The 126,699-nt window shown below is 38.6% G+C and overlaps 2 protein-coding genes and 1 long non-coding RNA gene across 5 annotated transcripts; 2 read left to right on the top strand and 1 right to left on the bottom strand.

Moving 5' to 3' along the window:
* Window positions 1–25,199: 25,199 nt before the first annotated feature.
* LOC122679557 lies at window positions 25,200–27,408 on the bottom strand. Its single transcript, XR_006336434.1, has 2 exons — window positions 27,284–27,408; window positions 25,200–27,176 (listed from the first exon to the last, which is right to left on the bottom strand). It is a non-coding gene; the product is annotated as an uncharacterized LOC122679557 (long non-coding RNA).
* Window positions 27,409–27,575: 167 nt separating this feature from the next.
* On the top strand, window positions 27,576–44,186 carry OTUD6B (OTU deubiquitinase 6B). Of its 2 annotated transcripts, XM_043879260.1 has the most exons (8): window positions 27,643–27,777; window positions 27,877–28,079; window positions 28,402–28,553; window positions 30,629–30,709; window positions 36,194–36,506; window positions 38,055–38,116; window positions 40,784–40,890; window positions 41,578–44,186. In XM_043879260.1, the coding sequence occupies exons 2-8, from the start codon at window positions 28,076–28,078 to the stop codon at window positions 41,666–41,668; spliced, it is 810 nt and encodes a 269-aa protein (XP_043735195.1). In that variant the 5' UTR covers window positions 27,643–27,777; window positions 27,877–28,075; the 3' UTR covers window positions 41,669–44,186. The 2 variants fall into 2 exon arrangements, with proteins under 2 accessions (XP_043735194.1, XP_043735195.1); XM_043879259.1 differs by lacking the exon at window positions 27,877–28,079 and having other exon boundaries at window positions 27,576–27,777.
* Window positions 44,187–47,254: 3,068 nt separating this feature from the next.
* LRRC69 (leucine rich repeat containing 69) lies at window positions 47,255–126,491 on the top strand. Of its 2 annotated transcripts, XM_043879262.1 has the most exons (8): window positions 47,255–50,281; window positions 81,417–81,543; window positions 87,486–87,558; window positions 90,409–90,604; window positions 93,517–93,588; window positions 108,207–108,308; window positions 113,096–113,275; window positions 126,381–126,491. In XM_043879262.1, exons 1-8 carry the CDS (start codon window positions 50,099–50,101, stop codon window positions 126,489–126,491), a joined length of 1,044 nt encoding a protein of 347 aa, XP_043735197.1. In that variant the 5' UTR covers window positions 47,255–50,098. The 2 variants fall into 2 exon arrangements, 1 of the variants encoding a protein (XP_043735197.1); XR_006336313.1 differs by lacking the exons at window positions 47,255–50,281; window positions 87,486–87,558; window positions 90,409–90,604; window positions 113,096–113,275; window positions 126,381–126,491 and adding an exon at window positions 98,446–98,605 and having other exon boundaries at window positions 81,415–81,543; window positions 108,207–108,519.
* Window positions 126,492–126,699: the final 208 nt, after the last annotated feature.

Here is a 126,699-nt window from a genome sequence, read left to right as displayed (position 1 = left end):
AATCCAAAATGAAAAGCAGGATGAGGCACTCTGTGCTTGGGATAAACAGGCCCCTAGATAGACGTACGTCTCAGGAAGAATTTCAATAACCCCAGGTTCTTGCATCTTCCATATATAGAAAAGCACTAAAATCATTAACCTGAGATGTCTGTTCTTTGTAATTAGCAATAATCTTTTACCAAGATTTAAGCTTGACTGTATTTCCTAGTCCCTCCTCCGCACCCCACCCCCCAAAAAAACATACATATTCTGGCTCTTGCTCTACCTCTTTGGAGCACTTCCTCAGAGCTCTCTCCCAGGCTACAATCCTCAGTAAGACTCTGAATAAAACTTAAACTCACAACCCTTTATGTCCTGTGGTTTTTCCAAGGTGACATACAGATCTTCCCCTAGAGCTTGTAGGTAGAACACAGCCCTGCTAATCCTTTGACTCTGGTCCAGAGAGAAATACTGGACTTCTGACCTACAGAACTATTAAGTTAAAACAAAATAGAAACCAAGCTTGAAAATCCCACAAGCAGACAAAAATCATTTAAGTTACATAAGCAAAATAAATCTAGCTTATTTCATGGACAAAAGTAAAAATCAACTTAGGGTTTTTCTTATAAGTGACTTATAATCATCTTCCTAAAATGGTATAAGATAATCGCTTTAACCAAGCCTCTACTACCTGGAAACCCCCATTGTAACACCCAATTACTGTAAAAGTTAAACAACTTTCTTGCTTCCACTTTATAAGATCATCCTGTGACGTCATGCCTCTGAGCTTCATCTCAGTGTTGGATCTGAAGACTCCCAGTTTGCAAACTATCCTCTTGTACAACAAAAACTCTACTTAATATTATTTTAGTTATCTAGTTTTAATTTTTATTATCCCTAGACATTGACAGAATTATAAAATGATAAACTTATGTTGTTTAAACTGCTAAGTTTGTGATAATTTTTATGGCAGCAATATAAAATGCCACCTCTTATCAAAGACAGATAAATTAAGCTAATTATTACTTTCTGTATCGTGGATGGAAATTAGCGAGATCAACAAGTTCATTATGTGCATTTTCTACCTTCCAAGTTACCACAAGCAGTAGTTCATTGGTAAACCTCTGTTATCACTTCTTTGGAGCAATTTCCTCCCTGCTTTTATAGCTTCTACTAACAGTTTCCTCTCTACACCTTCCAGCATTTCCAGTCTCCCTGGTCCTGAAGATGGTGGCATACCATATACTTGGGTTTTGTTAGAGCAATACTAATTTCTGTTACATTTGTTTATTTATTTGCACTTTAAGTACCAACCTCTGTTGGATTTATCTTTTGCTTTGTACTTCCAATACCACTTTTTATTGCTTTGTAAGAATCCACCATCTTACAGCTTAGTTGGTTAAAACAGCAGTGTTTTACTTTTCAGAAAGATGCATTCATCTGGTGGATGAGCTGGGTACTAAGAAAGTTGCATTGGCTGAATCCCTGTCTCCAAATGCACTTTTACCCTGGGTTTCTTGATTCCATGTCAGTCTCAAAACAGTGAACCAGGAGGGCAAAGGCACATGCCGCCAAGGCTTCACAAGCCCAAGGTTTTGGAATAAGTACAGTGTTACTTCTACCATATTATATTGGTCAAAGCAAAGCACAAGGCCAGCCCACATTCAGACAGGCAGAGGGATAGATTCAGTCTCTTGTTGGAAGATGCGGCATGTTACATGCAGAGGAGCATGGATGCAGAGAGGTGTGATTCACTGGAGGTCATTTTACAATCTGTTGCAAACACACAAAATATTTTGTGTTAAAAAAAAATCATTAAGAAAGACAAAGGAGAGTTCTTCAAGGGACATGATGCTTTGGAGAAGTTCGATTTGAAATTCTTTGCTTCCCTCTGTCTCTCTCTCCACAAGTCAGCACTGAGGAAAGACCAGGTGAGGAAAACAGCGAGAAGACAGCTGCCTGCAAGTCAGGAAGAGAGTCTTTATCAGAAGCTGAGCTCCTGCTCTTAGACTTCCATCCTTCATTTCCAGCTGTGAGGAAAGAAACTTCTGTTGTTTAAGCTGTCTGTGGCATTGTGTGGTGGCAGCTTGAACTAATGCAGTCTACTAGAGTAAAGCTACTTTGTAAAAATCCTTCTAGCCCTTGGAGGCACACATACACACACTTCATAGAGAAACCTATTTGAGACCATAGAAGCAGTTGATTCATGTAAAAACACATTTTATGCTAAGAAACCTACTTCTCCCATGTCTTCAGAAGCCAGCTGTGTTACTGAGCTGGACCCTGTGGGACCTTCCCCACCATCCTCTGCTTTAGCTTTTCTCTGAAGCACCTAGGTAACAGTATTGGCTGCACAACTCCTGAGTTGTTCTGCAGAAGTGAAATCCCCCCACCAAATGGAAACTGGTAACTACTCGATGTCCAGGAGCACATAGCCCTGGGCCTCCTGGAGCCTAAGGACTAATAAAGTTAACCCCACCACGCTGTTCCCTCACCATCAGCCAGTGACCCTGTGACCCCACCACCACCTGGCATTTAAAAGTGTTTTGCCAAAACCCTTTGGGGAGCTCAGGGCTTTTTAGGGCGTGACCCACCAGTCTCCTTGGTTGGCCCTGCATTAAACCTTTCTCTGCTCCAGACTGACGTTTGGGTTTGTTTGGCCTCACTGTGCATCAGGGAATGTGTGGGAGTGTGTGTGTGTCCCCAGGAGCCTAACATTGCACGCTGGTCCCCTGCCCTCCCCCACCCCTCACCTCCCTGCATCCCCCGCACCCCCCCTGTCTCCCGCCCACCCTCTGGTGTTTGGGGTGGTCCTGCTCCAGCCTTCCTTTTCAAGGGGAAGCCGAGCGAACGGAGGATCGGGATGAGCGAGTCTCAGATTTCAGCAGTGATCGCGACAGTTCACAACTTAATAAACGGTGATGAGGTTAAAAAAAAAACAAAACTTGAACACATAAACTCACGAGAACGGTTCCGGTGAACGAGTGAAAGTGGTTCTGCGCCTGTGGCAGGTCGACCTTGGCCGGGGCCAGGCCCTTTCCTGAGCCCCCTGCAGCTGCTGGAACCCGTTTTGCTCCAGGGATCTCAGAGGGACTATCCCCAGCGGGCACCAGCCACCCGTGGCGTGAGGCTGTCTGGAGCCTGAGAAGGCTGGATCTGCAGGCCACGTTTGGTGTCTCTGGGAGTGACTTGCTCCAGTTTGCTCAGGTTGGGAATTCCCTCCACTCCATTCTGGCTGCTTCCTTTGTGAGAAGTGGGCAACTTGGTCCACGCTCGATCGCGAGCTGGGCCTATGTGTTCAGAGGCCTCCATCTGGGAATAGAAGTGGAATTTGAGATTATACCCCCTTTGATTTTTTGTTTTTGTGACCATACCTTAGTTGTTGTTTGTGTTTTTCTGTGTATCATTTTGGGGTGAGCCACTTGTGCTTCATTCTTTTTGGGGGGAGCCAGACTACTCTGGAGCCTCTGTTTACTTTTAAAAAAGATGCACAATGTAAGATTTATGAAAAGCTTTATTTGGGGCAAAATGAGGACTGCAGCCCAGGAGACAGCACCTCAGAGAGCTCTGATGAACTGCTCCAAAGAGGTAGGAGGGAAGGTCAATATATGTGATTTTGGGGAAGGGGAGGTTCATGCAATCAAGCACTTATCTTACAAAAGATTTTCTGCTAGTCACATGGAGCTGAAGTCACCATGAAGGCATTTAGTGCTTTTCTAGATGTGAGACAATGCAAGGATTGGGCTTGTAATGTCAGATCCTGAAAATACCTAACCATTCCACTAGTTTTCCTGGAGCACAAAGTGCCTCACTCCTGTTATCCACCCCGAATTCCCTTCAGGGTGTGTGGAAGGTCATCAGCTGTAGCAGCATAGGAGTCAGTTTCCCTCAGAGGTAGATGGCAAATGCCCTTAGCAAGTGACCATTTGTCATTGACAGGGCCCCCTCGTGTTCAGAAATTCGACCATACTTTGGGAAGCATTTCATGACCATTTCCTCCCATGGGGCTAGAAAGGCTCTTTCCTAGGTCTGGTGAAGATTTTTCTGATAGGCCACTACTGGACTAAGTCTTAATAGTCAAAGATCTCTGGATACCTATCTTCTAGCTATAGAACAGGGAGATGTTCCCTCATATTGCATCTTCCCATATCTAGATTTGCACGACTATAATCATTGATCACATACCAAGCTGTATATAGTCATCATTATTTTTCTTGGAGGCTCAGTTAGATATTTGGTAATTGCAAGAAACAACAATCTTGTAAAACAAGTAAATACCAGTAACACAGCTAGCCATATTATTAAAGTCATAAATGAGAATTATGTGATTAGGAACTTCCATTAGGTGGAGCCCAGTATATCCTTAGGTTGTTTGAGTTAGTCTATTCTGTACCAATCTTTATTTTTTATTTTTTTAGGGAAATTATACGTTGGCACTCCCAGCCCAATTTCCTAGTGTTACTAAGCTGATTATCTTTAGTATAATTTAATTGTTCCCAAGATAAAGGAGAGGGACCTTAAAATGTAAATGACCACAGTCAGGCGTTAACCACATCAATCAATCCCATAATGGTTGGAGGTTTTACTCCTTGGCTGAATTTTTGCTTATTGTTCTGATTGAGCTTGAGTAACTTTGGAAGAAAATTCATATTTCTGGCCATGGTCAGAACAGGCATTACTAATTGGCCAGATGAGAGGATCCTTTCTACTAATATCAAGAGAAGTCTAAACAGAATTGAACTTTCTTTCTTCTAAATAAATTTCCTAAAGGCTGTCTTCTAATTAGAGCCTTGGAGTTGAGTGAAGTGCAAAGGTAATTTAGAAACACTTGACACAGGTAACTGGCCGAAAACTCAATGACTGGCTTCCCTGATAGCTCACTTGGTACAGAATCCACCTTCAATGCTGAAGACCCTGGTTCAATTCCTGGGTTGGGAAGATCCCCTGGAGAAGGGATAGGCTGCCCACTCCTGTATTCTTGGGCTTCCCTGGTGGCTTAGCTGGTAAAGAACCCACCTGCAATGAGGGAGACCTGGGTTCGATCCCTGGGTTGGGAAGATACCCTGGAGAAGGGAAAGGTTACCCACCCCAGTAGTCTGGCCTGGAGAATTTCATGGACTGTATAGTCCATGGGGTTGCAAAGAGTTGGACATGACTGAGTGAATTTCACTTTAACTTTTTAACAATTGGATAGATTTTTTTAAAATTAGCATAGGGTCATGTTCATGATAGAAAACTTTTGATTCATATGTAAAGGTCCAAGAAGTCAGGGAAACATTGTAAATGATCATATGAGTGAGGTCCAGCATCTTGGGTAAGCTGTCTACTTCTGATGTTTTCTCAGTTCTTTACCAAATTACTATAAGTCATAATTAGTTTGAAGAGAAGGTTTTCTTTACACCTGGAAAACACAGATCCAGATCAGTAACTTTTCAGATGGAAACCATAAAAGTTATAAACCTATTCACCAGTTCATTCAGTCCTTTTGTTAACCTTTTGTGAAGCCATCAAGTTTCACATTAGTTTCCTTTAATTTCTTACCCAGGTCAGCATTATGGTCTGAAAGTTAGAAACTTGTATCTATGTAAAAGTCCTTTCTATAAATCTTCTTGAGAGGAAGCATTTTTGCAAAGGAATCAGAATAAAACAATAACTGTATATAAGGACAAAAGTCTTAAGGCGTGTTTAAAATCTGGTTATAATGCAGTTGACAAAGAAACTTGGTTACTGTAGTGACAACACTTTAAGATAGTAACTATAATTATGACTGATAACATTTTTTACCAGCGTATATCAGAATTTTAAGAACTCCATATTGTTCTAGGATATCTATACTAGTGACATTTACCATTTAATGTAACCTGAGATTTATTAACTCATTTTACAATCCTTCCTGTGCAATTAAACATACTAAATGAACTTAATCAGTTTAATATCTCTCTTTCAGATGTTTCAGGGGCCCTTTGAGGCATCCCAAGTTAGCTAGAGGTTAAAAGGGCTTCATTAGAATTTGATTTAGGAAGTTTCGTCAATAAATATCAAAAAGGGTTTATAACACTCAGTCAGATAGGATCACAGGTCATTGTGAAATAGTATATATTGCTTAGCCAAAATAACAATAAAAGATTTCAAAGGCATATACATAACAGATCATTTAAGAGGTAATGAAACATAAAATTTATTATTGAAGATAGTTCAACATCTGAAGAAAGCTTGTCCTCTTCACAGACAGAAAAGCCAAATTCAAGTTTTGCACCAGCTTACTTTTAAATTCATTTACTCAATGAAATTTATTTTAAGCTTAGTCAATCCTGACCATGCACAAAACTCTTTTATTAGGGTCAACTGCCCACAAACATTTTTTATCACTTTCTGTATTCATAACTTTGTTTTTCCATTCAGAAACAGACATCCATGTCAAACTCACTTCCTTTTCCCTTAACAAAATGCAATTCCATTCTTCATACCTTTACTAAAACACACATTCTATTTTTCTTCAGCAACCATGAACAGTCCTTTAAACTAACATTCCATAGATTGGTCAACATAAATATCACTGATAATTTCTAAAAAAACATTTGGTTTCTTATACAGAATGCCTCAGAATGGCACCAAACATATTCATTAATAGTCCAAAGTCACTTTGGTTTCTCTGTAAGAGAAAGTTAGTGTTCAGTAATTGATGTTTCAGGGTCTTATTATATTTGGAAATGACCTAGCTATTCAATAATCTTCCATCACTTAGTTTAGGATAACCCTAGCAATTCAAGTTACCAAAATCTAGATAGCATATTAAAAAGCAGAGGCATCACTTTGCCAACAAAGGTCCATCTAGTCAAGGCTATGGTTTTTCCAGTGGTCATGTATGGATGTGAGAGTTGGACTGTGAAGAAAGCTGAGTGCCGAAGAATTGATGCTTTTGAACTGTGGTGTTGAAGAAGATTCTTGAGACCCTTGGACTGCAAGGAGATCCAACCAGTCCATCCTAAAGGAGATCAGTCCTGGGTGTTCATTGGAAGGACTGATGCTGAAGCTGAAACTCCAATACTTTGGCCACCTCATGCGAAGAGTTGACTTGTTGGAAAAGACCCTGATGCTGGGAGGGATTGGAGGCAGGAGGAGAAGGGGATGACAGAGGATGAGATGGCTGGATGGCATCACTGACTCGATGGACATGAGTTTGAGTAAACTCCGGGAGTTTGTGATGGAAAGGGAGGCCTGGAGTGCTGTGATTCATGGGGTCGCAAAGAGTTGGATGTGACTGAGTGACTGAACTGAACTGAACTGAGAGAGACTATTTTAGACAGAAATTTCTGTCCAACGTTCTTAATAGAGCTTATCTGAAAGTTCTTATCTCATTTACATTTTCTTTCCCAAGAAGTTTCTTCACTTCGGGTTACTTTCTTTGGTGACAAATTTATAACAGATATAACAAGATTTTATTTGACTTATATTAAACCTAGGAAAAATGAAAATACTATGCTTGATGTTAATGGCTCTTAGACATATCAATATTAATTAGATCAACAAACAAACATTGATTTGCTCTTGTTGTTCCGTCACTCAGTCGTGTCCGACTCTTTGCAAACCAATGTGACAACACGCCAGGCTTCCCTGTCCTTCACTATCTCCCAGAGTTTGCTCAAATTCATGTCCGGTGAGTCAATGATATTATCTGACTATCTCATCCTCTGCTGCTCTTTCCTCCTATGGTCTTCAATCTTTCCCAGCATCAGGGTGTTTTCCAGTGAGTCAGCTCTTCACATCAGGTGGCCAAAGTATTGGAGCTTCAGATTCAGTATCAGTCCTTCCAATGAATATTCAGGGTTGATTGCCTTTAGGATGGACTGGTTTGATCTCCTTGGTCTCCAAGGGACTCTCAAGAGTCTTCTCCAACACCACAGTTTGAAAGCGTTAATTCTTTGGTGCTCAGCCTTCTTTATGGTCCAACTCTCACATCCATACATGATCACTGGAAAAACTGTAGCTTTTACTACATGACCTTTGCTGGGAAAGTGATGTCTGCTTTTTCATTTACTTCTAGGTTTGTCATAGCTGTTCTTCCAAGGAGCAAACATCTTTTAATTTCATGGCAACAGTCACTGTCTGCATTGATTTTGGAGCCCAAGAAAATGAAATCTGCCACTGTTGCCACATTTCCCCCTTCTATTTGCCATGGAGTGATAGGACTAGATGCCATGATCTTAGTTTTTTGGATGTTGAGTTTTAAGCCAGCTTTATCACTTTCCTCTTTCACCTTTATCAAGAGGCTCTTTAGTTCCTCTTCACTTTCTGTCTTTAAAGTGGTATCATCTGCATACTTCAGGTTGTTGATATTTCTCCTGGCAATCTTGATTCCAGCTTATGATTCATCCAGCCTGGTATTTCCCATGATGTACTCTGCATATAAGTTGAATAAGCAGGGTGACAACATACAATCGTGACATACTCCTTTCTCTATTTTGAACCAGTCCATTGTTCCATGTCTGGTTCTGTTACTTCTAGTCCTGAGTACGGACTTCTCAGGAGGCAGGTCAGGTGGTCTGGTATTCCCATCTCTTTAGGAATATTCCACAGTTTGTTGGGATCCACGAAAAGGCTTTAGCATAATCAGCGATGCAGAAGTAGATGGGTTTTTTTTTTTTTTTTTTTTTGTAATTCCTTTGCTTTTTCTATGATCCAAGGATGTTCGCAGAGATCGGATTCTCTGGTTCCTCTGCCTTTTCTAAATCCAGCTTGCACATGTGGAAGTTCTCGGTTCACGTACTGTTGAAGCCTAGCTTGAAGGATTTGGAGCATAATCTTCTGGCATGTGAAATGAGTGCAATTGTACTGTAATTTGAACATTCTTTGGCATTGCCTTTCTTTGGGATTGGAATGAAAATTGACCTTTTCTAGTCCTGTGGCCATAGTATGATAAAATGATAGTGTAGTTTTCTCTTTAATCTTTGTTGGAATGTAATTGATTTACAATGTTGTGTTAGTTTTAGGCATACAGCAAAGTGAATCAGTTACACATACACCCACTTTGTTTATTATTTTTTAACTTTTTATTTTATATTGGAGTATAGCTGATTAACAATTTTGTGATAGTTTCAGGTGCACAACAGAGTGACTCGGCCACACATATACATGCATCCATTCTCTCTCAGACTTGCCCCCCATCCATGCTGACACATACCTCAGTAGAGTTTCCTGTGCTATATGGCAGGTCCTTGTTGATTATCCATTTTAGATACAGGAGTGTGTACATGACTCTCTCATAAACCCTAAGTTTCCATTCCCCCCGCCCTCCCCCCAGTTAACCATATGTTCCTTCTCATAGTCTGTGAGTTTGCTTCTGTTTTGTGAATAAGTTCATTTGTGTTATTTCTTTTTAGATTTTGCTTACAAGGGATGTCATACAATACTTCTCTTTCTCTGTGTAACTTACTTCACTCGGTATAACAATCTCTAGGTCTACCTGTGTTGCTGCAAATGGCATTATTTCATTTTTTTAAATGACTAATATTCCATTGTATATATGTACCACATCTTCCTTTTCCATTCCTATGTCAATGGACATTTAGGTTGCTTCTGTGTCTTGGCTATCCTAAACAGCATACAATGAATATTGGGGTGCACATATACTTTTGGACAATGTTTTTCTCTGGATATACACCCAGGAGTAGAATTGCAGGGCCATATGGAAGCTGTATTTTCAGCTTTTTAAGGAACCTTCATACTGTTCTTCATAGTGGCTATACCAATGTACATTCCCACCAACAGCGTAGGAGGCTCCCTTCTCTCCACATCCTCCCCAGCATTTATTGTTTGTGTATTTTTTCATGATAGCCACTTGGACAGATGTTAGGTGATATCTCATTGCAATTTTGATTTGCATTTCTCTAATAATTAAGACTCTTGAGAGTCCCTTGGACTGCAAGGAGATCCAACCAGTCCATCCTAAAGGAGATCAGTCCTGGGTGTTCATTGGAAGGACTGATGTTGAAGCTGAAACTCCAATACTTTGGCCACCTGATGCGAAGAGCTGACTGATTGGAAAAGACCCTGATGCTGGGAAAGATTGAGGGCAGGAGGAGAAGGGGACGACAGAGGATGAGATGGTTGGGTGGCATCACTGACTCGATGGACGTGGGTTTGGGTGGACTCCGGGAGTTGGTGATGGTCGGGGAGGCCTGGTGTGTTGCGGTTCATGGGGTTGCAAAGAGTCAGACATGACTGAGCGACTGAACTGAATCATTAGTGATATTGAACATCTTTTCATGTTTCTCTAGGCCATCTGTATGTCTTTTTTGGAGAAATGTCAGTTTAGGCCTTTGGCCATTATTTATCTTTTTTATTGAAGGATAATCACTTCACAGAATTTTGTTGTCTTCTGTTATTGTTTTATTGGATTGTTTGTTTTGGTAATATTAAGACTCATGAACTGTTGGTAAATTTTGGAGAATATTTTATCCCTGTCTTTTGGTTGTCTTTTCATTTTGCTTGTGATTTCCTTTGCTTTGCAAAAACTTTGAGTTTAATTAGGCCTCATTTGTTTGTTTTTTGTTTTTATTTGTTATTCTGGGAGATGGGTAAAAAAAGATATGATTGCAATTTATGCCAGAGTGTTCTGCCTGTATTTTCCTCTGGGAGTTTTATACTGTCTGGTCTCACCTTTAGGGCATCCCTGATAGCTCATTTGGTAAAGAATTTGCCTGTAATGCAGGAGACCCTGGTTCGATTCCTGAGTCAGGAAGACCCACTGGAGAAGGGATAAGCTACCCACTCCAGTGTTCTTGGACTTTTCTTGTGGCTCAGCTGGTAAAGAATCTGCCTGCAATGCGGGAGACCTGGGTTCAATCCTGAGGTGGGAAGATCCCCTGGAGAAGGGAAGGGCTACCCACTCCAGTATTCTGGCCTGGAGAATTCTATGGACTATACAGTCCATGGGGTCACAGAGTCAGACACGACTGAGTGACTTTCACTTTTCTATGTATTCCCGACAGCTTTTCTTAATCTCTTCTGCTTCCATGAGTTCCTTACCATTTCTGTCCTTTATTGTGCCATCCTTGCATAAATGTTCTGTCGATATCTCCAATTTTCTTGATGAGATCTCTGATCTCTAGTCTTTCCTATTCTATTGTTTTCCTCAATTTCCCTGCAATGTTCATTTAAGAAGGCCTGCTTCTCTCTCCTTGCTATTCTCTGGAACTCTGCATTCGGTTGGATGCATCTTTCCCTTTCTCCCTTGCCTTTCACTTCTCTTCTTTTCTCAGCTATTTGTGAAGCCTTCTCACACACCCACTTTGTCTTCTTGCATTTCATTTTCTGTGGGATGATTTTGGCCGCTGCCTCCTGCACCACATTACAAACCTCTGCCCATAGTTCTTCAGGCACTGTGTCTACTGGTCTATTTCCTTGAAGCTAGTCGTCACCTCCGCTGTAGAGTAATGGATTCGATTTAGTTCATGCCTGAGTGGCCCAGGTCTTCTCTGGTGGCTCAGTGCAGTGCAGGGGACCTGGCTTCCGTTCCTGCGTAGGGAAGATCCCCCTGGAGGAGGGCATGGCCGCCCACCCCAGTATTCTCGCCTGGAGAATCCCATGGAAAGAAGAGAGTGGCAGGCTACAGTCCATGGGGTCACAAAGAGTAGGGCATGACTGAGTGGCTAAACCTACCTGCCTGAATGGCCTAGTGGTTTTCCCTTCTTTCTTCAACTTAAGCCTGAAGTTTGCGATAAGGAGTTCATGATCTGAGTCACAGTCAGATCCAGGTCTTATTTTTGCTGGCTGTATAGAGATTCTCCATTTTCAGCTGCAAAATATATAATCAATCTGATTTTAGCACTGACCATTTGGTGATGCCCATGTGTAGAGTCATCTCTTGTGTTATTGGAAAAGTGTGTTTGCTATGACCAGTGTACTCTCCTGAAAAAACTCTGTTAACCTTTGCCCTGCTTCATTTGATACTCCAAGGCCAAACTTGCCTGTTACTCCAGGTATCTCTTGACTTTCTATTTTTGCATTCCAATCCCTTATGGAGAAGTGGACATCTTTTTTTGGTGTCAATTCTAGAAGTTCTTTTAGTTCTTCATAGAATCAATCAGCTTCAGCTTCATTTGGCATTAGTGGTTGGGGCATAGACTTGGATTACTGTGGTGTTTAATGGTTTGCCTTGGAAACAGATCATTCTGTCATTTTTGAGACTGCATCCAAGTACTGCATTTTGGACTCTTGTTGACTACGAGGGCTTCTTTGTTTCTTCTAAGAGATTCTTGCCCACATTAGCAGATATAATGGCCATCTAAATCAATTTGCCCATTTCCATCCATTTTAGTTCACTGATTTGCCATCTCCTGCTTGACCACGTCCAATTTTCCTTGATTCATGGACCTAACGTTCCCGGTTCCTATGCAATGTTGTTCCTTACAGCATCAGACTTTATTTTCATCACCAGACACATCCACAACTGAGCGTGATTTCTGCTTAGACCCACCAGATTCTTTCTTTCTGGAGCGCTTAGTAATTGCCCTCTACTGTTCCCCAGTATCATATGGGACCCCTGTGATGTGTGAGGCTTATCTTCTGGTGCCGTAACTTTTTGCCTTTTCATACAGTTCATGGGGTTCTCTTGGCAAGAATCCTGGAGTGGGTTGCCATTCCCTCCTCCAGTGGACCATACTTTGTCAGAGCTCTTCACTATGCCTAGCGCATCCTGGGTTGCACTGCATGGCGTGGCCCACAGCTTCACTGAGTTATGCAGGTCCTTTTGCCACCATAAGGCTGTGATCCACGGAGGGATTTTTTTTAGTGACGGGTTAAAGAAAAAATTTCATGAAAGAAGAAGAAAAGTAATTTAGCAAAAAGGATTTGGAAATGGGTGAGAAACGAAAAATGTGAGATTTTGAAACATTGTAACTTAAAATATTTGAACAAGGTAAAATAGAATATAAATCAGAAGACTTCTTAGAAAGTTAAAAGACCAAAAGAGAAAATTCTTTAAGGTGTTTCTTTTTATTTACTGGCATTCTATTATTTGCCACTGGGTAAAAGCTCATTGAAGAGACAAGATCTGATCTTTCATCTTATAATCATGGCTGAGAAATATTGAAGGTAAGATGTAAGAAGATATTTCTATAACTGTTGAATTCAAAGATAAAAGAAGCCTTAAGTGCTCTTTTACCTGCCTTTACTATTGCTTAGTGATTATCAGCTCAGGTTTGATTTATTAAAATGTTTACTGAAGGGCTTCCGTGTGCTAGGCACCATACCAGGCAATGAGAACACACCTGTGAAGAAGACAGATCTAGTCAGTCCGGCTCCACGGACGTACGTCCAGGTGCAGGATGCAGAGAAGACAAAAATACTACAGAGAAGAAAAATAAGGCACTTGCAATAGAGAATGAATGTAGAGGACTGTGAATTACTTTAGATAGAGTGGTCAGAGAGTGATAACAGATGTATGTTTGCAGTGTTGAGAAATCACTGTTTCCAAAGGTATCCATTCCTGGGAAAAAAGCATGGTAGTTTAAAATACCAAATTCCAGATGGCTTAATCAGATTGTAACAGAGTGTGGCACGGATGAGACTGGTGATGGCCCTGAGATGTATACTAAAACCTATACACTTATTGAGAAACTAAAGGGTCGGAACTCTTAAATTCGGCTTGCATTTTTAAAGATCACTCCTATTGTGTTATAAAGAATGAACATGAGAGAGGCATGTTTTTGTAGTACAGGTGAGAAATGATTAAGGCTCAGACTTAGACAGGTGCCAGTGGATGGTGAAGAGGGTGGATTGATATAAGATATAATTAAAAGGTAGGACTTAGTGATTTGTTGTAAGTAAAGTAGTCAAGAATGATACCCAGGATTTTTCTCAATGTATTTATTTTTAACAGAAGGATAATTGCTTTACAATATTGTGTTGCTTTCTGCCATGCATCAACAGGAATCAGCCATAGGTATACATATGTCCCTCCCCCTTGAAGCTCCCTCCCACCTCCCACCCCATCCCACCCCTCTAGGCTGTCCCAGAGCCCCATTTGTATTCCCTGAGCCACAGAGCGAATTCCCGTTGGCCGTCTATCTTACATACGGTAGTGTATATGTTGGGTGTCCCAGGTGGCACTAGTGGTAAATGCAGAAGACTTAAGAAATGTGGGTTTGATCCTTGGGCTGGGAAGATCCCCTGGAGAAGGGCATGACAACCCACTCCAGTATTCTTGGCAACAGAATCCCATGGACAGAGGAACCTGGCGGGCTACAGTCCGTAGGGTCGCAGAGTCAGACTCGGCTGAAGTTCTTCACGGACACACGCAGCGTATATGCTTCCACACTACTCTCTCCATTTGTCCTACCCTCTCCTTCCCCCTTCTCCCCCCATGTCCGTAAGTCTGTTCTCTATGTCTGCATTTCCGTTACTGCCCTGACAATAGGTTCACCAGTGGTACCTTTCTAGATTCTTCATATATGGGTTAATATACAGTATTAGCTTTTCTCTTTCTGACCTACTTCACTCTGTATAATAGGCTCTAGGTTCATCCACCTCATTAGCACTGACTCAGATGTATTCCTTTTTATAGCTGAGAAGTATTCCATCATATCCATGTACGCAGCTTCTTTATCCATTCATCTGTCAGTGAATATCTAGGTTGCTTCCACGTCCTATCTATTGCAATATTGCTGCAATGAACACTGGGGTACATGTGTCTCTTTCAATTATGGTTTTCTCAGGGCATATGCCCAGTAGTGGGATTGTTGGGTCATATGATAGTTTTATTCTTAGTTTTTAAAGGAATCTCCATATTGCCTTCCTTAGTGGCTGTATCAATTTACATTCCCACCAAAAGTGCAAGAGGGATACCCAGGGTTTTGATGTAAGTAACTGAGGACAGTGGTGTTATTTATTGGTTGATTTGTTACAATTTACTGTATGTCAATTATACCTCAATAGATAAAGCTTTAGAAAGATAAAAGGTTAAAAGAAGATGCTATCAGAGAGGAAGCAGGGCTGTGCCAGTGATTCAGCAGGTAAGGCGATCGGCAGTGTCTTGAGGGAGGTGCTATATACTTGATGGCAGGGGCGCCATGTAAGTTTTGAGGCACCTTTGACAAGGTGAAACATGTGAATTTTTACCTGAATAAAAGACCAGCTTTACAAGATTTGTGAGTATTTTTCCCAATTCATAAAAGTACCTTGAGAAAAACTTCTGTGGCAAGAAGAAACAGAAAAAAAGATCAAAATTGCTAAGGTCTGGGGTTGGGGGTCGATGGGATCAGACATGAATGTAGGAACAAAAATAGGTGGGGTCTTCTAAGATATAGAGTGATGCCATTTAGTGAGTTCTTAAAAAATCCTGAAAATATGCAAACTTTTTCAAAAAAGAACAAAACCCAAAAAATCTGGAGAAAAATTTAGAGGACTTTAAGTACGTTAAGTCTGAAGTACCTGTGGGACAATCCAAGTGAAGTCAACCGGTAAGCTGTATATATACGTCTGACCCTGGCACTTGGAAGAAAGGTTCAGTTGGCACGTAGATGTAGTAATTGCAGCCATGGGAAATGAAATTGGCAGAAAGTGTAGAGAGTGATAGATGTGCTTGGGCCAGAGCCCAAAGGGATCCAGCAAATTTTAGTGAGTGATAGAGAAACAGCAAAGGCGAAAAAGCAGGAGAGGGTGTGTCACGGAGGCCAGGGGAGGAGATACACGACACTGAAGAAACTGTATATGTGTATTCCAGATGGTGATAACTGTTATCATTAAGCAGGTTAAACAAGGCAATAGGGAAGCTAGGTGGGGAGGGCACATTGCTTTTGGTTTTGTGTTGCACAGAGGGACAAGGGCAGGTTTATTTATGTTTGAGTAGAAGTGTGGACAGAAGGGACACTCAGTGGTGTCCAATATTACTTAGAAAGTAACAAGTTAGAGGCTGAAAAGTGGTGATTTTGACAGTTGTCTTATGTGATGGAAAAATATGCAGCAGTTAGAAATGTTCTACTGCAAGTGAAAAAAAAAGCAGACATTTATATATATATTTTATATAGTCTAAATAGGAAAAGTAATTCAAAAGTAATTTCCAGTAAGAAATGTCCTATTCTCAGGACATCCCTGCATGGCAGATAACACTTATCATCATCTACAATTTGTTCAAAATTTCTCCAGAAATGTTTTAATTAAAAAAGGTAAAATAACATTATTTTTCTGTTAACATGAACATGCTGATGAAAGATAAAAAAATAATTATCCAAAAGGCTACCACTCAGATGTAGGTACTATTAAATTTGCAATATCCAAATAATTTTCTACATTTTCAAGATAGATGGAGAGACAAAGACATTGAACATTTTAAAAAAAATGTAAAAGAAGTATTATTATATTTGCTTTTGACTTTTATTTTGATTTTTTCCTTCCTGTATGTCATGAGACCCTTTCCGTTATCAATCAGTAGAGATCTCACTCTATTTAATAGTTACACATTAATGTATTTAACTAACATCTTATAACTTATATACACATTGTTTCTAAGTTTTACAAATTGTTTCATACTCTTCTATTGTCATCCAGGATAAATTTCAAGAAATTAAATAGTTGGTTTTGGTATAATTATTATGCTACCTTCAAAAATGTAAAAAGTTAATTACATTGAAAGAATTTATTGATCATTTCATCACTATTGCATTATTTGCTCCACTTCAAATATCTTGGACCCTATTTTCTTTATCTCTAGCATAGAATTGATGATGGTAATAGCTTTTTTCTTATCTTAATGAACTGAGGCTTTAAAATAGTAATAATATATAAGGACTTTATAATCATAGAGCACTGTGCCCATTTTAGCAATCGTAGAAGGCATATTATGGAAATTAATTGAATATCTGCAGTTCTTCTTTAAAGAAAACTGTGTAGAAGTTCACTTAAAATATTATTTTAGACTACAGAAACCTCTTAAACTCAAACTTCAAGTTGATTTTCATTCCATGTTTTTATTATTATAAAATATTTAGCATATAATAGCTGAGTAAATAGGTTGCTGCCGAAGAGCTCAGTGTTGTAAACTAGTAGTTGCTTTAGGCTGCGCGTCTCAAAATGCATGGCCTTCCCATTTTGCTGTAGGTTGAACTGGTGGTGGTGGTTGTTTAGACTCGGTTTCCCCCCAAATTCATATGTGGTGGTGGTAGTTTAGTAGCTAAGTCATGTCCGACTCGTGATCCCATGGACTATAGTCCGCCAGGCTCTCTGTCCATGGGATTTCCAGGTGGGAATGCAGGAGTGGGTTGCCATTTCCTTCTCCAGGGGATCTTCCTAATCCTGGTATGGCTGCATAAGGAAGTAATTAAATGAGGTCATAAGGGTGGAACCTTAATTCAATAAGATTTGTTATTTTGCTGTTCAGTCACTAACTCCTGTCTGACTCTTTGTGACCCCATGGACTATACAGTCCATGGAATTCTCCTGGCCAGAATACTGGAGTGGGTAGCCTTTCCCTTCTCCAGGGGATCTTTCCAACCCAGGGATTGAACCCAGGTCTCCTGCATTGCAGGCAGATTCTTTACCAGCTGAGCCACAAGGGAAGCCCAAGAATATGGGAATGGGTAGCTTTTTCCTTCTCCAGTGCATCTTCCCAAACCATCAATCAAACTGGGGTCTCCTGCACTGCAGGCGAATTCCATAGCTCTGATTATATGAATCTTTGTTGACTAAGTGATGTCTTTGCTTTTTAATAAGCTGTCTAGGTTTGTCATACCTTTCCTTCCAAGGAGCAAGCGTCTTTTAATTTCATGGCCACAGCCACTATCTGCAGTGATTTTGGAGCCTAAGAAAGTAACGTCTGTCACCACTCCCACTTTTTCCCCTTCTATTTACCATGAAGTGATGGGACCGGATGTCAGGATCTTAGTTTTTTGAATGTTGAGTTTCAAGCCAATGTTTTCACTCTCCTCTTTCACCCTCATCAAGAGGCTCTTTAGTTCTTCACTTTCTGCCATTAGAGTGGTGTGTTCTGCATATCTGAGGTTGTTGATATTTCTCCAAGCAACCTTGATTCCCACTTGAGCTTCATCCAGCCTGGCATTTCACATTATCTACTCTGCATATAAGTTAAATAAATAGGGTGACAATACACAGTCTTGACGTACTCCTTTCCCAATTTTGAACCAGTTAGTTGTTCCATATAAAGTTCTAACTGTTGATTATTGACCTGCATACAGGTTTCTCAGGAGACAGGTAAGGTGGTCTGGTAGTCCCATCTCTTTAAGAATTTTTCATAGTTTGTTGTGATCCACATAGTCAAGGCTTTCCTGTAGTCCATGAAGCAAATATTTTTCTGGAATTCCCTTGCTTTCTCTATGATCCAATGAATGTTGGTAATTTGATCTCTGGTTCCTCTGCCTTTTTCACATCCAGTTGGTACATCTGGAAGTTTTCAGTTCACATACTGTTGAAGCTTAGCTTGAAGGATTTTAAGCCTAACCTTACTAGTATGCGAAATGAGTGAAATAGTTGGGTAGTTTGAACATTTTTTGCCACTGTCCTTCTTTGGGATTGGAATGAAAATTGACCTTTTCCGGGGTCCATAGGGGCTTCCCTGGTAGCTCAGCTGGTAAAGAATCTGCCTGCAATGCAGAAGACCCCGGTTCAATTCCTGGATCAGGAAGATCCCCTGGAGAAGGGATAGGCTACTCACTCCAGTATTCTTGGGCTTCCCTGGTGGCTCAGATGGCAAAGAATCTGCCTGCAATGCAGGAGATCTGGGTTCAATCCCTGGGTTGGAAAGATCCCCTGAAGAAGGGAAAGGCTACCCACTCCAGTATTCTGGCCTGGAAAATGAAAGTGAAGTCATTCAGTTGTGTCCGACCCTTAGCGACCCCATGGACTGCAGCCTACCAGGTTCCTCTGTCCATGGGATTCTCCAGGCAAGAGTATTGGAGTGGGTTGCCATTGCCTTCTCCATCCTTCTCCATTCTTGCCTGGAGAAGACCCATTTACAGAGGAGCCTGGCGGGCTACAGTCCATGGGGTCACAAGGAGTCGGATACAACCCAGCGGATCCCACTGACTAAGCACAGCACAAGAAGATGGCAGAGAGCACGTTCTCTCTCCCATTCCTGAATCTTGCCCGCCCTTCTCCTCACCCGGAAACACACCAGGAAACAGTGAGAAGGCCACTGCCTACAAGTCAGGAGAGAGCGCTCATCAGAAACAGAATCTGTTGGCATCTTGACCTTGGACTTGTCAACCATCCAAAACAGTGAGAAATAAATTTATGTTGCTAAAGCTACCCAATCTATGGTATTTTGTTATGGCAGCCCGCATAGACTAAGAAACATATCATTTCCTTTTTTTTCTTTTTATCATTATGATGGTCTTTAGGATGACTGGCTCAAAATTGCCGACTCATAAAAACTAAGTCCCTCTGCTGTGTGTAACCCTGCTGAGGTAATTTGTGACCCTTGAATATCAATCTCGTTTCATAAATAGTTGCAGTCTTGCCAACCAAACAGAAAATGGAAACTCTGAATTCTCCTGTATTTTTTCCTGGAATATAGGTTCATAACATCATTTAATCCTCCTGAGAGTTCTTTGAAATTAACAGTTGGGAAAAGGTATTTTAGATTTCAACTCCTCCTGTTTCATATTGGGAATATTCTCCTGCTGTCCCAGAGAGGACAATGAAATGATGTTTCCAGTAAGCTAGATTTGCTGGTTCAGTGCCAACAGAAAAGAATGCAGCAAAGTCTGCTGAGCAGATCATGGTAACCATGTACAAGTCCTTCAGAACCTTTGTATTGATCCTTGAATCTGTGGCAGTCATTTTGGACTCTCTCCAAAAAAAAAAAAAAAGCCAGAATTTTTAGGCTTCATTAGTAGAAATATGACTTCCCAAACTCAAGTTGAAAAAATACTGAACAAAGCATGTTGAGTTAGTTTATACTTATTTTTCACAGATTCTTTGTGAATTCATTTACTGAAATTAGTAACCCTGAAATAAAAACTAATGGCCCATTGATGTGCAGAGAAGCAAAAAAAAAAAAAAAAAAAAAAAGTCACCTGAAATGTGTAATCCCGGAATGGAACAAGGTGACACCTTATCTTGTCTCAGTTCTCATACTGTAAACAATTGTCTTTTTCAAGATAAAATTATTGTGATTTTTGGAATTTTGTGCTTTTTATGAGTGATTTTGCTGTTTAAAATGGCCTCTAAGGGTAGTGTATTGTTCTTAAGTACTTCATAGACAAAATATGTGTTAGGTAAGATTAATTGTCTAGAGCCAGATCCTGGAATGCAAAGTCAAGTGGGCTTTAGGAAGCATCCCTATGAACAAAGCTAGTGGAAGTGATGGAATTCCAGTTGAAATATTTCAAATCTTAAAAGATGATGCTGTGAAAGTGCTGCACTCAACATGCCAGCAATTTGGAAAACTCAGCAGTGGCCACAGGACTGGGAAAGGTCAGTTTTCATTCCAATCCTAAGGAAAGGCAATGCCAAAGAATGGTCAAACTACCACACAACTGCACTCATCTCACACGTCACAGTAAAGTAATGCTCAAAATTCTCCAAGCCAGGCTTCAACAATACGTGAACTGTGAACTTCCAGATGTTTGCACTGGATTAGGAAGAGGCAGAGGAACCAAAGATCAAATTGCAACATCCGCTGGATAATCGAAAACACAAGACAGTTCCAGAAAAACATCTACTTCTGCTTTATTGTCTATGCCAAAGTCTTTGACTGTGTGGACCACAACAAACTGGAAAATTCTGAAAGAGATGGGAATACCAGACCACCTGACCTGCCTCTTGGGAAATCTGTATGCAGTTCAAGGAGCAACAGTTAGAACTGGACATAGAACAACAGACTGGTTCCAAATCGGAAAAGGAGTACATCAGGGCTGTATATTGCCATCGTGCTTATTTAACTAATATGCAGAGTAGATCATTTGAAATGCCGGGCTGGATGAAACACAAGCTGGAATCAAGACTGCTGAGAGAAATATCAATAACTTCAGATATGCAGGTGGCATCACCCTTATGGCAGAAAGTGAAGAACTAAAGAGCCTCTTGATGAAAGTGAAAAAGGAGAGTTAAAAAGCTTGAAACTCAACGTCCAGAAAATTAAGATCATGGCATCTGGTCCCATCACTTTATTGCAAAAAATGGGCCAACAGTGGAAATAGTGACAAACTTTATCTTTTTGGACTCCAAAATCACTGCAGATGGTGATTGCAGCCATGAAATTAAAAGATTCTTGTGCCTTGGAAGAAAAGTTATGACCAATCTAGACACCATATTAAAAAGCAGAGACATTACTTTGCCGACAAAGGTCCATCTAATCATGCCTATGGTTTTTCCAGTGGTCATGTATGGATGTGAGAGTTGGACTATAAAGAAAGCTGAGAGCAGAAGAATTGATGCTTTTGAACTGTGATGTTGGAGAAGACTCTTGAGAGTCCCTTGGACTGCAAGGAGATCCAACCAGTCCATTCTAAAGGAGATCAGTCCTGGGTGTTCATTGGAAGGACTGATGTTGAAGCTGAAACTCCAATACTTTTCCCACCTGATGTGAAGAGCTGACTCCTTTGAAAAGACCCTGATGCTGGGAAAGATTGAGGGCGGGAGGAGAAGGGGACGACGGAGGATGATATGGTTGGATGGCATCACCACTCGATAGACGTGAGTTTGAGTAAACTCCAGGAGTTGGTGATGGACAGGGAGGCCTGGCATTCTGCAGTCCATAGGGTTGCTAAGGGTTGGACATGACTGAGCAACTGAACTGAACATTAATTGAGGCCATTAGTTACAGTTCTATTGGCCATGGGTTCAATGTTAGTGAATCAACAACAGATACTAAATAAGGTATCTTAAAACAAGGTTATGCATACATCATTTGGTGACAATAATGTGACCAGAGGCTTGCAGAAACCTAATTCTGTATTTCTCCTAGGGAGAATGATATGATATTCAGTACTTCAGTATTTAAGAAACTTGAGAACATAACTACCACCAGTTTCAAAAATCAACTAGATACAGACATGTAGTAGTGAATCACAAAATTAGAATCAATAATGGAATAATGTGTGCTAATACAGATTTTTTTATAGTTCATAATGTATCAGTTAAAAAATCTGAAGTATTAGTTGCACAGTCATGTCCGACTCTTCGTGATCCCATGGACTATAGCCCACCAGGCTCCTCTGTCTGTGGAATTCTCCAGGCAAGAATACTGGAGTGGGTTGCTATTCCCTTCTCCAGGGGATCTTCCTGACCCATAAATTGAACCTGGGTCTCCCGCATTGCTTGATTCTTTAAAGATAAAACGTCCTCCTACTCATTATTCAACTCATAGTGTCTGTAGTGCATTATTTTTGATGTTTAGTTCAGTTGAAACTATAAATTTGAATATATTTCATTCTTCTTTAATACCTACCCATCAAATATAGGTGTGTCCCTTAAGGTTTAATCTCCATTTCTTTTTTCTTCTATTTCCTATCATTATTTCCAGGGTGATTTCTCATGGATACAAATGCCACCTTTAAGTCAGAAAACTAAAATCTAAATTTCCAGTCATGACATCTCTTCTGGCTCTGGACCTAAATACCTGTCTGACTTTTCCACAAATGTCCCTGTCACAGATAATGCTCAACATGTTACAAACAAAATTCATTTTCCCTTCCATGAACCATTGTTTTCTGAAACTATGTACCTTACCTAAGGTACATAGGTAATGTAGTAATGAGCTTTATTCATTATTATATTATTTTTTCCTCACAACAATCTTCTACATAGGTGTTGTAGTATGGATGAAGACAGGATTGTATAGGTGGTATAAACTGACCTTGAGATCAGATTTGGTTGTTACTATGTGGTCTTAAGCCAATTACCTTTTTTGAGCCTCCTTTTCACGGACAGTAGATACAACACAGATTTTATTTTTCTACTTGAAAGTGTGGTAGGTACTCAAAGTGGCAGCAACAACACCCCATCCAAGTTGAGATTTGCAAGAAATCTCAACTTTACCCTAAACTTAGTGAATCAATATTTGCATCTTAATATGATCTTCCTAGGCAACTGGCTTGCATATTTAAATTTGAGCATCACTGGTCTGGTTTTCCCTTGCTAATAGAAAGCTGTTATATCACCTTCAAGGGAGTAGATCATTCACGGATCAAAAAAGTCCTGTAACTTACTAAAGCTACCATTACAATTATTGCCAATGCTCTTATCTACCTGTTATCAATTATATATAGCTGCTGTAAGTGGATCTTTGATTTTATTCAGAAACCTTGAAATATCTGATTTAAATCTACTTCATGGTTATTCACTACATTTTTTGGCTGTTCGGGGTCTTTGTTGCGTCGTGGAGGCTTCTCCTGTTGCAGTGCAGTGCAAACATTCTCTTAGGGCTTCTCTTGTGCATGGGCTGACTGAGCATGCATGCTCAGAAGTTGTGGCATGTGGGATCTTAGTTCCATGACCAGTAACCAAACCCAGGTCCCCTGCATTGGAAGGTGGATTCTTAACCACTGGACCATAGGGAAATTGTCTTTCTACCATTTTAAGTTGTACTCCTTCAACATTTAAAAATTTGGATTGTTCAGTCTGGTTTTCCTTGTGTTCCATCTTCACAAAGAAAAACAGAAGCACTAGTTCTCATCTGAAATATTTAGAAAATGAGACCAAATCATTTATTTAAAGAGGGATGCTGCAATACCTTACAGTTCAATCACAGAATCTCATACAATAACACTGCTTGAGCAAACCTGTTTCTAGATTCTAATACTGTTTAACACTTATTAAATATTCATAATGTACAATGCACTGTGTGAACTGAGGCTTACAGATGCTTAATAATACATCTTATAATATAATCTGTGCCGCTGTTACCTTGACATACATTTCTCACAAGCTCCCAGGCAGTGCTCATGCTGCTTCTCTGAGGATACTTTTCAATAAAGATTTTAGAGCAAGAAGAATTATATAGATGTCTGAGAAAGGAATAACAAAACAGTGATGGGGAGAGGGGCAGTAGTTGGTGATGAGAGTTGAGAATTTAGCTTCTCTCTCTTTAAAGAGTCAGCTGTTAAGTCCTTAGAATTCATTATGGAAAAATTCAGTTGTGAAAAATCTGCCACTATGTATCCGGTAGTCATTACAGAATGTGAGCATTGGACCGTAAAGTTTTGAGCACTGAAAAAATGGATGCTTTTGAATTGTGGAGCTGAAGACTCTTGAGAGTCCCTTGGACTGCAAGGAGATCAAACCAGTCCATCCTAAAGGAAATCAGTCTTGAATATTCATTGGAAGAACTGACGCTGAAGCTGAAACTCCGATACTTCGGCTAGCTGATGCGAAGAACCTGGAAAAGACACTGATGCTGGGAAAGACTGAAGGCAGGAGAAGGGGGCTTTGGCCACCTGATGTTTAGAACCTTGGAAAAGACCCTGATGCTGGGAAAGATTGAAGGCTGGAGGAGAAGGGGGCTACAGAGGATGAGATGACTGGATGGCCTCAATGACTCGAAGGACATGAGTTTGAGCAAACTCCTGGAGATAGTGAAGGACAGGGAAACCTAGTGTGCTGCAGTCCATGGCGTTGCAACTGAACGACTTAGCAACTGAACAAGAACTGTGGCACTTAGAATAGTTTATATTGAGTAAATCCACTTCTTAGAATTGGAAGGTAGCAAAATCTAGAAAGTTCAGTAACTAGGTCTTTTCCTAGGTGCATATGCCATTCTTCATCTAGTGTTCTCCTTCCTAGCTCCCTGCCTTTTGTACATCCATCCCATAATATACAACTCATAATGTCCTTATTATTGCAGTTTCTAAATTATCAGCATTTATTATAACCTATTTCATAACAGTAAGAGTTTTCAAATGTTATTTTTCAGCATTTAACTTAGCTCCTAGGCTTTTTTGCAATGTGATCATTTGTGATTTCTAGAAATATATTAAAGTTTTCTCTGCACCCTAGTATAAGATTACTTAAGAAATGTTTCAGGACAATTTGAAAATAATCTGAATGCACACACACCTCTGAACTATTTACTTCTTAATTATCTCAACTTTTCATTTATTTGGCTTACTAAATGGTTTAAGTATTGACGTCACAGTCCAACAATTTTTGCGATGTGTATTTTCTTTAAAGGATTATTTTATTAATACTAAGCACATAAAGTGCACTAATTTTAAATGTACAATTTTTAAAAACATGTATACATCAGTAAAACTATCACTCATAGGAAGGTATTGAACATTTATTTTACAATGAATGCCATGTTATCTACCACATAAAGCATCCTAAATATTACAACCTGTACTGTATATTTTATAAATGTTATAGCTTGAGTTGTCTAATAAAAATATTGCTCCCTACTTGCATTTCTATGACTTATTGTTTTATCTTTAAACTCTTTTACGGTTTGTTTTCTACAAATGTGAGTATCCAGGATTATAGATTGATTTTTGACCCAATTTCAACCTTTTAAAATAGGAACATTTAACCAGTTTGAGTGTGGTAACTAAGCAGTACCTGTATCAATCTATTTTATGCCAATTTTAATGCTTCCTTGCTCTTTTTCACCATTTCCCCTACAATTTGAATATGTACTGTCTATTTGTAACATTTATTGTCAAATTTACCTACAATGATCTACTACATAAAGCAGTAGGTACCGATTTTCCATAGGCAAGATGTACTTTAAACAAGGTTTCAATCCACTACCACACCAGTCAATAATTTATAAATTTTCTCTTTACACTACTAGTATTAGCATTACAAGTTTGCTACTTTCCCCCTCCTATAACTAAAACTAGAGGAAACAAAACTGTACTATTGGTTTTCCCATTTTGTCAGGTTAACATTTGATATGCCTTTATTCTACAGGTTCTGTCCACAGTGACAAAGTCCTTTTATTTTACATGTTTAACTTAAGAACATGCATACCTTTACATGCTAAAAATAAAGCAGTATGTTTTTGTTTTACATATTGAACATTTAGCACGCCTTTTAAGCTTATAGACATAAGCTGAAATTTTAGACCCAGTTCACATATTTATGTTTCCATTTAGTTTTATAATTCTACCTAACACTGTAAATTTAAGGCTGTTTAACTAAACCTTACCACCAATTTTTTTATACTATTGCCTCCTTACTTTTATTATTTTAATCCATGTTTTTTTGTTGGCTGCAGCACATCATTTAACAAAGTTTCCAAGGGCAGTACTTAAAAGATACACTTTCTCAGCCTCTGCATATCTGTGAATGCTTCCAATTGCCTTGGTACAGAAATAACTTGTCAGGATATCTAATTGGTTCAAAACTATTCTCCCTTAAAACCATAGATGGGCTTCCCAGGTGGTAAAGCATCCGCCTTCCAATGAATGAGGGAAAAGAGACACCTGTTCCATCCTGGGGTGGGGAAGAGCCCCTGGAGGAGAAAATGGCACCCCACTCCACTATTCCTGCTGGGAGAATCCCACAGTCAGAGGAGTCTGACAGTCCATGGGGTCGTAAAGAGCAGGATAAGACTGAGCCTCTGAGCAGAAACTGTAGGTATTGTTTTCTGGCATTTACAGTTGCAAGGGAAAAATCTGAGGTCAGGCTAACTTTCATCCCTTTATAAGTGGCTTGTCTTCTCTGGGATACTTAATGGACTTTTTTTCTTTACCCTTTCAATTTAAAAGTACTAGCAGGATATATCTAGGTACTGCTTTCTTTTCACTTAAACTTAATGGTACCCTGCAAGCCTTTTCTACTTCTAGATCTCGTTTCTTCTTTAACTCTGAACATTTTTCTTCAGTTAGTTCCTTAATTACAGTTTCAGCTTCATTTGCTTTGTCCTCTGTTTCAGGTATTCCTATTATGCGTAGATTTTACCACAGGCCATCGAGGTCCTCCTTCTTCTCTTTACTTGATTTCTTTTTCTGTTTTTCTTTTTCTTTTTTTTCCTGCATGCTGTGAAAATTTCTCGTTTTACGTTCACTTCAGTAATTCGATTTTGTGCCCCGTCAGACTTGAACATTTCTGTTCTCTTAGCTCCCTCACACTTTTCAAGTGCTCCGACAACAGCACTTTTTATCATTAAGCATAGGCCCTTAAGCTCTGGTGCGATATGATACTTAATCCTTGCTATCTCTTCTGCTTCCACCGCTATATTCGTTTCAAGAGGCGGCATTTTCTCAATTAGCTGTTTTCCTTCGGACCTGCAGTATCAGGACCTTGAAAATAAGAAAAAGAACTTAATTCCCTACTGTTTGACTGAATCAACACAAAGATTCCCAATGAGAATATTCAAGGTTTTGTTGAAATGTTTTTTCTTTCTTACCTTTTGAACAACCTTTCTGAGCAATGGGACCAAAAGAGAAAAATGTTCCGATTAACGAACAAAACAAACGTCCAAAACGGTTCCCCCTACGTCATCTCTGCACGCCTCAAGCTTCGTCATCTCTGCACGCCTCAAGTCAGGGCCAATAGACTAGCGCTCATACGCAAACTTCAGCCGACGGAGCCACACCCACAACCGGCCGACGCGCTCCACCCCGCCGCCCCGCCCTATCAGCGCGGGTCAAAGGAGTGCGCACGCGCAGCCCTTTGACTTCCGATCCGGTACCGCCTTAAGGCGGGGCTCGATGCCAGTCGCGCCCAATGGCGCGTGGGGTGAAGGTTGAAAGGTGGAAGGTGGTGCTAGGCCGTGGCGCTGATTCTCCTCAGCGCGTGTGCTGGCCTCCCATCCTGTCATGGAGGCAGTCTTGACTGAGGAGCTTGATGAAGAGGAACAGCTGGTGAGACGGCATCGCAAAGAGAAGAAGGAGCTGCAAGGTGACGGGGGAGTGGGAACCCAGGAGTCGCCAGGACCCAGGGAAGGGAGCGTGGCGGGTCGGTTCTGGGGAACGTTGAGGGACTTCTGAATCCTTCTAGGCTTCTTCAGGGTTGCCAGTGACCTGCATCTCCAAGCCCCCTCAATCCCCTCGACCTTCAAAAGCTTCCTCTTTTCGGATGCGCCGCGTTCCCCCATCCTGCGAGGCCCCCGCGGTGCGGTTTTTGAAAACCCTTGGAAGCCGCCGCCTTGGACCCAGGCCCGCCTTTGCTGTTCCTAGTTGACCGACACTTGGCCCTAATGGGTGCGTTTTGAAATATCTCACCTCAGTTTTAAGGACTCGGAAAGGATAGTTGAAAGATTTAAACATTTAAGTCTCTTTCACCCCCCACCCCCCTTTTCCTCATCCCACACCAAACTCACCGTTATGTTGTTATTTTTTTGAGAGAGGGTCTCAGCTTCATTTGGACTCTTCTCTGTAGCTGTCTGTTTTGTAATTTCTCTTTTTGCTTTCATAATTACTTTCTTCCTATACTCTTTTCTTCTTACCATCTTCTTATTGCTGTTATTTCTTATTTCCTCTTAATCCCTGGGTTTTTGACGTAATGATTTTGGTGGCTTTTCAGCCAAAATACAGAGTATGAAGAATGCTGTTCCCAGGAATGACAAAAAGAGGAGGAAGCAACTTACAGAAGATGTTGCTAAGTTAGAAGCAGAAATGGAACAGAAACATAGAGAGGAGCTGGATCAGTTGAAGCTGACTTCTAAAGAGAGTAAAGTATGTGAAAGTAATGTTTCTCCTTGTCTACAACATCGGAAAGCAGTTGTCCACTTCTGTAACACAGTGATCTATATAAAATCGTAAAACTGGAGGGAAAGAGGGAGCTTAGTCATGCTCAGGTGTCACTTTTCATTGTTATTTTTCTGATCAGATTTACATGGTAGTGTGTTTTTTAAGGAAGGTCAGCAAAGAAAGTCTAATGCCCCAGAGATGAACAGATTGATAAAATGGGCTAGAGGAAGCTTTACCAAAAGAAAGTGGAAGACAAGTTTCTTAGTGTCAGAATTGCTATTAAATAGGATTTGAATCTGGGCACATTTACTTGATTTTCTCGAGCATCAATTTCTTCACATATATGATGCAAATACTACTGTTTAAGCACAAGATTTTTCTAAGAAATACAATAAATGTGAAAGCATTTTTTAAGTTATGAAAATGCCTTATGAACAAGTTGTATTAAATAGAAATTTACTGATGTTTCTTGGGTAAATTGGAGCATGTTAACTGTCATCAGTTTAGCTAATATTTATTTGATCATTGTAGTTGCACACGATGTATTGTATGCCACATACTTAGTTTAACATATTATTCATTTTCTCAAATAATTCTCACAATAACTAGTCAGTGTTACCTTTGAAGTGTAGATAATCCCATTTTTAAAATGGGAAACAGACTCAGAGAGATTAAAAACTTCATTCTAAATTTATAACAACCATTGAGTATCAAAGCCTGAATTCAAAATTAGAGCTGTCTTACTTCAAAAAGTGAATACTGAATTCTGTTATAATTTTTATCTAAAGTGATAGTTTATTTCATGGATTTTAGATGTCAAAGACCATAGACTCCCTAACCTCACTCTCATTTTTGATAGTGATAGTGAGAAAGTTCTTATGTCTATGCAAGATTTTATCTACCATAAATAAATTTTATTTTACTTGGTTTATTTTTGGTCTGCTGTTGACAGAGAAAATAGCTTGTTTATACTAATTTATAGGTATTAAACATAGTTTTATTTTCTAGTCTCTCAGGCCCTTCAATTGTGAGATTTCTTTCCTAGGTTTTCAAGGGCAAAGTTGTTTCTACATATTGTCCAACTGTTAAAATACAAACTCTTCTCATACTTTGAACTATTATCTTTTTAAATTTTAACTGAAACTTGTTTTCTTCCAGAATGTCACCTGAATTCTTTTGTCATTTCTTTCTCTTTTTTCCCCTAGTTGTTTCTTTGTATCTTGCCTGTTGTCAGTGTGGCAGTTTGTAAATTTTAGCACATTCCTCTGAAAAAATATAAGAATCCTATTTCACTAAAGTTGATAACCACTCTTTGAAGTCTTAATCTTATTTTGACATTTTGATTATTTGGGCCAAAGCCTTAGAGACTGCTGACTCTTGTTATCAGAGGCTTTGATATATTTCATGTATGTGTCACCTAAAAACTAGCTTAATATATAGTTGTGGTAATAAAATACTAGCTGTTAATCCTGATAGTAAATAAGTCTAACATCTTTTTTCTTCAGCAAACACGTAACAGTCATTTGATGATTAAGACTGGTTGTAATGTCTTAATGATAACTATAAATTAGCAAATTTCTGCTAGGGTCAAGAAGCAGTGCTCATCAGGTTCTGGCTAATTATGATGGAGGAAGGCCTTTGCCCCCACTTTTGAGGTTATGAAAGTAGTATAAACTGAGCCAACACAGGATCTTATGTATTCTATAAAGTAAAACATTTAGAGACGGGAAGGGTGGCACGCTGAATGAATTGGCACTTGTAGGAAGTATTCAGAGGAATGGAGTAGGCATTCTGAGAAGGAAGGAAACCATACAGACATGAGCTTTGTCTTTGTAGAGCTGTAAGGAAAGTTCTTGGGAACCTGACAGATTCTCCCTAAAATATAGAGAAAGTAGATACAACCATGTCATTTAGTATTGTATCTAGTGCTGTTATTCAGATTTGAATTGTGGAATGACATGTAATATCTGACTTGCAATAGTAATTTAATAATCTGATACTTTGAATAATAACTTAAAGGTATTTTTCCTTAACTTGATAATGTTTTTTGTTTCCTTTAGATTGATTCTGTTGCTGTTAATATTTCAAACTTGGTTCTTGAGAATCAGCCACTTCGGATATCAAAAGCACAAAAGAGACGGGTATGGAAGTCGCCTAGTATTTGTTAGTGCTATGTGCGTCATTCTGTCTTAGGTGTTGTATTGGAAGGGAATACAAAAAAAAAATAATGGGAGTTCCCTTGCCAAAGGACCTAAACTAACATTTATTAGGCTTTAGATTATATGAAATCTCATTTAGTCTTGACAGTAATCCTGTGAAGTAGGATTTCTTGTCCTTATTTTATAGATAAGAAAATAGGCCTGTGTCCAGTCTGCAGTTCTCATAGGAAGGTGGATCTAGGAAAGGGGGTGTGCAAAGGATATTCTTTACAAATATATTATTCCAGACTTAATTTAGAATCTGAAGAGTGTGAGCCCAGGTGATTCTGATGTACAGCTTTGGTTAAAAACTATGGTATTAAGTGGTAAAAGAGGAATTTGAATCTAGAAGTTAAGATATATAGGTACACAAAATTAACAGGGTTATGTAGTTATATATGTATTGGTTAGTTGTGTTGAAAATTTAGAGAAGGAAAAATTCACTGTGCTAAGTGTTAAATAGTTGGTATTTTAAGAAAATATAGTTATTTAGTTAGGCTATTTGGAGTGAGACAGCTTGCACAAAAACAAATGTGAGAATGAAATTTTGCATCAAAGAGCTATAAGGAAACTGATTTATTGGATGTAATAAGTTTATGACATCAAAATTATGGGAATGTGATTAGATAGGAAAGGGCTTTTCACTTTGAAAAAGAACAATAAGTTTAAATCCAGTCTTTTTATTCTCAAATATTGTTTTATTAACATGATGTTTTCTACGATTTAAGTGTTTATTTTTAAACTAGCTTGTATCTTATAATTTAGTAGTAAATATAATTTTTTTGTATTTTTTTATTTTTATATTTTTTTTAGTAAATATAATTTAGTATGTACATTTAATAAAGCATGGAATTGGTGTCAGGTGGAGATTTTAATCCCACTGTGGTGGCTTTGGATAAGATTCTCAACCTTTTTAAATCTTAGTTTCACATGTATGAAATGACAGTGGAAGTGTTAGTGCTCAGCCGTGTCTGACCCCTTGGACTCTCTGCGACCCCTTGGCCTGTAGCCCGCCAGACTTCTCTGTCCATGGAATTCTAAAGGCAAGAATTCCAGAGTGGGTTGACATTCCTTTCTCTAGGGGATCTTCCTGACCCAAGAATTGAACCCAGGTCTCCAGCATTGCAGGCAAGATTCTTTACCATCTGAGCCACCAAGGAAGCCCATGTATAGAATAGGGGAAAATAATACTTACTTCATAGAGTTATTGTGAATGTTAAATAATTTACTGTTTCCAAACCCCTAATACAAGGCCTAAAGAACTGATAGGTCAACAAATGATACTGTTGTTCACTGTGTTTAAGTACTGCATAGTACATCGCTTAAGAACTTCAACCTAAGACAATTTGTTTGAAAGTTGCTTAAGTTGCAAATTGTCAAGCATTTCTTATACTAATGTAAAATTTTATTCTTGAGTAATTATTATAATTGTGAACTTCATAGACTCATGAAATTTAGGTTTTATGGTATCTTAGAGGTTATCTAGTTCACCAGCTCTCTACTCACGATATGTGTTCTTTCTGTTATAGTCTTATAATTGTTATCTATTTTCTATAGGTCAGAAGTGAAGGGCAGAAATTTTGCATAACGAAATATTTGTTGGAATTGACTTTGCTTAGTGTATAGTAGTATATAGTGTATACCTTAGAGCGTGTGTGCTCATGGTTGTGTCCAACTCTTTGCAACACCATGGACTGTAGTCTGCCAGGCTCCTCTGGGATTTCCCAGGCAAGAATACTGGAATGGGTTGCCATTTCCTTCTCCAGGGGATCTTCCTGATCCAGGTATTGAACTGGTGTTTCTTGAGTCTGCTGCACTGGCAAGTAGATTCTTTACCACTAGTGTCACCTGGGAAGCCCGTGTATTTTAGAGTGAAGTTGCTCAGTCATGTCCGACTCTTTGCAGTCCCACGGACTGTAGCCTGCAAGGCTCCTCTGTCCGTGGGATTTTCCAGGAAAAAACACTGGAGTGGGTTGCCATTTCCTTCTCCAGGGAATTTTCCCCTTCCAGGGATCGAACCCAGGTCTCCTGCATTGCAGACAGACGCTTTACTGTCTGAACCACCAGGGAAGCCCCTATATCTTAGAGTAACAACTATTTAATTCTGCAACTATTTAATTCTAGAAAAGGACACAACTCCTCTATGTCTGTCAAAACTTGTTCACTCTACCTTGTCCCTTAGGCAACAGAACAAACTTACCTTTCTTAAACATTTTGTTACTTTTCTCCTAAAATATTCCATAGCTGAAATCATACTTTTTCCAGCTATACTGTCAAAAAATGTATATTTTTATAGTCAGTAGATTGGCAACACTTCTCTGCCAAGTCAACACTTGGCAGAGAAAACACCCTTGTAAGTAATGCCCAAAGTTTCTTGTTGCTTTGTTATGTTAACAGGATTTTGGAACAGAAAACACTGTGAGTTTATAGTATTTAAGAAAATGGGACCTAAACACAAGGGTAGATAATTGGGTCTTAGACTTATCTTGAACCACTTCCCACCCCGCCTCCCACCCCTGCTGGCCCAGAGGTACCAAGGAATGAAAGGTCAGTTAACTAATGATGTTTGTCTTTGGGAGAGATACAACTCTCTGGTAGAAAAACATGACAAAACTTTATGAAGTTTCATTACTGGAATATTTTAGAGCAGATCCCATATTTTTAATCTAGAAAAGCATAGGAAGTATTTTATTTATTTCGGAGAGCTTCAGGGAAAACTCACTGGTATGGTAGAAAGAGCCTGAAGTAGAACTTAGAAGAACTGGGTTCCAAAAATGTGAAGTTTGAGAGCTGGAATGGGATCTCCTTCAGTTTCTTTATATTATAAATGAGAAAGCTGAGGCTCCAGTTGTCTCAATGGCATGGTAAAAGTTTGCAACTCCTGCACCAGTTCCCAGCTCTTAAGATTTATCTTCAGACTTGTTTTTGCTGTTGCTATACCAGAATGACTCTAGTTTTACTGGCAGTGTATTTTTGAGTTATTGTGCTATTGTGCTATTTTCATCTTACGTACATTTTCATTAGAGTTTATTGATGCCATTCTGTCTCCAGGACTAGGGTTGTAAAATGGAAATTGCTCATGCCATTGGAAAACTGCGTGGTTGGGAAAACAATCCGATGTGTTTTCTACTTAGTGTCCTGGAAAGGAAATACAATTGCTTTGTAATATTGAAGCAGAGCATGAGGGGAAAAAAAAATGAAATTCTTGGATGAGTATTTTAGAGGTTTAAATTAAGGTTTTACAGATAGTGTAAAGTCCCAGTTTTCCAGTAGTTCTTGACATCATTAACTTCAGCTCCCATCTGCTCCAACTTTTATTCTGATTCAGGTGCCTGGATAGAAGGAGCTCTCTGTCCTTGGTCCCTGCTCTGCTTCTAACCAACTGTATGGCCTTTGGAAATCTTTCTTTGTGCTGTTTCCTCAGAAGAGGAAAATGAGGGGTTTTGGATTAGATGATATTCAAGGTGCTTATTCTTCCTCTCCCCTCTGAAAAATGTTTTCTGTAGTCTTTTAAAAAGTAATAGTGCCATCTTGTGTTTTAAGGTTTTATGCCACTGTGATCCAGAGTTGTAGATAAGCAGTGAAATAAATTGTATCGTGTTACTTTTGGCATGGTTTGAGTTGGAAAGAAAAAACTTAAATTGGTTTATGTTTATTAAGATAATACTGCTTTTGATTCAGGTAACTTGGAAAGCACTAGCTCTATCTGGCATGGCACATAACAAGAACATAGTAGAAGCAGGTGGCATTAAGTGAAATTGAAATTTGCCTTTCCATTCATATTTTCTGCTCTTAAGGAAAGGTTAGAACTGGGGACATAAAAATTTTTACCTGTATCTTCTTTTTCTTGGTTTATCCAAATCCTTCACTGTAGTTTGTTACCAGTACATCAAGATTTATAGAATGTAGTTTAACTTTTTATTCTCTTAAATTGAAATTCTTGCTCTCAGCATACAAATAAAACATACCATGAACAACTAGAGAGACATTTACACACACAGGCAGGCACATGTGCTGCGTGCTCAGTCGTGTCTGAGGCTTTGTGACCCCATGGACTGTAGCCTGCCAGGCTCCTCTGTTTATGGAATTTTCCAGGCAAGGATAAAGGAATGGGTTGCCATTTCCTCTTCCAGAGGATCTTCCCGACCCAGGGATCGAACCCCATCTCCTGCATTGACATTTTACCATTGAGCCACTTGGGAGGATACTGTGTTACCTAAAAGATACCATGGAGATTCAGAAACATGTTCACACACACACACATGCAGGCTCACACACAAAACAAAACTTATTTTGTAATCCTCCCATCCAGAGAAAAGCCCTATTTTATGTATATCCTTCTAGTGCTTTTTGAACTGTGTATGCATAGACTTTCATATTATGAACTATGCACCATCTTTTTTGCCTCCCACCTCATCTCTTGATACCTTTCTTTGGTGTTCTAGCTATATGAACTGTGTTCAGCCATGAATGAAACATACAGTACTTTCTGTCTTTTCATCCTTGTTATTCCAAGTGTCAGGAATTTTCTCTTTTCCCTAGCCTTCCCATTCTACTTCCTATCCATCCTTCATGTCATAAACTCTCATTACCTTCTCCCCATCCCATCTTTGCATATGTTGGCATGGGAAGATTTCTTAGAAAATTTGAATAGAAGGAAAGCAAGTTGAAGAATGTAATGTATGATACTGTTGTTAAAATACTGTTTTCTATAGATTTTCTATGAGTACATCTGTATTTATTAAAATGCATAGGAAAAAAAATCTAGAAGGATACATATCAGGTCTCTTGAGCAGGCACTGAGAGATTGGCAGTGGTCCTTAAGGGGGACTTTACATTATAAATTTTTTAATAAAGAAGAATGTTTTTATCTGTTATTTAAGCTAAATGTGTATGTGTGTTTGTATGTGCACATTTTTTTTTTTTTTTTTTAATACTGGATAAATAGAGCTTCTTTATCCTTCTAAAGACCTAAGCAAATTAATGCCTTGCTCATGAACTGGTCATTTAGCACATTAAGACCTCACTGGTGGGGTGAAGTTATAGAGCTTGGACTTAAGTATAATAATGATGTTACTTTAAGGCCTAGGACAACTCAATCTAACATAGCACTTTGAAATCAGTAAGTCAGGTTTTTAGAAACTTGGCATGTTGTTTTCAAACACACTTCACAGAAAAGTTTGAGAGCCTTGTTTTGTTCCAAGACAGAGCTTGGTGCTCGGTACACACAGATGAGAAATATTGGTTGTCTTTAGAAGAGTTCACAGTATAGAAAATTCTTCAGGTGATGAGATCATCTATCTGATAGTGCTTGTGGGAGAAGGGAGAAAAATGTTTTTGAGAATCTTATGTTTTTGTCCCCATGATAAATGTAAACGAGTCCTAATTATTAGGAATTAACTTTCCTACATTTTACCCTCTGCATAGGACAAAAAGGCTGCGTTGGAAAAGGAGCGAGAAGAAAGGATAGCCGAAGCTGAAATTGAAAACTTAACCGGAGCTAGACATGTAGAAAGTGAAAAACTTGCTCAAATATTGGCAGCCAGACAGTTGGAAATTAAACAGATTCCATCTGATGGCCACTGTATGTATAGAGCCATTGAAGATCAGCTGAAAGAGCAGAACGGCGTTCTGACCGTGGCTGCCTTAAGAAGTCAAACTGCTAACTATATGCAGAGTCATGTGGAAGACTTTCTGCCATTTTTAACAAATCCTAATACCGGAGAAATGTATACTCCAGGTAATTTATTTTTTTCTGTTATGTCTTGTTGCTGTTGTAGCTGTGATGGTTATTAAGTAAAGTGATTTCTGGAACTGAGAATGAAAAAAAAAAAGGAAAGCCTGAATAGTCCTATGGGGGGAAAAATCTCAACATTTAGGCAAGATTATTTTCTATGACTTTAGTAGATGATAGCACATTTTGGTTTATCAAGATCTTTTAAGTACTTAACCACTTTGTAGTCGAAAATATTAATCTTAAGATAAAAATAGGAATAGGGTTCATATTACTAGTTTAAAAAGTGTGTTAAAAAGTTCATATTTCACAAAGTTAAACTTTGTCTGGTCTGTGCAAGTATCGGGCCTGAAGACGATCAGTAGAGAATGGCTAGGAAAACTAATTCCTCCTTTTATCCTGTATTTTGGATGATTTAATTTTATTCTCAATAAGGCATAATATTCAGGCAGAATTTGACTTTGCAAAACCTGCCTTATTATTCTGTATAATAACTTTGATAGTTGGGAAGGTAAAAAAAAAAATGCACAACTTGTAAATAAAGGAGGAAACAAGTCAAAATCTGAAAAAGTTTCTGAGAGCAAAAGGGGAGTAACGGAGAAAATTCTTGAGATAAGACGGCAGATGTGGCAATATGCACATATGGTCAGGGTAGATTGAAGAGGGGAAGGTTAGGGTTGACTTTTGTTTAATGAAGTCCCAAGCTGTGCTAGTTGTAGGGCAGGGGAGAGGAGGTGATAACCTCAGTTTGGTGAATCAGAGAAAAAGACTAAAGATGTTATTATCCCGTCCTTTATGTTTATTGAAGGCTGCAGTGTGCTGAGGTACTGTTCTCATCACTGGGGATATGAGACAGTGAATAAGACAGGCATACAGGATGTATTTTCTCCTAGATGCCCATAATTTTTTCCGCTTCCTCTAAACAGGAAGGGTGTTAGTGTTTTATCTGACTTTAACTTTCTGTGTAACATCAGTGGGTATGCTCAAGATACGCCATTATAAACTCTGCAGTTAGGTCTTTTATCTCCTCTCAAGACTGATGCAGGAAGACCTCTCTTTGGCTAGAACTGATACAAATAAACATTTCCAAAATATGTAGGCACTATTTGAGTCACTGGGAAAGGAGTTTCAACTCATTTGTACTTTAATTCTCTTCTCACATTTCTTATAGGGTTTTATAGTGAAGCCCGTTTAATAGAGGATGCATCTTTTAATCTTTTAGCATATTCTTTCAGATGCAGATTTGGATTTTACAGTGTGAATGTGGTGGCAATTTTGGGGTCAGTGCTTGGATCAAGAGAGGTAGGCTTATAATTTAGTTGAGATTGCTAGACCTCAGGTTGAGGGAAAGAAGCAGAGATGAATTGCTTTGCTCTTGGATGGAAAGTTGAAGTGAGTTAAGTTTGGATTTGGGAAATGGATTAAATTCTGGAGGATATAGGTGGAGAAGGAGGAAGTTCATAACTTGGGCAGTTTCATCAGGCGTTGTGGGAGTTATTAAAGGGATCTAATGTGAGTTCTAAAAAGTGCTGTATTCTGATCTGTTTCCTACAGAAGAGTTTGGAAAGTACTGTGATGATATTGTAAACACAGCTGCGTGGGGGGGTCAACTTGAGGTAAGTTTGTTATTCATTGTGAAATTGTTAAATTATTTTTAAATCCCTTCTGTAGTTTTCAGACATATTTTTCAGATGATCCAGATTTTTCTTTGACAGTTCCTTTTCCTTATATATTTGCTATTTCTCTACTGATAAAACATTGATATAGGGAGTTAATATTCTTAGGCCTTTAATTAAATTATGAGCTTTAGAGAACTGAAGCAATATTTAATTTTAAATAGCCCAGTGTTTGATTTGTGAGTTGGTGAAGCTAGTGTTGTGTCTGCATATTTCCATTTGTGATCTTGCTACAGGCAATATATTTGAGTTTATGGACTTATGAAAGTGAAGATTTTCTCAAATACAGTAAAATTTTACCCAAGTGGCTCAACTGATGAAAATCACATTGGAAAATGTCAGAAATAGAAAACAATATTTTAATGTGAGATTACAGGTCAAATCCTACCATAACACATCTATTACAATTGTGTCTTGAGTTCCTAGTTGATACTGACTGATTTGAAAGCAGTATTTAAGGCATTAAAACTTACTTGCAAGAAAATATGTTTAGTCATTTTTAGGAAGTTAATCATGATTTTTTTTAAAGCTCTAATTATTTATCTTACTGTTATCTTGTTTCATTAAAGGAAAATAAAACACGAGTGTCCAGGTGTGATGCGGTAGCCTGGGGTGTTAGGAGTCAGCGAGTAACGGGGAGTCTGGGTGCTGGTGCCTCCTGCTTCTCAGTTTTCTGACTTTGCGGAAGTCAGCCAACCTCCTGAGCTCGTTTCCTGATTATTGAATGAGGATAATAAAACCCCATGTGTACGTGTTAGTCCACTTGTATATATTAAATAAGGCAAAGGCTGCATTGAAGTTTGGAGCTAAAGTGCTACATGGGTGAATCTAGCAGTGTTATTAATATTACTGCATGGTGATGATTAGCCATCTCAAATAGTTTGTGGTTCTGCATATTTCACTTCAAGAATTAAGTTTGAAGATATGACATGATTGCTTCATCAAAGTGTTTTTCTTAGCAGTGCTATATTTGTACCTCTTCTTAGCCACCAGAGGGAACTTGTTTTATATGCCTTAATGATTTATATGCCTCTCCTGGGTCTTTGAAACTTGGAAAGGTTAGCTTTGTGACTACATTCAGTTCAGTTCAGTTCAGTTGCTCAGTCGTGTCCGACTCTTTGTGACCCTATGAATCGCAGCACTCCAGGCCTCCCTGTCCATCACAAACTCCCAGAGTTTACTCAAACCCATGTCCATCAGGTTGGTGATGCCATCCAACCATCTCATCCTCTGTCGTCCCCTTCTCCTGCCCCCAATCCCTCCCAGAATCAGGGTCTTTTCCAACAAGTCAGCTCTTCCAATGAGGTGGCCAAAGTATTGGAGTTTCAGCTTCAGCATCAGTCCTTCCAATGAACACCCAGGATTGATTTCCTTTAGGATGGACTGGTTGGATCTTCTTGCAGTCCAAGGGACTCTCAAGAGTCTTCTCCAACACCACAGTTCAAAAGCATCAATTCTTCGGCACTCAGCTTTCTTCACAGTCCAACTCTCACATCCATACATGACCACTGGGAAAACCATAGCCTTGACTAGACGGGCCTTTGTTGGCAAAGTAATGTCTCTGCTTTTTAATATGCTGTCTAGGTTGGTCATAACTTTCCTTCCAAGGAGTAAGCATCTTTTAATTTCATGGCTGCAATCACCATCTGCAGTGATTTTGGAGCCCCAAAAAATAAAGTCTGACACTGTTTCCACTGTTTCCCCATCTATTTCCCATGAAGTGATGGGACCAGATGCCATGATCTTAGTTTTCTGAATGTTAAGCTTCAAGCCAACTTTTTCACTGTCCTCTTTCACTTTCATCAAGAGGCTTTTAGTTCCTCTTCACTTTCTGCCATAAGGGTGGTGTCATCTGCATATCTGAGTTTATTGATATTTCTCCTGGTAATCTTGATTCCAGCTTGTGCTTCCTCCAGCCCAGCGTTTCTCATGATGTACTCTGCATATAAAAGTTAAATAAGCAGGGTGACAATATATAGCCCTGACGTACTCCTTTTCCTATTTGGAATCAGTCTGTTCCATGTCCAGTTCTAACTGTTGCTTCCTGACCTGTATACAGGTTTCTCAAGAGGCAGGTCAGGTGGTCTGGTATTCCCATCTCTTTCACAATTTTCCACAGTTTATTGTGATCCACACAGTCAGAGGCTTTTGCGTAGTATTAGGAGTAATTAAAGATGCTTGAACTTTTAATAAGAATCTCAAATCAGATGTGAGTTCGAGGGACATAAGTGACTCTTTTTAAATTGAGAAAAACCTTTAAACATCTTTTGAAGGACATTTTCTCTTAAATCATTTGTGAATTCATTTGAAATAAGAGTTGCTGCTTTCACAATGGAGTAAATTTAAATTATTAAAGAGAAATTCTGTGTATGATTTCTGAAGACTTAGATGGGATGCTAAGATTTCCAGAGCTTGTTTTGCACCCTCCATTCCATGCCGTTTTACTGAACTCTTGGTGTGTATTAAGGAATAGAAGTAGATCCCTGCTCTGACTGGTTGCTCTGTTCATGCATCAGCTCATCAGTTTATGATGTGAATAAGATTTACCCCTATTTCTCTTACAAATATATATATGTATATATATAGTTTCCATTTTGTCTTTTATAGCTAAGAGCCCTGTCTCACATTTTACGAACACCGATAGAGATAATACAGGCAGATTCTCCTCCTATAGTAGTTGGTGAAGAATATCCAGAAGATCCATTAATACTTGTGTAAGTACCTAGAAATTCCTACTGTTAATATTTTTCATAATTAAGACAAAAGGGATTATGAAAAATTTTAGTTATGTATGTTGATTAATCAAAACAAGTCTATTTTCAGCAACATTAATTATGCTTATTTCATATTAAAGGCAATTACAGAATTAGAAAGCATTGTCAAAATACATGGTTTAGATAATTGTTTAAACCTTTTGTGATTTATTGTTATGTATGAGTTAAGAATAAAGTCATTTCTTAAGGTTACAAAATTTTAGGATTATTTTTCATGTTTTTCTGGTTTGACATTAATAATGCTAAAAGTTTCAGCAAGTGTAAAAGCTGAAATACATTCATGCTGCCTTATTGTTTACTCTTTAGAGATTTTTTTCCTTTATATTGTAAAAGTATTTTACATAATTGAGAGTTCTCTGAAACACAGCATGGAGAATTTGCCATCTCAGTCTTTTTTTTCACTCTAATGATTGTGTTTTACCGGACAAACTCAGCAGAGTTATTGAACCATATTTTACTTGCTGGTGATGCTTTTTAAATGGTGTTAAAGTTTTAAGTAACGCAGTCTATTGAATGATACCCCTGTGAAGTGACTAATTCAGAGTACGTGGTTTTAGATACATAAACCATGTATACACAGTGAAGTACCTCTGTCTAAATTACTTGCCTCTGCTTTGTCCATCTCAGTTACATGAGACACGCGTACGGCTTGGGAGAACACTACAGCTCCGTCACGCGGCTGGTGAGCGCAGCCACTGGGGCTGCAGCTGGCCTGTGAAACGTGGCCCTGTGTCGGCGCGCCGGTCCGAGAGCTAATGCCGAGCACTGGGTGATTCTCAGTGTTTCTGAAGAACACAACTACCGTAAATCAGTTTTATGGCAAAGCTACTGATAGGTTTTAAAAAATGTGTCCGAGAGAAACTTGAACCAGTGTCCCCTTAATGGTGTTTTAAAAACACTTGTAAGTTCTTTGTGGAGAATATCATTTATAGACCAAGATGGTACCCTGATTGTTGATATTTTTATTAAATATAAGATTCTGAACATTCTATTCTGTGTTGAAGTTGTTAAAAAAATTTTTTTTTCTCCTTATTACTGAAAGCTTTCAGTAACCATATCAATGTAATTTTTCGTGAAGAAGTGAAATGAATCAGTCTCTTTGACATTGCAATAATGTGATGGTGATAGCAAATTTAATTAATGTTTATAAATAATTTGATTGCAGTAACATTGCTGTTGATGGGATTAATGTTGTGACGTTTTTTAAAATTTATTTTTAATTAGGGGATAATTGCTTTACAACCTTGTGTTGGTTTCTGCCATATAACAACATGAATCAGCCCTGAGTATACATATATCCCTTCCCTCTGGAACCTCCCTCCCATCCCTCCCTACCCCACCCCTTTAGGTTGATGCTGTGACATTTTTGTAACCCCATCAAAGTGCAGCTAAGAAGGTTGCTTTAATAAAAATAAGTCTTTTATTTGTATATAACTTTAAAAGATGCAGCATATTATTGCTTTTCTAATTCATTGCTTATTCCTTGTTATTTCTCAACTTCAGAATGGTTATTACATCATTTCTTGATTATCTTAACTATAAATTTGTATATTCTTTGTTGTAATTTCTCTACCACTACTCAGCTGCTTTGCTTTCCTTGTTCCCTTTTCCACTGAGAAATAGTTATTAGCTTCTGTTATTCTTTAACTTGTGCAAATTGAAGGAGTAGCAATGTAAGAGGGTCCAAGGCCAAATTTACTTCAAATTCTTCTTTTCCAGTTTGTCTTATAAGGTTTCTCTTTTTGCTTCATTCTCTAGGATTAGGGAAAGTCTGGTTTTTTTTTATTCCGTCCCTTTTTTTTTTTTCATTTATTTTTATTAGTTGGAGGCTGATTACAGGGAACGTCTTTGTTACTTATTATTTTATTAGCCTTATTAATTTCACCTTTCCTCAAATATTTGAAAATATTTGTTTCAAATATCTGGGAATTTTTATGTTATATATATATGGATAATGCTGAAAGCCACTGTTGAGTCAAGACTGTATAATAAAATCAGTACAGTACTTTTCAGTTGAATGATTTGTCAAATCAGATTTTAGGTTATTTATAAAATTATTTTAAGAAGATAGTACACCCATATGTACAAATGTGTGTGATAATTTGTTATGTAAGGGATTTTATGATAATGAGAACTTTTTGGTTTGATCTGTTTTTCTCAGATAAGTAGTAACATTTTACATCAAGTGTATATAAAGTTTGAATTTTTTCTCCATAAATGCAACTAATTTTTCTAAGTAAATACTGGGTTTTATGAGCTTCCCCAGTGGCTCAGTGGTAAAGAATCCACTTGCAATGCAGGAGATATGGAGACCTGTGTTTGATCCCTGGGTCAGAAGATCCCCTGTAATGGGAAATGGCAACCCACTCCAGTAATCTTGCCTGGAAAATTCCATGGACAGAGGAGCCTGGTGGGCTGTATAGTCTGTGGTGTCACAGAGCTGGACACGACTGAATAACTAAAGAACAACAACCGGGTTTTATAACATAAAAAACAGGGTATCAGTATTATGTATTCAGCAGGCGACAGTGTGGGGAACTATTGAGCAGATAAGTAGTGCATGAAGGTATTAACACTTGCAGATTAAGAACCATTCTGCCTGCTAATCAAAATATATTCTGAAGGCCGCTTGTTTTGTAATGCTGGATCTGGATTTTTTTTTTGCAAGGGGGATGTGGTGGGTAATCTGTTACTTTAAAATTAAAAGAGAAGCATTAAGCAATAAAATAAGATGCAGTGAGATCTAGTTATTGTAAATTCCCACTATATTTAAAGTATTGTAAAATAACTTATTGGCTATTTTTTTCTAGCAGAGTAAATAGAATTCTCTTGATTATAGGTATATTTTTTATTTTTAAATGGCCAATATGGTTATGGACAAGATTTGTATGTTTCAGCTTCTGTTCTTTCATAAAACTTGAGATAAAAATTATTTTAGCTGTAATCTAAAGTCTGAAAAATGGCACGTGTTAAGTTAAAAGCAGCATATACAAGTTTAGTTTGCTGTATGATGCTGATCTCTTAGGGAAATCTGATAAGCTTTCTTTTGTCCTGACTTAGAAAAGTATATGTCAGAGTTCTGGAATATGTCTAATTTACTTCAGTGAATTTTATCTGCTTAAGTATGTTTATAACATATAGAGCAAATAAGGATGTGTAACTATAGTGAACAGTACAGTTTTGTTCATATTATCTAATGTTTGCTAAAAGAAAAAATAAAAGATGAATTAAATCAGCATTGTTCAAATTGTTATTCTTTAATACTTTTAGAATATAGAAGTAGAGAAAACTTTTTCAGAATTTTATTTAGTTTTTATTTTGTCCTCATATATAATTGAAAATAATAGAGATTCTAATATTTATATATTATTCTGTTATTTTAAAATAACGAAGGGCAAATTAGAAGACTATCCAAAACTCTTGGATGTTAAAGAAAAATGAATACACATGAGTAAGAAAATGAAGCAGTAAGAAGGAAATCTGTGCAAGTTACTGCTGGCACACACTTGTTAATACACTGTCTTGGAAGAAGTTGTTAGGAACTAGCTGAGGCAATAGGTCAGGGTGTTTTTTGAAATTTAATTTGTAATTTCACACTGTTTTTGCTTTTACTGAACAAATGAGCTTTTTCTTCCTGTCTTGTGTATTTACATACATTGATTTTTCTAAGTCTTATTTGAAATATATCTTTCTCCATCTTGTGGAAAAGTAGAACTCACAGGATTCCTAATTCTTTCTTTAACGTAAGTTTTGGAAGCAGCAGTCCTTTATAGTACCCCACCTTGTTCCCTCCTACAAGGCCTTTGAACTAACACTGAAGTTGGGTCCAGCTTGCTTCACCTAGTTTATTGTCCTCCTGGTCTCAGCTTCAGTAGCTCCGACCTAGGTAAGCTCCTCAGGCTTCTCCCATCTGGGCTAGGTTAGGCACCCCGGCTCATACATGTTACTTTCTAGTAGCTGTACGCTTATAATAGTTATTTACATTTAGTTGTTTATTATTGCTGCTGCTGCTAAGTCACTTCAGTCACATTGCTAGGCCTATATATTATAAGGTGCTTTAAGGTTTGTTAATAGTTATAAGATCAATTAAGTGGATAGGATATGACTTTTAGGAGTTTCATTAGGCTAATAGACTGTTAAGAAAAAATGAGATAGTGACTTAGAATTCTTCTTGCTCACAGAAGGGTTGTCTTTTAATTTATATTACCCTTGGTGAATTCTTAAGTCTTCTGGTTAGTTGAAGAATGGAACCCAAGAGTTTTCTTTTTTTAAAACTTCTGATGGTGTGTTACAGTTAATTTACCTTCATGTGTCGATTAGGACAGTCTGATTTTAACAAACCTGAAAAATAATGACTTCTGAAATAAGTGTGGGTATGTGTGTCTGCTCAGTTGTGTCTGACTTTACGACCCCATGGACTGTAGCCCTCCAGGCCCCTCTGTTCATGGAATTTTCTAGGCAAGAATACTGGAGTGGATTGCCATTTCCTCTTGCAAGGGATCATCCTGACCCAGGGGTTGCTGAAAATAAATATACAGACCCAAAACAAAACAAAAAAACTTTGTTAATATACTGACCAGGAAGAAGTGTATGATTGTCTTTCAGTATACTTGGGTGACTAATATGGCTTACTGAAACAAATTACTGCTTTTACACAAGGCTGCTGAATTTATTAATTTTTTTTAACAGGAATGACTTACAATCTTGCTCCTGAGTTTTAAAAAAAATACCAAGCCCTGCCTTCTATAAGGACTGTCAGTTCACTTACATAAAGAATTAGCACACTGCTTGATATGTAATAAATGCTCAGTAAAAGTAGTTATTTTTTCTTTTGTGCAGTTTCATATAGATGTTTAAATAGAAATCTTCAGCTTTTGTTAACTCTCAAGTGTGCAAGCACTACTCTTGGGACTTAGAGAGGTGCTGACACCATGTAGCACTGAGGCACTTGGGCATAGTAATGAACAAGATAGGTCACTTTTTTCATGAAGCCTGTAGCTTCTCCCACTTGTGGTGGATCTGTTGCTTGAGCATCTCTGAATTCTGGGGTAGGCACAGCACCAGACACAAATGCAACAGACCTACACAGATGGCTTCCCCAGCTTCTATAATTACCTGAGGTCAAACTGTACGGTTCCTAGTTGGTCTTTTTCTCTGATTGAACCCTGAAAAGAATTTGGTACTATAACAAAATGCTTAAACCATGTAATGAGCTTTGGGGACTGGGCTTCAGGTATAAGTTAAAAAGGCCTTGGAGAGATTGTTAGCAGGAGCCTAATGTTGGTAAGGAATATGAGGAAAATATTATTAGACTTTGGAAGAAAAGTAACTCCTGTTACATAGTAGAAGAAAGTTTAACAGTGATCCTGGTAAGCATTAACATGGAAAATAAGTATATCTCATCAACTGAGTGATCTCCCTGAGGAGATTTCTAGAGAGTATTGAAGGTGCTATCTGGGTTCTTCTACCTGTCTATAGTAAATGATGGAGGAGAAAGACAAGCAAGAGGAGAAATTATTAAATATAAATGAGCTGCAAACTTTGGGGTTTGAAAAGCAAAGCAAAACTTGCTCATTCTTAGCCAGTCTAGACAGTTAAGTTCAGTTCAGTTGCTCAGTCATGTCTGACTCTTAGCAGCCCCATGGACTGCATGCAGCACACCAGGCTTCCCCAAGTCCGGAGCTTGCTCAGACTCATGTCCATTGAGTCGTTAATGCCATCCAACCATCTCATCCTTAGTCGTCCCCTTCTCCTGCCTTCGATCTTTCCCAGCATCAGAATCTTTCCAATTGAGTCAGTTTTTTGCATCAGGTGGCCAAAGATTTGGAGTTTTCAGCTTTAGCATCAGTCCTTCCAGTGAATATTCAGGACCGATTTGCTTTAGAATTGACTGGTTTGATCTTGCAGTCCAAGGGACTGTCAAGATTCTTCTCCAACACCATAGTTCAGAAGCATCAGTTCTTTGGTGCTCAGCTTTCTTTATAGTTCAACTCTCACATCCATACATGACTACTGGAAAAATCATGGGTTTGACTAGATGGACCTTTGTTGGCAAAGTAATGTCTCTGCTTTTTAATATGCTGTCTTGGTTGGTCATAGCTTTTCTTCCAAGGAGCAAGCGTCTTTTAATTTCACGGCTGCAGTCACCATCTGCAGTGATTTTGGAGCCTAAAAAATAGTCTGTCACTGTTTCCATTGTTTCTCCATCTATTTGCCGTGAAGTGATGGGACTGGATGCCATGATCTTAGTATTTTGAATGTTGAGTTTTAAGCCAACTTTTTCACTCTCCTCTTTCACTTTCATCAAGAGGCTCTTTAGTTCTTTACTTTCTGCCATAAGGGTGGTGTCATCTGCATATCTGAGGTTATTGATATTTCTCCCCGAAATCTTGAGTCCAGCTTGTGCTTCAGCCAGCCAGACAGTAAATGATGGTAAAATTAAGGAGTGAGTTTCAGATAGAATCTCCCTGCAATGCAGGAGACCTGGGTTCAATCCCTGGGTGAGGAAGATCCTCTGGAGGAGGGCATGGCACCCACTCCAGCATTCTTGCTTGGAGAATCCCATGGACAGAGGAACCTGGTGGGCTACAGTCTATAGGGTCGCAAAGAGTCAGTAGGACATGACTGAAATGACTGAGCATGCCTGCACAGGGCTGGGGTAGATGGGAAGGATGCGAGGGTAAATGAGTCCTGCCTAGATGGTAAATTTTTGAATAAAATGTTTTAAGCCATTAAGTTTCACGGTATTTTGTTACTCAGCAATAGATAACTGGAACAGGCAGTATTAATAGAACTGATTACATACTGGAAATAAGAGAAGGAGAAATTAAAAATGTTTACCAGATTTTCTAGGTTAGGAAAATTTAATAATAATAAAAAAAAGCAGTACTAAATTGTATTGGCCTGTTTACCCACTTAAAGCAGGAAAAAAATTACCCATTTAGACAGTGTTAGCTGGAGTCCTAGCCATACAGCATTACTTTATAGAGGAGATGAGTATCTATGAGACTTCTTTTTTTTAAACAAAGCTTTATAATTAGTTTGTTCAGATAGTAACATCACGATTGTTCTTAGGAAACTAAAATAGTATCAAAATAAAGACACTGGAAAATAGGCTTGGAAGAGATATTTTAATAAGAGCAGTGATTAAGTACCTAAAAAATGATCATTCTAGCAATTGGAACTCTATTAATCAGCATCTTTTATTTTATTGTTAGGATGATACTGATGTTCATTATAATACCCTGTATAAATTTAATGATTCTTCTTTGGGACTTTGGCACTTGCTTCATCATCATATTTGGAAAAGCTCCTGTCTCTGATAGCACCCTTGCAGTGAAACCTCAGGTTACCCTAAAATTGCAAACTCCTTACCTGTTTTATTATTTTTTTTTCCTTAACATCTAATGCCATCTAACACGCTAGGTGTACTTATTTGCTTGTTTTTTCTCCTTCTAGAATGTAATTTCATTTAGAGATTTTTGTCATTTTAATTCACTCTCTATCACCAGTGGAACAGTGTTGCACATAGTAGGTACTCCTAAATGTTTGTTGAATGAATAAGGGGAATTATAGAGGAAGATGGCACTGTGTCCTGAGTACTTTGAATGCAGAATGCATTTTATAGTGTTCATGTTTTTGGAAATGAGCCCTCCAGATGTGATACATATATGTAGCCCAAATGCCTCCAAGCCTCATAACTGGCCCAAGTGGGGCTCTCATCAAATATCTCTGCCCTCATTTTCTTTTCCCTTACTCTTTTGCCTTTGTCTTAATCACTCATTTGGAAATTTTCAAAGATTATACAAAAAATAGTAAGAATAATATAATGAACCCCTATTACCCATTACTGATCATCAATAATTACCAATGTTTGGTCAATCTTATTTGATCTATTTTGTCCGCTCACTTTTCTGCCCCACTTATTAAAAAAAAATTCACCTGAAAATTCAGATGCATTTCTAAATGTTAGGTACATTTTAAGAAAATAGTACCACCATGTCATTGTTATACATAACAAAATTAGTAACTCCTGTCATCTGATACATTGTCCATGATCAAATTTCCTCAGTTGACTCTGAAATATTTTCATTCAAATCAGGATCCAAACAAGATTCACAGATTGCATTTGACTGTTGTTTTTCTTAAGTCTCGTTTTTTTATAACAGTTTCCCCATCTTTTTATTAATGACATAACTTGTTGGTTAAATATTGTATATCATTTGCCTTATAGAATTTCCCAGTTTCGAGATTTGGCTGACTGCTTCCTTGAGATTAATTTAGCTTTTTTTCTATTCCTTATATTTTCTGTAAATGGTATTTAGATACAGAAGCCTGATTAAACTCAGATTCAAGAATATTTAATATTGGTGCTGTGTAATTTTTATTGTATGGCACCATGATAGACCTGAAAACAATATATGATTGTCTCAATTTTAGTGATGGTAAAATTGATTAGTAGGTAATTAACCTGATTTCATACTTGAAAAGTTCCCTGTCAACCTCTCACCTAATGCATTTAGCATCCAATTATGATCTTTATATTTATATCCATTATTTCATTAGGTTTGCAAAAATGGTGATTTTCTACATCTATTTTTTCTTCCTCATTTATTGGCTTCAATTTTTCTATGAGTAAGAACTTTATTAGGTTACAGAAAAATATGATTTGTACTGGAAAAGCAGAATAAGTGCTTCATTTTTTTCCATTTATTATTTTTCAGTCTTAAGAGTTGGTTCCCCAGCACGTTCCAATGTAATCAGTGGCTTTCTTTTATTTTTATGATACCATGAGCTCTAGATTTTAATTTATGTTGGTCCATTCATCATTCTTTCTGATTCTCAAATTTTCCCATTTTAGACTAATGGAAGCCCTTAGAAGTGGCTTGTATGTTCTTTTGATGTGATCTCATTAGTCCTTGGTAACTTCCTGTTTCTGGTATAAGATATTCTAGGGTCATCTTGTACATCTCCTGCCCCAAACCTGGAATCAGTTATTTTCCTTCCCTACCTTTTACACAGGAAATTAGCCAGTGCTCCCGTCTTCAGCATGATAGATCTCAGAATGTTTTTGTTTCCATGACACACCAATTCTGCAATTAGAGATTCCAAAGATGGGTAGTAAGGAACCTGTTTCTCTTCCATACCCATGGCTGAAAGGTTGTTAATAAGAGCACTCAAGGGTGGTAAAAACACTAAAATTGTTAGCTTAAATGGAAAGAACATAACAAAGATACCCTCAGCATTAGAAAAACTGCCTGGCCTGAAGACACTGTACCTTCGGAATAACCAAATTTCCAAAATGTGCCCAGAGATAAGCAACTTGACCCAGGTAAGAAACAGCATTATCTTTTTCAACTAAGGATGGAAGATAGGAAGAAAAAAAAAGAGTTAAGAGAAGAAGGCTTCAGTCACTGGAGACAGCTCCCTGGAGAATTAATGTGGATGGTCGCTGGAAAGGCATCAGGAGGCTTTCTCCTTTGTGGAATGACATATGGTAGGGGGAGATGTTTCAGTTTATTCATATGCTCTGTGGTCCACACTTGGCATCAGAGGGTTAGATCTTTGCAACACTCATTTTTCTGGAGGCTGTCATTTGGAGAGGGCTTGGGAGCCTGGATCTACTTGTCTACCTCGGGGCTCCATCTCAGAGTGGGTTTGAAGATCCCAGAGAGGCTGTACACCCTGGGGACTATACTGCAGCTGTTGCGTATGGAATGAAGAGATGTTTCTGATGTAAGAAGGGGATTCTTTTCAATTTGCTAGAGCAGGCTACACTTTGAAATGGAGTGTTGGCAGGAAATGGGAAGGACAGAACATGGATTTCTTATGAAGTAGTCTTTAAAAGAAACTTAGCATTTTAAATAAAGAGTATCCTTTGTAAAGAGCAACAGAATGAATCCCAGATGCTTGTGTTAAGTATTTCTGATGAATGACATTTCTGTGAAACTCCAGCTGCCTAAAAATCTTAAAGTTGGGAGAAGGCAAGGGATGTTAACTTGGTAGTTTTCTTTTTGTTCATTTCTAAACTGTCATCAGCACTGACAGAATCTGTAACCAGCCAAGTAATAGTGATTCATTCCAGTTCATCACTTTTGAGTTGAGAGTTTCTAAAAACAGCTCTTATTTTCTTACCTTCACCTACTTCATTTCTTAGGTTTACAAAATTATTTGAGTTTGTAATCTGTGCACATGTCTTTCCAAGAAATAGGGGAATACTCCAACAAAACTCCCCCTTTAATAACTTCCCAAAGTACCTTTGAGTTACAGAACGACAGTAAAGATTTGGACTTTTCTAATGTGACAGAGGAGTTTTATGCAGAAGAATTTGGAATTTGAGTGAGCCGATTCTCCACCTCTGTGTGATTTTTTCCCCCCCCTTAGAGTAACAGTGAGTGCATTTGTTCTTAAGAAATCACAATTTTGACCTCCATATATAACAGCTTTTAGTTCTTTTCTTGATATGTCCATTTTAAATATCAACCTTCATCATCTTCCAAATATAATTTTATTAATATGTTGAGTTTCTCCATAGCTATCTTTGAAATTTAATATTGTTGTACCTTTGTTTCTTTTTTAATTAATTTTTGCTGGAGTATAGTTGATTTATAATGCTGTGTTATTTTCTGCTGGACAGCAAAGTGAATCAGTGATACATATACATATATCCACTCTTTTTTAGATTCTTTTCCCATGTAGGTCATGTACAGAGTATTGAGTAGAGTTCCTTCACACAGTAGATCCTTACTAGTTATCTGTTTTATATATAGTAGTGTGTATGTGTCAGTCCTAATCTCCCAACCTTTGTTTATTTTTCATCAACTACAGTCTTTACTCTCCACTTGGTAAGATGACAGTGTTAGCATCTGTAATCTACTTTCAGCTCACATTTTCTCTTCCTCTTCACAAATTATAGACTTCTTACTTTATGAGGTGTATAGTATTTACAATGTTTAAATCTTTGTCTCAGAGAATTCTAAAATTCTAAAATGTATATTGTTAATAAGTAAATATCATTTTGTTCAGTGGCTTAGTTGTGTCCGACTCCCTGTGACCCCATGGACTGCTGCATGCCAGGCTTCCCTGTCCTTCACTATCTCCTGGAATTTGCTCAAACTCATGTCCATTGAGTCAGTGATGCCTCCAACCATCTCATCCTCTGTTGTCCCCTTCTCCTCCCACCTTCAATCTTTCCCAGCATCAGGGTCTTTTCTAATGAGTCAGCTCTTCGCATCAGGTGGCCAGAGTATTGGAGCCTCAGCTTCAGCATCAGTCCTTCCAATGAATATTCAGGGTTGATTTCCTTTAGGAAATTTACATGGAGCCAATCAAAGTACTATGATTATATTTTGTTCCTCATATACCATTTTGTAACCTTCGAGTTCCTAATTGTCTTTCACATGTTCTGGTGCCTTTTTCCTTTGTCATGGCCTCATTTTATTTTAAACTTGGTCGTATTACATATCCTATCAAATGTGCTTTTTCCTTGAGTGACTTCCTTCCAGGAGCCTCCATCCTCCTGCCCCAGTTTAAGCTAATCTAGGTTAGGTGGATACTGTCAGCTCGAATATCCTTGTGCAGTTCTTCTGAATTGGAACCAGTGTTTCCTGTAACCATATTTTCTTCTTTTTTTTGGTTTACTCACTTATTTTCTAGAGATAACTCTCCAGGCATCATCCTGGTCTGCATGTATGCTAAGTCTCATGTCTAACTCTTTGTGACCCCTTGGACTGTAGCCCGCAAGGCTCCTCTGTCCATGGGATTCTCCAGGCAAGAAAACTGGAGTGGATGGCCATGCTCTCCTCCAGGACATCTTCCCAACCCAGGGATGGAACCTGAATCTCTTGTCTCCTGCGTTGACAGGCAGGATCTTTACCACTAGCACTACCTGGGAAGCCCCACCCTAGACTAGGCATGCGGTAATTAGATTTTTTGAACTCTTGCATCTTTGAAAACATGTGTATTCTTCTCTCCTGTTTGATTAGTAGTTGTTTAGTAAAAAAGTATAGGTTGCAAAATATACTTCCGCAGGTAAAAAAAGGTGATGAGGCTGATCATTGGTTTGTCTTCCTGTGGCTTCCCTCGTTACTTTCCTCCTCGTCCTTTGACTGTTAGAAGAGACCCAGAATTTGACTTCCCAGCTCAGTTTCCTTTGACAGGGTGCTGGCTCAGCTCAGCTCTTAACTTTTAAAGAAGAAATCACATCTTACTTTTAAAGAAGAATTCAGCTGATTAGAAATTGGGCTTTACAAACAGATGCAGGCCCATGGCATTATTGTTTGACTGTTATGAATTAGCCAATATTTTTCATATAGAATCTCCAATATTGTGGAATTTTGAAAAAAAATGTATTTCCCCTTTATAATGGGAGTTCTAGAAGCATCTGAAATAAAATGTGCTAGAAACCCTCAAATGAGGGATAGAGATTATTTACACAGTTCTTCTCCAGGGGATCTTCCCAACCTGGGGGTTGAACCCAGGTCTCCCATGTTGCAGGTGAATGAACCTTCTGAGCCTCCAGGGAAGCCCATTCTAGAAGCACCTCAAATAAAATGTGCTAGAAACCCACAAATGATGGATAGAGATTATTTACACATTTCAGAAATACTGCTCATTCTGCCAGTTGCTAACAGAGAAAACACAACTTTCAGAAAAGAGAGCACTTTGAGAGCTGAAAATTTGAGCCCTGGATGAGTATCTGGAAGTCCTGGGTACTTCAACCTGTTCAGCTATTCACCAACTGAACATAGGTATTTAATCTCACTGAGCCTCATTTTCTGCTTTCATTTATTCAAAGCCACACTTAAGTATTGAGTACCGTCTGTGTCTCAGGTAACTTAGCAATTAAAAGCAGATGAAAATACCTGCCTTCATGGAGCTTATGCTGTAGTCAGAAGAGATTCGAGAAGCAAACAGCAGAACAAGTAGGAATATGAGGTAGTGATTAGTGCTAAGGAAAAAAATATAACAGAAAAAGCAGGCAGGGCACGTTGTGGCTTTCAGGTAAAATGCCGCAAGAGTCCTTGTGGTCTTCATAACTTGGTCATGCTTACGTCATAGTTCAAAGATGGTAATTTTTACTCTTAACAATTTTCTGTAAAATCCAGGAATGTGTTTTTCTAAAGTTAATTTGAATTCTTTCTTGTGTTGCCACAGGTTGTAGTTTTATTAATAATGATTGAAAATCCTCCTGTGATATATATATACATAAACACTTACATGGCATTAAAATAGTCTTAATATTTAAGTTCCTAATTCAAAGGTAATATTTCAAAATTTTTGTACCATTTTGATACAAAATGGTATCAGATAGAATAACAACATCCCTCATATGTTGAGAGCTGGCACAGTGCTAGGAACTCTGTCCATTTTCAAGGAAGTTATTATCACTCATATGATAATAAAATTTATGATTCAGAAAGAGATTAAGTCACTTGTCAAGGTCAACCAGTGAATACATGTATAAAATGAAGTCTCTTTTGAGGTGCTCTCAACTCTGTTGTTTTATTATTTTATACACTTACAAAACCTGAGTTGTTTGAAGATGGCAGTTTTAAATATTATTAATACATATATTGTTTCAACTCTCCGTTTTACATGTCCATTCTTTTGACAAATATTTATCATTTATCATCTTGTGTCTATGCTGGTCCTGAGGATACAGATGTGAAAAAAACAAGATCTTTGTCTTTATATTTGAGAATTAAATTAAATGTTAATATATATAAAACTCAGTACTTGACATTGGAACTATTAAATAAATTTGTGTTGCTATTAAAATTATTATTACCTTTATGGTCTGACTAGCAACACAAGGATAAAATGGAAGCAGTCTTTAGAGAATACAGATTTTATCTCTCTTTTTCTTTGCTAATTGACTAGTGAAACTGGAAATTTTCAAATTGCTTCTAATGACTTGAAAAAAATAGTTGATGCCCTATAATTTATTTTTTATTTTAATTGAAGTATAATTGGTTTACAGTGTTCTGTTAGTTTCTTTTGTACAACAAAGTGAATCAGCTGTATGTATGCATACACCCCCTTGCCCTTAAGACCTCTGTCGCCTGCCCATCCCACCCATCCCACCCATCTGTATCATCAGGGCACTGAGCTGAACCAGCTCCAGGTTCCCACTAGCTATTTCACAAACGTGGTGTATATATGTCGTCCTAATCTCCCAATTCATCCACCCTCCCCACCTTTGTTCCACATGTCCGGCCCCTATATCTGTTGCTAGTCCTGCCCTGCAAATAGGTTTATCTATATCACTTTTCTACAGTCCACATTAATATAAGATGTTTGTTTTTCTCTTTCTGACTTATTTTACTTTGTATGACAGGCTCTAGTCCATCAGCATCTCTACAAAGGGTCTGATTTCATTTCATTTTATGGTTGAGTAATATTCCATTGTATATATAGACCACAACTTTTTTACCCATTCATCTGTCAATGGACATTTATGTTGCTTCCATGTTCTGGCTATTGTACATAGTGCTGCAGTGAATACTGGGGTACATGTTTCTTTTTGCATTATGGTTTTCTCAGGGTATATGCCCAGTAGTGGGATTGCTAGGTAATATAATAGTTCTAGTCTTTTAAGGATCTTCCATTCTGTTCTCCATAGTGGCTGTATTAGTTTACATTCCAACCAACAGTGCAAGAGGATTCCATTTTTTCCACACCCTCTCCAGCATTTTCTGTAGGTAGATTTTTTTTTTCTTGTATGTATATTTTTTGATGATGGCCACTCTAACCAGTGTGCGGTGATATCTCATTATAGTTTTGATTTGAATTTCTGTAGTAATTAGTGATGTTGAGCATCTTTTCATGGGCCTCTTAGCCATCTGAATGTCTTGTTCAGTGAAATGTCTTTTTAGATCTTCTGCATATTTTTTTCCTTGGGTTTTTTGTTTTGATATTGAGTTGCATGAGTTGTTTGTATATTTTGGAGATTAATCCCTTGTGAATTTCTTCATTTGCAAGTATTTTCTCCCATTATGAGAGTTGTCTTTTCATCTTGCTTATACTTTGCTGTGCAGAAGCTTTCAATTAGATCCCATCAGTTTATTTTTATTTTAATTGTGCTAAGAGGTGGGTCAAAAAAAATCTTGATGTAATTTATATCAAAGAATGTTTTACCTGTGTTTTCATCTAAGAGTTTTTATAGTCTCTAATCGTTTTTGAGTTTATTTTTGTGTATTAGGGAGTGTTCTAGTTTCATTCTTTTACATGTACTTCTCCAGTTTTCCCAGCACCACTTTTTAAAAAATTTAATTTTTTGCCTTTTATTTATTTTTAATTGAAGGATAATTGCTCTGCAGTATTGTGTTGGTTTCTGCCAAGCATCAATGTGAATCAGCCATAGGTATACCTACATCCCCTTCCTCTTGAAACTCCTTCTCTCCTCCCACCCATCCCACCCCTCTAAGTTGTCACAGAGCCCTGGAGTTGAGCTCCCTGATTCATCCAGCAGATTTCCACCGGCTCTCTAATTTTACTACAGTGATGTTTGTCTTAATGCTACTCTCTGAATTCGCACCCTCCGCACCTTCCCCCCGTGTCCACAAGTCTGTTTTCTGTGTCTGTGCCTCTGTTGCTGCCCTGCAGGTAGGTTCATCAGTACCGTCTTTTTAGATTTCATGTATGTGCATTCATATACAACGTTTATCTTTCTCTTCATGACTTTATATAATAGGCTCTAGGTTCATCCACCTCATAAGAGCTGAGTGAAATGTATTCCTTTTTATGTCCAAGTAATATTGTGTGTATGTACCATAACTTCTTTATCCATTCTTCTTTCTAGGTTGGACATCTAGGTTACTTCCATATCCTGGCTACTGTAAATAGTGCTGTGATGAACATTGGTGGTACATGGGTCTTTTTCAATTATGGTTTCCTCAGGGTATATGACAGATAGTGGGATTGTTGGGTCATATGATAGTTTTATTCCTAGTTTTTAAAGAAATCTCCATGAATTCTCCATAGTGGCTGTATCAATTTGCATTCCCACCAACAGTGCAATACAGTTCCCTATTCCCCACACCTTCTCTAGCATTTAGTTTGTAGATTTTTTGATGATGGACAGTCTTACTGGTGTGAGGTGATATCTCATGGTAGTTTTGATTTGCATTTCTCTAATAATGAGCTTTTCATGTGTTTATTAGCCATCTGTATGTCTTTTTTGGAGAAATGTGTATTTAGGTCTTCTGTCCTAAACTTTTTGATTGGGTTGCTTGTTTTTCTGGTATTGAGTTGAATGAGCTGCTTGTATATTTTGAAGGTTAATGCTTTGTCAGTTGTTTCATTGGCTGTTATTTTTTCTCATTCTGAGGGATGTCTTTTCACCTTGTTTATAGTTTCCTTTGCTTCCAGCACCAGTTATTGAAGAGACTGTCTTTTCTCCATTGTGCATTCTTGCCTCTTTAGTCATGGATTAGGTGACCATAAGTCTGTGGCTTTATCTCTGGGCTTTCTGTCCTGTGCCATTGATCCATATTTCTGTTTTTCTGCCAATACTGTACTGTCTTGATGACTGTCGCTTTGTAGTGTAGTCTGAAATTGGGGAGCCTGATTCCTCCAGCTCCACTTTTCTTTCTCAAAATTGTTTTGTCTATTCAGGGTCTTTAGTGTTTCCTTGTAAAGTAAAATTTTTGTTCTAATTCTGTGAAAAATGCCATTAGTAGTTTGATAGAGATTACATTGACTCTATAGATTGCTTTATGTAGTATAGTCATTTTCACAATATTGATTCTTCCGATCCAAGAACATGGTATGTACGTCTCTCCATTTGTGTCATCATTGATTTCTTTCATCAGTGTCTCATAGTTTTCTTCACACAGGTTTTTTGTGTACTTAGGTAGGTTTATTCTTGTGTATTTTATTCTTTTTCTTGAAATGGTAAGTAGGACTGTTTTCTTAATTTTTTTTTACTGATCTTTTGCTGTTAGGTTATAGGACTACAAGAGATTTATGTGCATTGATTTTGTATCTTGCAGTTTTACCAAATTCACTGATGAGCTCTAGTAGTTTTCTGGTGGCATCTTTAGGATGTTCTATGTATAGTATCATGTCATCTGCAAACAGTGACAGTTTTACTACTTCTTTTCCAATTTAGATTTAAAAAATTTGTTTTCCTTCTCTGATTGCCTTGGCCTGGACTTTCAAAATTACATTGAGTAATAGTGGTGAGAGTGGACATTGTTGTCTTGTTCCTGATCTTAGACAAAATGATTTCCATTTTTTACTCTCGAGAATGATATTTGCTGTGGGTTTGTTTTAATGACCTTTATTATGTTTAGGTAGGTTCCCTCTATGCCCACTTTCTGGAGAGTTTTCATCATAAATGGGTTTTGAATGTTATCAAAAGCTTTTTCTGCATTTATTGATATTATCAGATGGTTTTTATTTTTTTGTTAATATGGTGTAGCACACTGATTGAATTGTGTAAATGTTGAAGAATCTTGCATCCCTAGGAAAAATCCCATGTGATCATGGTGTATGATCCTTTTAATATGTTGTTGGATTCTCTTCACTAGTATTTTGTGGAGGATTTTTGTGTCTGTGTTCATCAGTAATATTGACTTGTTATTTTCTTTTTTTGTGTGTGCTGTCTTTGTCTGGTTTTGAGATCAGCATGATTGTGCCATCATAGAATAAGTTTGGGAGTGTTCTTCCCCATGCAATTTTTGGGAACAGTTTGAGAAAGATAGGCATTAGCTCTTCTCTAAAGGTTTGGTAGAATTTGCTTGTGAAGCCATCTGGTCCTAGACCTTAATTTGTTGGAAGATTATAATTATAGTTTCAGTTTAATTTCGTATGATTGGTCTGTTTAAATTTATATTTCTTCCTGGTTCAGTCTTGGAATGTTGTACCTTAGTACGAATTTGTCCATTTCTTCTGGCTTATCCATCTTGTTTGCATATAGTTGCTTGTAATATTTTCGTGTGATCCTTTGTATTTCTGCAGTGTCAGTTGTAATTTTCCCTTTTTCAATTCAAATTTTATTGATTTGAACCCTCCTCCCCCCCTTTTTTTTTCTTGAGGCATCTGGCTAATGGTTTATCAATTTTATCTTCTTAAAAATCCAACTTTTACTTTTATTGATCCTTGCTCTCATTTTCTTCATTTTTGTTTCATTGATTTCTCCTCTGATCTTTATGGTTTCTTTTCTTCCACTAAGTTTAGGTTTTATTGTTCTTTCTGTGGTTGCTTTAGTTGTAAGTTTAGATTATTTACTTGAGATTTTTCTTGTTTCTTGAGGTGAGGTTGAATTGCAATGAACTTCCCTTCCAGAAGTGCTTTTACTGCATCCCATAAGTTTTGGGTCATCATGTTTTCATTGTCATTTGTTTCTATGTATTTTAAAAATTTCCTCTTTGATTTCTTCAGTGATCTCTTGGTTATTTAGTAATGTATTGTTTAGCTAGCATGTTTTTATTTTAATATTTAATCTTATACTTTCTAATCTCATAGTATTGTGGTCAGAAAAGATGCTTGATAAAATTTTGATTTTGTTAAATTGACTGAGGCTTGATTTGTGACCCAAGATGTGATCTATCTTAGAGAATGTTCCATGTGCACTTGAGAAGATACTATATTCTGTCACTTTCAGCTGGGATGTCCTATAGATATCCATTAAATCTACCTGATGTATTGTGTCATTTAAAGGTTGTATTTCCTTATTTATTTTCTGCCTTGAAGATCTGTCCATTAGTATATTTGAGGTATTTTTTGAGGTGTTAAAATACTGTACTATTTTGTTTTCACCTTTTACTGTTGTTAGCATTTGCCTTATTTATTGAGGTGCTCCTATGGTGGGTGCATAAATATAATTGTTAAAGCTTTTTCTTGTTTTGCTCATTTGCCCAGTGACCTTCTTTGTCTCTTGAAACAGTCTTTATTTTAAAGTCTATTTTGGGGAGGACTTCCAAGATGGAAGAAGAAGATGGGGGGATCACCTCCCTCCCCACAAATGCATAAAAAATTGATCTGCATATGGAACAGCTCCTTCCAAACACCTTCTGCACGCTGGAGGGAGAACCCAGACTTCCAAAAAGGCAAGCCAATCTCCTTAGAATGAGGTAGGGCGAAAGATAAAGATTTAAAAAAAAAGAGGAAATTTCAGGTTGGGGACCTGCATTCTGGGAAGGGAGTCATGAAGGAGGAAAACTTTCTGTGCACTTTGAAACCCCCTCATGGACAGGGTGGAGGGAAGTGCAACAGTGGGTGCTCAGAAGGCAAAAAGGAGAGGATTCACCCCAGAGATCATCGCTGAACAGCACTTAATAGCCAAAGAGCGGCTCGCACGCCTGTGCCTGCAGCAGAGGGAGGGGTCGGGGTGCTGAGGCTCAGGTTTTAGCCCCAAGAGAGAGGCCTGGTACTGGCTGCCGTGAGGACACTCTGAGGGGTCTAGTACCACACAGTTGGGAGAGTTGAGGGAAAAGACTGGGCATCCCAGAGAGGAAAGAGATCTTTGTTCCCAGGCCATTCTTAAGTCCATGCGGTCACAGACAGTGGCTGTATGCCCAGCGGTGGACACCAAAACTGGCCAAACAAGTAGGAGTGCTCCTGGCATTAGACATGACTGCTCTTTATGATCCCAAAGCAGGAGACAAGCCACTAGCTACTGCCAAAGCTAGGAGACGTGCCTGACAGCAGACAGAACACTGCCACTGGGGTCCCAACCCCAGGTAACGTCTGCCGCCAGGTGGTGAGCAGGCACAGGTTACTGCCCACACCTTGTTCAGAACTTGAGCAGCTTGGCTCTTCCTCGGGACCCATGACCCAAGGCCAACTCCTCTGGGAGAGCACATGTGATGTCTCAGACTGTAGCAACATACCGCAGGTTCTACTGCTGCAGACACTCATTGGTACGTCACAATGAGTGATGCCATATACTACCTTCTCCCTAGCCCAATTGAAAAAGTGGCCCTAATAAGCCTTGGTCTTTGCCCATCTTGCCTAGGTGGGGAACAGACACTGGAGGGTGGTCTCCCAACAAAGGTTAGCCCAAAACCAAAGCTGAACACCAGGGACTATGTGACTGAAGAACAGGAAGGGAATTAGCTCCTGTAGCTTCAGGTGTAGCAGACTAAATCCTCACAATTAGGCTGAGACTGTGGATTTTAGGGGCAACTGTGGCCTTTGGGAGCAAGTACAGACTGGAGTAAGGCCAGGTCTGAGACTGCGCTCACCCTACTCTGCCCACACAGGTCCAGAGACCTTCCTAGAAATACTGGAGAACTTTCTGAATAAGCAGATTGATTGGACCACACTGTGTGGGGCGGAAAACACAGGAATCATGAGGACATCCCTCTTACTACCACTCTATATAGTTTTTTTCTTTTTCATATTATTCTAGTGTTGTTCTTTCTATATTATTCCATTTTTATTTTGTATAACTTTTTACTTTTTAAAAGCTATCTTATTTTTAAATAAATTAATTTTATTTCCCTATTTTTACAGTTGTTGTTACTGTTCAGTTGCTAAGTCATGTTTGACTCTTTGTTACCCCATGGACTGCAGCACACCAGACTTTCCTTTGCTTCACTGTCTCCCAGAGTTAGTGCAAAGTTATGTCCATTGAGTCAGTGATGCCGTCCAACCACCTCGTTCTCTGATGCCCGCTTCTGTTCCTGCCCTCAATCTTTCCCAGCATCCGGGTCTTTTCCAATGAGTTGGCTCTTCACATCAGGTGGCCAATGTTTTGGAGCTTTAGCTTCAGCATCAGTCTTTCCAATGAATATTCAGAGTTGATTTACTTTAGGATTGGCTGGTTTGATCTTACTGTACAAGGGACTTTCAAAAGTCTTCAGCACCACAGTTCGAGAGGATCAATTCTTTGGCACTAAGCCTTCTTTATGGTGCAACTCTCACATCCATACATGACTACTGGAAAAACCACAGCTTTGACTAAATGGACCTTTGTTGTCAAAGTCGACAAAGTAGTACCCTTTAGTTATGTTGCATTTTTTGCTATGCTTTTGATTTTGTGTTCTTGCTAGTCTAGGTTTTGTTACTCATTTTCATTTATGGGTTTATTGGCTTGATTGCTTTCTTTTTTCACTACTGTTTTTATCCCCTCTCCCCCCTTTTATTCGTTTTCCTCTTTTTCTCACTTCTTTTCTCTTTGTAAGGGTGTGAGTTTCTTTGGGTTTTCTGGGCTGTTCATTGTGCTTTCACCATTAATCTTGAGGTCTTATCTTCTATGCTGTATGGCCTGTGAAGTCTTGGTGGGACAGTAAGGGGTCAGACCTAAACCCCCAAGGTGAGAGACCTGAGTCCAGGATTTTGGACTACCAGAGAACTCCCGACCCCATGGAATGTTAACTGGCATGAGCTCTCCCAAAGGCCTTCATCTCAACACTATGACCAAACCCACCCAAAGGCCAGCAAGCTCTAATGCCAGACACCCCACACCAGTCCTTCAGGAAAACAGGAACACAAATCTGCACATTAGCAGACAGGCTGCCCAAACCCATACCAAATACATAGACACCCCAAAACACACTACTGGACATGGCACCACCCTTCAGAGATACAGAAGCTAGCTCTATCCACCAGAACACAAGCAAAAGTCCTTCCAACCAGGAAATCTTCACAAGGCACTAGTCCAGCCCCACCCATGGGGGACAGACTCCACAATTATTAAGAACTATGATCTTCTAGCTGACCTAACGAAGACACAAAACACAGTAAATTAAGCAAAATGAAGAGGCAGAGAAACGTGTAGCAGATGAAGGAACATGGAATCTTGAAAATAAAATGGAGGCACAGATAAATAGACTAGATGCACATATCAAGAAGATAAATGATTAACAAAACCTAGAAGAAATAAAGAAGAGAATCTGCAATGTGCAACAGAATTACTGAGATCAAAAATACACTAGGTGAAACCAATAGCAGAAAAATTGAAGAAAGAATGGATAAGTGAGCTGGAAGATAGAATGGTGGATAAAGGAAGCAGAGCAGAATAAAGAAAGACTAAGGATAAACAGGGACCGTCTCAGAGACCTCTGGGACAATATTAAGCACACCCATATACAAACTGAAGAAGAAGACCAAAAAAAAAAACAAAAAAACAAAACAAAACAGTATTGAGAAAATATTTGAGGAGGTTCTATTCTAAATGTCCCTAACATTTGAAAGGAAATAGCCATTCTAGTCCAGGAAGCCCCGAGAGTCCCATACAGGATTAACCCAAGGATAAACATGACAAGACACATATTAATCGAGCTAATGAAATTTAAACACAAAGAACAAACATTAAATGCACCAAGGGAAAAGCAACAAATAGCATACAAAGGGATCCCTTTAAGGCTAACGGCTCATCTTTCAATAGAAACTGCACACCAGAAGGGAATAGCTTGGTATGCTCAAGTGATGAAGGGAGAAACACTACAACCAACATTACGCTATCAAGCAGGGATCTCATTCCTATTTGAAGGAGAAATCAAAAGCTTACAGACAAGCAAAAGTTAGGAAAATTCAGCAGCACCACACCAGCTTTAGAAAAAAATACTAAAGGGATGTCTTGGAGAAGAAATACAAGAGAAAGAAAAGGCCTACAAAAACCTCCAAAACAATAAAGTAAGTGGTGATAGGATCATACATATGAATAATTGCTTTAAATGTAAGCTGAATAAATGCTACCACCAAATCACAGAATTACTGCATGGATACAAAAACAAGACTCCTATGTATGCTGTCTACCAGAGATGCAATTCAGAGGTAATGATGCCTATAGAATGAATATGGAAAAGATAATTGCCAGGGTCCAGCCCCAGCAGGATCCAGGGGAACCCTCAGGATGAATGGCGTCGGCGAATGGGAGAGAGAGAGAGAGAGAGAGAGAGAGAGAGAGAGAGACCAGACCAGGATATGCGGCAGAGTCTGGCAGTTGCTTTATTTTTCACCGTAGCCTTCATACCCTAAGTTGGTACATTTCTAAGGGGGAGATAAGCAGACAGACTTAGTTTAACATTACATCAGCTTGTCCTTCATGAAACCAGATGTGCTCTGTATATTTTTGTTTATGAGAGTCTTTTCCCATAGATTTTTTGTACATTATCTTCTGGCCTTGAGTTAGCAGAGAACAGAAAATTGGCAGTCTCATGGTACAGCTAGTTGCAACATAATAGAAATACAATCTTGTTAACATAAAAGTCAGTCTTTTTTGCAGAAATTCTCAGCTAAATTTATCTAAAAAGTTTAACACACAAAGACTCTGTGGCTTAGGTGAGGCAGCCCCTGTTTAGCACTCTTGGTTGAAATGAACAATTATCTTATTGTTTTTACACTAGGGCTAAACTCTTATTTTACTAGATCTCTAACTATATTAACAATAGTTTCCACTGCACAACCTCAGCACATTAACATCAATCAAATGTTGATCTAATAACCACTTTTAAAACAATATTTTTTTGTATTTCTAATAGGGCTTCCTCACCCCCTCCAAAGGGTTCTGTGCCTATTAGGGCCTTTTTAATGGTTAATCTCTATGTATAATATCTTTTGGCCTTCAGGCCTGTTGACAATTTATGGCTTGCACCTGGTGCAACTTTAAGCAACTTCAGTAGCCTTCCCTGTCTTTTTTGTGGTTAATCTATTTTCTTTCTATTAGGTGTCATCTCCATGGGAACTAGATAGGATTACATTTTTTACAGAACAGAAATGCAAAGGATTGCAAAAACAGCAGATATGGCACAATACAGGCTCTTAGTCTAAAAGTTAATTACCTGCAAGAAGTCACCAGCTAATCACTATCTAAACTCTTTTCTATTAGGCGTATACGTGGCTATAATATTTGTGGGGCTTTTCTCACCCCGTGGAGGGACCTATGCTTAATAGTTTCTTTTGTTAGCGTACTGTGCTTAGGATGTTTAGAACAATCATGAGCATTTTGTGCAATGAGAGCACATATTTATCAAACAAGCCAGAATGCCAGCAAAAGGGTTTGAATTGAAGCATTTCCTTCATCCCTGGCCCCTTCATAGGGTACCAGCGTCCAGGAGATTTATTAATTAGGGTTTTAAGTTGGTCTTCATTCAGTGAAAGAGGAGCAGGAGAGCTCTCGGCAGGCAACACAAGAATCTGCAGCAGGGCAAACAAGAACAACAGCAGAAAAGGGGGGAGGATACAGGGTGGGGCAGAGGCCGAGGCCAACCTGGAGTGTCCCTTATCCTAGACGGCCTTGCCTGTCAGGTTCTTTCCTCATGACCTCGTCATGGATGGGGTCCCGGACAGTCTTGCCTGCCCGGTATTTTCTTCATGACCTCGTCATGGGCGGGACCCCCCATAACGGCTCCCGGCAGATAATCATGCAAATGGAAATCAAAAGAAATAGTAGCAATACTCAGATAAAATGGACTTTAAAATAGTTACAAGAAATAAGGAAGGACACTACATAATGACTACAGGATCAATCCAAGAATTGTGACAATTAAAAATATATATGCACTCAGCATAAGAGGACCTCAATACATAAGGCAAATGCTAACAATTAATGGGGAAATCGACAGTAACACAATAATACTGGGGGACTTTAACACTTCACTCACATCAGTGGATGGTTCACCCGGATAGAAAATTAATAAAGAAACACAAACTCTAATGGATACATTGGACCAGTTGGACCTAATTGGTATCCACAGGGCATTTCATCCACAAACAGCAGATTTCACTTTTTCTCAAGTGCACATGGAGCTTTCTCCAGGATAGATAACTTCTTGTCACGAATCAAGCCAAGGTAGATTATAAAAAAATTGAAATTGTTTCAAGCATGTTTTCTGACCACAGTCCTCTAAGATTAGATACCAAATACAGGAAAACAACAACAACAACACAAAACTATAAAAACACAAACACATGAAGGCTAAACGTCATACTTCTGAATGAACAAGAGGTCAGTGAAGAGATAAAAGAGGAAATAAAAAACACTCATCTCAAGACTTATCAAATGCAATAAGAGCAGTGTTAAGAGGGAAATTTATTGCAATACAAACCTACCTCAAGAAACAAGAAAAACATCAAATAAACAACCTAACCTTGTACTTACAGTAATGAAAACAAGAAGAACAAAAGCTCCAAAGTTAGTAGAAGGAGTGAAATCACAAAGATCAGAGCAGAAATAAAAAGAAATGAAGGCGGCAATAGCAAAGATCAGTAAAACTAACAGCTGGTTCTTAGAGAAGAGAAAATTGGCAAATCATTAGCCAGACTCATTAAGAAAGGGAGAAGATTCAAATCAATAAACTTAGAAATGAAAAAGGAGAAGTTACAACAGACAATGCAGAAATACAAAGGATCATATGAGGCTACTTTAAGTATATGCTAATAAATTTCACAACCTAGAAGAAATGGACAAATTTTTAGAAAAGTATAACCTCCTGTAATTGAACCAGGAAGAAATAGAAATTAAGAACAGACCAATCACAAGCATGGAAATCAAAAGAGTAGTAAAATATCTTCCAACGAACAAAAGTCCAGGGCCAGAGGGCTTCACAGGCAATTTCTACCAAAATCTTTCAGAAGAGCTAACACCTATACTGCTCAAACTTCTCCAGAAAATTGTAGAGCAAGGAAAACTAAACAACATATGAGACCACCATCACCCTGAATCCATAACCAGTCAAAGATGCTAGGAAAGAAAACTATAGGCCAGTATCACTTATGAACACAGAAGCAAAAATCCTCAACAAAATTCTAGCAAACAGAATCTAACAGCACATCAAAAGGGTCATACATCGTGATCAAGTGGACTTTATCCCAGGGATGCAAGGATTCTTCAGTATATGCATATCAAACAATGTGATACACCACATAAACAAATTGAAAGCTAGAAGCTGTATGATCATCTCAATAGATGCAGAGGAAGCTTTTGACCGAATTCAGCACCCATTTGTGATTAAAAAAAAAAAAAAAAACCTCTCCAGGAAGTATGTATAGTAGGATCATACCTCAATCTAATAAAGGCCACATATGATAAACTCACAGCAAACATTATTCTCAACAGTGAAAAACTGAAAGCATTTCCTCTAAGATCAGGAACAAGACAAGGGTACCTACTCACCACTATTATTCAACATAGGTTTGGAATTCCTAGCCACAGCAATCAGAGAAGAAAAAGAAATGAATCCTGATTGGAAAAAGAAGTATTAATAAAATTCTCATTGTTTGCCGACAAAGGTCCACGTAGTCAAAGCTATGGTTTTTCCAGTAGTCATGTATGGATGTGAGAGTTGTACCCTAAAGAAGGCTGAGCGCCGAAGAATTGATGCTTTTGAAATGTGGTGCTGGAGAAGGCTCCTGAGAGTCCCTTGGACAGCAAGGAGATCAAAACAGTCAATCCTAAAGGAAATAAATCCTGAATATTTACTGGGAGGACTGAGGCTGAAGCTGAAGCTGAAGCTATAGTACTTTGGCCGCCTGATGCAAAGAGCTGACTCATTAGAGAAGACCCTGATGCTGGGAAAGACTGAAGGCAGGAGGAGAAGGGGACAACAGAGGATGAGATTGTTGGATTGCATCTCTGATTCAATGGACATGAGTTTGAGCAAGCTCCAGGAGGTGGTGAAGGACAGGGAAGCTTGGAGTGCTGCAGTCCAGGGGGTCACAAAAAGTCAGAATGACTGAGTGACTAAACAACAATCAGAGGTGAGAGCAGGTGAAAATAAAACCCTTAGAATGGAAGAGAATAATGGCAAATGAAACAGCTGACAAAGGAGTAATCTCCAAAATATACAAGCAGCTCATTCAACTCACTGTCAGATAAACAAACAAGCCAATCAAAAATTGGGCCGAAGACCTCAACAGACATTTCTCCAAAGAAGAAATACTGATGGCTAATAAATGAAAAGATGCTCAACATCAGTAGGTATTAGAGAAATACAAATCAAAACTACAGAGTATCACCTCATACTGTTCAGAATGGCCAACATGAAAAAATTTGCAAAGAAGAAATGCTGAAGAGGGTATGGAGAAAAGGTAACTCTCTTGCATTATTGCTGGGAATGTAACTTGATACAGTCACTATGGAGAATGGCATGGGGATTCCTTAAAAAAAACTAGGGATAAAGCTACCATCAGTCAGTCAGTCAGTTCAGTCACTCAGTCATGTCTGACTCTTTGCAACCCCATGAATCGCAGCACGCCAGGCCTCCCTGTCTGTCACCAACCCCTGGAGTATACCCCAACTCATGTCCATCAAGTTGGTGATACCATCCAGCCAGCTCATCCTCTGTCGTCCCCTTCTGCTCCTGTCCCCAATCCCTCCCAGCATCAGGGTCTTTTCCAATGAGTCAACTCTTTGCATGAGGTGGCCAAAGTATTGGAGTTTCAGCTTCAGCATCAGTCCTTCCAATGAACACCCAGGATTGATCTCCTTTAGGATGTACTGGTTGGATCTCCTTGCAGTCCAAGGAACTCTCAAGAGTCTTCTCCAACACCACAGTTCAAAAGCATTGATTTTTTGGCACTCAGCTTTCTTCACAGTCCAACTCTCACATCCATACATGACCACTGGATAAACCATAGCCTTGACTAGATGGACCTTTGTTGGCAAAGTAATGTCTCTGCTTTTTAATATGCTATATAGGTTGGTCATAGCTTTCCTTCCAAGGAGTAAGCCTCTTTTAATTTCATGGCTGCAGTTACCATCTGCAGTGATTTTGGAGCCCAAAAAATAAAGTCAGCCACTGTTTCCACTGTTTCCCCATCTATTTGCCATGAAGTGATGGGACCAGATGCCATGATCTTAGTTTTCTGAATGTTGGGCTTTAAGCCAACTTTTTCACTCTCCTCTTTCACTTTCATCAAGAGGCTTTTAAGTTCCTCTTCACTTTCTGCCATAAGGGTGGTGTCATCTGCGTATCTGAGGTTATTGATATTTCTCCCAGCAATCTTGATTCCAGCTTGTGCTTCTTCCAGCCCAGCGTTTCTCATGATGTACTCTGCATATAAAAGTTAAATAAGCAGGGTGACAATATACAGCCTTGACGTACTCCTTTTCCTATTTGGAACCGGTTTGTTGTTCCATGTCCAGTTCTAACTGTTGCTTCCTGACCTAGATATATAACCCAGCAATCCCACTACTGGGCATATACTCTGAGGGAATCATAATTAAAAAGACATGTACCTCAATGTTCATTGCAATGTTGTTTAGAGCTGCTAGGACATGGAAGCAATGTGGATGCCCATCAGCAGATGAATAGATAAAGAAGTGTGGTACCTGTATACAATGGAATACTACTCGGCCATAAAAAGGAACAGATTTGAGTCAGTTGTAATGAGGTGGATGAACCTACAGCCTATTATGTAGAGTGAAGTAAGTCAGAAAGAGAAAAATAAGTATGGTATATTAATGCATATATATATGAGATCTAGAAAGATGGTACTGATGAACCTGTATTTAGAACAGCAGTGGACTTGCAGACATGGAGAGCAGACTTGTGGACACAGGGAGGGAGAAGGAGGGACAAATTGAAGGACTGATGTTGAAATACATACATTACGGTATGTAGAATATTCAGCCAGTGGAAGTTTGCTGTGTGATTCAGGGACCTCAAACTTGGTGCTCTGTGTCCATCTGGATGGGTGGGCTCGGGTGGGAGGTGAGAGAGAGATTCAAGAGGGAGGGAACATATGTATACCTATGGCCGATTCATGTTGATGCATGGCAGAAACAGACACAATACTAGAAAGCAATTATCCTCCAAGTAAAAAATTCATTAAAATATTGTCTAGTTTGTCTGATATGAGTATTGCTACTCCAGCTTTCTTTTGATTTCCATTTGCATGTAATTTTTTTTTTCCATCCCCTTACTTTCAGTCTGTGTCCCTAGGTCTGAAGTTGGTTTCTTGTAGATAGCATAGATACAGGTCTTATTTTGGTATTGAATCAGCCACTCTATGTCTTTTGGTTGGAGCATTTAATCCATTTACATTTAAAGTAATTATCAGTATGTATGTCCCTGTTGCCATTTTCCTAATAGTTTTGGATATTTTTTTATGGATGTTGTCTTTATCTTTTGTCTAATGTCTAGATAAATTCCTTAGCATATGTCAGAAGGCTGGTTTCATGGTGCTTAGTTTTCTTGACTTTTGCTTGTCTGTAAACCTTTTGAATCTGAATGTGATCCTTGCTGGGTAGAGTAATGTTCGTTGTAGGTTTTTCCCTTTCATCACTTTAAATATATCCTGCCATTATCTTCTAGCCTGCAGTTTCTGCTGAAAAATCAGCTGATAAACTTATGAGGACTCCCTTGTATTATTTTCCTTTGCTTCTTTCAATATTTTTAAATTTTAATTTAGTTTTTGTTGGTTTGATTAATATGTGATTCTGTGTTTCTTCTTGAAGAAGAAGATATATATTAATAGAATGGTGGGAACTCTGCACTTCCTGGACTTGGTTGACTATTTTCTTTCCCATGTTAAGGATGTTTTCACTATAATCTCTACAGATATTTTCTCAGACCCTTTCTCTTCTTCTTCTAGGACTCCTAGAAAACATGTGTTTAATGTCAGAGCTGTCTGATACTGTCAGACCAATTTTTTTTTCTTTATTCTTCTCCTTGACAATTGTTCCCACCATTCTATTAATATCTTACAGGTCACTTATTTTTCTGCTTCAGTTAATCTGCTATAGATTCCTTCTAGTGTATTTTTCATTTCAGTTACCGTGTTGTTCATTACTGTTTGTTCTTTAGTTTTTGCTTTTTTGTTCAGTCACTAAGATGTGTCCAACTCTTTGTGATTCCACAGACTGCAGCACACCAAGCTTCCCTGACCTTCACTGTCTTCCTGAGTTGGCTCAAACTGATGTCCATTGAGTCAGTAATGCCATCCAACCATCTCATCCTCTGTCACCCCCTTCTCCTTCCCTTAGTCTTTCCCAGCATCAGGGTCATTGCTAGTGAATTGGCTCTTCATATCAGGTGGCCAAAGTATTGGAGCTTCAGCATCAACATCAGTCCTTCCAATGAATATTCAGTGTTGATTTCCTTTAAGATTGACTAGTTTGATCTCCTTGCTATGCAAAGGACTCTGAAGTCTTCTCCAACACCACAGTTCAAAAGCATTAATTCTTTGGCACTCAGCCTTCTTTTAGGTCCAACTCTCACATCTGTGCACGACTACTGGAAAAGCCATAGCTTTGATTATATGGACCTTTGTTAGGGAAGTGATATGTCTGCTTTTTAATATGCTGTCTAAGTTGGTCATAGCTTTTCTTCCAAGGAGCAAGCATCTTTTAATTTCATGGCCGAAGTTAATTTCAAGTCTGTGATGATTTTGGAGCCCAAGAAAACAAAGTCTGTCACTGTTTCCATTTTCCCCCCATTATTTGCCATGAAGTGATGGGACCAGATGCCATGATCTTAGTTGTTTGAATGTTGAGTGTCAAACCAACTTTTTCACTCTCTTCTTTCACTTTCATTTAGAGGCTCTTTAGCTTCTCTTTTACTTTCTGTGATTAGGGTGGTGTCATTCATTTATCTGAGGTTATCGATATTTCTCCTACCAATCTTGATTCCAGCTTATGATTCATCCAACCTGGCATTTCATATGATATACTCTGAATATAAGTTAAATAAATAGGGTGACAATATGCATCCCTGACATACTCCTTTCCCAATTTTGAACTAGTCTGTTGTTCCATGTCTAGTTCTAACTGTTACTTCTTGTCCTGCATACAGGTTTCTCAGGAGGCAGGTAAGTTGGTCTGGTATTCCCGTCTGTTTAGGAATATTCCACAGTTTGTTGTGACCCACACAGTCAAAGGCTTTAGTCAAACATTTTAGTCAAATGTTAAACATTTCTTGTATTTTCTTGATATGTGCCTCCATTTTATTTTCTGAGGTTTAGGATCATCTTTACTATCATTACTCTGAATTCTTTTTTAGTAGGTTTCCTATTTCCTCTTCATTTATTTGGTCTTGTAGATTTTCTCCTCATTCCTTTGTCTGTACCACATTTTTTGTAATATAATTTTTTTGATTTGGGATTGTATTCCTGTCTGGTTGGTTGTATTGCTTGAGGCATCTGGCATTGGAGTTTGCAGGCAGTTGGGTGAGGTTGAGTCTTGATGAGGAGATGAGAACCTCCAGAATAGCTGACACTGATTAATATTCCCTTGGGTCTGAGGTTCTCTGTTAGTCCAGTGGTTTGAACTCAGCATTTCTGCCACAGGAACTCAGACCTCACAGCTGGCCTGGGAACCAAGACCCCACAAGCTGCATGAAGGAAAAAAATATAAAATAAAAGGCAACAAAGAAAAAAAATAAAATTAAGAGAATTAAAAAATGTATTAGAAAAAATAGAAACACAAGTGAAACAACAAAGCAAAAGAGAATCAGAAGAGCAAAGGGAAGGAAAAGGTCATGGTGGCAGGGGCAGGCATAGGCTCAGGACCCTTGTGGTCAGAGGGTCCCAAAGGTTTGGGCCGGGAACCCAGCAGGCTTGGGACCCTGGCCCCGTCTATGTGCCACTCACGTCCCACCTCCACTTCCCGCCTTCCTCTCCCACGTTCTGCCTGGTCACGTGGGGATTCCTCCCGTACCTTAGAGGTCTGAGGTCCTCTGCCCATGCCTGGCAGTTAGCCTAGCTGTGAGGAGATGTGAACTCAGCATCCTCATACCCTTCCATCTTGACTCTGCCTCTGTCCTGTAACATAGGATGAACACATTTGGCCTGGGACTGTTGAAGTGCTGGGATATCAGCAGTGTTCAAAAAAGCACCGAATTTTGACTTGAGGGTGGAGGCCTTGTCTTGCACCTGTTGACTGCAGTAAGTAAACTATGGAATGTGGACTTGAATGGGATGAGGTGTGAGCCGTTCTCAGAGGCCAACTTCATCAGGTACAGGCTCTCATGATTATGGCACCGTCTGGAAACTAAGATCCTTTATAGGCAAGTCACTCAGAATTTAAAATCCCTAAAGAAACAAATAGCCTTTATTTCTAGTTCCGTACAGCATATTTTGACATGCATCATAAAGTGCAATGGTAGTACAGCAATGATCTCCTTGAGTGGCTCCCGTGTGTGGCTGCCCAGGACAAAGATATGGTCTGTGGTAAGCTTTTTATTTGACCATAAATAATTGACAGTAAATAAGAGCAACTCTCAGCAGAGTTGGGTAGTTTGTAAATTGTCATTATAGCCATAGTTTCTATTTTTCATACTTTTATGGTCCTTTTGGATGACCTCTAACCCAATCACCTCCCTCCCTTCCTGCCTTCCTCCTTTCCTGTGTTTAACAAATAGTTCTTGTGCCTGCTAGTAGACTAGCGCTCTGCTAGATGCTGACAATACGAAAAGGAATGAAAACATCTGTGGGTCCCTACTCTTAGGTTTACTGGGGAAAGGTAATCAAATATACAAATAGATGTACAATTATAATTATGAAAAGTGTCATGAAGAAGAATTATATTGTGTCATGGGGAACTGTAGTCAGAGAAATCAGGGACGGTAGACCTGCGAAGTGCAACTGAGGTGAGATCTGAAGGATGGGAGTTATGCAGAGGGACACAGGGGAAAAGCCTTTGCAAAAACTTTCCTTATCTCACCTTCTTTGGGCATTCTGGGTCTCACTAAGCCTGGCAGAACAGTGAGGACCTGATGTCGTTTGTACTGTTTGTCCACATCAAGCCTGTCCTTTGTCCTGTCTCATTCACTGGAAATGCAGTCTTCCTCCGTCAAGCATAGGCAATGCCTTCTGTTTTCCAAGCCTGGCTTTGCTATCAAAACAAGGCCTCCTTATACTGTGTGCCCTGTCCTGGCACACAGGCACCTCGTGAATTCCTTCTCTTTGCCCTACTGTGACTCCTCCTTCTGCCTCTGCTTGTATGCCCAAGGCGGCATGAAGCCTCTTGAGCCCCCGCTGGAACTTCTGCTTCTCCCTCTGGCTGTCTGGTCTCCAGAAGAGTACCGACCCTCTTCTCACTTTGCTGACTGAGCACATAATGTCTCTGTGCCTCGCTTGACTCATCTTGTGCAGAGTGCCTTACCAGTGTTGGCTATTCATAGAATTTTAGCCCCTATCTCCACTCAAGCATCCAAATGCTTAGCTCTTCCAAACGTTTGAAGTTTTACATTTTAATGGAATGAGTTTTGTGTTGTAATTCCTCTTTTTCAGGATTTGGAACTCTTATCCTTGCTTCTTTAGTCTTTTCTTTAGAAGCTTTGGACAGTATGATAAAACGCCTTGTTAACGCTTGTGGTAAGACTGCCAGAGATTCTTTCCAACATTGCTGAATAAGAAATGCCAGTTCCCGTAGGATTAGCTTTGAGCTCTAAGTGAATCGTTTTTAGAGGTCAAAGGAATCCTCTAGAGATTAGATGTCATGCTTGACCTTGAAGTGATTTCCAGTGAAACTATAATTGTTCTGAGAAATCTGACTTGATATATTAAGTTACTGAAAAATTAAATAATAGTTTTGAAATAAGCAAAGTTATTCAAATAAACATTCTTTCAGGAGCAGCTGGACTCAGAAGATGCATTTGGCAATTGTACTGAACTGAGGTGCCAGATTCCTAAAAAGAAGTGGGGGGCATTTATAAAAATTAACATGTAGTAAACAAACATGGTTCCTAGGGGGTAAAGGGAGGGAAAGATAAATTGGGAGATTGGGATTGACATGTGCACATTACTATATATAAAATAGATAATTATAAGAACCCACTGTATAGCACAGGGAGCTCTACTCAATACTCTGGAATGGCCTATGTGGGAAAGTGTTGAAACTGAAAAGTATTAGTCCCTGAGTTGTGTCTGACTCTTTGCAACCCCATGGACTGCAGCCTGCCAGACTCCTCTCTCCATGGAATTTTCCAGGCAAGAATACTAGAGTGGGTTGCCATTCCCTTCTCCAGGGCATCTTCTTGACACCAGGACCAAACCCGGGTCTCCTGCATTGCAGGCAGATTCTTTATTGTCTGAGCCATCTGGGATGAATGGGAAAAGAATTTTAAAACAAAGTGGATCTATGTGTATGTATAACTGATTCACTTCTGTATACCTGAAATTAACATAATGTTGTAATTCAATTATACTCCAATACAAAGTTTTAAAAAGTAAATTGTCCATAAAGAAAAAAAGAATTAGCAAGCTGAGTCCTAATTATGCTGCCCTCTTCCACATACCTTGGCCATACATATACTAATTAAAAAATGTAAAAATCTTATTTTTCTTTTATTAATTTGATTCAATTATTTTTATTAAATAGTTTACAGAACCTGACATGTACTATTTAGGTATAGTGAATGGAAATATTCACTGTCCTTTAAGAAATTTAAGGACTAGTGTTTCAAATACCAGCTCAAACATATTTGTACATGTTTCAGGTGAATGATTTAATAGTTTATTCCAAAATGGTGTCATCAAGTCCATGATTTAGTTTAGAAAGACTTCCAGATAAAAGTGGACATTTGAGTTGGTTTGTTTTTCCCAGTTAGTCTTGGATATCATTTTAGAAATAATAAAATTAATTGAAAGATATAATAAATAGCATAGAATTTCCTAGTGGTAATTAATAGGTACAAGCATAGAGTCAAACATGAGTTAGTAACTAAACAACACACACATAGCATAATTAAATATTAGGAGAAGCTTCCTGGCCCAAGTTCTAGGATACATATTTTAAGCACTACCCTGAATTGAAGATAGGGTTTAGTGAGAATGAGTAGATGGCTAGAATAAAGCAAGCATGCCGCCCATTAGAAAGGAATACATCCAGCTGGGTAGATTGGTGTTGACTGAGCTCAATAGAGTCTTGACTTTGGAAAAAACAACTGATGTGGAGCCATAATCACAGTTTTAGCCACTGGCTTTTTAAAGAAATGATCTAAGGAGGCAGCATTCAACTAATATTTGTTGGACAGCTGTTATATGCCAGACACTGTTTTTGAATGCTAGATGAATGACAATATTGTGAAGAGGCCCTATTTTTGCAATATTTCCAACTTTATAGTAAAGGTAAGATATACACATGCTGCTGCCGCTGCTAAGTCACTTCAGTCCTGTCCGACTCTGTGCGACCCCATAGACGGCAGCCCACCAGGCTCCCCCGTCGCTGGGAGTCTCCAGGGAAGAACATTGGAGTGGGTTGCCATCTCCTTCTCCAATGCATGAAAGTGAAAAGTAAAAGCAAAGCCGCTCAGTCCTGTCCGACTCTTCGCGACCTCATGGACTGTAGTCTACCAGGCTCCTCCGTCCATGGGATTTTCCAGGCAAGAGTACTGGAGTGGGTTGCCATTGCCTTCTCCATATATGCATGAGTCACTATAATACAAAGCAGAAGATAATAACTGGTCATAGGAATTACACAGTGCTATGCAACCTGACTTCCCTGGTGGCTCAGAGGGTAAAGCATCTGCCTACAATGCCGGAGACCCAGGTTTGATACCTGGGTAGGGAAGATCCTCTGGAGAAGGAAATGGCAACCCACTCCTGTATTCTTGCCTGGAAAATCCCATGGATGGAGGAGCCTGGTAGGCTACAGTCCATGGGGTCACAAAGAGTCAGACATGACTGAGTGACTTCACACACACACGCAACCTCAAAAGGAAGATAGCTTCCTGGTGAAGGTGATACATGGAGGAGAAGCAAGAGGGAGTATTAAAGACAGATATCCATTATACTAATTGAAGAACCAAGGTATAGTAATAGTTTAATGGAAATTCTGAACACATTCAGTTCAGTTCAGTCACTTAGTCATGTCTGACTCTTTGCGAACCCATAAACCACAGCACACCAGGTCTCCCTGTCCATCACCAACTCCCGGAGTCCACCCAAACCCATGTCCATTGAGTCGATGATGCCATCCAACCATCTCATCCTCTGTTGTCCCCTTCTCCTCCTGCCCTCAATCTTTCCCAGCATCAGGGCCTTTACCTGATAATAATATATAATATATATACATAATATATATTATATATAATATAATATATAATATAATAATATATAATGATAATCTGAACACATTATCATTGTGGAAACAATAAAGTTTCCAGCAAAATTAACTGTTTAATAGAAAGTCATTATTCTGTGGCCAACAGAATAACAGATATTTTTTTCTTTCCTGAAAATGTCATTCAAAATTGGCTGTGAATTTAGAAATCTTTGGGAAGATGAGTTAGAAATCATTAAGAAAAAAAACAGGCTCAAAATTTGAAAACTGAGTTGAAGTGTCAACATAGAAGCATTCCTAGCACCATGTATGTCTAATATCTTGTTCCGTGGTCTTCTCCTAAGTCTAGAAGATTATAGTTAGCATTCCATAATATCCATTATTTGCCAGGTACTTCATTGTATTGTCTCTAATCCTTAAGACAGCCCTGAGAAGTAGATGCTTATATCTCCATTTAAAAAAATAGAAAGCGCGACTTAGGAATTTGAGTGACTTTCTTGAGATCCCAGAGCTAGTACATTGCATAGCAGATGGTCTCCAAAGCCTGTGCTTTGCCTACTGCAAAATACTGACTAGATGATATAACCTATAGAAAAAGAATAAAATGAGAGATCCATATATTGCATACAATTCCATTTTGTGTGTGTGTATAATGAGTGTATGTATGTGTGATCATTCTGAACAGCAATAAATTCTTTTTAAAAATAATTTAAAATTGCTATAAATACTGTATATATTATAGAAATTAAGAGTATAGGCCATTGAATGAAGTAAAACTGCCTAGCGAAATAAAAAGCTACTTATTTTTTCCATTGTATATTCTTGCCTCCTTTGTCGAAGATAAGGTGTCCATAGGTTCGTGGATTTATCTCTGGGCTTTCTATTCTGTTCCATTGATCTATATTTCTGTCTTTGTGCCAGTACCATACTGTCTTGATGACTGTGGCTTTGTAGTAGAGTCTGAAGTCAGGTAGGTTGATTCCTCCAGTTCCATTCTTCTTTCTCAAGATTACTTTGGCTATTCGAGGTTTTTTGTATTTCCATACAAATTGTGAAATTATTTGTTCTAGTTCTGTGAAAAATACCGTTGGTAGCTTGATAGGGATTGCATTGAATCTATAGATTGCTTTGGGTAGTATAGCCATTTTGACAATATTGAGTCTTCCAATCCATGAACACGGTATGTTTCTCCATCTGTTTGTGTCCTCTTTGATTTCTTTGATCAGTGTTTTATAGTTTTCTATGTATAGGTCTTTTGTTTCTTTAGGTAGATATACTCCTAAGTATTTTATTCTTTTTGTTGCAATGGTGAATGGTATTGTTTCCTTAATTTCTCTTTCTGTTTTCTCATTGTTAGTGTATAGGAATGCAAGGAATTTCTGTGTGTTAATTTTATATCCTGCAACTTTACTATATTCGTTGATTAGCTCTAGTAATTTTCTGGTAGAGTCTTTAGGGTTTTCTATGTAGAGGATCATGTCATCTGCGAGCAGCAAGAGTTTCACTTCTTTTCCCATCTGGATTCCTTTTACTTCTTTTTCTGCTCTGATTGCTGTGGCCAAAACTTCCAAAACTATGTTGAATTGCTGGGAAAACTGGTCAACCACTTGTAAAAGAATGAAACTAAAACACTTTCTAACACCATACACAAAAATAAACTCAAAATGGATTAAAGATCTAAATGTAAGACCAGAAACTATAAAACTCCTAGAGGAGAACATAGGCAAAACACTCTCTGACATAAATCACAGCAGGATCCTCTATGACCCACCTCCCAGAATATTGGAAATAAAAGCAAAAATAAACAAATGGGACCTAATTAAACTTAAAAACTTTTGCACAACAAAGGAAACTATAAGCAAGGTGAAAAGACAGCCCTCAGAATGGGAGAAAATAATAGCAAATGAAGCAATAGACAAAGGATTAATCTCAAAAATATACAAGCAACTCCTGAAGCTCAATTCCAGAAAAATAAATGACCCAATCAAAAAATGGGCCAAAGAACTAAACAGACATTTCTCCAAAGAAGACATACAGATGGCTAACAAACACATGAAAAGATGCTCAACATCACTCATTATCAGAGAAATGCAAATCAAAACCACAATGAGGTACCATTACACGCCAGTCAGGATGGCTGCTATCCAAAAGTCTACAAGCAATAAATGCTGGAGAGGGTGTGGAGAAAAGGGAACCCTCTTACACTGTTGGTGGGAATGCAAACTAGTACAGCCGCTATGGAAAACAGTGTGGAGATTTCTTAAAAAACTGGAAATAGAACTGCCATATGACCCAGCAATCCCACTTCTGGGCATACACACTGAGGAAACCAGATCTGAAAGAGACACGTGCACCCCAATGTTCATCGCAGCACTGTTTATAATAGCCAGGACATGGAAGCAACCTAGATGCTCATCAGCAGATGAGTGGATAAGGAAACTGTGGTATATATACACCATGGAATATTACTCAGCCATTAAAAAGAATTCGTTTGAATCAGTTCTAATGAGATGGATGAAACTGGAGCCCCTTATACAGAGTGAAGTAAGCCAGAAAGATAAAGAACATTACAGCATACTAACACATATATATGGAATTTAGAAAGATGGTAATGATAACCCTATATGCAAAACAGAAAAAGAGACACAGATGTACAGAACAGACTTTTGGACTCTGTGGGAGAAGGCGAGGGTGGGATGTTTCAAGAGAACAGCATCGAAACATGTATACTATCTATGGTGAAACAGATCACTAGCCCAGGTTGGATGCATGAGACAAGTGCTCGGGCCTGGTGCACTGGGAAGACCCAGAGGAATCGGGTGGAGAGAGAGGTGGGAGGGGGAATTGGGATGGGGAATACGTGTAAATCCATGGCTGATTCATGTCAATGTATGACAAAAACCACTACAATATTGTAAAGTAATTAGCCTCCAACTAATAAAAATAAATGGGGAAAAAATGTGGAACAGAAGAAAAAGCTATTTATTACCATGTTCATGAAGAAGATATACTAATAGCTGCTCACTTGTATTTTATCTGCTGCACTAGGTGACTTATAAAAGTTTTTCTTTTTTTAATATTTACTTGGTTGCATTTCCTTGGAGCTTCAGAGTAATGTGATCTGAGAAGGACTTGACCAGCTATTGCTGGCTTTGAAGACAAGAGGGGGATCAGATGTCAAGGAATGTGGGCAGCCTCTGGAAGCTGGAAAAGGCAAGAAAACAGATTCCCTCCTAGAGTCTCCAAAATACACACACCCCTAAAACACATTGATTTTAGGTCAATGAGACCCATTCTGATAGCTGATTTGCAGAGTTGTAAGATAATATATTTGTATGGTTTTAAGCCACTAAATTTGTGGTAATTTGTCATAGCTGTAATTGGAAACTAATATAGTCACTTGACTCTGGATTAAGTCTTTCAGTGGCATGGCTACATGAATATATTTTCACTTAAGCTTCACAAAAGAATAAGGCCTCCAGGATGGATGCATTATTTTTTTGTTTATAGGATAATTGTAATTCTCAGAGGAAAGCATGAATTTCTGAAATAATATCTTTTCCATGAATTCTAAGGACAGGGAATTTCATTGTAAATATATCTATGTCTACTTTATATTAATTTAAGTAATTAACATACATCCATACCAAATACCAGGTGGTATTTAAATATAAACCACAAACTGCCTTAATTTTCTTTTTAGTTATTTTTCTTGTCTTATGTAAACTCAACAATTTGTCAAACTCCCATGATTCCTTTTCTTTTACTCTTTAATATTAAAATTCTGAAGTATGGAAGTTGTATTGCAATCTGAACGGTAAGCTATGTTTAGGAGTAAAAGAAGAAATTCCAAAGCTTGAAAGATACAACTAGATTTCAAATCAGTGAAGAATGCCATCTTTAGGGAATAATCCTGTGTCAAGGATCTATTGGATTAGAGGGTCTTTCTGACTCCTCTTATGTATGGCCCTTCCTCTGTCTGACCAATCCGATGTTAGTAGGTACATGTAGAGCAGATCTTCCTTACCCTACCTATCATGTTAATAGTTTCTGGTATGAACTTTGTGATCACAGTGATGTTAACGGCTACCTTCCTACTCCACCCCCACCCATGTCTTACTGGCCTAAGTGAAAAAGTTCATTTGGGGTTAGTATGACAGAAGGACCTCAGATCTTTGGCTAATTTCCGATTTCAGGAAATTAGCCCCTTTGCTGAGTTTTAAATGATTCTCCGTCTGTGAGTCACAGTGTTAGGATACTCTTGAGTTGCTCAAGTGAGTTATGAATGGATCGTTAATTGTGTTTTCAAATACCCTTGAAATGGTTTGAATTAAAATTTTAATGAAATTAAGTACTTTAATGGAGAACTTGTGCTTAAATAAAGTGAACATGAAACTCAAATGAACTTTATTTTTAAAGGTAATTTTAGGTATATGTGAAATAATTAAGGTTATGATGATTTTTTTTTTTAGGTTATATGGATCTCAGAAAAGTGGCTTAATTATTTCTTTTTTTCTCATTTGAAAGTGGATAATGTATGAGTTTATTAATCTCTATATGTTTGCAGTTGACAGCACTAAATCTGGGAAACAACCTTTTAGAAGAAGTTCCAGAAGAGATGAAATACCTTACATCCCTGAAGAAGCTCCATTTGTTTAGAAATAAGATACATAGATTTGCATCTGGAGTATGTGGTAAGTTAGTCAAATAAGAGCATATTTATAGTGCCGAAGTTAATTTCCTTATATTGAACAATTTGGAACTAAAGTGAAAAAGGAATTTTAGTCTTTTTTGGTTTGAGATATTTACACTTGAAATTAGGGAATTTGGGGAACAACTTTTAAAAACTACTGTGTTATATATTTCTTTACATGTAAATCTAAGAAAATAAGTAAGTGTTAAATTAATGTTAGCAAATATTCCCCTTTTCAGAATCAGGGTACATATAGAATGTCAAGTCTGAGCACCCTTTTTCTGGACCAGAGAGAAAACTAGTTGAAAATCAGATCAAGAAACATCTCCACAGTTCTCCTTGTTCTTTATACTTTTTATACCATCTTAACTACTAAGTCACTATCTTTGTTTATGATGTGAAGCTGCATTTGAATCAGTTCTAATGAGGTGCATGAAACTGGAGCCTATTATACAGAGTGAAGTAAGTCAGAAAGAAAAACACCACTACAGTATATTAATGCATATATATGGAATTTAGAAAGATGGTAACAATGACCCTACATGCGAGATAGCAAAAGGGACACAGATGTAAAGAACAGACTTTTGGACTCTGTGGGAGAAGGCGAGGGTGGGATGGATGATTTGAGAGAATAGCAATGAAACATGTGTATTACCATATGTGAAATAGATCGCCAGTCCAGGTTCGATGCATGAGACAAGGTGCTCAGGGCTGGTGCACTGGGCTGACCCTGAGGGATGGGATGGGGAGGGACGTGGGAGGGGGTTCAGGATGGGGGACAAATGTACACCCATGGCTGATTCATGTCAATGTATGGCAAAAACCACTTCAGTATTGTGAAGTAATTAGCTTCTAATTAAAATAAATAAATAAATTAAAAAAAAAAAAGATGTGAAGCTTAACTTGGGGAGAATTTTAAAGAAAAGATATGAGGTTAAATAAATCGCATTTCTTCTTCGTGTTTCCCTTAAGCTATTAATTTCTCCATTTAATACATTTTTCCTATTTAATATAGGTAGAATGTGCTTAAGGACAGAACACATGACAAGGAGATCCACATAACCTTTATAGCTTCATTAACTCATCTAAGGAACTTCACTACTTTATATGTCCCCAACAGTAAAATCAGAGCTATAGAATTTATGACGTCCTGTGAACTTCTGAGGCATGGGTACTATATATTGTCATCATTATCACTGAGCAGCATTTATTAAAGGTATAATTTCATGGGGTCTCAGTTGTGGATATATAACAAAAACACAAGTAGATTCTAGTATTACCTCTTTAAAGTATTTTAAAATATTAGATCATGTGTCTTGGAGAAATATTTTTTCACAAAATAATAGCTGTAATAAACTTGTTAATGGTATGTACATTATATATACAAACTTATAGATACAGGGTTCAATTATAATTTACTTACAAAGAAAACAGTTTATAAATTAGAAAAAATTAAGGGCATGCAAAAAAGTTCATAATAATATTTATGAACTACACTGAGGGGCAAACAGGTAAAATCTGATGTGTATAAATGATATCAGACAACCTGGTTCGTGCTACTTTAGGCTTCTGCAAAGAAATTTTTTCTCATGTTGCTCTTAAATTTGAGGCTTAAAAAAATATATGTAATCTGTGTACAGTACCCTACCCCTGAAGGTCTGTAGTTTCTCTGTTTCTTGATCTGGGGCTGTCGAACTTTGAAAATCTCATATGAGTGACACAAACTGTGTTCTGTGCCAGGTCTTGACTATCCAAAGGCAGAAGCAGGTTGGTGTCCAACATGTATTGCGTGGTGCTGTTCTTGCCCCTGTCCCTACCCCGTCAGAGTAGACTAGACCAGGGTAAGACGTGTGCCAAGCGGAGTCAGTCACGTTCTCTTTCTTGGGGTTTATGACAGAATCTAAAACAGTTTTTCTGGTCTGAGCTAACCACATGAACTAAGAGAAAAGTTGCAAACTGGTGACCTGTGGGGTGAATCTGCTTTACAAATAGGTTGGTTCTGTTTTGTTTGCCTCTCTAAAATTTTGAATTAGGGTCAAAGCCAGCTTAAAACTCAATATTAAAAAAATGAAGATCATGGCATTTGGTCCCATCATTTCATGGCAAATAGATGGGGAAAAGGTGGAAGAGGTGACAGATTTCCTCTTCTTGGGCTCCAAAATCACTGTGGATGGTGACTGCAGCCTGGAAATTAGAGGACAGTTGCTTCTTGCCAGGAAAGCTATGACAAACCTAGACAGTGTGTTAAAAAGCAAAGACATCATCTTGCCAAGAAAGGTCCATATGTCACGACTATGGTCTTTCCTGTAGTCATGTACAGATGTGAGAGCTGGACCATAAAGAAGGCAGAGCACTGAGTTTGAACTGTGGTGCTGGAGAAGACTCTTGAGAGTCCCTTCCTTGTATAGCAAGGAGATCAAATTCGTCAATCTTAAAGGAAATCAACACTGAATACTCATTGGAAGGACTGATGCTGAAGTTGAAGCTCCAATACTTTAGCTACCTGATGCGAAGAGCCAACTAATTGGAAAAGACCCTGATGCTGGGAAAGAGTGAAGGCAGAAGGAGAAGAGGGCAACAGAGGATGAGATGGCCAGAGGGCACCACCGATTCAGTGGACATGAACTTGGGCAAACTCAGAGAGATGGTGAGGGACAGGGAAGCCTGGTGTGCTGCACTCCATGGGATTGTGAAGAGTCGGACACGACTTGGCAACTGAACAACCAAATTTGCAAATTAAGAGAGTTCATATAAAATTCTGGATCTCTGGCTCTTTTTTGTTTCTCTGAACAAGAAAGATTAGGCAATGATGGACTCACATTCCCACATGACACCAGTTGTTGGGAGCTGGCCGAAATGCAGGTCCCCTGTGGCAAAAAGCATGTGCTCACCAGTTCCGTGCTCCCCTGCCAGGTAAACCCCTGCTAGGCCCACTGTTGTGTTTTAAGTTATCTTCTCGGTTCCTGTAGGCATTTCAGTCTGAGAACTCTGTCTACTCCATAACCATTCAAACGCAGGAGTTGTAGGATGGCTATATGGATACATGGAAAAGTAGAGATAATATGTTTAAGTGAAAGAATAAGGAGTGAAGGAATGCGGGAGAGAGAGAATATGAATATGAAGCTTAGAGAAGCTACAAAGAAAAATGAAACTCTGTGTTCTGCAGAGATTCCCAGAGAGTATAATCTCCCAGACTTGGAGAATCTCCGGAGAGAGACAGACTGTTAGCCTGGAGCTGGTGTGGGGGTCTCCTTGACCATCACAACCCAACAACACAGTTCAGTGATTCTGAGGGCACACCAGAAGCCCGGGAGACCCTCTGTGACTACCAAGAGAAGTCAAAGGACTGTATATATGTGTACCCAATACATACAGTTGGCCCTTGAACAACACAGGTTTGAATTGTGGGTCCACTTATACCAGGGTATTTTTTCAATGGTAAATTCTGCCGTACTGCAGTTTCCTGGGTTGGTTAAATCCTGGGGTGCAGAGGAAGAACAGATGGGAGCGCCCACTGGAAGTTATATGTGGATTTTTCCACTGGTGAGGATGGGTGCCTCTAATGCCCACATGTTGTTCACAGGACTGCGATATATATATATATATATATATATATATATATATATATATATACATACATATATATATACACACACACACACATACACATGTGTATACATGCGAGATATATATATACACACACACACACACACGCCAACACCTTTGACTGTGTGGATCACAATAAACTGTGGAAAATTCTGAAAGAGATGGGAATACCAGACCACCTGACCTGCCTCTTGAGAAACCTGTATACAGGTCAGGAAGCAACAGTTAGAACTGGACATGGAACAACAGACTGGTTCCAAATAGGAAAAGGAGTACGTGAGGGCTGTATATTGTCACCCTGCTTATTTAACTTCTATGCAGAGTACATCATGAGAAACGCTGGGCTGGAGGAAGCACAAGCTGGAATCAAGATTGCTGGGAGAAATATCAATAACCTCAGATATGCAGATGACACCACCCTTATGGCACAGAGTGAAGAGGAACTGAAAAGCCTCTTGATGAAAGTGAAAGAGGAGAGTGAAAAAGTTGGCTTGAAGCTTAACATTCAGAAAACTAAGATCATGGCATCTGGTCCCATCACCTCATGGGAAATAGATGGGGAGACAGTAGAAACAGTGTCAGACTTTATATTTTTGGGCTCCAAAATCACTGCAGATGGTGACTGCAGCCATGAAATTAAAAGACTCTTACTCCTTGGAAGGAAAGTTATGACCAACCTATATAGCATATTAAAAAGCAGAGACATTACTTTGCCAACAAAGTTCCATCTAGTCAAGGCTATGGTTTTTCCAGTGGTCATGTATGGATGTGAGGGTTGGACTGTGAAGAAAGCTGGCGCTGAAGAATTGATGCTTTTGAACTGTGGTGTTGGAGAAGACTCTTGAGAGTCCCTTGGACTGCAAGGAGATCCAGCCAGTCCATCCTAAAGGAGATCAGTCCTAGGTGTTCATTGGAAGGACTGATGATGAAGCTGAAACTCCAATACTTTGCCCACCTGATGCGAAGAGTTGACTCATTGGAAAAGACCCTGATGCTGGGAGGGATTGGGGGCAGGAGAAGAAGGGGACGACAGAGGATGAGATGGCTGGATGGCATCACCGACTCGATGGCCATGAGTTTGAGTAAACTCCGGGAGTTTGTGATGGACAGGGAGGCCTGGCGTGCTGTGATTCATGGGGTCACAAAGAGTCGGACACGACTGAGCGACTGAACTGAACTGAACTGAACTGAACTGATACACACACGTGTAAAATTACATATTATGTATGTTTATACACATGTATTCCTATTAACCTGACTCTCGCTGCACCGCAGGGCTTAGCATGTTGGAAACAGGATAGGGCGGGGCAGGCCCAGGCAGCAACGGATTGGCTCCTGGGGAGGTCTGAGGCCAAGTCCAACCAGGGAGACTGCTGGGGAGACGAAGATGTACCTAGAAATGGCGTACACTCAGTCTGGAATCACCGACTTCAAGTTCAAGGCGCTGGTAGTGGTGCCTGGGAGATCGACCTCCTCCAGGGGCTGGGAAGCATCGGCGCGACGGTGTCCACGGCGTCCACGGTGTCCACGAGTAGCGCGGGCAAGCCCGGCTCCCTGCACGCAGGAGGGGTGCCGGAGGGAGCCATCACAGTACCCGGCACGGAGAGCGGGGAGAGCCCCCTAGCACTCGACTTCGTTTTGTGCTCCGCGCAGATGCTGGTGACCGAAGAGGACCTGTTTTCCACGAAAGACCGCAGAGAATTTCCCGGATCCTTCCAGTCTCCCGGGAAGATCAGGAACTGTTTCACAGGCTAGTGCATATCTGCTCCTTCGGCTCCAGGGAGACCCTGGCTGTGGACTTGCATGGAGTGGAGCGCGCTCTGCGTCTACTTCTCTTTCTTCCCTACGGAGTTCTGCCTGCCTGGTCCCCAAGAGACTGCAGGCCCCTGGCGGGAGGTCTGCAGACCCCTGCCGGGGCGGGAGGTGCCTGCGGGCCACGGGGCCTTTGATAGGTTTTCTGTTGGGTGACTGAGTTCTGCGGGTCAAGAAGACCCTTTGGGCTTGATTCAGGGCGCTTTGCAAACATTTATGGGGCTCCTCTTGCAGGTCTCAAAAACAGAACTAAAACAGCCCTGGGTACCAGTGCCTTTGGGTTTCTGCGTCAAGTTTGTTGTGAGTTTGGCGGTACTCCTGTGTCCTCAGGGGCCACAATTTAGCTTTGTAACTTTGTGGTAAATTGTAGCTTTTTGCTTAAACTAATTTAAGAGGGTATCAGTTACCAGCACCCAAAGAACCTTGGCCAAGGCAAGAAAACAAGGAGAACAAAGGTGTATGGAAAAGTGACTAAAAATTATTTTCTAACAGATAGCTAAAGTGACTGAAATTATTTTCTAACAGATGGTTTACAAAGTTTGATCCTGCTTAATCTGAACAACAATCAGCTTACATGGATTCCTGGAGAAATTGGCAGGTAATTTTGTTATAATGAGAGATGGTTACTTTTCCCCTTTCCCCGCTCAGCTGGTATCCTCCCGGCTGGTCTTAGAACATCCTATGCCCAGACTCAAGTCCTTGTGAGATTTATACATGGCGAAGAGCAATTGGAAGACTGAGGCAAGCCACTAATTTTAAGCAGATGATTATTTAAACACTTCAGAGAAATGAGAAACAGCATGATTTGGTAGTCTAAGTATAAAAGTGAGGGTTTGAAACAGTTCTAAAGTTGATTGTTACTGATTTCCTAACTGTGGGGGTTCTTGGAGCTTGCTCTGCTATAGAACTGGGGACTTTAAACTACAGTAAAACATTTTCAGCTTGATGGGATAGGTAATGTGAAAATAAAGACTTTTAAATCAGTATGTCATTTTCATGAAAAAAAAAAAAAACCCACATTTTATATCACTCACATTTGCATGGATGAGCTGCTGTTACGGTGGCTCTCTGGAGCCAGCTGAGGGCCTTGTCCTTCTGTTGGCAGAATACCCTCTTGGGCTTTTCTTCTGACTGTTGGAGAGAGAAACCTAATCAGGGTTACTTTGGAGACACCTTGTTGCCTGTTGAACAGAAACAGGTGTATTACAACATAAGAACATCCAGATTTTTGAAGGAAGGATCCAAAACTATGAATAGTTCTCAACAAAAGGCTTTCTGCCTCACCTAAAGTTTATTCCAATTTACTTGTCTATACGTCTACCCAAAGTATTTTTCCAAGATAGATTTTTACAGAAAAAGTAATGTTTTAAATAAAAGCACCTAGAAAAATATTTGAAGCTATCTCATTTCTGAAGAAAAGGAATATTTATAGTAATACAATGCCAATAGTTGTCTTCTTGCTTTTTCATTCATTCAGTTTATCAGTTGATTTATATGTTGGTGATGTAATGAAAAAATGACACTTTGGAAGATCTGGTGAATTAGGTTCAGGCCATAACTTTGTGCAACTAGCCTTATGACGTTGGCCAAGTATTTTAACTGTCTGGGATCTTGGTTTTCTCATCTCTAAAGGAAGAGTTTTGAGAAGATGAACTTCAATATTCTTGCAGGTATAACGTATTATGAGTTCACAATTCAGTAAGCTTAACTCTGTTTGGAGAACAGAGTACAGTATTGTCTTTCATTAAATGTATTCTTAACTATTTTATGTGTTTTTTGATGTAAATGGAATTTTGAAAATTTTATCTTCCAGTTGTTTGTGGCTACAATATACACATAAAATAAATTTAAAATAGAGACTTTGTGACTCTGCTTTTAGTTCTGGTAGGTTTGAATTTATTTTTTTTGCACTACTTCTCTTTAATATTTTAATATTTAAAGTTTTGCCCTTCTTTTTAATTTTGAAATACTCTTCTCCCATACCTTTAGAAATTACTTCTTAACCTGGTTTATATATTTTTCTGCTTTTGCCTTCTCTGAGTGCCTTTTGGGAGGGGATCAGATGTTCATATTTCTCAAGAATCTTTCCATTGGCTTCCTCTCTGTCTCTCTCTGCCCTTTTGTTGTTATTCTTTCTGTCAGCCTTATCTATTCATATGGCTTCCACAATCGAGATCATAGAGTCTTTCCATAAATCTCTTTCACTCGCACTATTATCCTGAGCTCCAGGCCCCATTTATAACTGCCTAGAAATGGCACCTCATTCTGTTATTACTTTAATACCTTTAGAGCATTATAAATCCTCATTCTTAGCTTTGCAAGAAGACATGTCTACATTTGAATCTTGACACTATTTTCTGATGGTTAAGTTAGGCAAGTTATTCACTGCCTCTGATCCTTTATTTTCCTCATTTTTGGATTAAATGTAATAATTCCAACCTTAGGGTTGTGCTGTTGATTAAATTTAATGCACAAGTACATAGTTGGTGCTCAGTAATGCTTATTTTAGCTTCCCCAGTGGCTCAGAGAGTAAAGCATCTGCCTGCAATGCGGGAGACCCAGGTTCGATCCCTGGGTTGGGAAGATACTCTGGAGGAGGAAATGGCAACCCACTCCAGTACCCTTGCCTGGAAAATCCCATGGACAGAGAAGCCAGGTGCAGGCTACAGTCCACAGGGTTGCAAAGAGTCAGACATGACTGAGTGACTTCACTTTTCACTTTCAATGCTTATTTCTTCTGGCTTCTTTATTCAAAATACACTTAATATTTCTCAAGGAAAATATTACTCAAGGCATGTTTACTATGCCTCCCTGTTGCCCTACTTGTTTCAGGCCAAGTTCAAAATGTTGGTTATCCAAAGTGCTTGTGAACCTCAGGTACTATATCTGCAATTACAGGCTCAAACGTTAATCCTTTTCTCACTGTTTGTTGGTATCTGCTCTCCTTATTTTGTGTCTCTAAGATCTCCTTCTAGACAATGATATATATAAGGGTAGAATTTGTGGTCAACCTGTCTTTGCATATTACACAGCATCTAAGTGGTACAGAATATATGATCTATATCTAAATCTATCCCTATCTATATCTATATTCATGTATATGGCATTTGACCTCTGGCTTTCTCTTCAATGTAACTATTAATAAAGTATATGTACAAAGACTGAAGACAGAATTTTCTTTCTTTTAAATCTAGGTTTTGATTACATAAAATACTTTAAACATGAACCATCTGATCATAAATATCTTTAAAAGGTAAATTACAGCAAAGATTTTTTTTTATCCTCAAATGATTCATTGTAGTTGTGAATACTTGACTGGAGAAAAGCTCAGATGAGCTACAAAAAATATGAATTGATATGTGGCTCTATTAATGGTATATGTACATAAATGTACAATGGACTTCCTTATTCTTATGAATTTCATTCATATATTTTGTTTATTTTTTAGATTAAAAAATCTTAGATGTTTGAGTATAAATCATAACCAGCTAGCCAGCATTCCTAGAGAACTTTGTTTTCTTGAGAATCTTTCTGAACTTCAACTTAACTACAATCAGCTTGTGTGCATACCCAAAGAAATTAAGTTCTTGAAGAAGCTCCAGCAGCTTCTTCTGGCCAGGAACAACATTAAATCTTTGCCAGAGGTAAGCAAAAGAGGGAACCAAATTTTCTTTTGTTGGTGAAAAACTCATTACACCATGATAGAGAGCAGTTATAGACTGGATTAGGGGATCTGAGTACAAGCCATCATCTGCTTTCCCTCTGATTATGTATAATAAGTTCCCAAATCACTGTGACAAAATAAGGTTATAACTTGGATTTCTTTTTTACAAAGCTAGGTATGCTAGACTTTGTAAATAGAAATACAAAATGCTTTAATTTGAATTTCAGACTACCAAAGAAGAATTCTTTTAGTATAAGTATGCTCCAAATATTGCATGGGACATACTTATACATTTAAAAGATGTTATCTTTTTTGTCTGAAATTTAAATTTAAGTGAGTCTCCTGTATTTTTATCTGGCAACTTTGTATACAGCACAAAGTATAAGTACTTTTTGATTTTGGAATATATGCTAGATATCTTCCATTTTTCCTTTATATCCACTGCCCATCCTTTTCTGACCTGCGTTCCTCTCCGTGTCTGGGAGACTAGCTTGTGTGAGCATTAGTGACCTCCTCTGTCCTCTGATTCCCTCTAGGACATGTGAATGAGAGGCGGTATCAGGAGGTGAAAGGGCCGGAGAAGATGAGTGCGTGCATGCGCACTTGGTCAGTCGTGTCTGACTCCTTGTGACCCCGTGGACTGGAGTCTGCCAGGCTCCTCCGTCCATGGGATTTGCCAGGCAAGGGTACTGGAGTGGGTTGCAATTTCCTCCACAAGGGGATCTTCCTAACCCAGGGACCAAACCCACATCTCCTGCGTAGGGTAGGCAGGCGGCTTCTTTGCCACCGAACCCCCTGGGAAGCCCTGGAGACTGAGGACCAGATGGTTTTCCCATGGTGCTGTCTCTAGAAGGTTGCTGTGAGCTGCCTGCATGCCTCTTTGGAGGGTCATAGCTAATGTCCTGTGATCATCAGAATATCACCATGTGAACATTCTTACATTCCCTTGGCTCTTTTGACCTGTGGTGTTAAAGAACTCCCTGCTGTTGCTAGCTTTTGGGAACTTTGTAAGTTTAGAGAACTACATTTCTTGGCTTAGGGAACTTTGTTGGTTTTCCTAAACCCTGTCAAACTTTTTATAAACAGTGACTTTATTAAACTCTCCTCAGTTTTTCCAGTTTGAGAGTACTGTTTCTCATTAGGAACCTGTCAACAGGTTTACCTTCCTTATTTATGCAAATTAGAATTAATTTGATAGGAGGAAAGGCATGGCATGCAGTAATCTGAGGGATAAAAATAGATTAATTCCTACTATTTCATTTTTCTCTAAAAAAGATGTTTCCTTTAAAAATTCTGTGCACACTGTAATATGTGTAAAAATATACCAAGGTATAGATTGTAAATAAGTATATGTTGAAAATTTTATTCTTATATTCCTTAAAATCCTACTTAGTATAAACAAGTAAAATATCTTGAATTTATAGAATAAACCTGTTAAAAGCATGTCTCTCTTATTTGAAAGAAAGCAACAGCAGCAGCAGCAGGATCATCATGAAGCATTATGTTGTGTTTATAACAAGTTTATCATATATCTTTTATTATACTCATTTTAGAATAAAGATCAGAGTGGTTATGTGACTCAAGCTAGTTTGCAACGGTCAAGGAAGGATCTTAGCTCCATGCCTGTCTAACATAAAAGTCCATATTTCAAATCAATAGTCTTACTACAAATTTATAAACCCTGAGGCTTTTAAACTTTAAAAAAACTTGAATGCTAGTAAATCCTGTCCTGAATTATCATGCAAAGAATGCCTGTAATCATTTATATCCTTGTATGTTTAATATGATTTAGTCTATCATTGTTCTTTTTGGTCTGCATTATAAATGATAAGGCATTGCAGAAAATAGTCATTTGTTTTGATAATGAACATGTTGTGAATCATTTTCTGGCCTGTTGTAAATCATGTGTATGTCTGCACATGTGTGTCTGAATGTGTATGCCCATCCAGTCCCATTGGGCATGTGGCTAGACTAACGGATTTCCTTTATGAGGAAAGGGTTGTGTCAGCTCAGTGCTGCACAAGAGGTAGTTGTGAAACAAGTGCCAATGGAATTATGTCTGTTTTCTGTCTCCCAAAGATTCTTTCTATTTTAATGGTAGAAATGTCTACTAACAGATACTCAGTATCTGTTAAACCTTTTAGTGAACACTTTCTGATTAGTAATTTGTTTAATGCATTCAGTGTCCATATTGAAGGTCAGTTCAGTTCAGTTCAGTCGCTCAGCCGTGTCCGACTCTTTGTGACCCCATGGACTGCAGCGCGCCAGGCCTCCCTGTCCATCACCAACTCTCGGAGCTTACTCAAACTCATGTCCATTGAGTCGGTGATGCCATCCAACCGTCTCATCCTCTGTTGTCCCCTTCTCCTCCTGCCTTCAATCTTTCCCAGCATCAGGGACTTTTCAAATGAGTTAGTTCTTCGCATCAGGTGGGCAAAGTATTGGAGTTTCAGCTTCATCATCAGTCCTTCCAATGAACACTCAGGACTGATTTTCTTTAGGATTGACTGGTTGGATCTCCTTGCTGGTATATTGAAGGTAGGGGTTTCCATTAACATTTTCATTTTACAAATGGAGAAGCTAAAGTACAAAGATTAACAAATTTGCCCATAGATATATAGTAAGTGTCCGAGGTGAATTTGAACCTACAGATATTTACTACAAATAGTCTAGCTCTTGGCCGCCATGTTATGTCGCCCTGGAGTGGTCAGAGGAGATGGAGAATTCAGAGAATCTGGTGCTTCATTCATCGTGATTTCCTTGGGGAGAGTACTGATCAGGTAATTAGGAAAGGTGATCAACCTCATCAAGTTGAAACTTACAAGAGATATTTATGATGCTACATATTAGATTTGTAAAAGCTCTCTTTCTCTCTTTTGTTTCCTGACACAGGGACTTTGTGATCTTTTCAACCTGAGAATTCTAGACGTAGCTGGAAATGTTATTCAGATGTTTCCAACAGGAGTAAGTAGAGTCAAGTTATATTATAATTGAAAAATAATTTTGTTTATTGGGAATAGAAAAGATAGCGTCAGTCACTCAGTCATGTCCGACCCTTTGCAACCCTATGGATAGCCTGCCAGGCTCCTCTGTCTCCCTTCTTCAGGGCATCTTCCCAACCCAGGAACTGAACCTGGGCCTCCCACATTGCGGGCAGATTCTTTACCGTCTGAGCCAGAGGGAATCCCCTGTGAAAAAATAGGCAGGCAGTAAAACCTATGGTAATTGGAACCTTGAATTAATACAAATGACTGAAAGATTTGCTTTGTCCTAGAACTTCAGAACTTGTTCTCTGTTATTCCTTCCTTTGTGTTCTGTGCTTGCTGAACTTGTTTGAACTGAGTGAACTCTGATTGTTATCATAAATGTTTTAATATATTATCTATGATTTAGTGTTTTTTAAAAAATCATATACTGTTTTTGGTCACTTCAGACTTTTTCAAAGTATTACATTCCAGAGCATAGATTTTTATCCCTTGCAGTTGAGAGTCCCTTGGACTGCAAGGAGATCAAACCAGTCCATCCTAACGGAAGTCAGTCTGAATATTCATTGGAAGGACTGAAGTTGAAGCTGAAGCTCCAATACTTTGGCCACTTGATGCAAAGAACTGATTCATTAGAAAAGACCCTGGTGTTGAGAGCTGGTGATGGGGAAGCCTGGTGTGCTGCAGTCCATGAGGTCACAAAGAATCAGATGTGACTGAGTAACTGAACTGAGTTCATCCAAGGAAGATATTTATTAGTTGCTTTTAAGCCATGGACAATGAGGAATGCAGTTTTTTTCACTTGGAGATGAATTCTGACTTTGCTTCAAGTAACTGGTCTTAGCAACTTGTAACTTTTCAGAAAGAAGCTACAGTTTTTCATGTTGGAGTGAATGTGTTTCTACTTCACAATAGTAATTAGAAGCCCAACAATCCAAGAGGTATTCAATAAATAGTTGTTGATTCATTAATTACTTTTCTGATTAGTCAATAAAAAATTGAGATTATAGTCCTTTTTTCCCTCTGCGGTATTTAATAAAGCTTATCACTTTAACCATTTTTAAGTGGATAGTTCTAAGTCACTATATATATATTCATGTTGCTGCAGCACCATTGTCACCGCCCATCTCCAGAAGTTTTCTGTCCATTCCTTGCTCCCTCGAGCTCCTGGCAACCAGCATCCTACTCCTTGTCTCTAAGAATTTGAGTACTCTGGGAATCTCATATAAAGAGGATCATACCATATTTGTCCTTTTATGACTGGCATATTTCACTTAGTATAATGTCTCCACAGTCCATCTACGTTATAGCTAGTGTCAGATTTTCTTTTTTATGGCTGAATAATACTCCATTATATGTAATGTATATGCATTAAATGTATATACATTTTGTATTTTCATTCGTCTGCCCACGGGCAGTGGATTGCTTGCTCTTTTTCACTATTGAGAATAATGCTGCTGTGAATATGGACGTACAAATGTCTGCTCATGTCCCTGTTTTCACTTCTTCTGGGCATATACCCCGCAGAGGAATTGCAGAGTCATAGTCCATATTCTAATTATTTTTAAGGAATTGCCAAACTGTTTTCCAAAAACATGCAGTTTTGAATGTTTAATAAGCGTTGGATGTTAATACTGACGCTGCAAATCCTACAGGATTTTATTCGCCCTTCTACACTATATTATTTATGTCTCGATATGACTCTTCTGCCCTATGATACCTACCTTGATTGTCAAAGCCGCCTATGTCTTCTCTGGCACCTCTGTGGTTCGTATGTACCACAAAATAGAATAATACTTTTCAAGTTGGTCTTGTCAATAGACTGTAATCTTCCAAAGGAAAAGAGTACTCTTTTTTACCTTTATACCAGCAGAGTTTTGAATTTCAATCGAATGCATGTGTGCTAAGTCACTTCTGTCATGTCTGACTCTTTGTGACCCCGTGGACTGTAGAAAAAGCATGAGAGTTCCAGAAAAACAGCTGCCTCTGCTTCATTGATTATAATAAAGCCTTTGTGTGGATCACAACGAACAGTGGAAAATTTTTAAAGAGATGGGAATACCAGACCACTTTACAGGCCTCCTGTGAAACCTGTGTGCAGGTCAAGAAGCAACAGTTAGAACAGGACATGGAACAATGGACTGGTTCAAAACTGAGAAAGGAGTATGTCCAGGCTGTGTATTGTCACCCTGTTTATTTTAACTATATGCAGAGTACATCATGCAAAATTCTGATCTGGATGAAGCTCAGGCTGGAATCAAGATTGCCAGGAGAAATATCACTAACCTCAGATATGCAGATGACACGACCCTTATGGCAGAAAGTGAAGAGGAACTAAAGAGCCTTTTGATGAGGGTGAAAGAGGAGAGTGAAAAAGCTGGCTTAAAGCTCAATATTCAGAAAATGAAGATCATGGTATCCATTCCCATCACTTCATGGCAAATAGATGGGGAAAAATAGAAACAGTGGCAGACTTTATTTTCTTGGGCTCTAAAATCACTGTGGATGGTGACTGCAGCCATGTAATTAAAAGACACTTGTTCCTTGGAAGAAAAACTACAATAAACCTAGATAGCATATTAAAAAGCAGAGATATCACTTTGCCAACAAAGGTCTGGATAGTCAAAGCTATGGTTTTTCCAGTGGTCATGTATGGATTTGAGAGTTGGATCATAAAGAAGGCTGAGTTCCGAAGAATTGATGCTTTTGAACTGTGGTGTTGGAGAAGACTCTTGAGAGTCCCTTGGACTGCAAGGAGATCCAACCAGTCCATCCTAAAGGAGATCAGTCCTGGGTGTTCATTGGAAGGACTGATGCTGAAGCTGAAGCTGCAATACTTTGGTCACCTGATGTGAAGAGCCGACATACTGGAAATGACTCTGATGCTGGGAGAGACTGAGGAGAAGAGGGTGGCAGAGGATAAGATAGTAGGATGGTATCACTGACTCAATGAACATGAGTTTGAACAAACTCTGGGAGATGGGGAAGGATAGGGAAGCTTGGCGTCCTGCAGTCTGTGGGGTCACAAAGAGTCAGACGGGACTTAGCTACTGAACAGCAGCATGTTATTACTGTTTTCTTAATTGTTTGGGATTTATTTTGTGTAGGTCTTTTCCTTCTCTTGTTTTGTGCCTTGAGAACATCCTTTAGTATTGTTGCAAAGCTGTTTTTGGTGGTGCTGAATTCTCTTAACTTTTGCTTGTCTGGAAAGCTTTTGATTTCTCCATCAAATCTGAATGAGAGTCTTGCTGGGTAGAGTATGCTTGGTAGTAAGTTCTTCCTTTTCATCACTTTAAATATATCATGCTCTTCCCTTTTGGCTTCTAGAGTTTCTGTTGAAAAATCAACTGATAATCTTATGGGAGTTCCTTTGTATGTTATTTGTCCTTTGTCCTTGTTGTGTTTTATATTTTGTCTTTGTCTTTAATAGTCATCATTTTGATTACTATGTGTCTTGGTGCATTCCTCCTTGGGTTTATCCTGCCTGGGACTTTCTGTGCTTCCTGGACTTGGTTGACTATTTTCCCATGTTAGGAAAGTTTTCAGCTATTATTTCTTCAAATATTTTTTGAAGTCCTTTCTCTCTCTCTTTTGGGACCCCTATAATGTGAATGTTGGTACTTACAATGTTGTCCCAGAGTTCTCTGAGGCAGTCTTCATGTTCTTCATTCTCCTTTCTGTGTTCTGTTCTGTGGCAGTGATTTCCACCATTCTGTCCTCCAGGTACGTATCTGTTCTTCTGCCTCAGTTATTCTGCTACTGATTCTTTCTCATGTATTGTTCATCTGTGTTTGTTTGTTCTTTAGTTCTAGATCTTTGGTGAACATTTCTTATATCTTCTCAATCTTTGCCTCCATTCTTTTTCTGAGATTCTGGATCATCTTCGCTGTCATTTTTCTGATAGGTTGCCTATCTCCATTTTGTTCAGTTGTTTTCTGGGGTTTTATCTTGTCCTTTGATCTGGGACAAAACCCTCTACTTCTTCATCCTGGTTAACTCTCTGTGGTGTGTTTTTGGTTCTCGCCACTGAGGGATTGTGGTTCTTGCTTCTTTTGTCTGCCCTCTGGTGGATGAGGCTAAGAGGTTTGTATAAGCTTCCTGATGGAAGGGACTGGTGGTGGGAAAAACTGAGACTTGCTCTGGTGGGTAGAGCCTGCTGAGTAAAACTTTAATCCAATTCTCCACTGATGGGTGTGGTTGCACTCACTCTGTTAGTTGTTTGCCTCCGTTAGAGGCAACCCAGCCCTGGGGTCTGCTGGCTCTCTGGTAGGGTTAATGGTGACCTCCAAGAGGACTCATGCCAAGGGGCCCCTTCTAGGACTGCTGCTGCCAGAGCCCTCGTCCCCGCGGCGAGCCCCTGCCGACCCACGCCTCCACAGGAGACCCTCCAACTCTAGCAGGTGGGTCTGGTTCAGTCTCCTGTGGGGCCACTGCTCCTTTCCCCTGGGTCTCCATGCACGCAAGATTTCGTTTGCCCCCGCCAAGAGTGGAGTCTGTTTCCCTGTGGAAGTCCTGTAATCAAATTCCATGGGCCTTGAAGGTCAGATTCCCTGGGGATTCCCAGTCTCTTGGCTGGATCCCCAGGCTGGGAAGTCTGACATGAGGTTCAGAACATTCACAGCAGTGGTAGAACTTCTTTGGTATTTATTGTTCTCCAGATAGTGGGTTGCCTACCCAGCAGGTATGGGATTTGATTTTATCGTGTTTGCACCCCTCTTACCATCTCATTGCTGCCTCTTCTTTGTCTTTGGATGTGGGGTACCTTTTTTTGGTGGGTTCCAGCATCCTCCTGTTGATGGTTGTTCAATAGCTAGTTGCGATTTTCGTGCTCTTTCAGGAGGAGATGAGTGCCTGTCCTTCTACTCTGCCCATCTTCAACCAGAAGTGATGTAATCTCTTAAACATGTATTCATCAGCCGATCTAAGCAATGGAGAGGTTTTTAGCATGTGATTTTAGACAAGGATGTTAATAAATGCTTGTATCATAACATTGTTGGGTAAGTATTTGACACAAGAGCTGGTGCGTAGCACATATAGAATGAATGAATGATTAAATTAGATAATGTATATAAATTCTTTACTAATGCTTGGCACATGGTAAATATTAAATGTTATTTTCTTTTCATTTTAAAGTTTGGTCTGAGCTACCTGCTGCTGAAACTATACCAAATGTAGGGAGGTCTTTCAAAGCTATGAGAACACCTGAATGATTCTAATGTGCAATTTGTAGGGGAACCACTGTTCTGTGTGCAAGGGTAAATACTGTGTTAGCAGCACAATGTTTTGGGTTATTTTCCTCTACAGATCCATTGACATTCTCTGGCCTACCTTGGTTAATCAACAAAATAGTACTAATCAGCTGTCTCCCCGAAAGAGTTCCTTCTTTCCCTGGATCTTCACCTTTCATTCTCTGCTTAATTCTGTCTCATCCTTTCCTGCCTTCCTCCTGACTCACTTGGTTTCTGATTGTCATGTGAGATCCCTCTGAATATAGGACCCATTGTTAACTGAATTCCCCTTTTCTTAGATGCTTTACACAACTGGTCACCTACTACTTATCTTGATATCCTTTATTTCCTTGAATACTTTTAATTTAAAATTATTTCTCTGTTTATAGCTGATGCTGATTGATTTTTTTTTTTTTACTGAAGTCTAGTTGGTTTACAGTGTCGTGACAATCTCTGCTGTATGGCAGAGTGACTCAGTTATAGACAGATAGACATTCTTCTTTTATATTCTTTTCCATTGTGGTTTATCACAGGGTGTCAAATATAGTTCCTTGTGCTATTCAGTAGGACCTTGTTGTTTGTCCATCCTATATGTAATAATAAAAATATAGTAATGTATAATAATAGTAATATAATGATCATTTATAGCTGCTAATTCCAGATTCCTAGTCCTCCTCTTGCCCAGCCCTTTTCCCCCTTGCAACCACAGGTATGTTCTCTGTGTCTGTGAGTCTGTGTCTGTTTTGTAGATAGGTTCATTTGTGCCATATTTTAGATTCCACATATATGTGATGTCACATGATATTTTTTTTTTCCCTTTCTGACTTACTTTACTCATTATGATAATCTCTGGCATCCATGTTGCTGTGAATGGCAGTATTTCATTCTTTCTAATGACTGAATAGTATTCCATTTTGTATATGTACCACATCTTTATGCATTCATCTGCCAGTGGACGTTTAGGTTGTTCCCATGGTTTGGCTATTGTGAGTAGTGCCGCTGTGAACAGAGGGGTGCGTGTATTTTTTTTTTTTTAAATTACAGTTTTGTCTGGGTATATGTGAAAAATGGGATTGCTGGATCATATGGTAATTCTATTTTTAGTTTTCTGAGGAACTTCCACACTGTTGCACCCGTTGACATTCCCACCAATAGTATAGGAGGATTCCCTTTTCTCCACACCCTTTCCAGTATTTGTTCTTTGTAGACATTCTAATGATCATTCTGACCAGTGCGAAGTGGTACATTATTGTAGTTTTGTTTTGCATTGCTCTAAAAATGCAATGTTGATTGATTTTAATCTATTCCAGTGAAAGCATATCTTATATTCCCTTGATTCCCGACCCTTGCCTGATATCTAGCAGATAGATCCTGGCTTAGTGTCACTCTTGGCTTCTTATTTGTTGAATTTTAAAGCCCAGATATTTCACAAATGTTCCCACTGCCTTTTGTTGTTTTACTTTTTTTGTGCTTCGTCCAAAGTCAAGTGATGATAGCCATTTCATATTTGAATGATTCTTATAATTTCCAAATGAACTCACTTGCCTTCAGTAAAATTATTCCCATGTATGAGCAGTTATTCACAGATATGTTCACATATACACATGGAGGTCATTCAGCTTTGGATTAAGACAAGTATTTTTGTGAAATTGATTGTACACTTAGAAAATGATTCTATATAGTTTCAACATGTCCATGACCAACATTGTCCTTGAGTGGTAACTTTTGTACAGTTTTGTGAAAGGAACTTGGGAAAATGAAATTATGATGTCAGACTAGTACCAAAAATTCTATCAAAACTTTTGAAACTCTTTTGCAAGATGATTAAAAATAACCTAAAAGTGAAGAATAATACTCAGGGAAATGTTCATAAAGCTGTAGACAAGGACATCTCCAACTATCTCCACATTCTAATGATTTATTTTGAAGTATTTTGAGTATTCCACTTTGCTCAAATAGCCATGAGATATTCCAGCTGTCTACCTCCATCTTGCTTTTCTGCCTCTATTGAATGGCAGCATTAGAGATCCACTTTTTACCTGTGCAGTATCTATAGTTTATCTTCTGTCTAGGCTGAATATTAGGAAACACTGTGCCCTATTCTTACAGCTTATTAGAGCCTCACTAAAATTTGACCTTAATTTGAAAATAGTGTATTTTTCTTTGGTTGTCAGTGTTCAGTTTATCAGGAGTGTGTGTGTGTGTGCGTGTGTTAGTTGCTCAGTCGTGTCTGACTCTTTGCAACCTCATGGGCTGTGTAGCTCACCAGGCTCCTCTGTCCATGTGATTTTCCGGGCAAGAATACTGGAGTGGGTTGCCATTTCCTTCTCCAATATTTGTTAGGAGATATACATTTAAAACAAGACTCAATGGCCTTTAAAAAATGGGACACAAGCCAACACTTACCTAATGAAAACCACTGTGGGATCTACGGTTTAATGTAAATGATGTAACAGTTTCTGGTCTTGTTTTTACTGACTATATAGAGCTTCTCCATTGTCAGCTTCAAAGAATATAATCAATCTGACCATCTGGTGATGTCCATGTGTAGAGTCGCCTCTTGTGTTGTTGGAAGAGGGTGTTTGCTAGTATGCTTAAAGGACCTCAAATGAAAACAAGGCAATTTGATTTCTGATTCTATCTTCTCTTTCTGTAACATTTTATATTACATACTGAGCCCTGTACTAAGAACTGGGCATGTAACAATGAGGAAACAAGACAGGGTCTCTGCTCTTTCCAGTGCTGTACTGTAGGGAGGAGAACATATTAATCTATAATTATCATTATAAATGTACAATTGAAAGCTGATATCAGTACACTAAGAGAAAGGACGATTGGCCTGAGAAGGAGAAAAAGAACTTGATTAAACAGGTAGGTAGGGGAAGGCTTCTTAGAAGAAGTGACAAAAGTTGTCTGAAGAATGGTAGGAATCAATTAGGGGAAAGATGAAGGGGATCAATGAAGGGGAAAGATGCTTTCCAGACAGAGTGAACAGCATGTGGAAAGGCCCTGGTGTGGAAGGGACCTTGGATATTCAGGGAACTGGAAGGAATAGAAGGGGGCCATGACCAAGGAATGTAGAGTATGCTGAGGATTTTGATCTTTATTTGAAGAGCAATGCAAGTCTAAAGGGTTTTAGGAAGGGGTTGATATAATCAGATCTATATTTTGAAAAGATCATATTTATGAACTGTGGAGTACACAACAGAAGGGTTGACGAAGGGAACTGGGTGGACTTCTGGTAGACTTTTGCTGAAGTGAAGTAAATGATAGTAAGTTGGTTTAAGGTGGTGACAGTTGGGATAGAAATATCTGAACAAATTCAAGAGTCATTTAAGCGGTAAATTTAGAAATGGTGATGAGCTAGTGAGCTTTCTATAGAGTAAGATAGAAGACACTGAAAAAATACCAACTTCAGAAGGGCAGATCCTGAGTTCAGTCTTGGGTACAGTGAGTTTAACATGTATTTATGATATCCAAGTGAAGATTTTGAGTAGGCAGTTGGCTATAAGGTGTGGAACCTGAGTCATCTGCATCGAGGTTTCACTGAAGTCATGGATGTGGTTCAGATTGCCTAGGGAAAATATAAAGTGCAAAGAGAATGTGCCAGGCTTAGGGGAGAACTATTTCATGGTTGAGCAAAAAAGATGAGCCAGCAAAGAAAACATGGAGTTGTGTTGACTAGTATGTTGACTAGAGGAGAATTTCCGGCGACCACTGAGGGCATGTCGGAAGTTGGTGAAGATGAGTTTATTGTGGTTCTTGCATGCCCTGAGGCGTAACTGCAAATATTTGCTTTGGTGCAGAGACAGGGAAAGCTGTTGGTAGGGGTGATCTCTATACACAGACAGGGATAAGGCAGAGTACCTGAGTATCACATGTATAATGTAACTTGTCGTACATTGTTTAATATAGGAAGGCATTTTAAAATCCTAAATAATTCTGAGAAAATTGTATATACATATTTGCTCCCATTTCAAATATTTTTGGATGACGTAGTCCCAATACTTAAAATCTTATTCTTCTCGCAAGTTACTGTTAGCATATTTATCATTTCCAATTCTTGCTAAAGGGTTACGCTGTGAGCTTTGAGATGGTCTAAAGGGTACGTGGTTATTTGCCATCACTTACTTATCAGTTCTGTTTTTTAGTTCATTTGAAATTTCAGCCTCCATTCTCTCCTCATTTACACTAACGAATTTCTTCCTAAATTAACCCCCTTCTGATCTCACCCATTACTTAAGACTGGTCTGAAGCAAAAGAAGGGCTTGCTGAACTTAGACATTGTCTGTAGGCCTGGGACTTTTCAGAAATGCTTGTAACAATTGAACAAGTCTAGAGAAGAAGGCCTTTGCAAATTTTTAGTATGCAGGGAGAGCTGTATGTGACTGATTATTTATTGGGCCTCAATTGTGTACTCGGTACTATTTAGAGCTTACATTAAATAGTCACTTAAGATGCAGCTCTTAAAAAGACCAAAACCTGATAAATGAAGACAGACTTTTCAACAGTGATTGCCTCATAGTATTTACAGGTGGTATGATTAATTTGGGAGTTCCCAGGTGGTGCTAGTTGTAAAGAACCCACTTGCCAATGCAGCAGATATAAGAGACCTGGGTTTGATCCCTGGGTTGGGAAGATCGCCTGGAGAAGGGTATGGCAACCCACTCCAATATTCTTGTCTGGAGAATCTGATGGATAGAGGAGCCTGGTGGGCTACAGTCGATGAGGTCACAAAGAGTCAGACATGACAAAAGTGGCTTTGCATGATTCATATATGACTTATATGATTAATTTACATATAAGGCCTAAGGAGATATGGTAATATTTGGTAGGAGTTGCAAAAACTTGAAAGTGAAAATGTTAGTAGCTCAGTCGTGTCTTGACTCTTTGTGACCCCATGGACTGTAGCCCATCAGGCTTCTCTGTCCATGGGACTTTCTTGGCAAGAAGAGTGGAGTGGGTAGCCATTCCCTTCTCCAGGGGATCTTTCTGACCCAGGGATCACGCCCAGGTCTCCCACCTTGCAGGCAGATTCTTTACCATCTGAGTCACAAGGAAATTCAAAAAGTTTACAGGGGTGATATTTTAGTCATGAAGTGATGATCTGGGAGTGGGTTGAGAAGGGGGCACAGCATGAGTAATAATTACAAGACACTGGCCTCTTATGAGACCCCTAAGTTCTACAGGATGGCTGTTTTATAAGAGTAATTTATAAAACAGTAGAGCCTACGAGGATATATGGTTGTTAAAACTGGCTAAGGAGAACCAAATATGATATACTAGGACTTTTGAGTTTATCCTATAGACATTAGGGAACCTTGATAATCTTAAGCAAGGATGTATTATGAATAAGTTTTCATTTAAAAGACTACTTTGGGAGCAAAAGTTTGTAATTATACAAACTATTAGAGTAGTTCATATAAGATGAGGCCTCAGTCAAACCAGAGGGATTAGTGGCTGGGGCAGGGAGCAGGAGAAAAGATGGTGCAGAGGTGCTGAGGAGGTGGGTAGGTGGGATGGGGGGATGGAAAGAAAGGATAAATTCCAGAAGTTTTAAGAAGGTAGGATTGATAAAACAGGAGATTGATGACAGAAGATTTGATGTGGGTAATAAGGAAAAGGAATGAAGAAAATCTAGGAGAAATGATTTGATTCCTGAATGTTAGACTTTACGGTGACTGTGGGACTCCCAGCTGGAGATGTCCAGGAGACAGCCAAATATTTGAGAATAAATATTACTCAAGTTGTTTTATAAATGTGGTCAATATAGTCAACTCAGGCTCAAAGTCCCTTGATTCCTTGACTCTGATGATCTTTTCAGGTCTTCACTTTACCATCACAGTCATGTCTGTTCAGCTGCTCTCAATATGAACAGTTAAAGTCCAATTTGGCAGTTTGACCTCTGTTTTCTCCCATGGCCTAGTTCTCCTGTTTATAGCAGTATCTCTCCTTTGAGATCACTGAGACTTCATGTCCCTCCACACCGCCGTTTACTTTCAGTCCCTCAAAACTTTGTACTGTTATTTCTTTTTCTATCTGGTCCAAATGCCAAAGAACCCAGTCCAGTTCACTTATGTTTTAGTACATATGAGCTCATTCCCTTGCTATCTGACTCTTAATACATCTGGATTGCTGGGTGCCGAAGGAGCACATGGTCTACGGACAGGGACTGCTCCAAATGTGTGTGGATTCCAGTGGGTCCCTCAACACCCCTGTATAATGTTTTTGCTTGTACTATGCCAGGTTCCTTTTCTAAAACCTATAGCAGATCCCATACTTTTCCATACTTTTACCACCTTCTTCATGGCTTCTCCCACATTAGCAACTTGCTAATAACTTCATAACTCAGTTAGCAGATGGTCTTATTCTCTATTTCTAAGGCAAAATTGAAGGGATCACATCTGATTCCTTCACATCCAATTCCACGCCTTCAAATGTATTCATGCCTGCATCTTTTCTTCTAGCCATAGAGGACAGGATAATTTAAAGATGTTAATATTCAAAGGTCTTTCTGTGTCTTTCACCTGATCATTACTCTTTCAATTATTCTTTCTTCTCTAAATTAATCTCTCTATGTTGGTACTTCTACTTGATCAAGTCTTCTTTATATTAAAAAAATAAAACCCCTCATTTGAACCTTCATTTTCCTCCAGCTGCAAATCCCCTTTCCAGATAAGAGGGTCAGTGAATGTTTATGACCTTGTACCTCTAAACCAGGGTTTTCTCAACTTCAATACCACTTTGGACCTGATAATTCTTTGTTGCGGGGGCTGCCCTGTGTATTATAGGATGTTTCCCAGCATCCCTAATATTTACTAAATAGATGCCAGTAATACTGCCCCTCCCCCACTAGCAACAATGAAAATATCTGTAGACCCCTGAGGGGCAGGGGAGGGACAACATTGTTCCCGTTGAGATCAAAGTCGTGACAGTGTTTATTCAAGCAGGCCCATGCAAAGAGCCTCTGAACAGCTATGACAATATTTTATTCGCAGGTGAGATTATGCTATTGGAGTGATGATACCAGCAAAGAATATCGTTGTGTTAAAAAGTTAGTCTGACAGGAAGGGCTTCTCAGCTGGTGCTGGAGGTAAAAAACCCGCCTTCCAGTGCAGGTGGACGTAAGAGACACAGGTTTGATCCCTGAGTCAGGAAGATACCCTGGAGGAGGGCAAGGCAATTTATTCCTGCCTGGAGAATCCCATGGATAGAGGAGCTGGCAGACTGCAGTCCATAGGGTCTAACAGCGTCAGCCACTACAGAAGTGACTTAGCACGCAGGCACGGACAGGAAGCCCAGTAGTGCATGTAGAAACAGGGTGTTAAACATGCTGCTCTGGGGAAGATTCAGACATCGTGTGACTTCAGGTTGCTGAAATTTACCTGCTGCAAAACACATGCTAATGATGTTCATTATTAATTAATTTCCTTTCATTAATTTCTTTCTGATATATTATGTGTAGTAAGTGAGCAAGCTGGATAACTCATTACCATGTTTAATGGAAGAATAATGACAGGATTTGAAGGAAGAAAAAAATGACCCCTAAAGAAAAATGTATGCTCTTTGGACCATGGTCAACTTTGAAATGAGGTTCACATCTGTTAATGCTTTTGCATATACCAAGATACTCAAGTTTGTATCAATTTTTTAGAAAAAGACTGAGTTTTTAAGTATAAATGAGGTGTGAAGTCTCTCAGTCGTGTCCAACTCTTTGTGACCCCATGGACTGTAGCCTACCAGGTTCCTCCTTTCATGGGATTTTCCAGACAAGAATTCTGGAGTTGGTTGCCATTTCCTTCTCCAGGAGATCTTCCCAACCCAGGGATTGAACCCAGGTCTCTTGCATTGTAGGCAGACTCTTTACCATCTAAGCCACCAGGGAAGTCTTAGAATGTTATTCTCCAGGACCAAAAGGAAGAAAGGGTGATTCCATTAGGCACAAGAAGTGCTCTTTTCATTTTAGCACACCCAGCGCTTACTTGGGGCTACCATTGGATTCAGCTCTCTGGGTTGCTCCTTGTTGATGGATACCAGAGGAAACTGAATTAAGAAAGACAGAATGTCTAAAGGTGATTCCAATGAGGTCTTGAACCTTGTATTTTATTTTAAAATCTTGTCTATGTTGTAGAAATTTCATGAGACTTTTGAGACCTGATGACATGCTGCCCTGGAGAGATATTAAAATCAATTATTTTCTTAAACCCTGGGCTGATATCAAGGAAATATCTCTAATTCTTTCCTAAGTGTGAAGTGCACTGGTGTAATGGCACTGCCCATCCTGGCTCACAAGAGTCAGTTTTCCATATCTCTTCCCAGCTCTGTTCAGTGACGGAATCAGCCACTGTAGGAGTATTGACACCTTTGAATCAAAACATGCCACAAATGAGGGCTTTTTTTTCCTTTCCAGAGAACCATTTTATCTGCACACAACTGAAGACAGGTCTTATTTTCCTTGTTTCACAGTCGAATCTAAGGCTCAGAAAAGTAAATCCCTAAATTAGTTTAACTTTGAAAACCTCATGAGTTCTTGGGAGTCAAAGCATAATATTAATATAAGAGAATTCCCTATTTTTCTATGGAAAGGGTAGAATCCAGCTGAATTTAGGTTTTCTTCAGAGAAGATTTAGTACCCTTGTGAATTGTATATTTTCTTTTCTTTTTTTAATTTTCATTGTGCACAACAGGTAAATCAACTGTACTTCAATTAAATGAGAATTTTTTGATATTTCTCTATTTCCCTTACCTTCCTCCCTGATCATAAATGAATGAATCATATGACAGTATGTGATACCTAGATGTTGGTGTGTATTAGAGTGTTAATTTTCATCATGCATGAGTGCGTGCTCAGTCGCTTCTGTCGTGTCCGACTCTGTGCAATCCTATGGGCTGTCGCCCTCCAGGCTCCCCTGTCCGTGAGGATTCTCCAGGCTAGATTACTGGACTGGGCTGCTATGCCCACCTCCGGGGATTTTTCATCATACTTGGTCCCTAACAAACGTATTAGTTGCAAACTGTACCCAGCATTTGATTAATTAACGCTTATTCTATTAGTAACCAGCTCTATGGTCCTGAGCAAGTTTTCTAGGCTGTCTAGTTTGGGGGTTGCCACCAATGACCTCTAAAGTCATTGCCGTCCTTGGTCACATGAAGATTCTTATGCTTATAATAACTTGAGTATACCTTGCTGGTAAAATACTAATGTGGAATATAGATCTTAAATAAAGTAATATTTTTAAAAAATATTGATAAATATTTAATTATTTTAAATTTAAAGTAGACTTTTTAAAAAGTCTAGTTTTATTGATGATGAAGGCTCTGAAGTGAAGTTTATTTTGTGTGTAATGAAGTTTTATTTTGTTTTTGAAAGTTTCAAGATTTGAAGCTGAGGGAGTTCTACTGTGAGGGAAACCCATTGTTCCTGAAGCAGCCAGCTAGTGCTATAAAACAGGAGAGCGTCTGGAGTTTACAGGTGAAACTTTATGTCCTTCACACAGGTCTTTGAGCTAAAGCCAAGATTTAAATTTTAAAGAGTTTTCTTCTACAGCATTCTTACCAAGCCAGCAAATGATTAATATAACCATAATCCATTGGCATTGTGGACCCTAGTCATAATCTTTTTGACTTGCTTGCAGAATCCAATGTAATCCTATCTGATTTCCAGATATTTTGAACATTTTGAACATTTTATTGGATCAAAAGAGAGGAATTTGTGTTCACTTTAGTGTTCAAGTATTTTTCAAGTATTATTTAAAGATATATTCGATTTGTTCTTACTGGGGTCTTTTGCCTCTTCCATCCCCTTATCATTTATCCCCATTCCTGAAAGAATATGATCCAGAAATTGTGTTCCCTTTAGTCAAATAAGTTGATGATATTAAAAGAAGGAATAGAGAAGTATATTAGAGGACTGGCTGTGTATGTCTTTTGGTGATAGACACATTAAAGATTGCAGATTTTACCACATTTGAGTATGAGTCTCTATTGTGAATATGGATTTCTCAGGTCCTTTTAGCTGAACATGCAGAATTGTCTTAAAACTTTCAAGTACTGGGAAGGGTTCAAGTTTCCTGACTACAGGAAACAACCAACATTGTTTAATGGTTTGGTTTTAAAAGAAAAATAACATTTCCCCCTTATTGAACAAGTAATATATGTTCAGTACAGAAAACTAGAAAATACAGATGAGCGGGGAAGAAAATATTAGTTATAATGCCATGTGTGTTAGTCACTCAGCTGTGTCCACCTCTTTGCGACACTGTGGAATACAGTCTGCCAAGCTGCTCTGTCCGTGAGATTCTCTAGGCAAGAGTACTGGAGGTATGGACATTTCCTTCTCCAGAAGTTTTTGATATCAAGGCTTTGTTCAAGCTGTGTACTATTTAGATCCTTCATTTTTCACTCAGAATACTGTGAATATTTTTCCAGTCAGTAAAAAATAAGTCCATGACATCTTTTTTGATGATTACATAATAATATACTGGTATATGATTATACCAGAATATTTTAAATTACTTTCCTGTTGGCTGTTTAGATATTAATAATCTTATAACTTTTTGGCCTTTATAAACAAGGCTGTCTTCTTCTCATGTCCATATTATCCCTGTGAATGAAATCACTGAGCCAAAGAACTTTCATCTTTTCAAGGCTGATTAACTCTTTTCCAATTCTCTTCCAGAGACTCGATCTGTATTTCCATTAACAGTATTATTTCCCTCTCTTATGTGAATAAAAACTTATTTGAAGTTTAATTATAAATGATTTTAAAATTGGAGTATTAAATTTGTTTAATTCCTCATAACCTAATTGTTCTCCTTGAATCAAATATTTCAGAACAATGGTAATAAAATAATATTGATAGTAATAATTAAAATATTAATAAACAACTAATCCTTATTATGCTTACCATGGGCAAAGCATTGTTCTAAGCACTTAATGGAAATGAACTAATTTAGTCCTCCATTAACCCTCAAAAAGAAGACACCATTATTATTCCTCTTTTATGGATAAATTGAGCCTGGGAGAAGTTAAATAACTTGTCCAGGTTCACAGGTCTAGTAAGTTTTAAAATGCTGATGCCATTCTGAGCAGTTGGCCTCCAGGCTCCATACTGAAATATTGCCTCAGAAAGGGGCTACCAGAAGTGAGGAAAAAGGGAAACAAGGGTAGCCTCTTGTTGGAAGAAATTCTGGTTTGTGGAGGGGACTGCATAAGCAGTTAACCTGAGGAGGGGTCTTACAGTGAGCCCATGAAAGCAAGAATGTTACCTTGAGTCTGGGACACAGGTACAGGGTGAGAGAACAGTTCTTCCCTCTCATTTTCAAAACTTTAAGGACCTAGGAGCACAATTTGGGGGTTTTGTTTTGTTTATTTAGTAGAAGCAATGATTTTTACTTATATAAATGACTTGGGTGTTTTTGAAAGTATCTCTAAGAATTTTTCTTAGAAAGGTGATAAATTTACTATAATTTTGTATTTATACTTAAAGTAAAAGTCATTTCTACTGGATATTTGGTTACCATTTTAACATTACTGATTAAATCACTTGGACTTTCAAAAACTATAAGGACTTGTTTCAGGATATTCCTTGGTTAAGATTTTTAAAGACTCTTCCTTACCTCAGAGATTTGTGAACTAAAATTTAATATTGATAACTGTATTATTATAAAATATTAACCAGAGTTTATTCTGTCAGTAGATGCTAGACAGAGTTTTACCTGTATTACATAATTTAATTCTCTGAACTCTGTGTGGTAGGGTTGGAAACAAAATTCCTATTTTATAGGTGAGGTATCCCAGATCAGAGAATTTAAGGACTTGTCAAATAGGATCACACTAGTAAGTCATAGAGCCACATGATTTGCACTTATTTATGTATCTGACTCTGACTCAGTATCTTTGCTCTTGATGCTGTGTTTTACTGTCTACCATACAGTAACAATTGATCATACAACAGTTCCAAAGCTCATCATTCCTTCTGATTCACATTTGTTTTTATGTTTTATAATTTTTAATATTTATATATATGTAAGGATAACTTTATGATTCAAATCAAATCAACATGTATAAAGAAAACTAAAAGAAACACCTTAAACTAATTTTAGTCTATGATTGTTTAAACATATAAATAATCTCTGACCTACATATAGTTAGCTAACAAATATTCTAACAGAATAGCATATAAGCTGTTCAAAAAGAGTAATTTATTTTTCCATAAATGATTTCTTGACTTTTAAATAACACTGAGATTAAGCCATCATTAAGTAGTATATTCTCAAAAACTGCATTGCGTGTGTCTTCATGGTACAAATTTCCTAAGATTTACTAAGATTTGGTAAGGTTTCCTAAGGTTTGGTCATGCCAAAAGTATCTTATTTTATATATATGTGTGTGTGTGTGTGTTTCTTTAAGTAATAACTTTATATTTCAATGATAGATGTTAGTCTTCCAAAGCAACACATTGGCAGCAAGTAGGAGAAAGATATAAATAATGGATAATAGAAGAGTTGGGCAACAATTCCAAGTGCAACAAACATGATTGGTTCCAGAAATCATAAATGGAAAAATGTCAGCTGTGTGAATTGTTGTTCAGTTGCTAAGTCATGTCTGACTTTTTGTGACCCCATGAACACGTCAGGCTTCTCTGTCCTCTGCGATCTCCCGGAGTTTGCTCAAACTCATGTCCGTTGAGTTGGTGATGGTATCTGATCATCTCATCCTTGGCTGCCCCCTTCTCCTTTTACCGTCAACCTCTCCCCATCATCAGTGTCTTTGTTTGGGGACCTATCCATTGGTCCCATGTATTTCAGCAAATTCCTCTACTGTCTGCTATTTTGGGTCTGAATTCTTCTCTATTTTCTGTGGCTTTATAGTGAAACTAGCCATTGAAATCTGGTAGCTAAAACTTACCTCTAAAATCACCATTTCATTCAGAATCACAAGCTATGTTCTGTGTAATTAATTAGAGGGAAGTGATAATAGACATTGAATTTAGGAGTCCTGTAATGTTAGTGTGAAAGGGCAGTTCTTTCAGAAAGGATGACTTCATCATGTAACCATCCCAGAGAGTAAGCTGAAGTATACAGGAGGTTATGCTGCTGAAGGATCAGGCAGTTAAGGAACCCATGCTCAGGGCTGTTTCTGTACAGAGGCAGCTTTCCCAGAAGTTTGCTGAGTGGAAGGGATAGAGTAATAAGGAACAGGGAGACAGAGATTTATAGGATTTGTTATTATTTTTAAATATTTTAATTGGGATAGATGAGTGAAAGGTTATGCTTGTATGTGTGTATTTATGTATGTATGTTTGTATTTTCACACAAACTCTCTTAATATCACTGAGAAATCTTTTACTTTGGCCAAAAAAGGGTCTTATACACTATTAAAAATTCATACAGTGTTTTTGTAAAATTTACGTAGAACTTCATGCTCTTGGCACAAGAGGAGCATTTAGTGGAGTGAATCAAATGTTTATTTTGTTTGCTTGGTCAGTGAAGAGATAATTATGTATTTTATAATTTTTTATTTTAAGATGGTGATATTGTCATAGTGACCATCCTCACCACCTATTTTATTGTTTAATAATGTTATTATCTAAAGTGTAGTTTCTGTATGTATTTATGTGGATAGGTTTAATACATACTGAATTCAAAGATGTGATTAATAGAAATCAATACTTTTTACTAATTTGGCTCAATTCAGGTACTCAGTTTAGTAGATAACTTAGTCTAGTACCTCTCAAACTTTAACATACATACAGAATACCTGGGGAACCTTGTTAAATTGCGAATTCTGGCTCAATAGATCTGAAGTGCGACTAAGTCTGAATTTCCAGTAAGCTTCTAGGTGATACAGATTCTACTGATTATCTGCAGCTTAAGTAGTAAGGATTTAGACCTTAGTAAATATGACAGACTCAATTTTTGAGTCTAGTCTGAATATTTGTACAGTCCTTGCCTATTGTGATGAGAGGTACAAAATTTGAAGCAACACTTTAATAATGTAAATTTATTATAATTTGCATTACTATATGTCAGAGACAGAATATTACAATGGAAGTAACTTGCTTTTTGTATATGCTGAAAACTAAATTTACAATGCCAGTTATTGACAATATAATTCATTATGTATACCATGGAAAACTAATTTAACAGAAACTGTGAGGAATAAGCCGAAAATATAAATTAGTGAAATGGGAATCAATGTAATATAAAGCAGTTATTTTGAGAATAATCTGAGGAACCATATTCTTTTTTAATCTAGGAAATAACATCAAGATTTATAATGAATCAGCTAGCAGAAAAGAATCCTTTCCTAATGAAAGCCATAAAATGGTACCCACAGGTCAGGAGCATAATCTCTCAGGGAAGAAAGTGTGCAATATGTGGGAAGTTCTTTTTAACCACATGGCTGAAATGTGTTGAGTTTTTTCCTCCATCAAAGGTAAATGGTGTTTTTTGTATGAATATTCACATAAGACTGCCTCTTATTCTTTGTCCTTGTCTAAGTTGACCAATATAAGCTACATTTGTATCTAAGAATTGACATCTATGATGATATAATGGGTTTTTCACCAGCTTTATTGATTTATCATTGATAGATAACATAGTATAAATTTAAGGTGTACAACATGTTAATTTGATACATTTATAAATGCAGAATGACTACCACCACAGTGATCACCTACATCTCCATCCTGTCACATGTCATCATTTTTTATTTTTGTGGTGAGAACACTTAAGATCTACTTTCTTAGCAACATTCAAATATATGATACATATGAAATATGTATTCTAATATAATATATGTGTATTTGACTAATATATATCATATATATGTATAATGCATATGTATACATATATAATAAGCATGATACATGTATATTGTATTAGCTATAATCACCATGCTGTGCATTAGACCCTCTAACTTAATCTTATAACTGAAAATTTGTACACTTTGACCACTATCTCCCCATTTCTCCCAACCCATCACCTCAGGTAACTATCACTTTACTGTTTCTCTAAGTTTGTATTTTTTATATTCCACATATAAGTTATTGTGCAGTATTTATCTTTTTCTCTGTCTGGTTTATTTCACTTAGTGTAATTCCCTCAGTGTCCATCTAAGTTGTCATGAACGGCAGGATTTCCTTATTTCCCTTGGCGGAATAGCATTCAGTGGTGTATAGATATACACTACATCTGCTTTACCCACTCATCTGCTAACAGACAGGCATAGCTTGTTCCTACATCCTGGCTCTCGTGAGTAACGCTGCAGTAAGCATGAGAGTGCAGGTACCTCCACGAGATCCCGATTCAGTTTCTCTGGGTGTGTGATAAAGTGGGATTGCTGGATCTTATGGTCGTTATGTTAATTTTTTGAGTGACCTACATACTCTTTTCCATAGTAGCTGTACAAATTTGCATTTCCACCAACAGTGCATTCAGTTCAGTTCAGTCACTCAGTCGTGTCCGACCCTTTGCAACCCCATGGACTGCAGCACGCCAGGCCTCCCTGTCCATCACCAACTCCCAGAGTTCACACAAACTCATATCCACTGAGTCAGTGATGCCATCCAACCATCTCATCCTCTGTCGTCCCCCTCTCCTCCTGCCCTCAATCTTTCCCAGCATCAGGGTCTCTTCAAATGAGTCAGCTCTTCGCATCAGGTGGCCAAAGTATTGGAGTTTCAGCTTCAACCTCAGTCCTTCCAATGAACACCCAGGACTGATCTCCTTTAGGATGGACTGGTTGGATCTCCTTGCAGTCCAAGGGACTCACAAGAGTCTTCTCCAACACCACAGTTCAAAAGCATCAATTATTCGGTGCTCAGCTTTCTTTATAGTCCAACTCTCATGTCCATACGTGACTACTGGAAAAACCATAGCCTTGAGTAGATGGACTTTGTCAGCAAAGTAACGTCTCTGCTTTTTAATAAACTGTCTAGGTTGGTCATAACTTTTCTTCCAAGGAGCGAGTGTCTTTTAATTTCATGGCTGCAGTCACCATCTGTAGTGGTTTTGGAGCCCCCCAAAATAAAGTCTGTCATGGTTTCCCCTGTTTCCCCATCTATTTCCTATTAAGTGATGGGACCAGATGCCAAGACCTTAGTTTTCTGAATGTTGAGTTTTAAGCCAACTTTTTCACTGTCCTCTTTCACTTTCATCAAGAGGCTCTTTAGTTCTTCGCTTTCTGCCCTAAGGATGGTGTCATCTGCATATCTGAGGTTATTGATATTTCTCTCGGCAATCTTGATTCCAGCTTGTGCTTCATCTAGCTTGTCATCTCTCATGATGCTCTGCATATAAGTTAAATAAGCAGGGTGGCAATATACAGCCTTGACGTATTCCTTTCCCAATTTTGAGTCAATTCTTTGTTCCATGTCCGGTTCTAACTGTTGCTTCTTGACCTGCACAGGTTTCTACGGAGGGAGATCAAATGGTCTGATATTCCCATCTCTTTAATAATTTTCCACAGTTTGTTATGATCCCCACAGTCAAAGGCTTTAGTGTAGTCAATGAACCAGAAATAGATGTTTTTCTGGAATTCCCTTGCTTTTTCTATGATCCAGTGGATGTTGGCAATTTGATCTCTGGTTCCTCTGCCTTTTCTAAATGCAGCTTGAACATCTGCAAGTTCTTGGTTCACATACTGTTGATTTTGAGCATTACTTTGCTGGCATGTGTAATGAATGCAGCTGTGCAGTAGTTTGAACATTCTTTGTCATTGCCCTTCTTTGGAATTGAAATGAAAATTCACCTTTTCCAGTCCTGTGGCCCCTGCTGTGTTTTCCAAATTTGCTGGTATATTGAGTGCAGCATCTTAACCACTTCATCTTTTGGGATTTGAAATAGTTCAGCTAGAATTCCATCACCTCCATTAGCTTTGTTTGTAGTGATGCTTCCTAAGGCCCAGTTGACTTCGCACTCCAAGATGTCTGGCTCTAGGTGAGTGATCACACCATCGTGGTTATCTGGGTCATTAAGATCTTTTTTGTGTAGTTTTTCTTCCCTGGTGGCTCAGCTGGTCAAGAATCCGCCTGCAATGTGGGAGACCTGGGTTTGATCCCTGGTTGGGAAGATACCCTGCAGAAGGGAATGGCTACTCACTCTGGTATTCTGGCCTGGAGAATTCCATGGACTGTATAGTCCATGGGGTCACAAAGAGTCAGACATGATTGAGAGACTTTCACTTCACTGTGTATTCTTGCCACATCTTAATATCTCTTCTTCTATTGGGTCATATTGTTTCTGTCCTTTATTGTGCCCACCTTTGCATGAAATGTTCCCTTGTTATCTCTAATTTTCTTGAAGAGATCTCTAGTGTTTCCTATTATATTGAAAAAGGAGACACAATCACAAATGGGTCTTATTCTTGATATAAAAATCTAGAAATAACCAAATATCGAATTGTAATGCTTCTATTCATGTGAATGTGAAATTATGCCATAATTATTTTATGAATTAGTGAGATAAGGATTGGAAAATAGTTGATGAAAAATTTTTTGAATCTAAAATATTAACTTTTACCATAATTCATTCAGATGCCTTTGACCTTTTTGTGTGTTATAACTCTTGCCATCTGAGTTTTGTTAGTCCTCAGCATTTACAGAATTATCATTAACTTCAAGTAATTGATACTGAAGTATTAACTACTAAGGATATAATGCTTCAAAGCAACAACAAAAATTAATCCTTTTTAGTTACCACCAACTTGGGTCATAACATCTATGTTGATGGTACAATGAAATAGTCTCATAAAATTCTTTCCAAATAGTGCCAAAGGTATGCATTCAGTGTTTTCATTTTGTATAGTTACATTAATTCAACTTAATATTTTCCTAGATTCCTTTAAAGTTGAAGAGTTTAGGGAGGGAATAATTTGGAATATGAACTGTCAGTCCTAAAGTGATGTAATGTAATTAGGGCTTTCCTCAAAAGAGTCACAATTGAGTAGGTTTCACTACACATGAGTGAAAAAGCTGATCTACTTTATGAAAATAATGAAAATTTCAGTCTTAATTCCTTTTTTATAACAAGCTGTCAGTAATGAAACAAAAGATTACATTTAATAATTTTACTCATTACATATAGAGCAAAATCCTACTTTGCAGTAAAAAGTTATTATTGTTTATATACCACTGACATTCATTTATGAAACTGATCATTTCAACCAGTCAGCTGTGAAAATGAATGTTAGTTTTAAAATATTTATGCAGTGATTAGTTAATTTAAAGTGAATTACACACTTAGGAGATCAAAGTTATCACATTTCTAATTCTAAATAATCATGACAGTAATATGTATTTATTCAGAAAATTGAAATGGCATGAATATTTCTTATCACTTTATTTGGAAAACAGTAAAACAATTAGAGTATAGATGATCTCGCCATCCATGGCCCACAGCTTTGTTGTGGCAAAGGGGCTTGCATAACTTAATGAAACTATGAATCATGCCGTGCAGTGCCACCGAAGATGGATGGGTCATGGTAAAGAGTTCTGATAAAATGTGGTTAACTGCAGAGGGAAATGGCAGCCCACTCCAGTACTCTTGCCTGGAGAGCCCCATGGACAGTATGAAAAGGCAAAAAGATGTGACACTGGAGGAGGAGCCCTCCCCTCCACCCCCTGGGTCAGAAGGTTTGCAGTATGCTACTGGGGAAGAGTGGAGGGCAATTACTAATAGCTTTAGAAGGAGTGAAGGGGCTGGGCCAAAATGGAAGTGGCACTCAGTTGTAAATGTGTTTGGTGGTGAAAGTAAAGTCCAATGCAGTAAAGAACAATATTGTGTAGGAACTTGGAATATTAGGTCCATGAATCAAGGTAAATTGGATGGAGTCAAGTAGGAGATGGCAAGATTGAACATTGAAATCTTAGGAATCAGTGAATTAAAATAGATGGGAATGGGTGAATTTAATTCAGATGACCATTATATCCACTACTGTTAGCAAGAATCCCTTAGAAGAAATGAAGTAGTCCTCAAAGTCAACCAGAGTCCAAAATGCAGTACTTGGGTGCAGTCTTAAAAATGACAGAATCATCTTGGTTCTTTTCCAAGGCCAACCATTCACCATCACAGTAATCCAAGCCTGTGCCCCAACTACTGATGCTGAAGACGCTGACCAGTTCTAAGAAGACCTACAAGGTCTTCTAGAGCTCACACCAAAAAAAGATGTTCTTTTCATTATAGGGGATTGGAATGCAAAAGTAGGAAGTCTTGAGATACCCAGAATAATAAGCAAATTTGTCCTTAGAGTACAAAAGGAAGCTGGGCAAAGGCTAACAGTTTTGTCAGGAGAATACACTAGCAACAGAGCAAACACCATCTTCCAAAAACACAATAGATGACTCTACGTGGATATAAATGGTCAATACCAAAATCAAATTGATTATGTTCTTTGCAACCAAAGATGGAGAAGCTCTATAAGATCACAAAAATAAGACCTGGCTGACTGTGGCTCAGATCATGACTAAAGTTCAGGGTTAAATTGAAGAAAGTAGGAAAAACCACTAGGCCATCCAGGTATGACCTAAATCAAAGCACTCAATATGTCAGAATATTTGGGAAACCCAGCAGTGGCCACAGGACTGGGAAAGGTCAGTTTTCATTCCAATCCCAAAGAAGGACAATGTCAAAGAAGGTTCAAACTTCTGTACAGTTGCGCTCATCTCACATGCTGGCAAGGATATGCTCAAAATCCTTCAAGGTTGGCTTCAGCAGTATATGAAACAGGAACTTCCAGATGTAAAAGCTGGGTTTTGAAGAGGTAGAGAAACCAGAGATCAAATTGCCAATTTTTGCTGCATCATGGAGAAAGCAAGGGAATTACAGAAAAATACCTACTTCTGCTTCATTGACTTTTTAAAGCCTTTGACTGTGTGGATCACAACAAACTGAAAAATTCTTCAAGAGATGGGAGTACCAGATCACCTTACCTGCCTCCTGAGAAACCTGTATGTGGGTCAAGAAGTAACAGTTAAAACCAGATATGGAACAACTGACTGGTTCAAAATTGGGAAAGGAGCATAACAAGGCTATATGTTGTCACCCTGCTTATTTAACTTAAATGCAGGGTACATCATGTGAAATGCCAAGCATGATTCCAGCTTGATGAATTGCAAGCTGGAATCAAGATTGCCAGGAGAAATATCAACAACCCATATGCAGATGATACCACTCTAATGGCATAAAATGTAGAGGAACTAAAGAGCTTCTTGATGAGGGTGAAAGAGGAGAGTGGAAAAGCTGCCTTAAAACACAACATTCAAAAAACTAAGATCATGGCATCTGGTCCCATCACTTCACAGCAAATAGAAGAATAAAAAAATGGAAGCAGTGACAGATTTTTATTTTCTTGGGTTCCAAAATCACTGTGGACAGTGATTGCAGCCATGAAATTAATAGATGCTTGCTTCTTGAAAGGAAAAATATGACAAACCTAGACAATGTATTCAAAAGCAGAGACCTCACTTTGCTGACAAAGTTCCATCTAGTAAAAGCTATCTATGGTTTTTCCAGTAGTCATGTGTGGCTATGAAAGTTGGACCATAAAGAAGGCTGAGCACCAAAGAATTGATTCTTTTGAACTGTGGTGTTGGAGAAGACTCTTGAGAGTCTGTTGGGCAGCGAGGAGATCAAACCAGTCAATCCTAAAGGCAGTCAACCCTGAATATTCATTGGAAGGACTGATGCTGAAGCTGAAGTTTCAATACTTTGGCCTCCTGATGCAAAGAGCTGACTCATTGGAAAAGACCCTGATGCTGGGAAAGATTGATTGGGAGAAGGGGGTGGCAGAGGATGAGACGGTTAGGTAGCATCACTGAATCAATGGGTGTGAATTTGAAAAACTGGGAGATAGTGGCGGACAGAGGAGCCTGGTGATCTATAGTCGGGATACGACTTAGCTACTGAACAACAACAGCATCATGAATGATCTCATATACTATCTCTTGATTGCTTCTACTTCTGTGGAAATTCATTGAATTCTCTTTTCCCTTTGAGGAGCTCTTTTCTTAAACTGCTAGGTAGAGTTAATTATTGTATTCAGTATACATGATTTTTTTTCCTTCTAAAGAATCTTGAATTGCATTCAACTTCAGCACATCTATCTGCTGTGCATAACCAAAATGTTTGAACCTCCCGCGTGAAATGCAAAAGCCATTGATTATGCAGAGGTGGTGATGAGAGGGCAGTATCACTCTGTACTGGAGAGAATGTTGCATAGCTAGGTGGGTCGCTGAATCATGAGCAGGATTTTCTTTCTGGTTTCTGCCCTGCCCTAAGGTGGAATGACCATATATAATATATGTAAGTCAAGATTCTTTTGAGAGTGAAAGTAGACAACATTCTTAATAACTGAAAAATTAGCAGGAAACCAGAACTGTCCTAAGCAAAACTTAATGTATTGCTACACTTCCTGATTGAAGCAGTTAACTTTAGAGGAGTGGTCATTCCTGGTGCTTATGTGGAAAAGAGGAGTTGTCATTCTGAATGTTCATCTTGTATTTTTAAACTTATTTTCAGTCATTCCATTAATATTTGAGAGGCTGCTTTAAGCAGGGAAGTCGGGGGGCTAAGTACCATGCAAACAAATAGGGAACCTAGTTTGTCTCAAATGGTTAAAATCTAAGTGTTTGAACTCTGTGAAGATGTAAAAGACACTAGCTATAAAATCAAAATGTTAAATGAGACTAGTTGCTTTAGGGATTTAAAGTGTAAGATGAGATTGCTATAGGTTGTCAGGCCTAGGAGGTGCCTAGGCAGATGCTGAAACTTGTGCAGGGGACTGACATAGTTAGAATTCAGATACATGGAGAAGGAAGCAGAAAGATATTCTAGAAGAGAACAGTATGGAGGAGAATGAGTCATGTTCATAGGCAGCAAATCCGTTAGGTTGGTTTGTGGCTAAGAGTCGGAGAAAGAGACAAAAATATTAGGGTCAAAGTCTGTGAACATGTATAGAGTCAAGAGTTTGAACTTCATCCTGTTTGGAAATGGAGTTCTCCTGAATGTGGGGGACAAGTCAATGATATAGAAAAGCATTTTAGAAGGAATCACTTGGGATTCAGAAGGACTCATTTATGCTAGAGTAATTGGAGTTTGAAGAGAAGAGAAACTGAAGAACAGAGACCTGTTAGAGTGCTTGCCTGGTGGAGTGTGAGGGGTAGAAGTAGAAACGCAAGGAAAGGAAGCCCCATAAGGGAGGAAGGAGAGCAGAACGTGGTGACTGATTGGATGTGGGAAAGCTCAGAGGGCTGGGAAACCCAGAAGATTCCAGAGGGATCTGATTTGGGGCGAGACTTCAAGTTTCATTTTAGACATGTTGAGTTTCACGTGATATGTGGATAATTCAAGTGACTATGTTTAGTGATCAGTTGGAGACAGACTAGAATAGCAAAACAATTAAACTTCTATGCTTTATTTGAAAACATGTGCACTTTCCAATAGCTGTTCATTCTTCCAAACAGTTCTGCAAATTATTATTAAACTCTAATCAAAACACTACATTGGAGAAAGAAGCTGGGAGGCACACTATGACTAAAACGATCTTTGTTTAGTGAACTTAGATTCTAGTCATGTCTCTGCCTCTAACTGTGAGGCCTAAGGTAAGTCACCTTCCTTCTCATTATACCTGGACCAGTTTCCTCATCTGTACAATGAAGTGATTAGATTCAAAATCTCTTCTAGCTCCAGAGTGCCTGGATTCCTTAATGGGGAGAGTGGCTGTCAGAGTCACGCTTTTCATGGTCCTGCTGATTCAGAACATGATACTGGTATTAGTTTCCCGTTGCTGCTGTAACAAATTTCTAATAATCTTGATGTTTTAACAACAAAAATGTGTTATCTTGTAGTTTAGTAGGTCGGAAGTCCAATATGAGTGTTATTGTGCTAAAATCAGTGTCAGGAGGACTGCATTCCTCTCTGGAGTCTTCAGGAGAGAATCCACTTTTTCACTCTTTCCAGGGTTTAGTGGCTACCTACATTCCCTGGCTCATGGTCTCCCCCCTCCATCCTCAAAGCCAGTTTTGGCATATCTAGTCCTTCTCAGACCACATCACTTGGACTTTCTCTTTTGCCTCCCTCTTCCACTTTCAGTGGTCCTTATGGTGAAATTGGGTCCACCTGGATAACTCAGGCTAACCTCCTCATCTTGAGATCCTTTTAATCTTTTCTTTCTTTTTTTTTTGAAGATCCTTAATTTTATCACACCTGCAAAGTCTCTTTTTCCATGTAAGATAACATGCGTAGTCACAGGTTCCAGAGTTTAAGACCTGGTTATTTCAGGGGAGCCTTTTTCCTGCCTACTGTGATACCTTTTCCTGAGAAAAAAGGAAGACATCTGTCTCTGCTTTCCTAGTCCTTGTGCTTCATGAAATACTGAAACTTTATCCAAAGCTTTGCTTATATAATATTTTGATAATTTTTGATTTCTTAAAGCTTAAAATATGGTAGTTCTCACTCAGGCATATTTTAAAAACAACTCTCAATTCCACCATTCAACAAAACTTAGTAAGCATGCATTTTCAAACTTAAAGTGTAAGACTTCTTTTCCTTAAAATACGGAGAGGATTATAATCATGTTTATTTCCTTTGTGAAATAATGCATTTCACTGTAGAGACTAAAGAGTGAAAATTAGACTTTAGTATAGCATTTCACATTTTAAAGCTTTTTGCTAAAAAGATATAAAATCATAAACCAACGCCTTTTCTTCTTCTCTGACTTTGGCTTGATAAAAAGGATGTTTTAGCGTTTCAATTTCTAACTATAAACAACAAAGCAGTATTTATCTTTGATAGAGTTATGAGGTTTTATTAATTGAGGTTTTTGAAGACATGTCTACTATAAGTGTGTGTCATAATTCCTTTGTAAATGCTTATTTCAAATGGATGTATGTTATACAAGTAGAAATATATGTCATACTGGTGCCACAAGTGGAAATAGAAACTTAAATGGATATCAAGAGTCAAGGTATTAGAGACTTTGTTTTCTCATGTAAGCATTACTGAGTTCAATGACTTTAGATGGAAAAGTAATATTACTGAGGAATTATATGGAGTCCATTTTTCTCCATAAAATTTCCAGGAAACAATTAACAGCCATGAAAGATATGATGTCATAAATAGTAATTATTAACTCAGAGAATAACCACAAGTTGTTCAATACAAAGCTGATAATGGCTTTTGGTAAAATAAGATACTAAAAAATTTAAATAAAATATTGTATTCTAATTAAACAATAACACCCTCAAGAAGAGGAATGAGGAACACAGACATCTTGCATTCCTGCTTGCAGCAAGTGCCAAGTCAAATTCTGCTCATGCAATTTCTTAAAGACATGAGGGAGAATGACTAAAACCACAGCAGAAATAGAAAATGATTTTAATAGTTTCTGTTATGAACGTTTCACCCCATGGAGAAACTGGACAGAGAGAACTGGATCGCTCTATGGCCAAGCTTGCTTCCTTGGTTTGTGTTTGTCTTTCTTTAACCTCCTCCTCTTGGTTAATGGCTCTGCTCTTTGTCCTGGTTTCTTAAACAGAAGCTGAGTGACGTGCATGTGGCATGGTATATTTTGATAGCCTTTAGTTCTGGATGAGATGTGTTACAGTAGTGGACAGGAATAGCTTGTTAGATGAGAGGGTTATCTATTATGTATATGGAAAGACCACATTTAGATTTCGGCTTTTTTCATTAGTTCTTTAAGTACCATTTCAACATTTAACCATTATAATCTAATTAATCAATTTGATCTCATATAGAATAGATTTGAATTATTATACATAATGTGTCTGATACTGTACAACTACTTATGAATTCTTTTTATCTTTGGACTAATATTTATTGTTGATGTCCCGTGAGTCAACATTTTATGATCTGTTTATTGTTTATATATAGAGTATATTGTTTCCCCAATACAAAATGCACATTCTTGAGTTACTGCGCTCATAGTTAACCTTTTCTATTAATAAATGTCTTTTTGTATCTTCTCCAGGTAGCCACATCCTAGACATCCTTAAAACCCTAGTTCCCTGTTTTGTTATATTGTGAAGTCTTGCTTCATATGCAGCCTATGGTGATCTGTCCTTTCTCTGCACCCATGTGGAACACATCCTTGGGTTGAGCCTAATGTTTCTAGTTATTTTTTTGTGTTTATGTGTTACATTTCCAAGGAGTTGCTGAAAGATTCTTAGAGGCAGGGATTGTTTCTTATATATCTTTGTATCTTTGATACTTTTGCCTAATGGGGTACAGGTTTTTAGATGTTTGTAACTTGTCATAACTCCTAGCTGCAAGTAGAAGAAACCCACCTCACACACTGACTCAAGTAATGAAGACGGTCTAGGGATAAGTCTGGCTGAATATTTAATCATGCTGGATTGGGTATCCAAATTTATTCATCCAGAATTTGTCCTCCTGGTTTCCTTTGTTTTGGCTTTTCTCTCAGATTGAGTGCATGCGTGCTACGTCGCTTCAGTCGTGTCTGACTCTTTGTGACCCCATGGACTGCAGTCCACCAGGCTCCTCCGTCCATGGGATTCTCCAGCAAGAATCCTGGAGTGGGTTGCCACGCCCTCCCCCTGGGATCTTCCCGACCCAGGGGCCGAGCCTGCACCCCCTGTGGCTCCTGCTCCGTAGGTGGGCCTTTCCCACCGAGCCCCTCGGGGAGCCTCGCTCTCAGGTTAGAGCTGTCTGAGTTGTGCCTTCTGGCCGTGGAGGGAGAGCGTCCCTCTCTCAACAGACTCAGGGAAAGCTTTGGGGCTGGTGATATTGGTTTTCTTGGAAGCTCTTGGGTCATGTGCTTACACGGTTGTGGTAGTGGGATCAGTGGCCCTCTCTCTTTTGTAACATTTGCACTGAAATTGGAGAATGGGTAGTTCCTTAAAGGAAGAGGTGGGCTTTTGCGCCAGCAGGTGGGAAATGGATGCTGACAGACAAAAAATAAGATTCCCATTAGGGAATTTCAGTCATGTTTCCTGGTTGATCACATAAACTTCTAGGAAATAAGTCAGATTTGTAGAGATTCCAATTTTCACCCTCATGCAAAATACTGTATCATTAGAATAGTGCCATATATTCTCTGAGCCTTTGGCTCTTCATTGATTGATCACCAAGGTTGAAATGTTATTACTCTCTTGAGGGTAGATTAATAGCTGTATTTAGGTGCTTTAACCTTTAAATAGGCCCAGGGTGTTCTTTTATGCAACAGTGAACAGAACAGCAATGAAATCTCTTACTGTGGATTGTGATAATGATAGCCCAGTGGGTTGGTTAATGATAAAACTAAGCAGCATTATCAACCAATTAAACTTTGACTCTGTTTTCGACTCCCTCACTGAGAGCTGTGTTGACCTCAGAAGTTATTTATAAAGCATATGAATGGCAAGCTTTGAGGTTGCCATTATTTCAGATATAGTGGTCAGGACATATATACTAAGTGGTCAATACTTTGGCCACCTGATGTGAAGAACTGACCCTTTTGAAAAGACCCTGATGCTGGGAAAGATTGAAGGTGGGAGGAGAAGGGGACGGCAGAGGATGAGATGGTTGGATGGCATCCCCGATTCAATGGATATGAGTTTGAGTAAACGACTCCGGGAGCTGGTGATGGACAGGGAGGCCTGTCTGTTGCAGTCCATGGGGCTGCAGAATCGGATATGACTGAATGACTGAACTGAACTGAATTGAAGTGGTTAGAATGTATACCAACTTAGTGTATATGTTCTAAAATTCCTTATTTGTACATTTAGAAGTAACATGAGAGATATTGTAAGTACAAAAACTTAAGTCACATATATATAGGTCAACTTGTCTGAAATCCAGCCCATAAAAATCTTAATGAACATTGCAGACAATAAACAGAGTATTAAGAAGATTAATTTCCATGAGAAATGGATGCTAGGTAAACCTAAGATGTGTATTGAAGTGTTCAGTCTCTGTTTATTGATCAGTTTAACTTCTCTGTAGATCAGAATCAGGTTTGTGTGGATTCTGCATCATTTTTTGGCCTTCATCTCAGACACTTTACAACTAGGCAATACAGTAATATCTTTGGATAAAAGCCTAGGTAATCTTTTATCATTTGAATTTTATTTAGTGCTGAGTGTGCCCTTCTTGGGGCTTCACTGGTGGCTCAGGCAGTAAAGAATCCACCTGCAGTGCAGGAGACCCGGGTTCAATCCCTGGGTCGGGAAGATCCCCTGGAGAAGGGAATGGCAACCCACTCCAGGATTCTTGCCTGGAGACTCCCATGGAGAGAGGAGCCTGCTGGGCTGCAGTCCTTGGGGTCGCAGAGTCGGACACGACTGAGCAACTAAGCGCAGCACCCAGCAGCGTGCCCTGGCCAACTAGTTAAGTTTGTTTATCTGTGTGTGGGAAGAGAGCAAATCAAGCACAAATAGTTTAGTGTGTACTTTAGAAATCAATGCTCTGAAATCTCTGAGAAAGCTAATGTTTATTTTATTTACTTAAAATATTTAAAATATTGTAAATGTTTAAAATATTTATTGAGTAGTGCCTTAATTTTATTTTTAACTTTTACTTTTTAGAACTGGAAAATAAGCAGAAATCTACAGCTGTTACCTCTTCAAATATTAATTTGTTCTTATAAATGTTTTTATCAACGTAACCCTAACCTCTTTGGAATTGGTCAGGTGTAGAGCAGGTAAGAAGCTCATTTAGAGCCTCACATGACTTACCCATCAGCTCTGCACACATAGTCAGATTATGCCCAGTTTATGATACCTTGCTCTTTGTCAATACCTTAAAGTAAAAGAAGAAAAGAAAAGAAAAGGACCAATTTAAGCACCACAGTCTACCTTTAGATTGTTTAGACTCTTAAGTGTGCTGAAAAATAAAATAAAAAAT

This window comes from Cervus elaphus, chromosome 21, assembly GCF_910594005.1.
Source record: "Cervus elaphus chromosome 21, mCerEla1.1, whole genome shotgun sequence".
Classification (NCBI taxonomy): Eukaryota; Metazoa; Chordata; class Mammalia; order Artiodactyla; family Cervidae; genus Cervus; species Cervus elaphus.
The sequence above is the reverse complement of the archived record's forward strand: the minus strand, read 5'-3'. Positions and strand labels throughout refer to the sequence as shown.

Bases quoted from the DNA above. Each gene is read 5' to 3' on its own strand.
- LRRC69 (XM_043879262.1), top strand. From the start codon at position 50,099: ATGGCTGAAAGGTTGTTAATAAGAGCACTCAAGGGTGGTAAAAACACT. The intron at 90,605-93,516 runs GTAAGCAAAAGA...TTCCTGACACAG, and splicing joins ACATTAAATCTTTGCCAGAG to GGACTTTGTGATCTTTTCAA. The intron at 113,276-126,380 runs GTAAATGGTGTT...TTTACTTTTTAG, and splicing joins AGTTTTTTCCTCCATCAAAG to AACTGGAAAATAAGCAGAAA.
- OTUD6B (XM_043879259.1), top strand. From the start codon at position 27,696: ATGGAGGCAGTCTTGACTGAGGAGCTTGATGAAGAGGAACAGCTGGTG. The intron at 28,554-30,628 runs GTATGTGAAAGT...TGTTTCCTTTAG, and splicing joins TGACTTCTAAAGAGAGTAAA to ATTGATTCTGTTGCTGTTAA. The intron at 36,507-38,054 runs GTAATTTATTTT...TGTTTCCTACAG, and splicing joins CGGAGAAATGTATACTCCAG to AAGAGTTTGGAAAGTACTGT.